The sequence below is a fragment of the Bufo gargarizans genome, chromosome 8 (assembly GCF_014858855.1).
Source record: "Bufo gargarizans isolate SCDJY-AF-19 chromosome 8, ASM1485885v1, whole genome shotgun sequence".
Classification (NCBI taxonomy): Eukaryota; Metazoa; Chordata; class Amphibia; order Anura; family Bufonidae; genus Bufo; species Bufo gargarizans.
Window position 1 is genome coordinate 186756055 of NC_058087.1, and position 118420 is coordinate 186874474.

General features: G+C 49.8%; 5 protein-coding genes across 11 annotated transcripts; 4 read left to right on the forward strand and 1 right to left on the reverse strand.

Annotated features, from left to right (window-relative positions):
- Positions 1-461: 461 nt before the first annotated feature.
- MSS51 (MSS51 mitochondrial translational activator) lies at positions 462-10271 on the reverse strand. The gene is made up of 7 exons (XM_044304013.1): positions 10123-10271; positions 7465-7665; positions 7194-7349; positions 6392-6516; positions 5583-6146; positions 1339-1432; positions 462-1234 (listed from the first exon to the last, which is right to left on the reverse strand). Exons 2-7 carry the CDS (start codon positions 7644-7646, stop codon positions 1018-1020), a joined length of 1338 nt encoding a protein of 445 aa, XP_044159948.1. The 5' UTR covers positions 7647-7665; positions 10123-10271; the 3' UTR covers positions 462-1017.
- On the forward strand, positions 7671-58385 carry CFAP70 (cilia and flagella associated protein 70). Of its 5 annotated transcripts, none has more exons than XM_044304009.1 (28): positions 7671-7685; positions 27091-27178; positions 29331-29517; positions 29782-29880; positions 32657-32736; positions 33054-33230; positions 36699-36881; positions 37016-37110; positions 37293-37392; positions 37836-37973; positions 38685-38849; positions 39566-39649; positions 40771-40862; positions 42541-42601; positions 42674-42865; positions 43144-43275; positions 44714-44839; positions 46304-46437; positions 47156-47271; positions 47346-47483; positions 48527-48691; positions 48768-48862; positions 49180-49332; positions 49428-49589; positions 56961-57050; positions 57229-57330; positions 57500-57547; positions 58272-58385. In XM_044304009.1, the coding sequence occupies exons 2-28, from the start codon at positions 27101-27103 to the stop codon at positions 58350-58352; spliced, it is 3273 nt and encodes a 1090-aa protein (XP_044159944.1). In that variant the 5' UTR covers positions 7671-7685; positions 27091-27100; the 3' UTR covers positions 58353-58385. The 5 variants fall into 5 exon arrangements, with proteins under 5 accessions (XP_044159944.1, XP_044159943.1, XP_044159946.1 ...); XM_044304008.1 differs by lacking the exon at positions 7671-7685 and adding an exon at positions 24350-24574; XM_044304011.1 differs by lacking the exon at positions 7671-7685 and adding an exon at positions 24350-24574 and having other exon boundaries at positions 39569-39649.
- A 403-nt stretch (positions 58386-58788) lies between these two features.
- WDR90 (WD repeat domain 90) lies at positions 58789-73615 on the forward strand. 2 transcript variants are annotated; one of them, XM_044303487.1, is made up of 43 exons: positions 58789-58879; positions 59549-59640; positions 59864-60040; positions 60118-60256; positions 60332-60502; positions 60746-60869; positions 61194-61264; positions 62352-62461; positions 62545-62730; positions 62825-62881; positions 62973-63041; positions 63269-63379; positions 63461-63606; positions 63692-63749; positions 64734-64852; positions 65001-65162; positions 65238-65368; positions 65456-65572; positions 65658-65893; positions 65975-66114; positions 66189-66319; positions 66581-66711; positions 66811-66972; positions 67061-67189; positions 67268-67401; positions 67488-67564; positions 68071-68193; positions 68269-68445; positions 68593-68669; positions 68965-69067; positions 69470-69591; positions 69679-69838; positions 70288-70478; positions 70976-71144; positions 71217-71328; positions 71443-71614; positions 71695-71817; positions 71891-72056; positions 72140-72270; positions 72362-72505; positions 72643-72762; positions 72874-72958; positions 73304-73615. In XM_044303487.1, exons 1-43 carry the CDS (start codon positions 58870-58872, stop codon positions 73459-73461), a joined length of 5523 nt encoding a protein of 1840 aa, XP_044159422.1. In that variant the 5' UTR covers positions 58789-58869; the 3' UTR covers positions 73462-73615. The 2 variants fall into 2 exon arrangements, with proteins under 2 accessions (XP_044159422.1, XP_044159423.1); XM_044303488.1 differs by having other exon boundaries at positions 68074-68193.
- Positions 73616-76257: 2642 nt separating this feature from the next.
- On the forward strand, positions 76258-89186 carry RHOT2 (ras homolog family member T2). Of its 2 annotated transcripts, none has more exons than XM_044303779.1 (19): positions 76258-76358; positions 77239-77297; positions 77429-77510; positions 78528-78571; positions 79320-79373; positions 79761-79813; positions 79906-80014; positions 80226-80327; positions 80524-80622; positions 80755-80863; positions 82889-83009; positions 83855-83939; positions 84565-84710; positions 85631-85731; positions 86531-86661; positions 87093-87173; positions 87519-87641; positions 87962-88158; positions 88419-89186. In XM_044303779.1, exons 1-19 carry the CDS (start codon positions 76322-76324, stop codon positions 88534-88536), a joined length of 1851 nt encoding a protein of 616 aa, XP_044159714.1. In that variant the 5' UTR covers positions 76258-76321; the 3' UTR covers positions 88537-89186. The 2 variants fall into 2 exon arrangements, with proteins under 2 accessions (XP_044159714.1, XP_044159715.1); XM_044303780.1 differs by having other exon boundaries at positions 87965-88158.
- Positions 89187-92155: 2969 nt separating this feature from the next.
- Positions 92156-111898, forward strand: LOC122945764. Its single transcript, XM_044304941.1, has 10 exons — positions 92156-92371; positions 93121-93204; positions 93368-93400; positions 93481-93564; positions 94989-95062; positions 95907-95988; positions 96870-96912; positions 97695-97808; positions 108246-108306; positions 111594-111898. Exons 1-9 carry the CDS (start codon positions 92288-92290, stop codon positions 108266-108268), a joined length of 621 nt encoding a protein of 206 aa, XP_044160876.1. The 5' UTR covers positions 92156-92287; the 3' UTR covers positions 108269-108306; positions 111594-111898.
- Positions 111899-118420: the final 6522 nt, after the last annotated feature.

Consider the following 118420-nt stretch of genomic DNA (forward strand, 5'->3'; position numbering starts at 1 on the left):
TGCTCCTATGTACAAGAATATAACTACTATAATACTGCTCCTATGTACAAGAATATAACTACTATAATACTGCTCCTATGGACAAGAATATAACTACTATAATACTGCCTCCTATGTACAGGAATATAACTACTATAATACTGCTCCTATGTACAAGAATATAACTACTATAATACTGCTCCTATGTACAGGAATATAACTACTATAATACTGCTCCTATATACAAGAATATACCTACTATAATACTGCCTCCTATGTACAGGAATATAACTACTATAATACTGCCTCCTATGTACAAGAATATAACTACTATAATACTGCTCCTATGTACAGGAATATAACTACTATAATACTGCTCCTATGTACAAGAATATACCTACTATAATACTGCCTCCTATGTACAGGAATATAACTACTATAATACTGCTCCTATGTACAGGAATATAACTACTATAATACTGCTCCTATGTACAAGAATATAACTACTATAATACTGCTCCTATGTACAGGAATATAAGTGCAAGAAAAATAATATGGCATAGCTTCTACATGAAGGGCTATGAGGCGGTGTGAGTTTCCACTACTGGCAGTAACGTTTTATAACACATTAGTGATCTGTTACTGTCAGGAACACTCAAGCACTGATTACCACCTCATCCTGTGATACACCATACACTGAATCCTAATATATATCTCCATCTAGTGGTCATTTCTGGTACTTCACAAAATCTGACTATATCTCCGATATTACGGTATATTTCTATAATATTACACAATGCTTCGGTATTTATTATAATAATCTCCAACAGGAATTGTGTGAATATCAGTTATCTATGATCATCATCCCTGCAGGTAATGTAGGCAGCGAGCGGACCCCACAAACATCTTGGGGGACCTTCCCCTTTAAGAACAGGTGTCCTTTTACCTATTAAGTCTCCTTCAAGGTGTTTGCCGTCTACCAGTAATGCAGCTCTCGTACTAGCGTCTCACTGACACCCGATAATCTGACGCTCCGTCCTAGTCGTCCTCCTCCAGCTCCCCCATGTTGGTCTCGGAACCAAACCACGTTGTGCCCCTGAAGAGTAGGTAATAGGCGTTGCTGCTCACGGGGGGCTTGTTGGGGTCCGACTGCACCTGTTCTGGCTTCAGGGAAGAGAATGGAAAGGGTCCGGCGCCCAGGACCCGAGCGTCCAGCTCGGCGAGGATCTGCAGGGAATACTTCAGCTCTTGCTCGCTGCGAAAGGGACCACAAGGCAGAGGTTATGGACCAGCGCTCCCCAACTTTAAGCTTTTGTAAAACTACAACTCCCAGCATGCCCTGATAGCCGCAGCACTTACCTGTACATGGTGAATAGCGTAGGGATGTTGTAGTCTCGCAGGAGCAGCAGAGTTGGGAGCCAGCCCTCGGCGAGACCGTGCGAGGCGTGAAATCCTGGAAACGGAGGAGAGAGATGGAAGCATCGGGTCTAAAGTCACCGTCCGTCTCCATCCTGACTGGGGCGCGCGGTGCCGATTTTGGACTATGGACATTTGGGGATATTTGCCCTCATTGCTACTACGCACTACTTTATTGCACTTTGAAGGGTTAACTTGCACTGTGATTTGTGCGCACTTATACTGCATTATACCTTGCAAAGTTCAACCTTAGGGCTTGTTCGCGCAAATTGCGGTCCGCAATGCACGGGGCACCATTTGTGGGGCAGCCGCATGGGGATCACAGACCCATTCACTTGAATGAGTCCGTGATCCGTCCGTTACGCAGCGGCATGGAACGGAAGCCCAGAAAGCACTCCGTAGTGTTCCGTTCCGCATCTCGGGATTTGCAGACCCATTGAAGTGAATGCACGCGGAACAGTGCCCGTGTATTGCGGATCCGCAAATGCGGTCCGCAATACGGCAATGGGCATCACACGTTCGTGTGAATGAGCCCTTATAAGTAACAATCGTTTACACAGCCCTATCTCGCAGCACTTGATAATATATGTTGATGTCAGCTACTGGCATCCACCGCTCGTGGCGTCCCACGTGGTGGTCAGTATACTGACTTGTATTACTTCTCTCCCGTAGCTGGCACAGCCTCTACTCCGGGTACTTGCTGTTTGTAATTCCCGGACCCCGTGCTTCCGGAACGGAGTGCTTTCTGGGGTTCCATTCCATGCCTCAGCACCGCAAAAAGGTAGAACTTGCTCTATCTTTTTGTGGAATGGACGGATCGCGGACCGCAATGTGAACGAGCCCTAAGGTTGAACTTTGCAAGGTATAATGGACACAATATCCCATCAGCTGAAGGAACTAACAGGGGACGGCTTCCAAGGGGGATATTACTTTCCATAAGCAGAGCCGACTATTGGAACTAACTATAGATCACACTGGGAAGTAATCGACTGCGGTGATCTTCTACAACTGTATGGGTGACAAGACCCAAATCCATTCTCTGTTGACCTAATATCACCATTGTCTTCATATTTTATAGTATTTATCTGTAGTTTTTTGCTTTTATGTTATTTTTCTGTTGATAAGGATTAAAACATTTTGGGACATATTTTGGGACTTGTTCTCTGAGTGATCCCATAAGTAGAGCGCCTGCCTTATTCTCTACTATATTTATCTCCCTATTTTGACGGGGTGAGTCAAATTGGCAAGAGCACCATATCCGTGAGAACAACTGGGTGAGCCCCTATACAGGTTTTTCCTTTATGTCTGAAAAGACTGCTTATTCGTTCCCATAGACTTGCACTGAAGCTCTATACAAGTTTATGACACACAGAAATTGTAACATTGCATCTGTTTAGGCTGTGCTTCTCCACTCCACCCCTCCCACTAGAAGGTTCTGTATAGAAGGAGAGCAGTCAGGCTTCGTTCACATCACCATTCAGCCTTTCCGTTCTCTTGCTCCATTTAGGAGCAGGAGAACGGAAAGGACGGATTCGTCACATACCTGAGCCGAACGGATCCTAAGGACCCCATAGACTATAATGAGGTCCGTTAGGTTTCCACTCAGAAGATGATTTTGGAGCGGAGACAAAAGTAGTGCGCGCAGGACATTTGTCTCCACTTCAAAAATCTTTCTCTGAGCAGAAACCTAACGGACCCCATTATAGTCTACGGGGTCCTTAGGCTCCGTTTGGCCCAGTTTTGTGCCGAATCCGTCCTTTCCGTTCTCCTGCTCCTAAACGGAACAGAACGGAAAGGCTGAATGGTGATGTGAACGAAGCCTTAGACAACTTTGTTGTCTGCAGATAGAGACTAGTGCTTGGTAGGAGAGACTCAGCCAGACTGCATGAGAGACCAGAAGAAGGCGCAGAGATGGGGAGCCACAGACCCAGGGTTACCAGCCCATTGACCAGAAAGCCATCCAGGCGACTGAGCCTTACAATCGGGGCCACCAGACTTTGGCCAGGGAGCTAGCTTTCTGAGAGAGTGAGGCACAGCAAACCCACGCCTTTCCTCAGCACAAAACCGTCTTCTGTCACGGAAGAGACTTTAGAAGCCAGCTCAGTGCACTGCCTGTGTTGTTTTGCACTTGAGTTCCTCCAGTAAAGAAGCACACTGGTTTACTGCAGACCCCGACTCTCTGGACGTATTTCCCATTGGGGTGCACCACTGCTCTAAAAAAGTTAAGGCCTACTACTTTAACAAGAACCTCATAAGGAGAGACAAGGTGCAATACCAGGCTGTTTTGGGGGCATTCCTGGGCCTAAAAGTCTTGGGATTCAGATGTTCCCACCCTCTGCTCCTTTTCATGGGCAAATTTGGCAAAAAATTGTTACCCACACTGGCTAATCAGGTCGCAGCTTTTAGGTGTGTAGTTCCTCCTTAAAGGGAACCTGTCACCGGGATTTTGTGTATAGAGCTGGGGACATGGGTTTCTAGATCGCCGCTAGCACATCCGCAATATCCAGTCCCCATAGCTCTGTGTGCTTTTATTGTGTAAAAAAACCGATTTGATACATATGCAAATTAACCCGAGATGAGTCCTTTAGGTGAGATGAGTCAGGGACAGGACTCGTCTCAGGTTAATTTGCATATGTATAAAATCGTTTTTTTTACACAATAAAAGCACACAGAGCTATGGGGACTGGATATTGCGGATGTGCTAGCGGCGATCTAGAAACCCATGTCCCCAGCTCTATACACAAAATCCCGGTGACAGGTTCCCTTTAACTGATTTTAGCTCGAGTCCGGTTGGTTGCTGTGTCACTCATAACTTGTGCTGAGCGCGAATATTCGAATCACAAATTTTTATCGCGAATATCGCCACTTTGAGAATTCGCGAATATTTAGAATATAGTGCTATATATTTGTATTCGCGAATAGTGTTGATCGCAAATATTCTAATTGCAAATTTTTATCGCGAATATATTACATTGCCGATTTTCGCAATCAAGTAAATATTTAATGACTGGAGATCACAAATTCTTAAATTTGCAAATTTACGGTTCTGGGTCATGAATCACTGTAATGCAGACATCCTCCACAATGAAATAACCTCCTAAAATCCAGTGCGGCAATATGGCCTCCACACTGACTGACCTCGATGGAGGTTGTTGAGCACACTACACAGCAGAGGCTTTGGGTCGCAGGTCTGTATTTTTAAAGGGGTTTTCCATCCTGACATAGGACCAAGAGGGAATTCTGATACTCTGTGACCGGGTAGGCGCCGGTGTTAGTGATGTCTCTGATCGGCAAGGATTATGGGGGTAATCAGTAATTTTATTCACTGACAGCAAGCAGAGATCTTGATAATGGTGAGGAATGATTATTATACGAGATGGGGGCTATCAATACCTTCGTGGCTGCTTCTTGGCCTTAAAATTGGCCAAACATTTTCAAAAATTAAAATTAATAAAAAAAAAAATAATTATAATAATAATAAAAAAAAAAAAATTGGGCATGGCCAAAAAAATTATGAAAATTTGGAACAAGTCCTGTTCCTGTGGTATTCATGTGGACCCCACTTCCACAGGATCCACAATTTACAGTCCCGTTTTCCATACTTTTTTCACCTGTCACAATGTTCAAGACTCCACCACCCGCCCAGTAGGACCTGCTGGTATCAGGGTGGTGCGTCCACAGTCTGGTCTCCTTTTGCCCCCCCTTGCTCCCTGCTCGACAGGTCTCTCCTCTACAATGACAGGCCCTGTGGTTTAGTGCTGGCTTTACTGCACCTGTCTATTCTTGTGCTCTCCTCAGCTGTCCCTGGATTTCTGTAGCTCATGGAAAGTATGAACTTTTCCAGTCTTTTTGTAGCTACTGCCTGCAGTGAGACCACCATTCTTGGCAGCTGAAGGGCAGATTAAAAAGCTTCACAAGAGATTCACAGCTCCAAGACTACAAGGATTGTAAATGCATAGGATTCTTAAAACTCTGGGCTGTGAGGTAACCTGGCACCTCATCTGACTAGAGAAGGTCAGTCCTGTCAGGTTCTCGATAATTCATGTCTGAGCTAACTATGGATCGCATCTATACAGGATCAAAGTTTAGGATCTTCACAATTCCAAGTATGGCAAAAGAAGAAAATAGGTCTTGGTTGTGAAGGATCGAGTAACGGGACAGGTTGTCAAGCTTGATGTGACATATACCTGGATGGAATCCCACCACGAGGTCAGGTCTGGCCGCTCGTTCGTTCTCCACCAGTGTTTCCCAGAAGACATGATACAGGCCCTTGTAACTGCTCACGTACACTTTACCACGTGGTCCATACGCAGTCAGTGGAGGGATCATCACAGGACTGTCCACCACTTCAGGTCCGATCATGACGACTTCCAGGCCCTGGTTTCCTGGAAACATCTTGGCAAGCTCATCGTAGTCGGTGGCTCTAATATTTAAGGTTTCTATGTGAGAAGCCCCAACCACATGGACAGTGACCGGTCCATTGTAAGGGTCAATATGAAAGGTATCAATACCAAAACCAATGGTCATTGGCCTGGTGAAGAAATCAGTGGTCAATCGTTTGACAGACTCTCGGATTTCACTGTTTTCTGGTTTCGGTTTTCCGGCATTGGACCAAAGGATTCCCATATAGCGGCTGGCGATGATGGCGTCTAGTTTTTCTTCCACATTTTCCTGCATAGTAAACCAATCTTCCCATGTCTTTACATCTGCTGTTGACTTGGTCCATGGAGATGTGGGAAAAGGGATGTCACCTATGGGAAAGGTATAGCATGGTCAATCAATGGTCTACAACAGAGGTCACCAACCTCCAGCTGGTGGGAAGCTACAACTCCCAGGCTGTCATGGCATGCTGGGAGCTGTACTTTCCTATTCCCAACTTTTAAGAAAGCCACAAGTTAGAGACCATCAGTCTACGGTGTCCACATGTCAATATATATGATCAGCAATGTATAATCAAAAAGCACCAGAAATAGGGTGAGCTTCGAGCTATGGCTACCTGTGAATACCAGCCACTCAACAAGCCTGTCGATCGCAGCCACCTTCAGTTTCCTGCAGAACTTTTTATGGACTGGCCAGTTCTCCCTCTGACATTCTGAAGAACAATAGTAAATATTCTGACACCTAGGAGGAAGAAACAGATGGAATGAAGGATGAGATCTTTTTGGAAAATTATGTCTACTGACCTTTTAAGAAGGAAAATGTATTCAAAATTATGGCCAAGATATGGAGTGTCAAGCCATGATAAGATGTCACCATCTACCTCATTATCTACATCCTTAAGATGTTCTAAACATAAGTGCCAACAGACCTATTTTTTGCTGGACTGTCCCGTAAACAGGCCTTCATAAGGGGCATTCCTAGCAGTAGTCTGTACTTTTTCCAGGGCCGAGCTGTATTGATATTCTAATTCCTAAGATGGTGACTGTAGAAGATGTCACTATGGGGGGAATTATTATGGAGACCCCGAGTGTGAGATTCCTGATTATTTATATATAGTGTGGACAGTTCACTGGTAATCTCTAGGAGATTAGAGGAGATTTGGGACCACACACTTACTAAGCTGCCCCACAATACCAGGACATCCCTGCAACATGGGGTGAAGAGAACACATGAGGACGGGTGCAAAAACTGAAGGAACATGGGTAATAAACTATTGTAAACCTCTTAGATTTCAACCATGAACCCATGGCACTTTGTGTTTGTTCCTAAAGTGGCTGTCTCTACTATGTCTCCGGTAAGCTTATCTCTACACGCCTGAAGACAGGCAGGTGACAAGGAGACCTCTTCCTGGAAGTTACCTCTTACAGCGTCTCATGGCACGGGGATCGGGAAGTCGAGACGGCAGCTTTTTGCACTGAGCACAGAACTTGTAGGTATCTTCCATCTTCTGAAACATCTCAGCATATGTCCGAATGCCAAAGTTTGCAGCTAGATCACTGCCTTCAACTGCAGACCTGGCCAGAGAAGAAAGGCGTGATGACCACTAAAGGCCAGAAGGAGGACAGGAGAGAAATACAATAACTTTGCATGAAAGCTAGCAGAAATCGTAGAAGAAGGAAATAGGAGCACCTGTATTCCTCGAAGCTCTTCATGTTCAGCTTCTGGAGGATGACATTGGACAGGCCCGGGACGTTGCTGTCCATGGCCATGAAGCCAAGGGAGTCCGTGTAGTAACCTCTGGCTGCCACAGAGGGCTCCACGCTCTTCTTCTTGGAAGCCTTCTTGTTGGAGGAGACTTTCTTGTGAGACATTATGACCAGCTGTGGATCACTGGAGGAAAGCAGGTGAAGGTGAGGACATCATCTTCATAGTACATATAATGACAACACCGACCTCTTCTTATAGAGAGACAGACCATAACAATACCTACCTCTCTTCTTATATACAGAAACCATTAGAACACCTACCTCTTCTTATATGAAGAACACCTACCTCTTCTTATATGAAGACCACACATTCACCTCATCTTGTCTTATATGGAGACCATAATAACACCTACCTCTACTTGTACAGAGACCATAAAAACATCTACCACTTCCTATATAAAAAGACTATTAAAATACCTACCTCTTCTTATATGCAGAAACCATAAGAACACCTACCTGTTTTTATATACAGACTACATAAAAACACCTACCTTTTCCTTTTCTTATACAGAGACCTTTTCTTACACCGAGACCACAAGAACACCTACCTCTTTTTATATACAAAGACGATAAAAACACCTTATATACATGGACTATTAGAATATCTACTTCTCCTAAGGCTACATTCACACAAACGTATTTTGCTTCCGTGTCCGTTCCGCGGATTGAATGAGAACCCATTCATTTCAATGGGTCCTCAAAAGCACCGTGTGCTGTCCGCATCCGTATGTCCGTTCCGTAGCCCCGCAAAAAAAATAGAAGATGTCCTATTCTAGTCTGTTTTGCGGACAAGGATAGGGATTGTTACAATGGATCCGCAAAAAAAAAAAAAACGGATGCCATACGGACGTCATCCCTTTTTTTTGTTGATTCGAATTTGCGGACTGCAAAACACATACGGTCGTGTGAATGTAGCCTTACAGAGAAAATAAGAACACCTGCTTCTTCTTAGGCATCCCACACACGACCGTTGCCCAGCCGTGGCAGTATTGTGGCCCGCAAACAGCGGGTCCGCAATATGCCGGCACCGGATGTGTGCTCCCCGCATCACGGTTCGGGGAACCATTCACTTGAATGGGACCGCAATCCGGAGCTGCGGTGCGAAACAGAGGCACGGAACCCCACAGAAGAACTACAGGGGTTTCTGTCCGTGCCTCCGCACCGCAAAAAGATAGAACTTTTTTTTGCGGTGCGGACGGATCACGGACCCTTTCAAGTTGAATAGGTCTCAATCCGTCCCAGCCGCCGCATGGATGTTGCCTGTGCATTGGGGATCGCAAATTGTGGTCCCCAATTCACGGAACGGCCGCACAATGGCCGTGTGCATGAGGCCTAATACAGAGGCTACTACCTTATCTGATACAGAGACCATAGGAACACCTACCTCTTCTTAGACAGAGCGAGACCATAATACACCTACCCTTTCTTACACACAGAGACCATAAGAACACCTACCTGTTCTTAGACAGACACCACAAGAACACCTACCTCTTCTTATATGTAGAAAACACAAGAACACCTACCTCTTCTTATATGTAGAAAATACAAGAACACCTACCTCTTCTTATATGTAGAAAACACAAGAACACCTACCTCTTCTTAGACAGAGACCATAGAACACCTACAGTACCTCTTCTTTTTCAGAGATCATAAGAACACCTACCTCTTTGTATACAGAGACCATAAAGACTACTACTTTATCTGATACAGAGACCATAAGACCACCTACCTCTTCTTATAAAGAAACACTCATCTCTTCTTATATAAAGAGACTATTAGAACATCTACCTCTTCTTATACACAGAGACCATAATACACCTACCTCTTATACAGAGATCATAACACCTACCTTTTCTTAAACAGAGACCATAAAGACCACTACCTTATCTGATATACAGACCATAAGAACATCTATTTATTATACATGGACCATAAAAACACCTACCTCTTTGCATGAAGAGACCATAAGAGCACCTACCTCTTCTTAGACAGAGACCATAAGAACATCTACTTCTTAGACAAAGACCATAGAACACCTACCTCTTCTTAGACAAAGACTATAAAACACCTACCTCTCTTTAGACAGAAACCAAAGAACACATACCTCTTCTTACAGAGATCATAAGAACACCTACCTCTATTTAGACAGAGACCATAGAGCACCTACCTCTTCTTAGACAGAGACCATAAGAAAATCTACTTCTTAGACAAAGACCATAGAACACCTACCTCTTCTTAGACAAAGACTATAAAACACCTACCTCTCTTTAGACAGAAACCAAAGAACACATACCTCTTCTTACAGAGATCATAAGAACACCTACCTCTATTTAGACAGAGACCATAGAACACTTACCTCTTCTTAGACAGAGACCATAGAACACTTACCTCTTCTTAGACAGAGACCATAAGAACACTTACCTCTTCTTAGACAGAGACCATAGAACACCTACCTCTTCTTAGACAGAGACCATAGAACACCTACCTCTTCCTAGACAGAGACCATAGAACACCTACCTCTTCTTAGACAGAGACCATAGAACACCTACCTCTTCTTAGACAGAGACCATAGAACACCTACCTCCTCTCATAAGGAGAATGTTTTTATTGACATCCCACTGATGAATTCTCCTAATGTCATGGGCGGTGACCCCGGGCGTACACAGACATGACTGATCAGCGGGCACTCATCGCCCGTCGCTCATGATTACAGCTGGCCACCAGGAGATGTCTGCCCTATAATTAGACGCTTCCTGCATGGTCCAGGAATCTCCAAAGCAGGTGACAGACATGACACCAAGAGCCTGCAAAATGGGGGTCAATCCCAGGGTGACTTTTATGGACCTTTCTCGTTGTCACTTTATGGTAACATATTCCACTAATCCTAAAATATACAGAGCACCCGCACCCACCCCCGACTGCAAATGTACAAGCGTCAGTGACAGGACGGTCTCCATACTCCACAGGAGCAGGGGCAGAGCTATAGGGGGTGCAGAGGTAGCAGTCGCTACCGGGCCCAGGAGCCTGAGGGGCCCAAAGACCCTTGTGGTGCATAAGACACCGGTATTATAGAAAGTGCATGCTGGTCCAGCTACACCTCTGGCTGGAGGGAAGGGGTTAGGTCAAGAATTTGGTATGGGGGGGGGGGGGGGCGTTTCAATTTTTACCTCGGGCAAACACAAAGGCTATGTGCTTCCTGCCCCTGGCCACAAAGCCCTGAGGGACCGGGGGCCCCAAGCTGAACTCCTGCACCGGGGTCTATGAGCCTTTAGCTACGGCCCCGCACAGGAGATGTCACCGGTGACAGGACGGTCTCTATACTGCACAGGAGATGTCACCGGTGACAGGACGGTCTCTATACTGCACAGGAGATGTCACCGGTGACAGGACGGTCTCTATACTGCACAGGAGATGTCACCGGTGACAGGACGGTCTCTATACTGCACAGGAGATGTCACCGGTGACAGGACGGTCTCTATACTGCACAGGAGATGTCACCGGTGACAGGACGGTCTCTATACTGCACAGGAGATGTCACCGGTGACAGGACGGTCTCTATACTGCACAGGAGATGTCACCGGTGACAGGACGGTCTCTATACTGCACAGGAGATGTCACCGGTGACAGGACGGTCTCTATACTGCACAGGAGGATGTCACCGGTGACAGGACGGTCTCTATACTGCACAGGAGGATGTCACCGGTGACAGGACGGTCTCTATACTGCACAGGAGGATGTCACCGGTGACAGGACGGTCTCTATACTGCACAGGAGGTTGTCACTAGTGACAGGACGGTCTCTATACTCCACAGGAGGTGTCACTAGTGACAGGACGGTCTCTATACTCCACAGGAGGTTGTCACTAGTGACAGGACGGTCTCTATACTCCACAGGAGGTTGTCACTAGTGACAGGACGGTCTCTATACTCCACAGGAGGTTGTCACTAGTGACAGGACTGTCTCTATACTCCACAGGAGGATGTCACTAGTGACAGGACTGTCTCTATACTGCACAGGAGGATGTCACCGGTGACAGGACGGTCTCTATACTGCACAGGAGGATGTCACCGGTGACAGGACGGTCTCTATACTGCACAGGAGGATGTCACCGGTGACAGGACGGTCTCTATACTGCACAGGAGGATGTCACCGGTGACAGGACGGTCTCTATACTGCACAGGAGGATGTCACCGGTGACAGGACGGTCTCTATACTGCACAGGAGGATGTCACCGGTGACAGGACGGTCTCTATACTGCACAGGAGATGTCACCGGTGACAGGACGGTCTCTATACTGCACAGGAGATGTCACCGGTGACAGGACGATCTCTATACTGCACAGGAGGATGTCACCGGTGACAGGACGGTCTCTATACTGCACAGGAGATGTCACCGGTGACAGGACGGTCTCTATACTGCACAGGAGATGTCACCGGTGACAGGACGGTCTCTATACTGCACAGGAGATGTCACCGGTGACAGGACGGTCTCTATACTGCACAGGAGATGTCACCGGTGACAGGACGGTCTCTATACTGCACAGGAGGATGTCACCGGTGACAGGACGGTCTCTATACTGCACAGGAGATGTCACCGGTGACAGGACGGTCTCTATACTGCACAGGAGATGTCACCGGTGACGGGCCGGCCAGTGACAGCAGTCCAGAGCAGGTCCCGGGCAGAGGCGGCGGTCTGTCACCACCCTGTCGGATCTCAGGGTCTTTTCCGCTGTCTGCTGGCCCAGCTCCAGCTATGGATCCTCCTCACTGATAACTAGCGGCAGGTGCCACTCTGCCCGACACTGACCACGGATACCAGTGTGCTCTGCAATAAAGTCTGCTCCACCTGCGGTCACACACACTGTACAGTTATTAGTAGATGGGGGTCCATGCTGTCGCCTGGACAGTGACCATGTCATAAAATTCGGTTTTTGTTTGTATTGAGAGTATTGGGGTCGTCTCAGCCAACAAGCTCGCTGACAGCAGCACTGCCTGGCACCCCCCACTCTGCGGAGCCCCCCTCATGGCTCCTCAGGTTACATCGCTGCAGAGACATCTCTGTTACATGTGCTAAATATATGTTTACATACCGCCATACTTAGGTTATGATCACACAGACGGTGGAGTCACAGGAGCGCCATGCAGGGGGTCACACAGCTGTCCCGGAGCCCTGACACCCCTCACTTAGGGGGGGGGGGGATTCAGCGGCAGCCGACCTGACCTCCCCCATGTAGTGATAAGGGGGCACAAGCTTCAGGGGGTTCTCGTCCTATGCATTCATCTTCATATACAGACGACAGATTTTATCTTTACAAAGGTAATACAAGTCAATGGATAATAGATAGATAGAGAGATAGGGTTCATGAACACGACCGTATGTATTTTGTGGTCCGCAAAAAATACGGATGACGTCCAAGTGCATTCCGTATTTTGCGGAACGGAACAGCCGGCCCCTAATAGAACAGTGCTATCCTTGTCCGTAATGCGGACAATAACAGGACATGTTCTATTTTTTTGCTGAACGGAAATACGGACATACGGAAACGGAATGCACATGGAGTAACTTCCATTTTTTTTGCGGACCTATTGAAATAAATGGTTCCGTATACGGTCCGCTAAAAAAAACGGAACAGACACGGAAATAAAAAACGTTTGTGTGCATGAGCCCTTAAAGGGGTTGTCTCGTTCATCTTGCCATTACTGAGATGAGACGCAGCCCCTCCCGCGACGCTCCGGCACTCGCGGTTTCAGTAGCTTACGTTGCGGTGGATGAGAGCTCCAGAAACAACGTAGCACAGCGATGTGAACTACTGAAACAGCGGGTGCCGGAGCGTCCTGCTGCTTCCCGGCGGGTGGTGGGGGTCACTGACCACAACTCTCTGGACTCGGTCCTTTAGTCAGTTTTTGATCCAGCGGCAAGATGAGATGAGATGAGACAACCCCCTAAATACGTGTAAAAAAGACATAAATCCATCAAGTTTAACCAAGGGACAGGAGGGGACGTGAATTTTAGAAAAGGGGGGTGAGACCCAGAGCCATTACTGCTTTTATTTTTCAGTTCACATAGCCGTATGAGGACGTATGTTTTGCAGGACAAGTTGTACTTTCCAACGACACCATTTAATATTGTATAGAATGTAGTGGGAAGTGGGGAAAGAAATTCCAAAGGTGGTTGAATTGGAAAAAACCCCCCACAATTTTGCCAAAGTTTTACAGGTTGTTTTTTTTACAGCGTTCATTATGCGGTAAAACTTGTGCTCTTCATTCTCCAGGTCAGTACGAATCCGGCGACTCCACATATGTATAGTTTTCCTTGAGTTTTGATACTGAAAAAAAAACTGGGAATTTTTTTTTTACCCCCTATAACATTTTTGCAGTTATGTGTGCGGAGCTTTATGGGGGCTCGTTTTTTGCGGGCCGATCTGTAACTTTCATTGATACCAATCTGGGGTGTGTTTGACTTTTTGATCACTTTTTCTAAGTTTTTTTGTGGGATGAGAAGCGACCCAAAAATCGTCCATTTTGACCCTTTTTTCGTTTTGCCTTTTTCCATATGCGACTAATACTTTTTTATATTTCATAGTACGGGCGTTTATGCACGCGGTGATACCCGTGATGTGTATTTTTTTTTTACATTTTTTTATTCTCATTTTGGGGAAAGGGGGGTGATTTGAATTTTTTATTTTTTTATTTATAAAACCCATTTTTTTTTTTTTACACTTTTTTTTTAGTTCCCATAGGAAACTCTAACAAGCGATGATTAGATTGCTATTCTCATAGACTCCAACGCATTAGTGTTTCCTATGGAGCCTGGTATAGACCGGGCAGCAGCCTCTCGTCACTCCGATCACCACACAGGGAGGGGAGACGGAGCATTACCGGAAGCTCGAGCTCCTAGTATTTTGCGTGCTCAGATGCCGTGGTCAGGTTTGACCACGGCATCTGAGAGGTTAAATGTCCGCGATCGGCATTACCACCGGTTGCGGACATAAGGCGCGCGTGTTTGCTGTATGAAATACCAGACCCCCGGTTGCTATGGAGCTGGCGCCTTCTTTAAAGACCCGACATGTGACGTAATAGTACATCACATGTTGGGAAACGGATAATTTCATTTACTTTTAAGAATTCATCTAAACCCTTTTTGAAACTGTCCACTGTTCCTGCTGTGACCACGTCCTGAGGAGTCTATTCCACAGATTCACCGTTCTTACAGTAAAGAAGTTTTGACGCTTCAGGAGACTGAACTTTTTCCTCCCCAATTGGAGGCAGCGCCCCCTCGTCTTTTGAGCACATTTTACATGGAACAGTTTTTCACTGTATTATTTGTACGGCCTATTTATATACTTGTACAGGTTAATCATGTCGCCCCTTAGACGTCTCTTCTCAAGACTAAATAAATTCAATTCTTTTAATCTTTCTTCATAACTCAGACCCTCCATGCCCCTTATCAGTTTGGTCGCTCTCCTCTGTACTCTCTCCAGCTCCAGGGCATCCTTTCTATGGACTGGTGCCCAGAACTGAACTGCATATTCCAGATGAGGCCGCACCAGCGCTTTGTAAAGTGGTAATATCACATCCCTGCCCCGCGGGTCCATGCCTCGTTTAATGCATGACAATATCCTGGTGGCCTTAGAAGCAGCTGATTGACATTGTGCTGTTATTTAATCTACTATCTTCAAGGACACCCAAATCCTTCTCTATAAGTGATTCTCCCAGTGCTACATCCCCCAGGACATATGAAGCACAGAGATTATTACTACCAAGATGCAGAACTTTACATTTGTCCACATTGAACCTCATTTGCTAAGTTGATGCCCAATCACTCAGACTGTCCCAGTCAGCTTGTAGTATATGGACATCTTCCATAGACCGTACAGTTCTACACAGCTTAGTGTCATCTGCAAAAATAGAGATGGTGCTAATAATCCTGTCCTCAATATCATTTATAAATAAATTAAATAATAGAGGACCCAGCACTGAACCTTGGGGTCACCACTTATAACCCCGGACCATTCTGAATAGGAATCATTGACCACAACTCTGGACACGGTCCTTCAGCCAGTTCTCAATCCAATTACAGACTATACTTTCCAAGCCAATAGACCTTACTTTACCTATTAAGCGTCTATGAGGGACAGGATCAAAATCCAGAAACACTACATCCACAGCCGCCCCTCTGTCCAGGCTTCTACTTACCTCACTACATCCACAGCCACCCCTCTGTCCAGGCTTCTACTTACCTCACTACATCCACAGCCACCCCTCTGTCCAGGCTACTACTCACCTCACTACATCCACAGCCGCCCCTCTGTCCAGACTACTACTCAACTCACTACATCCACAGCCGCCCCTCTGTCCAGGCTACTACTCACCTCACTACATCCACAGCCGCCCCTCTGTCCAGGCTACTACTCACCTCACTACATCCACAGCCGCCCCTCTGTCCAAGCTACTACTGACCTCACTACATCCACAGCCGCCCCTCTGTCCAGGCTACTACTGACCTCACTACATCCACAGCCGCCCCTCTGTCCAGACTACTACTCAACTCACTACATCCACAGCCGCCCCTCTGTCCAGGCTACTACTGACCTCACTACATCCACAGCCGCCCCTCTGTCCAGGCTACTACTGACCTCACTACATCCACAGCTGCCCCTCTGTCCAAGCTACTACTGACCTCACTACATCCACAGTCGCCCCTCTGTCCAGGCTACTACTGACCTCACTACATCCACAGCCGCCCCTCTGTCCAGGCTACTACTGACCTCGCTACATCCACAGCCGCCCCTCTGTCCAGGCTACTACTCACCTCACTACATCCACAGCCGCCCCTCTGTCCAGGCTACTACTGACCTCACTACATCCACAGCCGCCCCTCTGTCTAGGCTACTACTGACCTCACTACATCCACAGCCGCCCCTCTGTCCAGGCTACTACTGACCTCACTACATTCACAGCCGCCCCTCTGTCCAGGCTACTACTGACCTCACTACATCCACAGCTGCCCCTCTGTCCAGGCTACTACTGACCTCACTACATCCACAGCCGCCCCTCTGTCCAGGCTACTACTGACCTCACTACATCCACAGCCGCCCCTCTGTCCAGACTACTACTCACCTCACTACATCCACAGCCGCCCCTCTGTCCAGACTACTACTGACCTCATTACATCCACAGCCGCCCCTCTGTCCAGACTACTACTGACCTCACTACATCCACAGCCGCCCCTCTGTCCAGGCTACTACTGACCTCACTACATCCACAGCCGCCCCTCTGTCCAGACTACTACTCACCTCACTACATCCACAGCCGCCCCTCTGTCCAGGCTTCTACTGACCTCACTACATCCACAGCCGCCCCTCTGTCCAGGCTACTACTGACCTCACTACATCCACAGCCGCCCCTCTGTCCAGGCTACTACTGACCTCACTACATCCACAGCCGCCCCTCTGTCCAGACTACTACTCAACTCACTACATCCACAGCCGCCCCTCTGTCCAGACTACTACTGACCTCATTACATCCACAGCCGCCCCTCTGTCCAGACTACTACTGACCTCATTACATCCACAGCCGCCCCTCTGTCCAGACTACTACTCACCTCACTACATCCACAGCCGCCCCTCTGTCCAGACTACTACTCACCTCACTACATCCACAGCCGCCCCTCTGTCCAGGCTACTACTGACCTCATTACATCCACAGCCGCCCCTCTGTCCAGACTACTACTGACCTCATTACATCCACAGCCGCCCCTCTGTCCAGACTACTACTCACCTCACTATATCCACAGCCGCCCCTCCGTCCAGACTACTACTCACCTCACTACATCCACAGCCGCCCCTCTGTCCAGACTACTACTGACCTCACTACATCCACAGCCGCCCCTCTGTCCAAACTACTACTGACCTCACTACATCCACAGCCGCCCCTCTGTCCAGGCTACTACTTACCTCACTACATCCACAGCCGCCCCTCTGTCCAGACTACTACTGACCTCACTACATCCACAGCCGCCCCTCTGTCCAGGCTACTACTTACCTCACTACATCCACAGCCGCCCCTCTGTCCAGACTACTACTGGCCTCACTACATCCACAGCCTCCCCTCTGTCCAGACTACTACTTACCTCACTACATCCACAGCCGCCCCTCTGTCCAGACTATTACTCACCTCACTATATCAACAGCCGCCCCTCTGTCCAGACTACTACTCACCTCACTACATCCACAGCCGCCCCTCTGTCCAGACTACTACTGACCTCACTACATCCACAGCCGCCCCTCTGTCCAGACTACTACTGACCTCACTACATCCACAGCCGCCCCTCTGTCCAGGCTACTACTGACCTCACTACATCCACAGCCGCCCCTCTGTCCAGGCTACTACTCACTTCACTATATCCACAGCCGCACCTCTGTCCAGACTCCAGGCTACTACTTACCTCACTACATCCATAGCCACCCCTCTGTCCAGGCTACTACTTACCTCACTACATCCACAGCCGCCCCTCTGTCCAAGCTACTACTTACCTCACTACATCTACAGCCGCCCCTCTGTCCAGACTACTACTTACCTCACTACATCCACAGCCACCCCTCTGTCCAAACTACTACTTACCTCACTAGATCCACAACCGCCCCTCTGTCCAGGCTACTACTTACCTCACTACATCCACAGCCGCCCCTCTGTCCAGACAACTACTTACCTCACTACATTCACAGCCACCCCTCTGTCCAGACTCCAGGCTACTACTTACCTCACTACATCCACAGCCACCCCTCTGTCCAAACTACTACTTACCTCACTAGATCCACAACCGCCCCTCTGTCCAGACAACTACTTAACTCACTACATCCACAGCCACCCCTCTGTCCAAACTACTACTTACCTCACTACATCCACAGCCGCCCCTCTGTCCAGACTACTACTTACCTCATTACATCCACAGCCGCCCCTCTGTCCAGGCTTCTACTTACCTCACCATATTTATTTATTTTATGCACTTATATAGCACTACTATATTCTACAGCGCTTTACAGACATTAGCATCACACGGTCCCCAATGGGGCTCACAAATACGGGGAGAACATACAAACTCCATGCAGATGTTGTCCTTAGTCGGATTTGAAACGAGGACCCCAGCGATGCAAGACACCACTGTGCTAGCGCGGCCCCGGCTCTGCTCTACTGGCTTTTGGCACCAGGCTCTCTTAGAACCTCATCAGGCATGGAACCAAAAAACTGCCAGAACCTCGGTCTAGTGAAGAACCCAAAAGCCGAGCAGAGACAAGTCGTTCCATGCAGTGGGAAAGTGGCGATAGATACACAAGACAGTATCACACATTGTACATTCAGATACACAGCTCAGCAGACAGTATCACACAGGATAGGATTAGATACACAGCTCAGCAGACAGTATCACACAGGACAGGATTAGATACACAGCTCAGCAGACAGTATCACACAGGATAGGATTAGATACACAGCTCAGCAGACAGTATCACACAGGATAGGATTAGATACACAGCTCAGCAGACAGTATCACACAGGATAGGATTAGATACACAGCTCAGCAGACAGTATCACACAGGATAGGATTAGATACACAGCTCAGCAGACAGTATCACACAGGATAGGATTAGATACACAGCTCAGCAGACAGTATCACACAGGATAGGATTAGATACACAGCTCAGCAGACAGTATCACACAGGATAGGATTAGATACACAGCTCAGCAGACAGTATCACACAGGATAGGATTAGATACACAGCTCAGCAGGACAGTATCACACAGGATAGGATTAGATACACAGCTCAGCAGACAGTATCACACAGGATAGGATTAGATACACAGCTCAGCAGACAGTATCAACACAGGATAGGATTAGATACACAGCTCAGCAGACAGTATCACACAGGATAGGATTAGATACACAGCTCAGCAGACAGTATCACACAGGATAGGATTAGATACACAGCTCAGCAGACAGTATCACACAGGATAGGATTAGATACACAGCTCAGCAGACAGTATCACACAGGATAGGATTAGATACACAGCTCAGCAGACAGTATCACACAGGATAGGATTAGATACACAGCTCAGCAGACAGTATCACACAGGATAGGATTAGATACACAGCTCAGCAGACAGTATCACACAGGATAGGATTAGATACACAGCTCAGCAGACAGTATCACACAGGATAGGATTAGATACACAGCTCAGCAGACAGTATCACACAGGATAGGATTAGATACACAGCTCAGCAGGACAGTATCACACAGGATAGGATTAGATACACAGCTCAGCAGACAGTATCACACAGGATAGGATTAGATACACAGCTCAGCAGACAGTATCACACAGGATAGGATTAGATACACAGCTCAGCAGACAGTATCACACAGGATAGGATTAGATACACAGCTCAGCAGACAGTATCACACAGGGATAGGATTAGATACACAGCTCAGCAGACAGTATCACACAGGATAGGATTAGATACACAGCTCAGCAGGACAGTATCACACAGGATAGGATTAGATACACAGCTCAGCAGACAGTATCACACAGGATAGGATTAGATACACAGCTCAGCAGACAGTATCACACAGGGATAGGATTAGATACACAGCTCAGCAGACAGTATCACACAGGATAGGATTAGATACACAGCTCAGCAGACAGTATAACACAGGATAGGATTAGATACACAGCTCAGCAGACAGTATCACACAGGGATAGGCTTAGATACACAGCTCAGCAGGACAGTATCACACAGGGATAGGATTAGATACACAGCTCAGCAGACAGTATCACACAGGATAGGATTAGATACACAGCTCAGCAGGACAGTATCACACAGGATAGGATTAGATACACAGCTCAGCAGACAGTATCACACAGGATAGGATTAGATACACAGCTCAGCAGACAGTATCACACAGGATAGGATTAGATACACAGCTCAGCAGACCAGTATCACACAGGATAGGATTAGATACACAGCTCAGCAGACAGTATCACACAGGATAGGATTAGATACACAGCTCAGCAGACAGTATCACACAGGATAGGATTAGATACACAGCTCAGCAGACAGTATCACACATGATAGGATTAGATACACAGCTCAGCAGACAGTATCACACAGGATAGGATTAGATACACAGCTCAGCAGACAGTATCACACAGGATAGGATTAGATACACAGCTCAGCAGACAGTATCACACAGGATAGGATTAGATACACAGCTCAGCAGACAGTATCACACAGGATAGGATTAGATACACAGCTCAGCAGACAGTATCACACAGGATAGGATTAGATACACAGCTCAGCAGACAGTATCACACAGGATAGGATTAGATACACAGCTCAGCAGACAGTATCACACAGGATAGGATTAGATACACAGCTCAGCAGACAGTATCACACATGAGAGGATTAGATACACAGCTCAGCAGACAGTATTCACACAGGATAGGATTAGATACACAGCTCAGCAGACAGTATCACACAGGATAGGATTAGATACACAGCTCAGCAGACAGTATCACACAGGATAGGATTAGATTACACAGCTCAGCAGACAGTATCACACAGGAGAGGATTAGATACACAGCTCAGCAGGCAGTATCACACAGGATAGGATTAGATACACAGCTCAGCAGACAGTATCACACAGGATAGGATTAGATACACAGCTCAGCAGACAGTATCACACAGGATAGGATTAGATACACAGCTCAGCACACAGTATCACACATGAGAGGATTAGATACACAGCTCAGCAGTCAGTATCACACAGGATAGGCTCAGATACACAGCTCAGCAGACAGTATCACACAGGATAGGATTAGATACACAGCTCAGCAGTCAGTATCACACAGGATAGGCTCAGATACACAGCTCAGCAGACAGTACCACACAGGACAGGATTAGATACACAGCTCAGCAGACAGTATCACACAGGACAGGATTAGATACACAGCTCAGCAGTCAGTATCACACAGGATAGGCTTAGATACACAGCTCAGCACAGTATCACACAGGATAGGATTAGATACACATGGAAGACTTAGATACTCTGGGTGATTACCAAAGTATCACACAGCACAGGCTTGGATACACACTGTTGGTTACCACATTTTTCTGATATATTTGGCGCAGATTTCACTCCGCCGCGGTTTTCATGGACTCCTCCGGCCGCTCTGTGTTTGCGTCATTAATAAGATCTCAGATTCTCCGCTGCGTTTCCTGGAAAAAAGAAAAAAAAAAAGGGTAAGTTCTAGGTATTAACCCCTTAGATGGCAGCGTTGCTGCGTCGTTCAGCCTCATTACGGTTATTTTTAGGCCATTTTATTAGCGCGTGGCGGCACTTAGGACGACGGCGGCTGCCGGGAGCGTCTGATGGATTTTGGATCATTTTTACGAGAAAATCAATAAGGTGTTTGGAGAAGCAGCAGAGGACAAGAGGTCGGAGATACGCGGAGCCTTCAGCTTCAGAACGTGGAACGAAGGAAATGCGAGCCGGCGAGCCGAGGTGCTCAATAATCCGGCATCTGATACTCCGGAACGTTTCATCCTGTCTTCCTAAAGATTTCTAACGCTCTAATATCCCCCAATATCCCAGGATGCCGCCTGCGAGGGCCCCAGCAATCAGCTGTAATCTATATGGAAGCCCCGCAGCAAGTGATGAGCGTTCCTGCAGCACCCCCGCAGGGGAAAGGCAGTATTACACAGTATTACTGAAATCAATGGCCGCTATGTGCCTGGCCCTCTCTGAACACCCCTCAGGAGCCCCCCTTGTTTATTCAGGTCAGAGTGCCCCCATTAGTTCTTCCGGTCAGAGTGCCCCCATTAGTTCTTCCGGTCAGAGTGCCCCCATTAGTTCTTCCGGTCAGAGTGCCCCCATTAGTTCTTCTGGTCGGAGAGCCCCCATTAGTTCTTCTGGTCAGAGTGCCCCCATTAGTTCTTCTGGTCAGAGTACCCCCATTAGTTCTTCTGGTCAGAGTGCCCCCATTAGTTCTTCTGGTCAGAGTGCCCCCCCCCCCATTAGTTCTTCTGGTCAGAGAGCCCCCCCCCCATTAGTTCTTCCGGTCAGAGTGCCCCCATTAGTTCTTCTGGTCAGAGTGCCCCCATTAGTTCTTCTGGTCAGAGAGCCCCCATTAGTTCTTCTGGTCAGAGTGCCCCCATTAGTTCTTCTGGTCAGAGTGCCCCCATTAGTTCTTCTGGTCAGAGTGCCCCCCCCATTAGTTCTTCTGGTCAGAGTGCCCCCCCCATTAGTTCTTCTGGTCAGAGTGCCCCCCCCCCCGTTAGTTCTTCTGGTCAGAGTGCCCCCCCCCCCCCCATTAGTTATTCTGGTCAGAGAGCCCCCAATAGTTCTTCTGGTCAGAGTAGCCCCCCTCCCCAATTAATTCTTCCGGTCAGAGTGTCCCCCGGTTTGTCCGGTCAGAGAGCCCCCCCATTAGTTCTTCTGGTCAGAGAGCCCCCCCCCCCATTAGTTCTTCCGGTCAAAGTGCCCCCCATCCCATTAGTTCTTCCGGTCAGAGTCCCCCCCCCCCCATTAATTCTTCTGGTTAGAGGGCCCCCCATTAGTTCTTCCGGTCAGAGTGCCCCCCCCCCCATTAGTTCTTCCGGTCAGAGTGCCCCCCCCATTAGTTCTTCCGGTCAGAGTGCCCCCCCCCCATTAGTTCTTCCGGTCAGAGTGCCCCCCCCATTAGTTCTTCCGGTCAGAGTGCCCCCCCCCCATTAGTTCTTCCGGTCAGAGTGCCCCCCCCCCATTAGTTCTTCCGGTCAGAGTGCCCCCCCCCCCGTTAGTTCTTCTGGTCAGAGTGCCCCCCCCCCCCCATTAGTTATTCTGGTCAGAGAGCCCCCAATAGTTCTTCTGGTCAGAGTAGCCCCCCTCCCCAATTAATTCTTCCGGTCAGAGTGTCCCCCGGTTTGTCCGGTCAGAGAGCCCCCCCATTAGTTCTTCTGGTCAGAGAGCCCCCCCCCCCATTAGTTCTTCCGGTCAAAGTGCCCCCCATCCCATTAGTTCTTCCGGTCAGAGTCCCCCCCCCCCATTAATTCTTCTGGTTAGAGGGCCCCCCATTAGTTCTTCCGGTCAGAGTGCCCCCCCCCCCATTAGTTCTTCCGGTCAGAGTGCCCCCCCCATTAGTTCTTCCGGTCAGAGTGCCCCCCCCCCCATTAGTTCTTCCGGTCAGAGTGCCCCCCCCATTAGTTCTTCCGGTCAGAGTGCCCCCCCCCCATTAGTTCTTCCGGTCAGAGTGCCCCCCCCCCATTAGTTCTTCCGGTCAGAGTGCCCCCCCATTAGTTCTTCCGGTCAGAGTGCCCCCCCCCATTAGTTCTTCCGGTCAGAGTCCCCCCCCCATTAATTCTTCCGTTCAGAGTTCACCCCCCCCAATAGTTCTCCGGTCAGAGTCCCCCCTCCTCCCCATTAGCTCTTCCGGTCAGAGTGCCCCCCCATTAGTTCTTCTGGTCAGAGTGCCCCCCCCCCCCCAATAGTTCTCCGGTCAGAGTCCCCCCTCCTCCCCATTAGCTCTTCCGGTCAGAGTGCCCCCCCATTAGTTCTTCTGGTCAGAGTGCCCCCCCCCCCCCCCCATTAGCTCTTCCGGTCAGAGTGCCACCATTATTTTTCAGTCAGCTCTGGCGCCGCTTATTTACAGGGATGAAAAGAATGCAATGGCACAGGTCAGAGACATGTGGAGAACAGCGGAGTGAGGGGGGAGGGCGCAATCTGCTCTACCAGACCGACAACCAACTAATGGTGACATACAGAGAGCAAATACACGTTAATCTTCGGACTACAACTCCCAGTGTCCGGAGAAAGAAGAATCCTGGGAAATGTAGTCTCATTGGTAGCTGCCTGTGTAACCAAGCAACGAGCTGGGCGGCCGTGGAGGATCCTGGGAGATCGTAGCTGGTTGCTAGGAGACGGGAAACGCTGGCCTGTGGAGGATCGGTGATCTGGCGAGCAGAAGTACGGTTCATAGAGCGAGAGCAGCGGCGCCTGTCAGGTGAGAGTGCCGCTCCGGGGGTGACTGCAGCGTGAGACCCGCCTGATAACCTGCCGGACTCCTGAACGAGACCCCCAGCGCCGTGTACATCCTGCACCATAGCATATGTGAGACCAGAGGACCAGCCTCACCTGCATCATACTCCAGAGCTGCACTCACTATTCTGCTGGTGCAGTCACTGTGTACATACATTACTTATCCTGTACTGATCCTGAGTTACATCCTGTATTATACTCCAGAGCTGCACTCACTATTCTGCTGGTGGAGTCACTGTGTACATACATTACATTACTTATCCTGTACTGATCCTGAGTTACAGTCAGCAGAGTAGTGAGTGCAGCTCTGGAGTATGATGCAGGTCAGGCCGGTCCTCTATATGCTATGTTGCTGTCTATAGGACTGTAGGGGGTATATTTTTTTGGTGGCATTTTCCACTTTCATTGCACTCACCTCCATAGAAAAACATCCGCTCATATAGCTGTAGTCCATCATACAGTCATGGGTAACTGCTGCCACCTAGTGTCCATCATACAGTCATGGGTGACTGCTGCCACCTAGTGTCCATCATACAGTCATGGGTAACTGCTGCCACCTAGTGTCCATCATACAGTCATGGGTAACTGCTGCCACCTAGTGTTCATCATACAGTCATGGGTGACTGCTGCCACCTAGTGTCCATCATACAGTCATGGGTGACTGCTGCCACCTAGTGTCCATCATACAGTCATGGGTAACTGCCGCCACCTAGTGTCCATCATACAGTCATGGGTCACTGCCGCCACCTAGTGTCCATCATACAGTCATGGGTCACTGCTGCCACCTAGTGTCCATCATACAGTCATGGGTGACTGCTGCCACCTAGTGTCCATCATACAGTCATGGGTGACTGCCGCCACCTAGTGTCCGTCATACAGTCATGGGTGACTGCTGCCATCTAGTGTCCATCATACAGTCATGGGTCACTGCTGCCACCTAGTGTCCATCATACAGTCATGGGTGACTGCTGCCATCTAGTGTCCATCATACAGTCATGGGTCACTGCTGCCACCTAGTGTCCGTCATATAGTCATGGGTGACTGCCGCCACCTAGTGTCCATCATACACTCATGAGTGACTGCTGCCACCTAGTGTCCATCATACAGTCATGGGTGACTGCTGCCACCTAGTGTCCATCATATAGTCATGGGTGACTACTGCCACCTAGTGTCCATCATACAGTCATGGGTGACTGCTGCCACCTAGTGTCCGTCATACAGTCATGGGTGACTGCTGCCATCTAGTGTCCATCATACAGTCATGGGTCACTGCTGCCACCTAGTGTCCATCATACAGTCATGGGTGACTGCTGCCATCTAGTGTCCATCATACAGTCATGGGTCACTGCTGCCACCTAGTGTCCGTCATATAGTCATGGGTGACTGCCGCCACCTAGTGTCCATCATACACTCATGAGTGACTGCTGCCACCTAGTGTCCATCATACAGTCATGGGTGACTGCTGCCACCTAGTGTCCATCATACAGTCATGGGTGACTACTGCTACCTAGTGTCCATCATACAGTCATGGGTGACTGCCGCCACCTAGTGTCCATCATACAGTCATGGGTAACTGCCGCCACCTAGTGTCCATCATACAGTCATGGGTGACTACTGCCACCTAGTGTCCATCATACAGTCATGGGTAACTGCCGCCACCTAGTGTCCATCATACAGTCATGGGTGACTGCTGCCACCTAGTGTCCATCATACAGTCATGGGTAACTGCCGCCACCTAGTGTCCATCATACAGTCATGGGTGACTGCTGCCACCTAGTGTCCATCATATAGTCATGGGTGACTGCTGCCACCTAGTGTCCATCATATAGTCATGGGTGACTACTGCCACCTAGTGTCCATCATACAGTCATGGGTGACTGCTGCCACCTAGTGTCCATCATACAGTCATGGGTGACTGCTGCCACCTAGTGTCCATCATACAGTCATGGGTGACTGCTGCCACCTAGTGTCCATCATACAGTCATGGGTAACTGCCGCCACCTAGTGTCCATCATACAGTCATGGGTGACTGCCGCCACCTAGTGTCCATCATACAGTCATGGGTGACTGCCGCCACCTAGTGTCCATCATACAGTCATGGGTAACTGCCGCCACCTAGTGTCCATCATACAGTCATGGGTGACTGCTGCCACCTAGTGTCCATCGGGGGAAGTGGCGCCTAGTGACCAGTCTCTGCTGTCACTGTACCGCAGTCATGTTGTCAGCTGTTGGGCCTCCTTCCTTCCTCGGGGTGGCGCTGTCGCAGTGTAAAGTTACAGTCAGCCTTTAACCCTTTCTTCTCAGTTAAGAACCATTGTGATGTTAGCGGTGTATTAGGGAATTGTTGGGTATCCCCCGGGTACCTGGCGCCGCCATACGCCAGGCTGTTAGCGCTCCAGCAGGTAGGGTTTGTTGACACGTGGCAGTGACACTTGTAATGGGACTTGCGTCCTTCATCTCATGCCTCTTATCTCTGCTCAGACCCGTAGCTATGGAGACGGCACTGGAAGACGCGAGGACCCGGCCCCCCGCTCCGGTGCACATCACGGTTCTCAGAGCACATGATCTGGTAACGTCTCACAAATAGCACCTCGCCTGTTAACCCTTCGCCGCACTGACTGATTTGTATCTCTCACACATTGGAAATGAAATCGTGAACTGAATTGAAAAGTGACTCCCGGTCCCTGGAGCTGCGACCATGGGGGGCGGGGAGGACCTCAGTGCCACGTCTCGGGGTCCTGTCTCATAGACGCCCATGGACTTGATAACATGTTCTGCCCCCACATTCTGCAGTCTGGGACCACCCAGATATTGTAATGGCGGGGCAGTCCAGGAAGCACACAGCGAATTTATACCTGATGGTCCTGAGGTTCTGCAACGGCTAACCTGAGAGGCTAACCCTGAATAGTGCTAGTCATCGAGAATGACTTAGTCTAGGGCTAATGACAGTGGTTTACAGGTTATTACATCTCAACTACTCTGGTGGGTTAGGGTAAAGAAGGGGTTAATGGCAATAATTGGGATTTTGGTTAACATTCCTGGTGGTCTGTGGTACTGAAGATGTTAAAGATAATTTTCCTGGTGGTCCAGGGTAGTGAAGGTGTTAATGATAATCTCCCTGGCGGTCCAGGGTAGTGAAGGTGTTAATGATAATCTCCCTGGTGGTCTAGGGTAGTGAAGGTGTTAATGATAATCTCCCTGGTGGTCTAGGGTAGTGAAGGTGTTAATGATAATCTCCCTGGTGGTCCGGGGTAGTGAAGGTGTTAATGATAATCTCCCTGGTGGTCTGTGGTACTGAAGATGTTAATGATAATCTCCCTGGTGGTCTAGGGTAGTGAAGGTGTTAATGATAATCTCCCTGGTGGTCCGGGGTAGTGAAGGTGTTAATGATAATCTCCCTGGTGGTCCGGGGTAGTGAAGGTGTTAATGATAATCTCCCTGGTGGTCCGGGGTAGTGAAGGTGTTAATGATAATCTCCGTGGTGGTCTAGGGTAGTGAAGGTGTTAATGATAATCTCCCTGGTGGTCCAGGGTAGTGAAGATGTTAATGATAATCTCCCTGGTGGTCCAGGGTAGTGAAGGTGTTAATGATAATCTCCCTGGTGGTCCGGGGTAGTGAAGGTGTTAATGATAATCTCCCTGGTGGTCTAGGGTAGTGAAGGTGTTAATGATAATCTCCCTGGTGGTCTAGGGTAGTGAAGGTGTTAATGATAATCTCCCTGGTGGTCCAGGGTAGTGAAGGTGTTAATGATAATCTCCCTGGTGGTCTAGGGTAGTGAAGGTGTTAATGATAATCTCCCTGGTGGTCCGGGGTAGTGAAGGTGTTAATGATAATCTCCCTGGTGGTCCGGGGTAGTGAAGGTGTTAATGATAATCTCCCTGGTGGTCCGGGGTAGTGAAGGTGTTAATGATAATCTCCCTGGTGGTCCAGGGTAGTGAAGGTGTTAATGATAATCTCCCTGGTGGTCTAGGGTAGTGAAGGTGTTAATGATAATCTCCCTGGTGGTCCAGGGTAGTGAAGATGTTAATGATAATCTCCCTGGTGGTCCAGGGTAGTGAAGGTGTTAATGATAATCTCCCTGGTGGTCCGGGGTAGTGAAGGTGTTAATGATAATCTCCCTGGTGGTCTAGGGTAGTGAAGGTGTTAATGATAATCTCCCTGGTGGTCTAGGGTAGTAAAGGTGTTAATGATAATCTCCCTGGTGGTCTAGGGTAGTGAAGGTGTTAATGATAATCTCCCTGGTGGTCTAGGGTAGTGAAGGTGTTAATGATAATCTCCCTGGTGGTCTAGGGTAGTGAAGGTGTTAATGATAATCTCCCTGGTGGTCTAGGGTAGTGAAGGTGTTAATGATAATCTCCCTGGTGGTCCAGGGTAGTGAAGGTGTTAATGATAATCTCCCTGGTGGTCCGGGGTAGTGAAGGTGTTAATGATAATCTCCCTGGTGGTCCGGGGTAGTGAAGGTGTTAATGATAATCTCCCTGGTGGTCCGGGGTAGTGAAGCGGTTCATCCTTTCAGACCCCCTGTACGGTGGCTAACCTCCAGACCGTTCACCAGGTCCACCTTAGGCTGCAGATGGAGGGGACTCTGCTGTCACTTGTCTCTGGTGTTATCTCTGCGGCCCCCCACCCCTCTCCATACATGTAATACTCTGTCAGTACTATTACGGGGGGACTTGTTACCCTCACATGTTATCCTCATGAACATTTTTTTTCTCTCACAGAAAGGGGTTAAAGGGGACGCCCCCGTCACCTATGTCAGGTCTGAATTCAACAACCTCCTCCTGGGAGACTCCCCCAAGCTCGAAACGACCCCCAGTAAGCCCACCGAGTACAACTTCACCACCAGCTTTGACATTGGAGGTGAAAGTCCTCACACCCTGGATGATGTGGCGCACAAACCCGTCTTATGTAAGTACCCTGCGCCCATCCTTCAGGTGCCCGACCAGTGCCCATGGGGGGCACACCCTATGGAGGGTATAGCTATAGGGGGCCTCCAGCCCTAGTATCTGGACCCCTTTTACACATAACAAGACACCAGTATTACAGATGACTCATGGTAAGTGGGGGGCCCCTTGCATTAGGGCCCGGGAGCTTCACATTACACCCCTTAGTGGCAGCCCCTGGTATTGTGGGCTCTGCACAGAACACTCCACGATCTCTGTCTTTTTGCAGTGACCATCATTGAGATCTTACCCAAGGAGAAGAAGCAGAAGGAGGAGAAAACAAGCGTCTTAGGGCAGGCGGCCGTGGATCTGCTGCCCCTGCTGCGAGGTGAGGGGGATTCTATATTACATCACGTTCTGGCGGCAGTGGCCGTGGATCTGCTGCGAGGTGAGGGGGATTCTATATTACATCACGTACTGGCAGCAGTGGCCGTGGATCTGCTGCCCCTGCTGCGAGGTGAGGGGGATTCTATATTACATCACGTACTGGCGGCAGTGGCCGTGGATCTGCTGCCCCTGCTGCGAGGTGAGGGGGATTCTATATTACATCACGTACTGGCGGCAGTGGCCGTGGATCTGCTGCCCCTGCTGCGAGGTGAGGGGGATTCTATATTACATCACGTACTGGCGGCAGTGGCCGTGGATCTGCTGCCCCTGCTGCGAGGTGAGGGGGATTCTATATTACATCACGTACTGGCGGCAGTGGCCGTGGATCTGCTGCCCCTGCTGCGAGGTGAGAGGGATTCTATATTACATCACGTACTGGCGGCAGTGGCCGTGGATCTGCTGCCCCTGCTGCGAGGTGAGGGGGATTCTATATTACATCACGTTCTGGCGGCAGTGGCCGTGTATCTGCTGCGAGGTGAGGGGGATTCTACGTTACATCACGTACTGGCGGCAGTGGCCGTGGATCTGCTGCCCCTGCTGCGAGGTGAGGGGGATTCTATATTACATCACGTACTGGCGGCAGTGGCCGTGGATCTGCTGCCCCTGCTGCGAGGTGAGGGGGATTCTATATTACATCACGTACTGGCGGCAGTGGCCGTGGATCTGCTGCGAGGTGAGGGGGATTCTATGTTACATCACGTACTGGCGGCAGTGGCCGTGGATCTGCTGACCCTGCCGCGAAGTGAGGGGATTCTATGTTACATCGCGTACTGGCGGCAGTGGCCGTGGATCTGCTGCGAGTTTAGGGGGACTCTATATTACATCACATACTGGCGGCAGTGGCCGTGGATCTGCCACGAGGTGAAGGGGGACTCTATATTACATCACGTACTGGCGGCAGTGGCCGTGGATCTGCTGACCCTGCCGCGAGGTGAGGGGGATTCTATGTTACATCACGTACTGGTGGCAGTGGCCGTGGATCTGCCGCGAGGTGAGGGGGATTCTATATTACATCACGTACTGGCGGCATTGGATCTGCTGACCCTGTCGCGAGGTGAGGGGGATTCTATATTACATCACGTACTGGCGGCAGTGGCCGTGGATCTGCCGCGAGGTGAGGGGATTCTATATTACATCACGTACTGGTGGCAGTGGATCTGCTGACCCTGCTGCGAGGTGAGGGGGATTCTATGTTACATCACGTACTGGTGGCAGTGGCCGTGGATCTGCCACGAGGTGAAGGGGGATTCTATATTACATCACGTACTGGTGGCAGTGGCCGTGGATCTGCCGCGAGGTGAGGGGGATTCTATATTACATCACGTACTGGCGGCAGTGGATCTGCTGACCCTGCCGCGAGGTGAGGGGGATTCTATGTTACATCACGTACTGGTGGCAGTGGCCGTGGATCTGCCGCGAGGTGAGGGGGATTCTATATTACATCACGTACTGGCGGCAGTGGATCTGCTGACCCTGCCGCGAGGTGAGGGGGATTCTATATTGCATCACGTACTGGCGGCAGTGGCCGTGGATCTGCTGCGAGTTGAGGGGGGACTCTATATTACATCACGTACTGGCGGCAGTGGCCGTGGATCTGCTGCGAGTTGAGGGGGGACTCTATATTACATTACGTACTGGCGGCAGTGGATCTGCTGACCCTGCCGCGAGGTGAGGGGGATTCTATATTACATCACGTACTGGTGGCAGTGGCCGTGGATCTGCCGCGAGGTGAGGGGGATTCTATATTACATCACGTACTGGCGGCGGCCATGTTTGCAGAAGTGACAGCTGGACGTGCCCTTTTGTAAGTGCCAGCCCCCCTTCCATAGAGCTTAGTAAGAAGAGCTGCAGTGACCGATGCCCAGGAGCGGGGCCGCACTACGTGGCGAGATCAGCGCTCTTGGGTACTTAGCAGGTGATTTGAGATTTGGCCGCTCTCCCTCTGACCGGAGGCCAAACTCTCATCGCTGATCCGCATTTCTTGGATGCTTTTCATTCTGCCAGCTGCAGTGCCCGCGGAGCTGAACATTTGCCCGCTGACATTATATGCCCCCTCCCCGCGTGTTTCCGCAGGGTAACCCCTAGCTGGTGCAGTCTGCAGACGCCTTGTAACCAGAAAGACATCGATCCGAGTCTCTTAGATTGTTACATGGAGGGCGACTTACCTTCCAGCAGCTCAGTCGCTCTGCTGCGGGCACTACAGATACCAGGTTGCCCTCTGCTAGCCCCTTCCCCTCCCGCAGACTCCCGTAGTGAAGATGCCATATTCCTCTGCCCAGCAGCTTGCATAGTTGTCATCTGGATCGACACACCGCCACGCCATAAGATTAAAACACTCGCCATAGTGTGCTGTGCCGATACACAACAAGGTGCGTCCTGGCACCTGTCAGAAATGTGCTCTCCGTGGGATCGGACCGGAGGGGCTAGCTTTTACTCCGGGTGTCCTTCTTAGGACCACTTTTACTAGGTGCCGACCTCTACATGCCGGGATCACCCCCAGACCGGCCATACTGGAGACCCTCGCTCAGATCGTCAGCCTCGCTCATTTTTTCTTGGCACCCTGTGTATACCTCCCCCCCCACCCTTCCCCCGACTCTGCCACCAGACTATCAGTGGTATTAATGTTATGGCTGAGGGATGACCCCCCCCCCCCCCCCCCATAGTCCTCCTGCTCTCTAGGGTCTTCTCTAATCTTCTCCATCTTCCTGTACCTTCAGGTGAATGTAATTTCAGGGTCACTGTCCCCCTGCACCCGGTCCACGGGTCTCCTCTGGAAGCTGCCAACCCAGAGGCCAAGGTAATATTTCGATTAACACACATTTCCAAGATCTCTGCTTGCTGTCAGCAAATTGCAACATTCTACTTTTACTCCCTTAGGCTGTTACTTCTCACAGCTGAAGGTTTGTTACCTTATATCCCGGCCAGAAAATCCACCTCTGGACAGGCTGCTCTGACCTGCAGAGATACATTGTAACAAATGTATCCAGGGGACCAGGATGGAGACTGGAATGTGTCCATTCACTGACAGCAAGCAACGATCTGGAAATAGTTGCTTCATTGAAGACAGTATTAGATACGTAGACGCTCACGGCCCTTGTCCACTTCACATTTCAGCCCGGCCTGGAGGTGGCCGTGTCCGTCCCGATGCCCTTACTCACTGAGTCACAGATAAGTCAGGGGAACCTGCTGCGAGTGACCATGGAAGCCGCCTACTGCGCCCCCGACTCCTGGACGCCCACCGGGCCGCAGTATAATTACGTGACCAGCCTTCAGATACCGTCAGTGGGAGAGGTATGATATGACGTCTCTGTGTCTGTCGGCACACCGCACACCTAGGCTTACGCTCCAGAGCTGCAATCACACTTCTGCTGGCTACACTGGATTCGGGGAGTAGTGTTTTCCTGCAGTGTATGTACAGACCGTATAGAACATACAGCAGCCGCGTCAGCCCGATGTTTAGCCTCCCTCACCCGGTCACCTGGTAGATATGGTTTTCACCCAGAGACCAGGGAGGGGGCGCAGAAAAGACCAAAATCGCCCCATTATCTATTGAATAATAGCGGACTCAGGGTCCAGTGTAGTGGTCCCGGAGCGGAACTAAAGCCAGGAGGAGGGTCTGGTCTGGGGTCTGATAATGTAGAGCTGCTGAATATATGTAGGGGGGGGGGGGGTCTGATATTAATATAGGGGTCTGATCTGGATTTAATAATAGAAAATGGGGCTGGTCTGGGGTCTAATAATAATATAGGGGTCTGGTAGTCATATAGTGGATCTGAATATAGGGGTCTTATCTGGGGTCTGATAATGTAGAGCTGCTGAATATATGTGGGGGGGGGGGCTGATATTAATATAGGGTTGTGGTCTGGATTTAATAATAGAAAATGGGTCTGGTCTGGGGTCTGATATTAATATAAGGGGATCTGAATCATTTTAAAGGGTTTGAGCTAGGGTGTGGTATTAATGTATGTGTCTGATCTGGGCTTTATATTAATATAGAGGGTCGGGTCTGGAGTCTAATATTAATAAAGGGGGTCCGAATATATTTTGGAAGTCAATTCTCGTCTGGGGTCTGACATTAATTTAGGGGTCTGGTCTGGGGTCGGATATTCATATAGTGGATCTAGGGCTGCAGTAAACGAAGGTGCTTCCATTAACCCCTCCAAACCAATAACTTTATACATGCCCATTGGGTTTGGAGGGGTTAATGGAAGCACCTTGGCATTAGGCATGTATAAAGTTATTGGTTTGAAGAGGTTAATGAAAGCACCTTGGAGGTGCCTTCATTAACCCCTCTCTAAACCAATAACTTTATACATGCCAAGGTGGTGCTTGCAGCCTCCATTAACCACTCTCTCTCCATCTGCCTCCCCCCCAGCTTCTGATCTGCTTGCCCCCAGCCTCTGATCTGCTTGCCCCAGCCTCTGATCTGCCTCCCCCCAGCCTCTGATCTGCCTCCCCCAGCCTCTGATCTGCCTCCCCCCCCAGCCTCTGATCTGCCTCCCCCCCAGCCTCTGATCTGCCTCCCCCCAGCCTCTGATCTGCCTCCCCCCCAGCCTCTGATCTGCCTCCCCCCAGCCTCTGATCTGCCGGCCCCCCAGCCTCTGATCTGCCTGCCCCCAGCCTCTGATCTGCCTCCCCCCCAGCCTCTGATCTGCCTCCCCCCCAGCCTCTGATCTGCCTCCCCCCCCAGCCTCTGATCTGCCTCCCCCCCCAGCCTCTGATCTGCCTCCCCCCAGCCTCTGATCTGCCTCCCCCCAGCCTCTGATCTGCCTCCCCCCCAGCCTCTGATCTGCCTCCCCCCAGCCTCTGATCTGCCTCCCCCCCAGCCTCTGATCTGCCTCTCCCCAGCCTCTGATCTGCCTCCCCCCTCCCCCCAGCCTCTGATCTGCCTCCCCCAGCCTCTGATCTGCCTCCCCCCAGCCTCTGATCTGCCTCCCCAGCCTCTGATCTGCCTCCCCCCTCCCCCAGCCTCTGATCTGCCTGCCCCCAGCCTCTGATCTGCCTCCCCCCCAGCCTCTGATCTGCCTCCCCCCAGCCTCTGATCTGCCTCCCCCCAGCCTCTGATCTGCCTCCCAGCCTCTGATCTGCCTCCCCCCAGCCTCTGATCTGCCTGCCCCCAGCCTCTGATCTGCCTCTCCCCAGCCTCTGATCTGCCTCCCCCCTCCCCCCAGCCTCTGATCTGCCTCCCCCCCTCCCCCCAGCCTCTGATCTGCCTGCCCCCTCTGGTAACGCAACCCCCCCCCCCCCCCCCCAGTATTAATCATTGGTGGCAGTGGCCACAGGGTCCCCCTCCTCCCCCCCATCATTGGTGGCAGTGTCAGTTCCGATCGGAGCCCCAGCAGTGTAATGCTGGGGCTTCGATCGGTTACCATGGCAGCCAGGACGCTACTGAAGTCCTGGCTGCCATGGTATGTTAGTGAGCAGAGAGCAGCGCATTATACTCACGTGCGCTGTGGCCGCCGGTCGCTCCTTCTTCTGTCTGTGCGGCGGATTGCTAATGCTTACAGCATTAGCAATGCGCCGCACAGACCTATGAGAAGGAGCGACCGGCGGCCACAGCGCACGTGAGTATAATGCGCTGCTCTCTGCTCACTAACATACCATGGCAGCCAGGGCTTCAGTAGCGTCCTGGCTGCCATGGTAACCGATCGGAGCCCCAGCATTACACTGCTGGGGCTCCGATCGGAACTGACACTGCCACCAATGATGGGGGGGAGGAGGGGGACCCTGTGGGATATGGCCGGCACATTCATTGGTAGCGCAGTGGCCACAGTCCCTCCCCTCCTCCTCCTACTCTGTCCTCATTGGTCTTCAGCGGCAGCCGCGCACAGTGGGGAGGGAGGGACTCCCTCCTCCTCCCTCCTCCTCCTCAGCTGTGCCGGCTCAGTCCTGCCTCTCTGGCCTCCGGAGGACACGGAAGCGGTGAGTGAGACGCTTAATTTCACTCCCGCTCCGTGATCACGTGATCTAAACGATTCCTCGATGCAGGGAAACTGCATCGATGAATTTTTTGACTCGATTTAATCGAGTTATTCGAATAATCGTTTCAGCCCTAAGTGGATCTGAATATAGTGGTCTTATCTGGGGTCTGATAATGTAGAGCTGCTGAATATATGTGGGGGGGGGGGGCTGATATTAATATAGGAGTCTGGTCTGGTGTCTGATATTAATATAGGGGTCTGAATCGTTTTAAAGGGTTTGAGCTAGGGTGTGGTATTAATGTATGTGTCTGATCTGGGCTTTATATTAATATAGAGGGTCTGGAGTCTAATAATAATATAGGGGGTCCGAATATACGCATGGAGTAAATTCTGGTCTGGGGTCTGACATTAGTTTAGGGGTCTGGTCTGGGGTCTGACATTAGTTTAGGGGTCTGGTCTGGGGTCTGACATTAGTTTAGGGGTCTGGTCTGGGGTCTAATAAGAATATAGGGGGTACGAATATATTTATGGAGTAAATTCTGGTCTGGGGTCTGACATTAGTTTAGGGGTCTGGTCTGGGGTCTGACATCAATATAAGGGATCTGAATATAGGTTTTTTTTCTCTGGGATCCAGTATTACTTTAGGGGTGGGATAATGTAGGGCTGCTGAATATATTTAGGGGTTTGATCTGGGGTCTGTTATTAATATAGGAGGTGTCACTATATTTAGCTATGTCTTTTTCTCTAAGCCACACCCCTCAGTTAGGCCCACTGCCCACTGCTCGTCCCGGGTTCTCCTCTCTCACATTATCGCATCCTCTCCTCTGTTTCGGCGCAGAGAGATTCCACTCTGATCTTTTCCAATGGCGTCCTGAAAGGCGGCGGGGAGAGCGAGCCGGTCTGGCGGCAGAAGAGGTGGCCCATGAGCAGCATCTCAGCGCCAGGAGCTCAGCATATCCCAGAATCCTTCATTCTCTCAGGACCCTACGAAGATGAAGACGGAGAATTGAACCGCAAAGAGGTGAACCAGGGGGGAGGGGTTTTCCCATAACAACCAATCAGGTCTCTAGTTTTGTATTGCAGCCAGCGTTGTAGATCTGAAAACTGGAATCCGATTGGTTGCACCGTTCTCACTATAATCTGGTTTTGCTGCAGGACAAGGACTTCCGCGTCGAAGCCGAGACCCATAAAAAGCGAGTGACGTGGGACACAGAGAGGCGCTGCTACCTCGACCAGTCCGCAGTGATCAGGTGACCGCCAGGGGTTCCATACATACATATCATGTAGGAGGGGGGCTCCGTTATGGGGCCCCCCTGTGTTCAGCCTATCATAGCATGGCTTCCAAGCATTTACCATGTCACTGTAATAAACCTGCTTGCTGTCAATATGTTGAGCCCCATTCATATTTCAATAACTTTATTGAATCCCCCAGTTTGCAGAAGCGGATCGCAGAGTGCCGGTACTGGCCGGTGGAGATAATGAGGGCCCCTTTTTCCCCTGCCGGCAAATCCAAAGCAGGAAAAGCCGAAAAAGTAAGTGCCCCGAGTAACAATGACCTAAAAACTCAGCGGGGTCTTCTCCTAAAGCGTACCTACGATGAAATTCTGGCTGCATGCAGTCACCACTAGAGGGAGCTCACCGCATGGGGATTTATACAGCTCCCATTGTACTCTATTCGTCTTCAGTAAACTCCCTCTAGTGGTCACTGCAGTGGGTACATTTATTGCTCTGGCCTCCATGTGGTGCCACCTAGCACCGACCACAAGCACTGTAGCTCGGGGACAAGTTTCCCATTCATGCAGGGTGGACACTAGACGTGGTACATTAGTCAAATAAGCTGATTCTAGGCCGTGGGGACGGTTCGTTAATATCATATTCCAAATGGAGGATGCAGTCTGTCCACAAGAGCTTACAATCCAAGACAGTCCATGTCTATGAGCGTGTAGATCTGAAGCTTGTGTTTCTGCTCCACCAGCAGGGTGACGAGGACGCGGCGGTCTCTTACCATGGGGTGGCCTATGTGAACATGGTTCCCCTGCTGTATCCGGGAGTCAAACGCCTGCGTGGCGCCTACAGAATTCTGGCCTATCAGGATGCAGAGGTGCTGGAGAAGGTACGGGGGAGGAGCGCGAAAAAAACAGCCTCTTATTACCTCCGATTATAAAGATTTTTACCCAAGATACCCCCGCTTGTTTGTTTCCTGTTCTGTATCTTAGGGAGGCTGTAAACCTCTCCTGATCGTATACTCACAGCTGAGGGATTGTTACCATTGCATCCAGTCTTGACAAATTCTCTGTGAGCTAAGCACATCAGCAGCACCAATCTCTCTTAGTTTGTTACAATGTGTCAGTGCAGGACACATGTATCTAGACTGGATACAATTGTAAGAAACCCTCAGCTGTGAGTCTGTACAGAAGATGTTATTTGGGGGGGTCATTAAAGGCTATGGACACCTTCGGGTTTTTTCTGATTGTAATTTACTAAATTTGGGCTAAAAATTTTTTTTTCAATTGGTCTTAATCAAAAATATTTATAAGGTCAGAGGTTAGAGAGAGCTGAGCTGCCTGACAGAGTGAAAATGCAGAGCATGCTACTAGAGAATCTCAAGGCTGTACAGAGAAAAGGGCTCAACATTGAAAAATTATTATTTTTTAGCTCAAAATGAATACAATGCAATAATAATAATAATGATAAGTTGCCCCCAAAGGTGTACATAGCCTATAAGCTGAGGCCCCCCACCCCTGCTAACATCTCTGGACACGTCCGAGGACCCTCTATACACAGTATTACTTTCTCTGATCGCCTCTGCCTCTTTTTCTCATAGACAAAATGTCATCACAGCGTCCTGCGTGACTTCGCCCGTCAGAACAGCCTTATGAGTAAACTGGCAGCCGCCCCGCCAGGCCTCAGCTCTCCTCACGTGAAGCCGGCGCCCAGCCGCCTTGCCAGAGACGAGAAGGGCGCCAAGGAGAAAGACAGCAGCAGACGGGTGAGCGCCACACACGAGGACGTAACGTGTGACCGGTTACCAGACATTCACGGGCGGCCGATTCACAATATCAAGTCTGAACGTTAAGCAGGGGCGTTGCCCAAAGCAACCAATCAGATTGCTGCTTTCACTTCACAGGGAATGCTGTAATCCGATTGGTCGCTATTGGCCGTTTTTTGATAAAGCTTTTACCATTGAAAAATGGTTAGTTTGCTTTTGGATTCCTCAACGGGTTCGGGTTCAAGATCTCTGCTTGCTGTTAGTGGATGAAAGCAGTCTTGTTTCCACTCTGTCCAAAATCCTGTCCTGATCTTGTCCAACTGACACGGGTGAGGTGAGGATTTTAGACGTGAATGTCTCCTGTCACTGACAGCTAGCAGAGATCTTGAAACTGGAACAGAATTATTGTATTATACAACCCTGCTGGTAGATGATCGCAGAGAACAGGTAAGTCCTTTATAATCCTGGGAGCTCGGGAGGAGAAGTGCTGCTGCCCAGAGGAGTCTTACGACCTTGAGGCGCCAGACATGACGGCCATTATCACACCGCAGCGCTGAGAGCGGACGCCTTGCGTGCCGCAGGTTAGAGGGAACCGTAATTGTGTATAGTAGACTGTCAGCTCACGCGGCACATTGCGGATCGTGTCACAGGCGGGGTATGAAGTGTGGATTTACACTCCGAGGGTCGGGGTCTTAAAGACGCTTTCTTTCTTTCAGCAGATGTCCGCTGTGTTGAGACCGTCAGAGGTGGCAGACATTGACCCAGCAGGGGGGACGGCATCGGCTAACATCGAGGGGCAGGTACGTGTGAACGATACACATCTGGGAGGGGGGCACATACGTAAGGCCTCAGGCACATGACTGTTGTTTGGGTCTGCACCCGAGCCGCATTTCTTGCGGATCTGATGCGGACCCATCCGCATGTCCGTTCTGCAGCCCCGCAAAAAAAAAAAGAACCTGCCCTATTCTTGTCCATATTACGAACAAGGATAGGACTGCTGTATTGAGGGCCAGACGTTCCATTCCGCAAAATGCGGACCGCACGCAGCCGACATCCGTGTTTTGCAGGTCCGCAATTTGCGGACTGCAAAACGGACACAGTCATGTGCGTGAGGCCTAAGGCTGCAGCATGGATCTAGGGTCACACACCTAACCGAAAAACTAGTCATCAACCCTCATTGCCTTCCAGTAGCTCTTGACTTGTGCTGCCCTCTGGTGGTCATGTGAGATAATGCACTTTGCTGTAACCCCTTGATAAGGCTTCATGCACACGAATGTTGTTTGTTTCCGTGTCCGTTCCGTTTTTTGTTTTTTTTTGGATAGGATGCGGACCAAAAAAAAAACGGATGGCATACGGATGTCATCAGTTTTTTTTTTTGTTTGCGGATCTGCAATTTGTGGACCGCAAAACACATACGGTCGTGTGCATGTAGCCTAAGGCCTCATGCACACGATCGTTGTTTTGGTCTGCATCCGAACCGCAGTTTTTGCGGCTTGGATTCGGACCCATTCACTTCAATGGGGCCGCAAAAGATGCGGACAGCACTCCGTGTGCTGTCCGCATCCGTTGCTCCGTTCCGTGGTCCGCAAAAAAATAAAAATATAACTTGTCCTATTCTTGCCCGTTTTGCGGATAATAATAGGCAGTTATATCACTGGCTGTCCGTGCACCCGGACGCCATCCGTGTTTTGCAGATATACAATTTGCGGACCGCAAAACACAGCACGCTCGTGTGCATGAGGCCTTATACAGGATTTTGTTTTAGGCTACATGCACACGACCTGTGTGACTGCGTGAAAGCCAAGGTAAGTCAGGGGAAGCAGCCATTACATGGTCCCCCCCGAAACAGGTTTGATCCGAATCTTTACCGTTATCAGCGGCACATGTCACATGACTGGTCACATGACTCATCTCTCCACAGCAATATGTGGATTCCGGGACATACCTGGTGCTGGAGCTGACTCTGGAGAAACCATTAGTCCCTAAGCGCATGGCTGAGGAGATGGCTTTGAGGTGAGTGACGTTACCTCCACAGTCTGGTGTCCACCACCACAACAAGCAGGGACTGCTGGGAGAGTCAAGCTCTAGAGCTAGCAGAAGTGTGAGTGCAGCTCTGGAGTATAATGCAGAACAGTTCTGCAGAGAACACAGGGGTTAGTCAGGGGGTGGGGCTTAGGCATGGGGCGGGGCTTAACAATGATTTAGTTCTACTGCAGACAGGGAAGAGGGGGGAGGCTCCTGCTGCAGCCATGGAAGAGGGGGGAGGCTCCTGCTGCAGCCAGGGAAGATGGGGGAGGCTCCTGCTGCAGCCAGGGAAGATGGGGGAGGCTCCTGCTGCAGACAGGGAAGAGGGGGGAGGCTCCTGCTGCAGACAGGGAAGAGGGGGGGGGGCTCCTGCTGCAGCCAGGGAAGAGGGGGGAGGCTCCTGCTGCAGCCAGGGAAGAGGGGGGAGGCTCCTGCTGCAGCCAGGGAAGAGGGGGGAGGCTCCTGCTGCAGCCAGGGAGGAGGGGGGAGGCTCCTGCTGCAGCCAGGGAAGAGGGGGGAGGCTCCTGCTGCAGCCAGGGAAGAGGGGGGAGGCTCCTGCTGCAGCCAGGGAAGAGGGGGGAGGCTCCTGCTGCAGCCAGGGAAGAGGGGGGAGGCTCCTGCTGCAGCCAGGGAAGAGGGGGGAGGCTCCTGCTGCAGCCAGGGAAGAGGGGGGAGGCTCCTGCTGCAGACAGGGAAGAGGGGGGGGGCTCCTGCTGCAGCCAGGGAAGAGGGGGGAGGCTCCTGCTGCAGCCAGGGAAGAGGGGGGAGGCTCCTGCTGCAGCCAGGGAGGAGGGGGGCCTCCAGCTGCAGCGAGGGAAGAGGGGGGAGGCTCCTGCTGCAGCCAGGGAAGACGGGGGAGGCTCCTGCTGCAGCCAGGGAAGAGGGGGAGGCTCCTGCTGCAGCCAGGGAAGATGGGTTGAGGCTCCTACTGCAGACAGGGAAGAGGGGGGGGGGGCTCCTACTGCAAACAGGGAAGAGGGGGGAGGCTCCTGCTGCAGCCAGGGAAGAGGGGGGAGGCTCCTGCTGCAGCCAGGGAAGAGGGGGGGGGGCTCCTGCTGCAGCCAGGGAAGATGGGGGAGGCTCCTACTGCAGACAGGGAAGAGGGGGGGGGCTCCTGCTGTAAACAGGGAAGAGGGGGGAGGCTCCTGCTGCAGCCAGGGAAGAGGGGGGAGGCTCCTGCTGCAGCCAGGGAAGAGGGGGGGGGGCTCCTGCTGCAGCCAGGGAAGATGGGGGAGGCTCCTACTGCAGACAGGGAAGAGGGGGGGGGGCTCCTGCTGTAAACAGGGAAGAGGGGGGAGGCTCCTGCTGCAGCCAGTCGTCCTACAGCCAGGACAGTGAGGAGGAGGAGGGAGGACATGGCTGAGCCCCTGGGGAAATAGGGGAAAGATGAAAGAGCTGAAATATTTTTAAGTCTCAATCTTCATATACATCAGCGATCCTCAACCTGTGGCTGTCCAGCTGTTGTGAAACCGTGACTCCCAGCATGCACTGACAGCCATGATGGGGGTTGTAGTTTTGCAGCATCTCTAGCGCCACAGGTTGCTCGCATCTCTTTGACCCCGTTTTCGATTGGCCGTTCGTGGCCGGTCTCTAGACTTCTGGAACATCGGTGGTAGATGTGGGACTTCTCCTCTGTCACTTACTGAAACCACCTTGATCGTTGCAGGGTGAAGGAGCTGGTACCCGCCAGGCCTCAGCTCGGTCGGCGCACGGCCGGGGCACAGAAGGTGAGCGCTCGCCGTACGTACCTGTTCATACTTAGGGCAGTATTCATCTTGACCTGTGTGTCTCCTCGTCAGGCGGTTGCAGATTACCACAGCCAGGTCAGCAGCATAACCAGCGCCATCTTGGACGACTACTGCCAGCTGTTTGAGCAGCAAGAGGCCAGTGCCATAGACGTGGATCCACAGGTCCTGGAGGAACAAAAGTGTCAGCTCAACTACGAGCTAAACTGCTCCGGAAAATACTTTGCCTTCAAGGAACAGCTCAAGGTGGTCATGAGTTTAACCCTTTCATTCTGTTGTAAGATTTTTCTCAGTCGTCCTGTATTAATATCGTATCTGGCCTTCCTGACGTGGTACCAGACGTGGGTAGCAGATGGTGGGTGACTACTACTAATGGCATAGAATTGTCATCAAATGGCTTCTTTCAGACTCTGGCATTGTCAGTCTTCACTGCAGTCTTTGAATTGTATTCATGAGCCTGAAGGAAACCTAAAAAATAAAATAAATGTACATTTAAATGGTAAAATAACTACGTGTGTGTGCAGCACTCGGTGGTGAAGATTGTGAGGGAGAAGTACCTGAAGACCACCGCCTTCGAGGACCGCGATCAGCTGCAGGCGTTCCTGAGCGAGCTCTACGTCTACCTCGTGGATCAGATGCACAGTGCTCTTAACAAGGTACAGAACGGGGGAGAAATGCTGACGACCTCCGCATCTAGTATTGGTGGAAAACCGCCTATCGTTTTGTGTATACAGCTCCTGTGTAGACTTGTGTCTCCATGGTAACAGACTCCAAATAATCCCTGTGTAGTCTGATCCTGCAGTCATAGGGGCCGCAGTGCTTCCGTAGTGTTCCATTCTGCATCTTCAGATTTGCGGACCCATTAAAAATGAATGGGTCCACATCCGTGATGCGGAATGGCCACGGAACGGTGCCCATGTATTGCGGATCTTCAAACGTTTTTTGCGTTCCGTATACCGAGCCATTCATTTCAATGGTTCCGCAAGCAAAAAAAAAACTGGAATGTACTCCGTATGCATTCCGTTTCCGTTTTTGTTGAAAGATAGAACATGTCCTATTATTGCCCGCAAATCACGTTCCGTGGCTCCATTCAAGTCAATGGGTCTGCAAAAAAAACGGAACACATACGGAATGTACTCCGTAGGTCTTCCGTATCCGTTCCGTTTTTGCAGAAACATCTATTGAAAATTTTATGCCCAGCCCAATTTTTTCTATGTAATTACTGTGTACTGTATATGCCATACGGAAAAATGGAACGGAACCGGAAACACTACTGGAAAAAAAAACGGATCCTGGGAAAAACGGCCTGCAAAACACTGAAAAAGACATACGGTCGTGTGAACAAGCCCTTAGGGCTCATGCACACCAACGTATTTTCTTTCTGTGTTCGTTCCGTTTTTTTTTTTGCGGACCGTATGCGGATCCATTCACTTTAACGGGTCCACAAAAAAAACAGAAGTTACTCCGTGGGCATTCCGTTTCCGTGTTTCCGTTCCGCAAACAAATAGAACATGTAAGGATAGTACAGTTCTATAAAGGGCCAGCTGTTCCGTTACGCAAAATACGGAATGCACACGGATGTTTCCCCCTCTCACTATTGTGTGGCCGCAGAATGGAAGTGGGGATGCTGATAGATAAAGGTTTGCTGTCCGTATCCAGCCCCATTGAAATGAATGATTTCTCATCCAATCCGAAAAATTGCGGACATAAAAATACAGTTGTGCGATGTACAAGCGTATGGGGGAGTGGGAGGAAGAGCTGTCCGCTGAGCATAGGTACGGCCAACATTATCTAATGTTTATGGGCAGCCTAACACGTGATCGCAGGACCAGACTTCAAAGAGTTTGTAGTCTGTAACCATGGGAACACATAGGTCTGCGCATGAGCTGTAGACACAAAGGGGGTCATTTATTAAACTGGTGTAATGTAGAACTGGCTTAGTTGTCTATGGCAACCAATCAGATTCCACCTTTCATTTTCCAAAGGAGCTGTCCAAAATGAAAGGAGAAATCTGATTGGTTGCTATGGGCAACTGAGCCAGTTTGACATACCCTTTAGTCGACATGTTTGCTGTACTGATCGTCTTCATTGCAGACCCTGTTTGATGACAGAGAAGAGGCGCCTCCGGCCCCCATGACGGACACCGAGCAGCTTCTGCGATTCGCCAAGGAGGCCGAAATCACTGAAGATTATAACCTGGCAGAGATGTATTATCAGGAGGTGAGGTCCTGCTCACACAGCTGCGCGGCTCGTGACAGTGTATCAGGCTCTGTCTTGTAAGGGATGTGACTGTGCTGCCACCGAGAACCGGGCCCTAATTAAACCAACACATTGTTAATGGCCGCACGGTATCGGAGGGGCCGTTAAAAGTGTGGTCTCATTAGTATAACTAGGGCCCGTTGGGCGCAGTTCCAAACGCCACACAACTGCGCCGCGTGGTCGCACCCAAACAGGCCCTGCCGCTGTGTCAGTTGGACATGATCAGGACGGATTATAAAAACAAGAAAGTTTCTATTCACTGACAACAAGCAGAAAACGCAGAACAAAAATACGGGTGTGTGCATGAGGCCTTACGGTATCAGCGAGCGCAAATCTCACCCAAAAGATCCGTGTCAGCTTACAGGATGCTGCGGATTTCACCCTTTGCAGGGACGTTAATTGCAGCGGGAAAATCTGCCGCAAATTGCAATGAATTGCGCAATGTAAATTGGCGTTCTGAGGATTTTTTTCCGCAGCATGTGGATGACAGTTCATTAAAATCTCATCTATTTCACTGCTGTGAACATGGCGGGAAACGTATCCGTCCCGTGCGGAGGCCTTCTTGAAAGGAGCCTTGAAGGCCGCGGCCGCACCGAGATTTTTCTTTCGATGAATCCAAGATAACGAGAGATGAGATGAAAGGAGGAGAAAAGAGCGGAGAGCGCGCTAACGGCTGCAGGTGGAGGCCGAGGCCGCGAATGACATTTTCAAAATCCGTCTTCTAAAGGGGGCGTGACAAGGGTTGTTTTGGGCGTGGCTTCCCATAGAACAACCTTACCCAACATGCACAGTGTGAAGAGGTCACTTTTCCAATATAGGGATTGCAAAAAATACCCCCCAAAATGTATATTTATTTTGAATGATCACAAATTACGTAATGCGGAGGATGTCGGGGTCCAGGTCCACTGATTCTGATCCTATGGGTGAGATTTATCAAAACTGGTGTAAAAGAAAACTGGCTTGGTTGCCCATAGCAACCAATCATATTCCTCCTTTCATTTTTCAGAGCTCTTTTGGACAATGAAAGGTGGAATCTGATTGGTTGCTATGGGCAACGGAGCCAGTTCTACTTTACACCAGTTTGATAATCTCCCCCTATAGGTTCAGTGCTGTCGCTTGCAGTACCTCTCATCACCAGTGTGTGGCAGTCCTTTCCTAAATACCACGGAGCTAAATTAATCGAAATACCAGTCTTCTTATAACAATTTGTTGGGGGGGAAACTCCCTCCAATGTCAAAGCCGGAAGATTAATAATCAGTAAGCGCTCCTGTATCCTTCCGGGTGCTTTCTGAATTAGATAGGACTTCCCCTCGAAGTAGTCTAAGTACCGTCATTCCCTCCTACATCTGCCCCATAGGTGCAGTATAGCAGTGGCAGAATGAGCCCCATAACTGACGTGGCCCTGTCTGTGTGCTTCCTTTCCAGCGGCTGGCCCGTGACCGTCAGCGCGTCGACCACTGGTTGGATTACGGCTGTTTTAAGCTACTGGTCGGTGACTACATCAAAGCGCAGGAGTGCTTCCACGAGGCCTTGGCCCTAAACCGGGAAGATTTACACAGGTGAACCCCTCAGTGCAGCTGGAGGAGCGCAGATTTGGCCCTCAGGAGCCTTGGAAAGTTGGGTGACATCTCCCATTGGAATGATAAAGCTGATTTAGGTAGTCACACAACTTTGGCCTCTTTCACACGACCGTATGGCTATTTCAGTGTTTTGCGGTCTGTTTTTCACGGATCCGTTGTGTTTCTGTTTCGTTTTTCCGTATGGCATATACAGTATACAGTAATTACATAGAAAAAATTGGGCTGGGCATAACATTTTGAATAGATGGTTCCGCAAAAACGGAACAGATGCGGAAGACATACGGATGCATTTCCGTATGTGTTCTGGTTTTTTTGCAGACCCATTGACTTGAATGGAGCCACGGAACGTGATTTGCGGGCAATAATAGGACATGTTCTATCTTTCAACGGAACGGAAATACGGAAACGGAATGCATACGGAGTACATTCCTTTTTTTTTGCGGAACCATTGACATGAATGGTTCCGTATACGCACCGCATACGGAATGCAAAAAACGGCCCGCAAAAAGGAAAAAAAGAACGTAGTGTGAAAGAGGCCTTTCCCAGGTGCAGACAGAACTAAGAACAGATGGTTTTGATAAATGAGGCCCAGTGGACTGTGCAGCTCTAATAATCATGGTGATGTGGGGCCCTGGGTAGGTCTGTTTGTGGGCCCCTCATTAGCCTCTACGGTGTAGTAATGGCGTTCTGTGTGCAGCCTGCTCCTGTGCGGTATAGTAGCGCTTACCATGGACAGTCACCAGGACGCCGAGGTGTTCTTTGAAGACGCTACATGTGTGGCCCCCGGCAGCGCCCTGGCCTGGACTATACTGGGTAAGTATGAGCCCCGTAGCACCGCCGGCTCCCATCATGCTTAGCGTCTGACCGCCCTCCTCTCCGTCCTCCAGGCCTGTTCTACGAGATCCAGGGAAATGACATCAGGATGGAGATGGCGTTCTCCGAGGCAGGAAAACTCCACCAGGCGGCGCTAACCGCGGACAGAGGGGCGGAGCAGTCTGACTGTGCGGAACCGGGCGGTGACAATGGTGAGAGAGGGGTTGGCAGGAGGTGTGCTGGATCACACGAGAGCCCCCCCCTGAAATACTCTGTGCTGCTGTGTGACTCAGCTCCTTCCACTCTCTGCCCCTGTCACATACAGCTCTGCATCATCACATGTGGCCGTGTCAGTGCCCTCCACAAGATCCTGAAATACTCTGTGCTGCTGTGTAACTCAGCTCCTTCCACTCTCTGCTCCGTCACATACAGCTTTGCGTTATCACATGTGTCAGTGCCCTCCACGAGATCCTGAAATACTCTGTGCTGCTGTGTAACTCAGCTCCTTCCACTCTCTGCTCCGTCACATACAGCTCTGCATCATCACATGTGTCAGTGCCCTCCACAAGATCCTGAAATACTCTGTGCTGCTGTGGGTTCTAGCCCTTTTCACTCTCTGCCCCATCACATACAGCTTTGCGTTATCACGTGTCAGTGCCCTCCACAAGATCCTGAAATACTCTGTGCTGCGGTGTGACTCAGCTCCTTCCACTCTCTGCCCCTGTCACATACAGCTCTGCGTCATCACATGTGTCAGTGCCCTCCACGAGATCCTGAAATACTCTGTGCTGCTGTGTAACTCAGCTCCTTCCACTCTCTGCTCCGTCACATACAGCTCTGCATCATCACATGTGTCAGTGCCCTCCACAAGATCCTGAAATACTCTGTGCTGCTGTGGGTTTTAGCCCTTTTCACTCTCTGCCCCATCACATACAGCTTTGCGTTATCACGTGTCAGTGCCCTCCACAAGATCCTGAAATACTCTGTGCTGCGGTGTGACTCAGCTCCTTCCACTCTCTGCCCCTGTCACATACAGCTCTGCGTCATCACATGTGTCAGTGCCCTCCACGAGATCCTGAAATACTCTGTGCTGCTGTGTGACTCCGCTCCTTCCACTCTCTGCCCCTGTCACATACAGTTCTGCGTCATCACATGTGGCCGTGTCAGTGGCCGCCACAAGATCCTGAAATACTCTGTGCTGCTAAAGTCTAGTAAATCCCTATAAATGCATTATTTTTGCCCTCATGGTGTAAAGCTTCTAGAGGAGGGACTGACAGGACTGCGCTGCCATCTCCTCGCGGACGGCCCGGCTCGGTAGGGCTTTCTATGAGCAGCCGACCCCCAGAGGAGAAGACCCCAGGACTCGCCCCCAAGTCTGCTTCATCGGCGGTCCCTAAAAGCAAAGCTGGAACTGATGGAGGTGATGACGACGCCCCGGCCTGCGGTACTGGGGGGTCCTGGACATCACTCTGACCCCCAACATTTCTCATTCACAGGTGCAGAGGCCGGCGCCAACCACAACCCCTCACCGTCTGCCAGCAGCATCTACATGGAGGCCGCTAGATTCCTGGCACAGGTCAACGCCACGCAGGTCTGTATGATAAGCAGGAACCAATACTAACGGCCCTGATACTTCTCACAGCTGAGGGTTTGTTACAATTCGATCCCTCAGTGCACGATTCTCTCTCCTGTCCTGAAAGTGAAGGTAAAATGTACCAGTTGGTTTTGCTCACAGGCTAGGATTCCATTGTAACAAACCAGCAGCTGTGAGATGTGTTAGACATGGACAGCCTTTGGGTGTTCCTGTTCACTGACAGCAAGCTGAGGTTTTGAAAATAGTGAGGCTCGGGGACACAACGTGCAACTGTCCTATATTTGCAGCACATTTTACTTTTTTTTGTGCTTTAGCTTGTCCAGAGGGCGCTGGCGCATGAACTCTTGTGCCCGGATGGGGGGCCCAGCTGCCGGTACCACCTCATGTGTGCCCAGGTGCACCTGCTGAGGAAGGAGTTTGAGGCGGCCAATGAGAACCTGCGGGAGGCTTCACAGGTGGACCACCAGGTGAGTCCCTGTCCCTTCATGATACAGGAGGGGGGGGGGGGGGGGGGGGGGGGGGGGACAGACAAGGCCTAGAAATCATGTTTCCCCCATTACAGAACCCTGACGTGTGGGCGCTCACGGGGCACGTGCGCTACATGAGCGGCAGGAAGGGGGAGGCGCGCCAGTGTTACGAGCATGCCCTCAGCTTGGTGGCTGATGCCTCAGAGTTGCACTCTGTCTATCTCCGCCTGGGATCCATCTACCTCCAAGAGGGCGAGGTAAGTACACACCACTTACTGTTCAAAACCAGAACAGACTTGACAGCACAAGTAACGGGCATTCACATGACCTAAGTGCGGATAGAGGCCGTGTGCCCACGCCCCATCACGGTGCACACTGAGCTCTGGAGTATAATACAGGATGTAATTCAGGATCAGTACAGGATAAGTAATGTAATGTATGTACACAGTGACTGCACCAGCAGAATAGTGAGTGCAGCTCTGGAGTATAACACAGGATGTAACTCAGGATCAGTACAGGATAAGTAATGTATGTACACAGTGACTCCACCAGCAGAATAGTGAGTGCAGCTCTGGAGTATAATACAGGATGTAACTCAGGATCAGTATAGGATAAGTAATGTATGTACACAGTGACTCCACCAGCAGAATAGTGAGTGCAGCTGTGGAGTATAATACAGGATGTAACTCAGGATCAGTACAGGATAAGTAATGTATGTACACAGTGACTCCACCAGCAGAATAGTGAGTGCAGCTCTGGAGTATAACACAGGATGTAACTTAATGATTTTCCTATTTCATGACGTAAAGTCATAGTTTTATTAAAGACACGGAGGCGAGTATTGCTTTCTCCTTCTTTACTAACCACCAATAGCAGCAAAGATAGAAAAAATTAACATACAGGAAACCATAGCAACCAATGTCCCTCCCCTATGGCCCCTATAATAGGCCGCTCCTCCTATGGCTCCTCCTCTTTCTTTGGGATCCTGGTGCCACATCCCGAACAATCCAACGACACTCCAAACGGTAACTGGAACGAAGAAACTCCAACCTCGACGAAAACGAGAACCAGCAGTCGCCAACCTGGTCAACCCTGGTAGAACTTTAACCTGGAACACAGCATCCACTCCTTGAAGAAACTTCAACCTGAAAAAGAGAACAGACCATGGGTCCAGGTGAAACCGGCATGTCAGGAACAAGAGAGCCTGAAAACCATCTGCACAAACAATCCCGATAGGGAACGAATGACCAAAGGCAATAAAGTGCATTATACATACATAACAAAGGGAACGAAATAGTCAACCAGACAATAAATACAATGGCATTAAACAAATAAATAACAGGACAACAGACCCCGCAAAAGAAAAACCTAAGCGAGCCCTGAAAGAAAATAAACCACCAGAACACCCAAGGGAGGGAATCCAGGGGGGGCAATACTCGCCTCCGTGTCTTTAATAAAACTATGACTTTACGTCATGAAATAGGAAAATCATTAAGTTTTACATCAAGACACGGAGGCTCATATTGCAAGTTCAAAGCCTGTCAATAATGGAAGCAAACAGATGAACTGGAGGACGGAAATAGAACTCCCTGAAAGTGGTAACATTGGACCAATCAGCCAGACGCATGACATCCTCCAACCTGGCCCCCGCAACCGCAAGAGCGGTGGCAGACGCCCCACGTGCAGAGTGGGCCGTGAAGACAGAAGTGTCAACACCCGCCAACGACATCACCCACTTAAGCCAACGTGCCAACGTAGGGCTAGCCACCGGCCCGAACGGATGCCGAATAGAAACGAACAGTTGCGGTCTGGCCGGAGACCTGTGCGCCAGAGTCCTGGACTCGTATTCCCGAAGGCACGCCACCGGGCACAAGATAGGAGAAGAAGGGAAACTAGGGTAGGAAACGAACCGGATGCTAGTCTTAGTACGACGCGAGATATTAAAAGTCACCCCCTCAGGGGTAAAAGAACGCGCGTCATAATCCAGGGCCCTCACATCCGAGACTCTCTTGCACGAGATGAGGCAAAACAACGCCAATAACTTAGCTGACAACTGCCTGAGTGACAGCCCAGAATTGTCGGGCCAAGAGGCCAAGAAGGCCAATACCAGGGAGACATCCCAAGTAGTGGAAAAACGAGGCCGAGGGGGACGAGACAACCGAGCCCCCCGAAGAAGGCGAGACACCGAAGGGTGTTGACCGGCCGCTACCCCCGCGAAACCCACATGGGTCGAAGAAATAGCGGACCGGAACAGGTTGATGGTCCGGTACGCCTTCCCCGCCTCAAACAGAGAGGTGAGGAAAAGCAACAGGTCAGCTACAGGAGCTGAAACGGGATCCAAGTCCCGTTCCAAGCACCAGTTAGCCCAAGTTCTCCAGGCTGCCCGGTAAGATTTTCTGGTGCCGGGAGCCCATGCGCTGTCCAATAGTTGTCGAGTCGCCGTCGAAACTCCCTCGAAAGATCCAGGTGTCCGGAGATCCGGCAAGCCAGCAGTCGCAGGGATCCGTCGAGGAGGAGGGGATGGTGTAGGCCCTGAGGACTGCGCAGGAGATCCAACCGGCTCGGGAGAAGAACAGGGATTTCCACCAGAATCTTCAACAAGGAAGGGAACCAAACCTGGGAACCCCAGAATGGGACTACCAGAACCAGGTCCGCCCGATGGCGGAGAACCTGCAGGAGCGTCCTCGGGATCATCGAGAATGGAGGAAACGCGTACAGGCGGGACCCCGACCAGTCCTGGAGGAATGCATCCACCGCCATCGCCTCCGGGTCCGGACGCCAACTGTAGAACCGGGAGAGCTGTCTGTTGAGCCGCGAGGCGAAGAGATCGACGGACATCGGACCCCACAAGTCCGCAATCGCTGCGAACACCTGCGGATCCAATTGCCAGTCGCTGGCGTCCGCTAGATAGCGCGAGTTCCAATCCGCCTGAACATTGCTCAAACCCGGCAAGTACTCCGCCTGCACCATGATGTCCCTGGACAGGCAAAACGACCAAAAATCCTTGGCCAAACGAGCCAAGGTGGCCGAACGAGTACCTCCCAAGCGGTTGACATACCGGACCGCCGACACGTTGTCCATCCGTAACCTGATACATGCGTTGGCGATCCCGTTGGAGAAGCTCTTCACAGCGAAAGACCCCGCCAGTAGCTCCAACGCGTTGATGTGCAGGAGGGATTCCTCCGCCGACCAGGGTCCCCCGGTGGAGACCCCGTTGCAGTGGGCCCCCCAGCCCTGGAGGCTCGCGTCCGATTCGATCGTCAACTCCGGCAGGGATCCAAAGATCGCTCTCCCGTTCCACGCCTCCAGGTTGGCAATCCACCAACTGAGCTCCTCCCGGGCTTCCGAGTCCAGAACCACCGCGTCCGCAAAGGAGGCACCGGTCCGAAGATGGGCGATCTTCAGTCGCTGGAGAGCCCGATAATGCAGTGGGGCCGGGAACACCGCCTGAATTGACGAGGCCAACAGGCCGATGATGCGGGCCAGATGACGTAACGAAAGATGGGGAGCGAGGAGAGCATGTCTCAACTCCTTGCGGATCGCTCGCAACTTCACCGCCGGCAGGCTGAGTGACTCCGAGAGCGAATCCACCGTGAAACCTAAGAATTCCATCCTCTGGGCCGGAACCAGGCAGGATTTCTCCTGATTGAGGAGGAAACCGAGACCCGACAGTAAGTCCGCCGTCCAGCGTAGATGTTCCAGTAACCCCGCCTTGGACTCGTGCATCAGAAGGATGTCGTCCAGGTAGATGATGAGGCGCACGCCCCGAGTCCTCAACCATGATACGACCGGGCGTAACAGCTTGGTGAAACACCAGGGGGCTGACGACAGTCCGAACGGCAGACAGGTGAACCTCCATACCTCTCCTTCCCACCTGAAACAAAGCAGGTCTCTGGAAGGCGCGGTCACCGGAACCGTCAGGTAGGCATCCTTCAGGTCCAGCTTCACCATCCAGTCCCCCGGGACCAACAAGTCCCGAAGGAGGTGGATCCCTTCCATCTTGAAATGACGGTAACGTACCACCGCATTCAAGGAACGAAGATTGATTACTGGTCTCATTTGTCCATCCTTCTTCTGTACTAGAAAGATATTGCTGATCACAGCCACCGACGCCGGGGGAGCCGGCTCTATCGCCAACTTCTGCCTGAGGGCCTGTAATTCCGCGTCCACCAACGCACGGTCCGTGCGCGATAGGGGAACGAGAGGAGGGGAAGGAATCTGAAAAGGAGACCCCGTGAGCTCTATGAGAAACCCCTTTACCGTAGACAGCACCCACGGGTCCGTGGTAACGAGGCTCCAAGCGTGGGAAAAAAGCCGGAGCCTGCCCCCTACACAAGGTACCATAGAATCCCCGATCTGGGGAGCACTTACCCACGGGTCTGCGATGGTTTGGATTGCCCCGGAAGGAGCGAGACCGCCATTGATTCCCTCTCGTGGAGAAGAACGGCGACGCGTTGCGTGGGTCCTGGAACTGCGGACGATGTCCACCGGAGCCTCTGTTCGCTCCACGGGCCTGGAAATTTGCACGGCCGGACAGGCGGCCCCTACCACTGCCGGCCCGATGAGAGACCCGTCCCTGGAAGACCCTGCGCATAGAAGCTTGGGCCTTGTCAAGCGCAGTAAACGTGCCCACGAACCGGCTCATGTCCTTAATAAAGGACTCGCCGAAGAGGAGGCCTTGGGCGTCCTTCCCTGCCTCAGTAAGCGCCAAATTGGCCAGCTTGGGGTCTATCTTGAATAAGATAGCCTTGCGCCGCTCAATTGCAACGGCCGTATTGGCATTGCCCGTAAGGCAAATGGCCCTCTGGGCCCAGCCCCTCAGCTCCACTGGGTCAATTGGGGTACCCTCACTTTTTGCCGCCTCGGCCATCTCCAAAATCCGAGTCAAAGGACCGAACACATCCAGGATCTTGTCCTGGCAGCTGCGGAGCGCTGAGTCCAGACCCTTCTTTGGGTTCCAACCCGTCTTGGCCAAAAATTGTGACATCTTGGGATCCACCAAGGGGGTGTCACACACCTTATTGGGGACCACTGGACGGGGGCACTCGGCCCTAAGCTTACTGCGCGACTCGCGGCTAAGCGAATGACGCACCCAGTGCTCCAAATACGCTCCCACATGGGGAGAGGGAAGCCATTCAGACGAGCGAGGGTGATGTAAGGCCTCGGGATCGAACATAGGTTCGCCCGCATCATCCAACACCCCTTCAGGGCGGGTAGCAGTGGATGTAGACGCCACAGCCGTGGCAAAGGAGGTTGCCGCAGTGGAGGCCGAGGGGCCCTGCACTGGGGGGGGGAGATCCTCCTCCGAGCCGTATTCAAAGTCCGCCAACACCTCCTCGTCTGAAGCTCTATCTGAGTCAGACAGTTCCGGAGATTGCGCTCTAGCGCTTTTCCATGTCCGCGCCCGTTCTGCCTGGCGGGAGGAGGCCCTTTTCCGTGAGCTAAGCACGGGTTCTGGGGTGGCAAGATGCTCACCAGTCATGGTCCCCTGTGACACAGGGGGATCAACAGAGGCAGGCTGCGGTACGGCAATGTGGCCCTGTACAGGGGCACTAACGGGGTGTGCAGCTAGGGCCTGGGTAACGGTCTGCGAGAGGACGGACGACATGGAGCCCATGGCTGCCATAATCGCGTCCGACACCGAGCGTTGAAGCGCAAGGGCCTGCGCCTCAGCAACATCAGGGTTAAACCCTTCAGTGGGGGAGGGGGCGCGACTGGAGGCAGGAGGGGGGGTGGGTGCAGACATGGCCACTAACGTTAGCAGGGGCTGCGCTGGCACTTAACTAATGGTCCCCAGGAGATAGGCAGGTAACCTGAAGGCAGCGAGGACAGGAGCCGCCGACCGTGCAGGCAACTGGAGGCGAGTGACCGGCAGGAACAGGAAGCGCCGTGAACCCGCCCCCAGAAGCCCGCGAACGGCCGCCCAACGAAGATGGCCGCCGAGATCTCGCGAGATCTCGCAGCCGGCCGATGATAGAGGGTGTCCAAGATGGCCGCCGAGATCTCGCGAGATCTCGCGGCCTCCCTGGAACGCAGGTGCGACGCGAATGGCGCCAAGAAGAGAAGACCCGAACCTCAATCCCGGCAGAGCGCCGGAGAGGTACACCGAACAAGGGGGGGTGGGCGGCAGGGCAGAGCAGAACGCTGGGCGCAGCGCAGGTGGACAACTCAAACGGAACAGGGGAGGATACAAGCGCACAGGCAAGCGCAGAAATACACCCACACCTGCCCAAAAGAGGCAAGGGGGCAAATATAAACGATGGGGAACGCTGCTAGCAAGCAGGGTTAGTCACCCTGTGGAGCGCAGCGCTAAAATACAGAGACACCTAAGACAAAACAACACAGCAGAGACAAAGGTGTACTTAGCTTGGCAGCAGCAAAGAAAGAGGAGGAGCCATAGGAGGAGCGGCCTATTATAGGGGCCATAGGGGAGGGACATTGGTTGCTATGGTTTCCTGTATGTTAATTTTTTCTATCTTTGCTGCTATTGGTGGTTAGTAAAGAAGGAGAAAGCAATATGAGCCTCCGTGTCTTGATGTAAAACTCAGGATCAGTACAGGATAAGTAATGTATGTACACAGTGACTGCACCAGCAGAATAGTGAGTGCAGCTCTGGAGTATAAAACAGGATGTAACTCAGGATCAGTACAGGATAAGTAATGTATGTACACAGTGACTGCACCAGCAGAATAGTGAGTGCAGCTCTGGAGTATAATACAGGATGTAACTCAGCATCAGTACAGGATAAGTAATGTATGTACTCAGTGACTCCACCAGCAGAATAGTGAGTGCAGCTCTGGAGTATAATGCAGGATGTAACTGAGTATCAGTACAGGATAAGTAATGTAATGTATGTACACAGTGACTCCACCAGCAGAATAGTGAGTGCAGCTCTGGAGTATAATACAGGATTAGGCCCCATGCACACGGCCGTGTTTCACAGCCGTGTGCGGGCCGTGGAACCGCGGCCTGGATCCCTCCTGAGAGCAGGAGCGCACGGCGTCACTGGTTGCTATGACGCCGTGCGCTCCCTGCTGCCGCCGCAATACAGTGATACACTGGTATGATCTATACCAGTGTATTACTGTACTGTGCCGGCAGCAGGGAGCGCACGGCGTCATAGCAACCAGAGACGCCGTGCGCTCCTGCTCTCAGGAGGGATCCAGGCCGCGGTTCCACGGCCCGCACACGGCTGTGAAACACGGCCGTGTGCATGGGGCCTAAGAGAATCAGCTTCAGTGACATGCTGTGGCCGGGGCATTTAGATTTAGGTCTAGGGCAGGAAAATGACTATTTTTTCCCCGGGTGACAGAAAGATCATCTACACCTGTGGACCAGACTGAAACTGTCAGATTGGGAACAACCCCCAGGCCCCTGTGTGACATGGCGACACCCGCTCATGGAGCCTCTAGTGCCAGTTTCTGTGCTGCAGCTGAATACCTCACTGTAGCGCCCCCCATGGGATAACATTAGGTATAAAGACAGGAGCCCGCCCGGTCCAGATAGCTCTCCGCAGAGATGTCTGCAGCAATATGGCAGCCGTCATACTGAGTAGACATTTACAGCAGCTGGACATGTACTTACCTCAGTATTTATACTCTGTATTCTCCGTGTTCTTCATATTTCAGTTTGAGAAGGCGAAGACGACTTACCTGCAGGCCTGTAGGCGCTCCCCAACCTGCCTGACCTGGCTGGGAGCCGGCGTCGCTTGTTACAGGGTAAGGTTTTAATCATTCTCTCTGCTTTCTGTTACTGAATGGAAACATTGAGAGACTTATCCAGATCCATTCACGGCTGCTGGACATGGACAAGAATGTTCCCAATCACTGACAGCAAGCAGAGGTCTTGAATCTGGTACGTGCGGAGTATTTCTGAGACTGCTCATTTCATTCCCAGCTTGAGGAGCTGCAGGAAGCGGAGGACGCGCTCTCCGAGGCCAATGCCCTAAATAACAGTAACGCGGAGGTGTGGGGCTACCTGACCCTCGTCTGCCTGAAGGTAAGTGGGAAACCAGACTACTCCACCCAGCATGTGGAAACCTAACCCGAGGCGAGGATGGAGGGGTCTACATATTAGACTTGGGGGAGAGTCGGCTGTAGAGACAACCCCCAATATCCAGACCGGATGTGGAGAAGCTCCTCATACTCATTTATGATATTTCTCGTAGACGAGAAGACAACTGGAGGCCGAACAGTCATACAAATACACCAGGAAGGTGAGTGCTCCTGTGTGCGCTGCCCCTCTAGGGTACAACCCCCATCATTGTAGTCAGCGGCAGTAAGGGGAGCGTTCAGACCTCCTGAGAAAGGGTAAGATGAAAAGATGCCCCCTTACAGGAGATAGAAAATGGGGTATATACTGTATATGGGGGTATATACTGGGATATGGGGGGTATATACTGTATATGAATGTATATACTGGTAGTATACTGTATATGGGGGTATATACTGTATATGGAGGTATATACTGGGTAGTATACTGTATATGGGGTATATACTTGGTAGTATACTGTATATGGGGGTATATACTGTATATGGAGGTATATACTGGGTAGTATACTGTATATGGGTGGGGGTATATACTGGGTAGTATACTGTATATAGGGGTATATACTGGGTAGTATACTGTATATGGGGGTATATACTTGGTAGTATACTGTATATGGGGGTATATACTGTATATGGAGGTATATACTGGGTAGTATACTGTATATGGGTGGGGGTATATACTGGGTAGTATACTGTATATAGGGGTATATACTGGGTAGTATACTGTATATGGGGGTATATACTGTATATGGAGGTATATACTGGGTAGTATACTGTATATGGGTGGGGGTATATGCTGTATATAGGGGTATATACTGGGTAGTATACTGTATCTGGGGGTATATCCGGTACCCGGTCACATACTAATGCATGGTCTTCTGTCTCCCGCAGTTACTTGTACAGGATCAGACCCTGTTGACAGAGATCCAGCAGCTCCAGGAGGAGGTGGGCTTCGGAGACCCGTCCTTCTGATTACACCTACAGGACAGAGGCCCCCCCCCCCCCCCCCCATGACCAGGGATTTCGGGAGGATATAGGGCTTTCATACATTTCTATCAATAAAGTTGTTTACAAATATCTTCTCCGTTTTCTTTTAATATATCCTGCAGTGTAAAGCATGGATGATTGTGTCCTTGTGGTCAGGTGATTTTAATTGATTTATCTTTTACAAGAACAGCCTGGAGTCTTGCAGAGCACAGTAAACAGGATGAGGGGAACGTGCAAGCCCAGGCAGGGGGCCGTCAGGGGCCTACGGGGACCGCTCGGGCCGAGGAGCCGCAGTCACTGAGCTGAATGCTGACTCTTCCATCCGTATATATAGGCAGCGGCGGTTGCCTGGCAACATGTTAGCTCTGCACTACGTCATTAGCCTGCGACCGGTCTCCAGGGGCGGGGCGACGCTCTGGAATGGTCGTTAGGGCTGGAGGTGACGTCACCGGTGTACAGACAGTTGGTCACGGCGGGAGGATTGAGCTGCGGACTGGGAGCTATGGCTGGAGGTGAGGAAAACCGGGCGATAAGTAATACGGGTGGTGATATGTTATATAGGGGGTCACGGGGGGTGGTGATATACAGGGGGCAGGGGAAATGACTTGCTAAAGTCTCCCCCGCCTTTATTCTGCGTTCTGCAGCAGGGTATATGGTGAAGTTACATCAATACTGGGGGGCATCTCTCAGCTGTCACTGGTGGGCGATTATATGGGGGGATCACTGGCGGGCGATTATATGGGGGGGGGGGATCACTGGCGGGCGATTTATATGGGGGGGATCACTGGCGGGCGATTTATATGGGGGGGATCACTGGCGGGCGATTATATGGGGGGGATCACTGGCGGGCGATTATATGGGGGGATCACTGGCGGGCGATTATATGGGGGGGGGGGAATCACTGGGGGTGGTGATATGTTATATAGGGTGCAGGGGAAATGACTTGCTAAAGTCCCCTCCCCCCCCACCTTTATTCTGCGTTCTGCAGCAGGGTATATGGTGAAGTTACATCAATACTGGCTGGTGATTATATGGGGGGATCACTGGCGGGCGATTATATTGGGGGGGAGTCACTGGTGGGCGAGGATATGAGGGGTCACTGGCGGGCGACTGTTTGTGGGGGGGATTACTGCCATGTGATTTGGCATCTAATGTGGTTTTTCCCTTCCACATTTGCGCAGTTTGGCAGCACCCGTTCGTGAATGTTTTTAAGCACGTGCAGCTGGAGGAATGGAAGCGATCGAGCAAGGAAGGCGACGTCACCGCTCTCATGGTAACCGCCACGTTATCGGTTCTAGTACTGTGGGGGCGTGACAGCAGCGCGTGTCATGTGACGGCTCATAGACACCCTGTACTGTGTGCGCTGCCATCGCCCTCACACTCTGTGATCTGCACGTTTGCAGCAGCTCTGCTTTCTGGCATTGTGTTACCACTAAGTGGGTTGTTTCCTGGTAACGCCCGCATCTCGCCCTCATCCTGTAACCTTCCCTCTGCAGGACAGAAGCCTGCGGTGCACCGTCTACAAGATCCGGGGGTCCGTCCCTGCAGGAAACTACATCCAGATCCCCAAGACCAGTTCCCAGAGTCTGGGGCTGACCGGGCGTCACCTCTACGTGCTGTTCAGGCCGATACCCGGGAAGCATTTTGTGGTCCACGTGGACGTGAGCGCAGAGGTAAGACGGGGGAGGGGTGGACACAGTAGTAGATATTGAAGAAGGGCCTGTGTGACCTCCCATGTCCTTCTTTCCAGGACGGTCAGACCATCCGAATCTCCTTCTCCAACCTCTTCAAGGAGTTTAAGTCCACGGCCACGTGGCTGCAGTTCCCGTTCGTGTGCGGAGCGGTGAAGGGTTCAGTGTATGACAGCACAGCGCAGAGCGCCCGTCAGGGTGAGTGCACGGAGCATGTGCGACCCTCATCCACTGATAGGTGGACATGGTTCAACTGCCTCTTTCCCTCCTCAGGTCTGGTGGGCCCGGCTCCGTCGGGGTCCCGGTGGACGTGTCTATTGCTGGACCTCCGCTATATCCTGTCTTTGTACCTGAGCCGGACATACAGCCATCTGAGGAGCGTCAAGCTCTGCTCCAATCTACTGGTGAAGAACCTAGTGACCAGCGACCTCATCTTCAACCCTGGTAAGAAGGGAGAGTATATGTGCGTCTCCTGTGAGAGGACGGCCGGTGAAGCTTAGAGGGGGTGTCCACCTGGGACACCTTCTCCAGGAGGCATTTGCCTGGGTGACCGCTGATGCCCCTTGCGATTAAGGCAAAGGTGTCTGTGATGACTCTTAGAGACTGGGTCCCAAATCTGTCATTCCTGCCCTTGTCTAAAGAGGACACTCCCCCTTAAAGGGTAACTCATTCTGGCTGTCGTTCCAGCAATGACTTACACGGAGGCCCGGCAGTCCAAGGCTTTACAAGATGGAGTTGCTCCGATGCCCCGGGAGATGGCATTTCCGGTTCCTAAAGGAGAGAAATGGGACGACCTGTACGACTTCATAAGGTGAGTAAGAAACCCCTTCAAGGTGATGTAAAAGGTAAACTCCATCCGGCCACCGCCCCCTCCCCCAGAGTATGCCCACATGTGTCTTGTCTGCAGAGAGGAAGCTGGCGGTGCAGAGCGCACCCGCAGGCAGCGACCATTGCATATCTATCAATAAGCACTGGAAATACCAGAATGCCTCTGTCCGTGACGGGCTGTGACATCCTCTGACACGCCACGGCGACACCTCAGAAGTTTTCATCACTGGGAATCTGAGCCAGGCCCCCGCTGAGCACTTCAGGGTAAAGTATTTCTTCAGTAAGAAGTTATTGGACTTTCTTTCAGGTTTCCTTCAGACGCCTCCAAGCTGCCCTACGATTCCATCCAGAAGGGACAGTCGTCCACAGCAGCCCCAGGTGAGAGACTATGATCGCTCTGCTGAGGTCTTCTAAGGGAGACCATAAGCAAGCAGACATCTCCCTGATATAGACCGGCGGAGAATATGACACATCTCTTACTGTGTACATACATTATCCTGTATTACACTCCAGAGCTGCACTCACTATTCTGCTGGTGCAGTCACTGTGCACATACATTACATTACTTATCCTGTATTACACTCCAGAGCTGCACTCACTATTCTGCTGGTGCAGTCACTGTGTACATACATTACATTACTTATCCTGTATTACACTCCAGAGCTGCACTCACTATTCTGCTGATGCAGTCACTGTGTACATACATTACATTACTTATCCTGTATTACACTCCAGAGCTGCACTCACTATTCTGCTGGTGCAGTCACTGTGTACATACATTACTTATCCTGTATTACACTCCAGAGCTGCACTCACTATTCTGCTGATGCAGTCACTGTGTACATATATTACTTATCCTGTACTGATACTGAGCACATCCTGTATTATACTCCAGAGCTGCACTCACTATTCTGCTGGTGCAGTCACTGTGTACATACATTACTTATCCTGTACTGATCCTGAGTTACATCCTGTATTATACTCCAGAGCTGCACTCACTATTCTGCTGGTGCAGTCACTGTGTACATACATTACATTACTTATCCTGTACTGATCCTGAGTTACCACCTGTATTATACTCCAGAGCTGCACTCACTATTCTGCTGATGCAGTCACTGTGTACATACATTACTTATCCTGTACTGATCCTGAGTTACATCCTGTATTATACCCCAGAGCTGCACTCACTATTCTGCTGGTGCAGTCACTGTGTACATACATTACATTACTTATCCTGTATTACACTCCAGAGCTGCACTCACTATTCTGCTGATGCAGTCACTGTGTACATACATTACTTATCCTGTACTGATCCTGAGTTACATCCTGTATTATACCCCAGAGCTGCACTCACTATTCTGCTGGTGCAGTCACTGTGTACATTACATTACAGATCCTCAGTTACACCCTGTATTGTACTCCAGAGCTGCGCTCACTGTTCTGGATGTGTTTCCTCTCTCCGCAGGCGCCCCTCCCTCTCGCAGTCCTCTTCGGGAACGCCCCCGCTCTGTCACCGTCAGTAAACCCGTGCAGGACAGAGTCTCCCTCATCCAGCAGATTACGACCCCCAGACCGGTCAGCCGTTTCCTCCGTGGTTCCCCCGCGTGGCCGCCCCTCTCTGGTCTCGGTCACCACATATTGCGTCTTCTGTTTTTCAGCTTCCCCGCCGCAGTCTCCTAAATGCTGACTCCATCCCTGAGCGCTACCTGTCCGTGTGTGGGAGACCAGGAGAGGACGCAGAGCCGGAGAGCAGCGCGGGGGAGGAGGATGATGGCGGGGTTCATGTGTACGCACACAGAGGACGGGATCTCGCCATCCACAGGCATTCGGCTGACCTGGAGAAGGTGACATCGCGCTGTCCGCCATGTTGTCTGGTACATTGGGGGGGGGGGGGGGTCTCCCTGCTGCAGCCGTTCTTACTTCTCCCTTGTCTCGCAGGTCGTTCACACGACGACCCCCAGACCGGCCATGTTATCGGCAGAACCTGAGGGGAAGGTGAGATCAGGGGGAGCGGCGTCGCCCAGCACAATGGGGGTCGGGGGTCCTAGTTTGTGGCGTCCATGTTCACCCCCATCTTACTTTCCAGAAGCTTCTTCCTGATCCAATCCTGAAACTGAGAAGAATCATCGGCTTCGGAGGCGGCACCGAGCGATGTGTGAGTGACTGGTATTACTACTACTCCCATCAACCTTATTACTGCTACTCCTAGCATCCTCTTTACTGTCCTGTCCATGAAACCCTTATATTACTACTACACCCAGCATCTTTTGTAGTGCCCTGTCCATCCTATCCTGGTATTACTACTACTCCCAGCATCCTTTGTTTCGTCCTGTCCATCCCATACTGCTATTACTACTACTCCCAACATCCTCTGTGTTGCAGGCTCTGTGGACTCGCGCCGGTTGCTCGGTGGTCTATCCGTGTCACGCTGTGATCGTGGTGCTGGATGTGGAGAGCGGAGATCAGCGGCTCCTCCTGGGACACACTGACAAGGTAACGTCTCCTGTAGGCAGAGGCCACCCTGGGCGCCAGCTGCCCCTTCTCTCTGCCAACACCGCTGTGCTGTCCCTGCAGGTGTCTGCCCTGGCATTTAACGGGAGCTGCACCCTCCTGGCCTCCGCACAGACTGGCGCCCTCAGCATGGTGCGGCTCTGGGACTTTGAGAAGGGCGACTGCCTGGCCATGTTCAGGACGCACGCGCACTCCATGTGCTACCTCAGGTCAGTCATAGAGATAATCCGGGGAACGGCGCCACCTAACGGCCGGGGCTTTGTAATCATCCTGCGCGTATCATGTCTCTTTCAGCTTCTCACACAGCGGAGCCGTTCTCTGTGGAGTCGGGAAGGACGGACACGGGAAAAATGTAAGCTAGAATCCAAATCAATATTCAGAGACCTGCAGAATAGTGATTGCAGCTCTGGAGTATAATACAGGATGTAACTCAGGATCAGTACAGGATAAGTAATGGATGTACACAGTGACTGCACCAGCAGAATAGTGAGTGCAGCTCTGGAATATAATACAGGATGTAACTCAGGATCAGTACAGGATAAGTAATGTATGTACACAGTGACTGCACCAGCAGAATAGTGAGTGCAGCTCTGGAGTATAATACAGGACGTAACTAAGGATCAGTACAGGATAAGTAATGTATGTACACAGTGACTGCACCAGCAGAATAGTGAGTGCAGCTCTGGAGTATAATACAGGATGTAACTCAGGATCAGTACAGGATAAGTAATGTATGTACACAGTGACTGCACCAGCAGAATAGTGAGTGCAGCTCTGGAGTATAATACAGGACGTAACTAAGGATCAGTACAGGATAAGTAATGTATGTACACAGTGATCGCACCAGCAGAACAGGGAGTGCAGCTCTGGAGTATAATACAGGATGTAACTCAGGATCAGTACAGGATAAGTAATGTAATGTATGTACACAGTGACTGCACCAGCAGAATAGTGAGTGCAGCTCTGGAGTATAATACAGGACGTAACTCAGGATCAGTGCAGGATAAGTAATGTATGTACACAGTGACTGCACCAGCAGAATAGTGAGTGCAGCTCTGGAGCATAATACAGGATGTAACTCAGGATCAGTACAGGATAAGTAATGTAATGTATGTACACAGTGACTGCACCAGCAGAATAGTGAGTGCAGCTCTGGAGCATAATACAGGATGTAACTCAGGATCAGTACAGGGTAAATAATGTAATGTATGTACACAGTGACCGCACCAGCAGAATAGTGAGTGCAGCTCTGGAGTATAATACAAGATGTAACTCAGGATCAGTAATGGATGTTCACAGTGACTACAATATATTTGGTGCCTGCTTCTCCCCACAGATGGTGGTTGTGTGGAACACGTCTCAGGCTAGCCGCGGTGGTGAAGTGGTCGTCCTGGCGAAGGCTCATACAGACGTAGATATCCAGACTATGAAGATCGCCTTCTTTGATGACACCAGGTATTTGGTGCTGTAGAGACTATGGCATATTATTAGCGATGGTGCCATCAGCTGACGTGTCACGATGTAGCGCACACGCATCCTCGTGGTATTTTGGATGAGCGTGCGTCTTCCACACCGTCCTGTGACCCGTCTCTTCTCTTTGCAGGATGGTCTCATGTGGCCGGGACAATGTGCGTTTATGGCGGGTACGAGGCGGGGCACTGCGGTCCTGCCCAGTTAATTTGGGGGAGTACCACAACCTGGAGTTCACAGACCTGGCGTTTGAAGTTGGACACAGCCCTGACCGAGAACTTGAAGAGCGAACCCTGTGAGTAGAGGTCGCACTGACCGCGGCTGCCTGAATCCCGGACTTACGGCTGACTTACCACCCTGTCCCTATCAGCTACGTGTGCAGCCGCAGCGGGCACATCCTGGAGATAGACTACAAGAATGTGTCGCTGAGCAACGTGCGCCGCCTACAGACGACTCCGGCCCAGCATGGCGAGCGGCGGGAGAAGACGACCTTCAGTTCTGGTAAGGCGCCATCTAGTACTGAGCGGCCATATTGTGTCTTATGGGTCATGCTCATCATATTATGACGCCAATCATTTATATCATCAGGTCCTGGCATAGCCATAAACAGCGTCTGTGTGTCTGCCACCTACTGTGCCACCGGATCTGAGGACGGCTACATGCGGCTGTGGCCCTTAGACTTCTCTGGGGTCTTCCTGGAGGCAGGTGAGTTGCTGGTAGAAGCGGTACTGATCAGGTAGGTGGTGCACAGCAGGCGCCTGATACTGACCATATATGACTCCCCCCGCAGAGCATGAGGGTCCGGTCAGCTGCGTGTCCATCAGTCCCGAGGGTCTGCGCGTCCTGTCCTGCACTAGAAGTGGGGAGCTCGGGGTCCTAGATGTTCCTTCCCGGGGATACCAGACCCTCATGCGCTCTCACACCGATTCGCTGCTTGCCTTCTCCGCTCACCCTTCTTACCCTCAGCTCGCCACTGTGTCCGGCGACAAGACCATCCGGATCTGGGACGTGGTCTCCCTGCAACAGGTAGTGGCGCGGTGCATCCGTAACGCATCTGCCTCTGCTGTGTACGGGAGGTGACCGCTCCGCTTGCTCTTGTGTTTGCAGTTGTATGACTTCACAGCCAACGAGGAGACCCCGTGCACCGCGGCCTTCCACCCCGTCCAGCAGGCCCTGGCCTGCGGCTTCAGCAGCGGGGCGGTACGCTATTTTGATGTGGCCGCGACCGCTCTACAAGCAGAGCACAAGTGAGTGTGGAGGAGGGGTGCTGCTGAAAAATATCGGATTATTGGGACTATAACTCCTGTACTTCTCCGCGCAGGCAGCACCGAGGAGCCATAACCGGCCTTCTCTTCTCTCCGGATGGCGGTCTGATGTACAGCGCCTGCTCCATGGGGTCACTTGCTCTCTACAGCGTTGGTCACAGAGAGCAGCACGTGGTGCGGGTGCTCGGTGAGTGCGGGGAACATCGGGTGTAGGGACCATGATGGCTCCAGATTCTGCACAGGGAGGGGTCAGAAGCAGGATGGTTCTTCATATACACCTGGTGTTGTTACAGTGTGTCAGTGCAGGCGGTCCTGTACTCTACTCTGATATACACTGATACATTGTAACAAACTCGGTAGATCCGAAATGGTTTTATTACCCTCAGGCTTTCGTTCACCTACAGAAAGCAGAGATCTGCAGAATTTTCACTTCTGTTTCCTTGCTCAGGTAACGTGGTATGCAAGAGCTCAGAGCAGGGCCCTCGGGCGCTGACTCTCAGCAGGGACGGTCGCCTCTTGGCCTTCGTCGGACCTACCGAATATACGGTGACCTTCATGGAGGGACGCTCATTGGATGAGGTAATAGACAGTTAAAGGGGTGACCTGCATGGATGCAGTAGAGGGGTCCCTGCTGTGTGGCCCACCTTCCCCATGCTGCCCTCTCTTGGTGTTTTCCAGGTCCTGCGGGTTGATGTTAGTATACTGGACTTGGACAGCACCAGGCTGGACTGCGCCCTGGGCATCGCATTCAGTCCCCTCCGTCCTTACCACCTTCTGGTGTCCACCTCTGGAAACAAGATTCTGTGGCTGGACCCCACTACTGGTCGGCTGATGAGAGAGGTGAGTCTCCTCTGCGTTATCATACATGGGGGCGTGCCGCCCGCATCTCTGCTGCCATCTACAGGTGACTTGTCTGTCCCCCCCCCAGGTCACAAATGTGCACAAAGAGCACTGCTCCTTGGTGGCGGTGAGTGAGGATAACCGCTACCTCGTGACAGCCGGGGACCGGATCCTGAAAGTGTGGGATCGTGGCCTGGCAGGACATTCGCGCCCGCAGGTAAGTTTGCCATGTCTGTATGTGGGCGTCCTCCCTCCTCTACGTGTATTCACGTTGCTGTGTCCCGCTCTTCTTCAGGTGTTCATCGGGCACTCTGAGCCGATTCAGCAGGCGGAGTTCTCCCCCGATCAGCAGCACGTGATCACTGCCGGAGACGCCATTTTTATTTGGGACTTTGAAGCAGCTCCTGACGCTGGCAGTCAGGATGTCAGGTGGGCTTATCACCGCACTGAATAATATAATTGCTTCTATTCGCTGACAGTTATATGAGTTACTATCATTCTCTTCCTGTCTGCAGCCATGCAGGGTGTCTGCCCACTGTCCGCCAGTCTAGCATCATGGGGCGTCTGCCGCTCCCCCTCCAATCCAGCGCCGGTAAGTGAGTTTTAGATCTTAACTTTCTGATACTTTATGTTTCGGTTTTTCGTTGTAGAAATCTCTGCTTGCTGTAGGTGAATGGAAAGATTCATTGCTTATATTCAGAGGGTGAAAACTCACCCTTACCTTAGTCCTGTTCATACAACTGTTTGGTTTGTTACAGTGTATCAGTTTTACGTTAAAGCTATGAACCTGGAGTTTAGCACAGGGGGAAAGTTGTCCTGAAGTTGTGTTTGCCTGCCTGGTCAAGATCACTGCTTGCTGACAGAAGTGATTGGCGATTGCTCATATCCAGCTGACGCAGAGGCAGGTTAGACCCCTGATACTCTGACCAAGCAATACAGCTTTGTGAGCCGCGCGTGACTAGGACGCATTTCCAGGCCTGGTTGTAAAGAAGGTTTTTACTCACTGACAGCAAGCAGAGACCATGAAGTTTAGGTTTATTCAAAAGCTGTAGAAGATTCTGCAGAAGACTTTATCTTTAATCTTTTTTTATCCCACAGCAGATCAGAGAAGAGACTCCACGTTCATCTCCAGTGGGATGCCTCGGGTGGCGGCCCCTCGCCCCTGTGTCTCCTCTCCCCCCCGCCTGGATATCAGCCCGGTGCAGCGCGCAGAGAACACGGGTGAGAGGACCTGCCAGTCCTTTATGACCGGGCCCGGATACTGGTGGCCTCCTAAATCCTTGTCCTTCTGTCCAGAGTCGGATGATGAAGATCTCGGGCAAGTCGTCCACGAGGAGTCTAAGGTAGAAGAGGTGGACGTCGAGGATCCGGAGGAAAGCGGCGGCGAGTCATCCCTCGTCATCATCGAAAACCGTCTGAACAGGAGCGATCTGCCCCGGAGCAGAGGTGGCATCAGCGCCAGCCCAGCCGCAGGTAAGAAGGGAGCGACCACCGACCAGTACTGAGAATACTCAGTCTATGGCAGCACTGGAGCTGTAGAGAAACCACAACTCCCAGCATGCCCTGACAGCCAAACAGTGGTCTCCAGTAATCTGAGTCCTGCTGGTCTTCATTTCTTAGGTCTGCAGCCGGACCCCCCACGCCCTGATGTCTACACGCACTTCACCCCTCGTTTTAAGAGTTCCTTCCCAGTCCAGGTAAGAGGAGAACCCCAACAAGAACTTTGGATGGTGGGGTGATAGTCCGCTGATCCCTCATGATATCAGAGGGGTTGTCGGAGTATAGGGGACTAGTATACAGCGCCCCCTGCTGGGGGATGTACAGGGTAAGCCTAGAGTCCGGGACCACTCAGGGATTGGGTTGATTCCATTGTATTAGACCAGAGACGCCCCCTTCCCCTTCTCCTCTTCCATATTGAAATCTGTCATCCTGAGAAGCCTTATTCTAAGGGGGGGTCATCTTCTTGACATTGGAGTGGTTTATGTTTTGCAGGCGGCGTGCCATCCTCCAGCCGGGCAGGAGAGGTTGGTCCTCAGGGCAGTGATTGGGTATAATGGCAACGGGCGGGGGAACATGGTGTGGAACCCGGATACAGGTAAGATGCAACAAACTTCCCCTATTTAAAGGGGGCTCCCGGTTTTATGTAAATACATGGTTTTTAAGGATTCTTCTTGCTGGCAGTGAATGGCAATAGAGGCTGAAAACCTGTCTACCTAATTGAGCATTCACAGCTGAAGGTTTGTTACAGTTGCATCCAATCTAGATAAACGGTCTGTGAGGAAACAGTCTCTTTCTTGCACTGATACATTGTAGCGAATCATCAGTAGAAGAAAGAGATCTGTGTTCACCTTACAATTGTAACAAACCCTCAGCTGGAAGATGTATTTGGATTTTCAGCCTCTGGACGTTCCCATTTACTGACAGAAAGCAGGGATCTTGAAAAAATGTAAAGTTACAGAGCATAAGAATTGTCCCCTCACACGGGCGTCTCCTGCAGGGTTCTTCGCTTACACGAGCGGCTGTGTGATCGTGGTGGAAGATCTGCATTCTGGGTCACAGCGTCACTGGCTCGGACACCCTGAGGAGATCTCCACCCTGGCGCTCACCCATGACGCTCAGGTAGGTAGCCTCCCACCCCCCCTTCCTGCATCTCCTATCAGCCTGACCATGTCCACGTGTGGCTGAGCCTCCTCTTCCTCCGCACAGATCCTGGCCTCCGCCTCTGGCTCCGGGGACGGATCTTCCTTCTGTCAGATCAGAGTCTGGACCACACAAGATGGATCCTGCGTAAAGGTCCTGCAGGGCCACCGCTCCGAGGTCCAGGCCATGAGCTTCTCCAGGGACGACCGGTGCCTGCTCACTGTGGGTGAGTGCGGAGGAGGGGACTACCGTCACCCCAAGTGTCAGTGCATGCTGGGGGTTGTGCTGCAGAGTCATAGGTGGAGGACCACTGCTTCGGAGGATTCTTCCGGGTGTCGCTCCTCCTTGTTCCTCAGGGGCTGTACTTGGCCCAGATGCTCCTCCCCCACAATGAGGTGATTTCTGCGGAGAGTCTCGCTCAGTAGTTATCCCAAATATTCACTGCCCACAATTCGGTGGGTGTCCTGAGAGGTGGCCCCTCTATTACTAGTCTATACGATGATAGGGCCCCTTTTAAAATGACACGTGATAAACCTTACTTTATATAGCTGGGGATGCGCTCCTTGGTGTCAGGCTCCGCCCCCTGCTCTGGACTTAACAGTGTATATGGAGTTCCCCTTTAACACTTATCCTTATCGTCCCCGTATATTGTATTAAGCCATGTACTGCCTCCAGGTGACTACAGGGACGGGACCCTCGCGTTGTGGAGCACCAGGACCTATGAGATGCTGGCGAGCAGTAAGCTGTCCGCGCCCGCACACGCCGCGGCCTTTAACCCCTCACACGCCGACACCTTTGCTTGCGTCAGCAGCAGGACTGTGAACTTTTGGCGATTGGAAGACAATGGGACGTCATGTCAGATGAAGGTAAGTCCCATGATGCATGGTCGTCAGAGTCATGAGCTTGGACCCCAGAAGTTCCTAGGAGGAGGGGGACTCAAGAATGAGTAAAGAGCATAAACCAGACCACGTGGCTATGACAACACTTCCCGTCCTGTGCTCTTGTCATAGGATGGAGAATCCCCGTCCTCGTCAGTGTTCACACCTGACACTATTCATGGGGCAGCAGTGTCCCTATAACCCCTATATAGTAGGGGGTCAGAGCACCGACGGGAAGTGTTGTCATGTGGACGTGCAACATCCGTAATATTAAACATGATGGAGATAAGTGGTGATTAAGATCTATGCAGGGTCTCCATGACAACCTGACATCTGATGATGTCATCAGACTCTCTCAGTAGTGCAGCCTCAGGCTTCCGGCTTGTGATCAGATCTCAGCAGCAAAGCAACACATCGCCAAACTGTTTTCAGGTTTCTCCTAAACCGCGACTGCTGCCTCTTTAACCCCTCCTGTCCCTCCCTAGGTCTACAGAGCAGCTGTTCCGGACAAGGTTGGCGTAGCAGAGCTGACCTCGCTGACTTATAACGCGACCTCCCTGCTGTACACCGGCTGTAGCACGGGGCAGGTGTGTGTGTGGGACGCCCAGACTCACCGCTGCTTCATGACCTGGGAAGCGGACCATGGGGAGATAGGTGAGTGCCCGCTCCGCAGCCGCCCTCCACTGACGCCACGTACACGTGTAACTCCTGTGCTCCGCTGCTCAGGTGCCCTGCTGTGCCGAGGGAACCGGCTGCTGACCGGCAGTAACACCCGCAGGATCCGACTCTGGTCTGTGGCCGCCGTGCAGGAGCTGAGGGACAAGGGCTCCGAGGCCAGGTATGAAGAACCTCCCAGCTCCTGGGGGCAGTGAATGGTGACGGCACTACGGTATATGCTGCTGCCCTCTGAGAAACTGGAAATAAATCACTGAATGGCCATTTTTCTCTCCAGCACTTCCTCCGTCCTCATGGAACAAGAGATGACACTGGACGGCGCCATTGTCAGCGCTTCATTCGATGATGCCCTGGACATGGGCATCGTGGGCACCACGGCTGGCACCTTGTGGTACATCAACTGGGTGGAGAACACCAGCATCCGTCTCATCAGTGGTCACCGGAACAAGGTACGAGCCACGACGATGGCAGAGGAGCGGAATGTATATCCATGGCTGAGTGTAAGGGTCCGCGTCTTCTGTTTCTGCAGGTGATGGGTTTAGTGGTGGGTCCGGGGGAGACGCACTGCGCCACGTGCGGGGAGGACGGCAGCGTTTGCATCTGGTCGCTTCACAGCTGTGAGCTGCTCCTTCAGTTCCAAGTCCTCAACCAGGTAACGGCAGCCTCCCTCACCGCCCTCTAAGAGGGCTTCATCCCACCCTCCTGACACCAGTCATCTCCCGCAGAGCTGCCTGTGCCTGGACTGGAATCGCCACGCAGCGTCAGGTCCGAGGTTAGCGGCCGGCTACAGCGACGGGACCATCCGCTTCTTCAGCGTGTCCAGGACGGAGATGGAAATGAAGATCCATCCCCACCCGTGTGCGGTGACTGCCGTGGCCTTCTCCCTCACCGGTCAGTGATGTAGCAGAGCTTGCACGGCTCAGGGCAGATGAGGGGACAGTGTGTAGTGACCACCTCATGTCATGGTCTCACAGGTGACGTTCTGCTGTCTGGTGGGAAGGACGGCCTGATGGCGGTCAGCAGCCCGCAGACAGGAATGACCATCCGGGTACTGAGCGACCACAAGGGGTCGCCCATCAGCACCATCCAGTTCTCCCCCAGGAAGGTAACGTGTAGTAGGACGTTCCCCCCCCCCCCCAGACCCCCTTCTCCGCTGACTCTCAGATATTAACCCTGTTTCTGCCATCTTTGTGAAGCCTGAAGAACTCGGCCTTCAAGGAGGAGAGATCTGGTTGGCTGCCAGTTCAGATCGGCGGGTTAGCATCTGGGCCTCTGATTGGGCGAAGGATAAGTGCGAGCTCTTGGACTGGTTGAGCTTCCCGGCCCCTGACAGCGAGAAGGTGAGCGGAGCCATGGAAAGGCCCAAGACGTCCGAAATGCAAGGCAGCAAAGTTCATGAGATCTTATGATCGCAGCTGTGGCTGTAACTAGAGTAGATGTAACACTGGATCTGTGATTCCGATGTTTTTCTATGCAGGAAGCAGATTCGCCAGTTCCGACCCTTGCAGCTTTCTGTCCATGGCAGCCTGGCACGGTGGTGTACACGGGGTATGGGGCAGAGAAGGAGGCGCTCTTCTACAGCCTGGCACAGAAGCAGGTAATGTGAAGTCTGTGCTCTGTATAGACCCCAATCTGCAAGCGCTCACCCTTGGGCACTATGTATTGTATATCTACCCCCTGCCATATTCAGCCTCGTCTTGTCCTGCAGGTTCTGCTGAGGATCCCGCTCTCGCATTTTGCTGCATCTCTGTCCATGTCGCCGGTGGCATCGCTCCTGGTCGTGGGCAGCAACGGTAAGTCCGACCGTCCTGAGGAGCTGGCGACGTACAATGTATGGATACAGCATAAAATGGCTGCAGATTGCGGCTGGTCCCTCTGAATGGGCGTGGCGGGCATTTATCTGCTGATACATTGTAACAAACTGGAGAGAGAATGGCGCCGCTGACAGGATTGTCGAGACGGGATACAATTGTAACAAACCCTCAACTGTGATAAATGCATCAGGTCTGCACAGGTTTTCAGTTGCCATTCACTGAGAGCAAGCAGAGATGTTGAGGAACACACTGTATTTTTAACAGCTGCAGAACGCATACAATGGAGCTGGAAGGTTTTAACCCTTTTGGTGTCTGTCTCTGCAGAGCGCCTCCTGCGTGTCATTGACTCGTCGGCTGGCACACAGCAGGACTTCTGCGCCCACGATGACGGCGTTCACTTGTGTCGGGTGTCACCATCCGGGAACCTGCTCTTCACCGCCTCCTACAACCAGGTGCTGGTCTGGGACGTCCAGAGCGCCTGAGCAGTCATGTGACCATTCCTCCGCCGCTGCTCTAGCTGGGACTTGTGTATATAGTTTGTACAGCAGAAGGATCATCCTCTGGGTGGCGCTTTTTACCGGAAATTTGAAGTTTTTGTACTTTAATTTAAAGAAAATTAAAAAAAAAATCTGAATATTTTTTTTGTCATTTTCCATTACTGTGCACAGTTTATAAAGTTATTTTTGATTTAGATTTTTTTTTTTTTTAAAGAACTTCCTCTGAGATCTCCAGTGTCTAAGTCCTTGATATTTCTGGCAAAGCTGACTGACAACCAATATACAGTCCTGATCAAAAGTTTAAGACCACTTGAAAAATGGCAAAAAAAATCCTATTTAGCATGGCCGGATCTTAACAAGGTTCCAAGTAGAGCTTCAGCATGCAACAAGAAGAAATGGGAGTGAGACAGAACATTTTTGAGCATTCAATTTAATGAAAACAACGAATAAACTGAGACAGGCTGTTTTTCAGCTGATCCACAGTTTAGGACCGCACCTCTAAAAAAAAACTAACCCCCCAAAACAGAAATCCAACCTCCAAACATGAGCTCAGTAATGAGTAGCTCCGCCGGTATTGTTTCGGCATGCTTGATGCAAGCGTTTCCATGAGGTGAGTGGGAACATTTCTCCAAGTGGTGAAGACGGCCGCACGAAGGCCATCTACTGTCTGGAACTGTTGTCCATTGTTGTAAACTTCCCTTGCCATCCATCCCCAAAGGTTCTCAATTGGATTTAGATCAGAGGAACACGCATGATGGGCCAAAAGAGTGATGTTATTCTCCTGGAAGAAGTCCCTTGTCCTGCGGGCATTGTGTACTGTAGCGTTGTCCTGTTGAAACCCCAGTCGTTACCACACAGACGAGGGCCCTCCGTCATGAGGAATGCTCTCTGCAACATCTGGACATAGCCGGCGGCCGTTTGACGCCTCTGAACTTCCTGAAGCTCCATTGTTCCACTGAAGGAAAAAGCCCCCCAGACCATTATGGCGCCCCCTCCACTGTGGCGCGTAGAAAACATCTCAGGTGGGATCTGCTTGTCATGCCAGTAACGCTGGAAACCATCAGGACCATCAAGGTTGCATTTTCTCTCATCAGAGAATAAAACTTTCTTCCACCTTTGAATGTCCCATGTTTGGTGCTCTCTTGCAGAGTCCAAACGAGCAGTTCTGTGGCGTTCAAGGAGACGAGGTCTTTGAAGACGTTTTTTGTTTTTGAAGCCCTTCAGTCTCAGATGCCGTCTGATGGTTATGGGGCTGCAGTCAGCACCAGTAAGGGCCTTAATTAGGGTCGAGGATCGTCCAGTGTCTTGACGGACGGCCAATTGGATCCTCCGGCTCAGTGCTGAGGACATTTTTTTGGGTCTTCCACTTGACTTTTTTGTTCCATAACCCTCAGGATCATTTAAGAAATTCCAAATGACTGTCTTACTGCGTCCCACCTCAGCAGCGATGGCGCGCTGTGAGAGACCCTGCTTATGCAGTTCAACCCGACCACGTTCAAAAAGGGAGAGTTTTCTTGCCTTTGCCATCACAACGTGTGACTACCTGACAGAAAGGGACAATGAATCCACATCTTTGCACAGATTTGGCCTTTTAAAGGCATGCGGTCCTAAACTGTGGATCAGCTGAAAAACAGCCGGTTTCAGTTTAATCGTTGTTTTCATTAAATTGAATGCTCAAAAAATGTTCTGTCTCACTCCCATCTCTTCTTGTTGCATGCTGAAGCTCTACTTGGAACCTTGTGAGGATCCAGCCATGCTAAATAGGATTTTTTTTGCCATTTTTGAAGTGGTCTTAAACTTTTGATCAGGACTGTATCTGCCATCCCAGCTCCCACATGGTTGTCACTATATGGCATAGGTGCCTAGTTCTTCTGTGCGGCCTTGTTGGTTGTCACCCAGCTTTCCCACAGACAATTATAATGACTGAATAGTTTTTTTTAAATTTATTTTTAAATACCCCGGGCCCCACCCAGAACAACCGATCAATGGCGGCTGTAACCCCAGTGAGCCGTACACTAATAGAACATGTCCAGTCTGTATCAGCTGAGTTCCTGCAAAAGATGGTGTGGTGCCTGGCATTACTACCCTCTGCCAGCAGGTGGCAGGGTGGAGCTGCCTTACTATTACTCCTCCAGTAGATGGCGGTGTGGTTTCGGCCATTACTACTCTCCTCCTGCAGGTGGCAGTGTGGTGCCTGATATTACAACTCTCCACCAGTAGATGGCAGTGTGGAGCTGCCTTACTATTCCTCCTCCAGTAGATGGCGGTGTGATTTCGGCCATTACTACTCTCCTCCTGCAGGTGGCAGTGTGGTGCCTGATATTACTACCCTCCACCAGCAGGTGGCAGTGTGGAGCTGCCTTACTATTCCTCCTCCAGTAGATGGCCGTGTAGAGCTGCCTTATTATTCCTCCAGTAGATGGTGGTGTGGTGTCAGCCATTACTACACTCGTCCTGCAGGTGGCAGTGTGGTGCCTGATATTACTACCCTCCGCCAGCAGGTGGCAGTTTGAAGCTGCCTCACTATTCCTCCTCCAGTAGATGGCTGTGTGGTGTCGGTCATTACTACTCTTCTCCTGCAGGTGGCAGTGTGGTACAAATTTCCTATCTTTATCTACAAGTCACGTGACTGCTAGGCGAGCGATCACCTTGACCTACGTGCTGTTCTCTGAGTCTTTGCTCCGCCCCGCCCTCTTCGCTGCTATGGTGACATGACGCCTCGCACCCACGCTGCAAGTGTGGAACGGAAGTGACGTAAAGCTTGCAATAGGGACGCCGGAAGTGGAGTTCTGTCACTGGCGGTCCGCCTGGATACCCGGAAGTCGATGTTGGTGGCACCGGGATCATGAAGCGGGACGTGAGGATCCTCCTTTTGGGGGAGGGTGAGAGAGAACGGATCACGTGGGGACGGGGACGGGTGATGGGTCCGTCACTGCTGGTGCACACAAGGGAGGCTCAGCTGCTCCCTCACCCGGGGGTCTCCAGCTGCTGTAGTACTACTGCTCCTAGCATGCAGCCTGACAGAGGTTGATGGGAGTTGTAGTATCGCAGTCGCTGTAGGTTGGTCTGGGCTGAGCTCCTTCATTTGAATCCTGATTTCATTTTCCTCTCTGGTTACATCCAAAGCTGCTAGAAGTTCTGCTTGTGGCCTGTGGAGATAGTGCTCTAGTTCCTCCCTCTTTGTAGCTTTGGATGTGAAGAGAGAGACATATCAGCAGTGGATCCCCTGATTGTAGGGGCGTGAAGGCCCCAGACCTCTCCCAAAGCGTCATGGGACAATCCGCCATAGACAGGAACGGACGCCCACCCCGGTTTAAAGGGATTCTGCACACAGAGCCGCTTACAGGGTCTGCCACTCCTATAACATGTCCGCAGTATACCGCCAGGGATACGGACGCTTTATTCCGAAAATCCATTTTATCAATAAGCAAATTACCTAAGAAAAAATCCCAAGGTGGTGTTCCTAATGTCTCAGGAGCTGCGCCCATTCTGAAGGATCCCGGCACCGCCCTCCCTCCTAACTCCCCCAATGTCACCCGGCGCCAGCACCTGTACTCCTGGCGTACGCGCCCGCCCTAATCTTCCATCCCTGTGCTGGCATCAGCCTCAGAGAACAGACTGCGCATGCGCCACATGCTACTGGAGATCTGTCAGACCCTATAGACGGCTCTATGTGCAGAATCCCAGTGACGACGTCCCGCACTTCTCTGCTGCACCTGCAGACGCCTCTACTAAGACTTTCTCCTCCCTCTCGTCCCGCAGCCCAAGTGGGAAAGACGTCTCTGATAATGGCGCTGGTGGGGGAGGAGTTCCCGGATGAGGTACGTGCGCTGACAACCTGATGGCTCTCAGATGGTGTAAAACCACAACTCCCAGCAAGCTGTCAGATCCTGCTGGGAGTTGTAGTTGGAGGCTTCTGATCTGCACTTAACGATATGATGATCTTTACCAGGTGCCGGCCCGGGCGGAGGAGATCACGATACCGGCCGACGTGACGCCAGAGCGGGTCCCCACACACATCGTGGACACCTCCGGTAACTACCTCCCTGGGGGATACGGGGATTGTTATCCAGGGTGTAGATTCACCGGGCGTGTCAGGGCGACGCAGACACTCTCGCCCTCCACCTCGATCATCAGACAGCAGCTTTGGGTGGGTGCAGTCATCCTATAATGGACTTTACTGTGACGCCAGTCATAATAATCCCCAGTAAGGGGCGTCCCCTGCACAACCCCGGACCATGTCTAAAGAATAATGCAGAGGTGGGAAAATTCCCCTCAGTCTGTACACTCCATCATGATTTGGGGGAAAGGAAGGGGGTCTGTAGCGGATCCGGCGCACCCGTGCAGCACATGAATGGACGTTCATGTCAATGACCAGCGTCGCAGCTTCTCCCGGAGCGTCCGCTAATCACCATGAGACAACCCCATTAACCCTTTGTTTACTTTCCACTGCTGGTTAATAATCATCTGTCCTTTATGTAATGGAAATCACCTCTTCAGCAGTCAGTATGAACGAGCAGAACTGCAGTGTAAAGCATGACGGAGGGGTAGAACCCCGACCAGAGGCTCTAATTTGACAGCAGATGGATGTCAGCCCCCAGTAGATAAAGGAGTCAGCGTATAGCTCTGCCTTAAAGGGTTATTCCATTTAGAACAAGTTATCCTCTGGATAGGGGATACTTGTTAGATTGGTGGGGGTCCGTCTGCTGGTGCCCCGCCATTCATGAGAATGAGGGTCCCCTGTCCCCATATTAATGGAGCAGCAAGTCAAGCTTGTACACTGCCCTTCCACCATCTCTATGGACAGGGGATAACTTACCGGAATACCCCTTTAACGGAGCAGAGCTGCAGTGTAAAGAATAGAGGAGCCTAAACCGCTGATTAGACAGGGGGTGGAGCTGAGGCAGTCACTGATCAGAGCCACACCCCCTGAGATGCATGTAAATGATAACTCCCAGAATCCTCTGCAGGTCTTCTGTCCCTGGCGATGTCCTGTTTGGGGTCTGTGGTCACTTGTCGTATTCATATCTTTGTGTCTTTTGTGTTGATAGAAGTGGAGCAGACGGAGGACGAGCTCCGGGAGGAGATTACAAAGGTGAGATAAGCGGCACACGCGCCGCCCGACATGTGTACTGACCACCGCCCACCAGGACCCAATCATTTACCGGATATACGTGGTTAGAGAGGACCCACCCCCTCTCCTGACATGTCTGCTTTAGGAACTACCTGCATTCTGGGGCGTCTTTTCATACAGTGTTATGTTGCAAAGTTCCTCTATTATCCCTACTAGAAGTTTATGAATGAATTTCCAGCCACCTGCAATGAAGGTCTATCACTGGTTGCACAATGTCAGACTGTGCAAGGACACACTCCCAAATGGTAACACCCAGCTGGACCTTTATTGCAGACTGCTGGCAGTTCACTCATAAACTTCTAGTAGGGATAATAGAGGAATTGCACAATATGCAGTCTATAAGAACAGATGCTCCAGAATTATTACATGGGGGATGCTAGTAGTTACTAAAACAGAGCTGTCAGGAGAGGGGACGGGTCCTCTTTGATCTCCTGTGCCGATCATCGGCTTCCACCACTAGAGGGCGATATCTGTATGTAATGCCTATTCAGGTCCACAGGAGCCGTATCCATCTGTGTATAGATCACCCCTAGTGGTGGCAGAAGAGACTTACAAGTCTGTGTACACAGTGCTGTGAATATAAGAAATGGAGCCCCTGTATGTCAGGAAAGGGCTCCATAGAAATGTTGCAGGTGGGGACGTCGGACACGAGCGCGCGCCGCTGCACTGGTTCCAGTAATGACCCTTGTTTTCTGCTTTCTTCTGAAAGGCAAACGTTGTCTGCATTGTGTACGACGTCTCAGAGGCCGACACCATTGCGAAGGTGAGTAAGAGTACTTCAGAGCTGCACTCCTAACTTTTATGGCATTATTGGAGAGCCAGGCTTGACGGCTGATGAAAGGAAATTTAAAGGGACCCCATTGTTTACTTGTAATATAAATAGGTCCAAAATCGGTGGCGATTAATCCCCATAGGGTTACATAATAAAATTCTGCTGCTTGTAGCCTCCACTAGAGGGAGCTGTATAATGCTGACATGAGCTCCCTCTAGTGGTGGCTGCAGGGTGTACAGAATGTTACCATCTTCTGGGCTCGTGGGCAGGCCTGTCTGCTTGTGACGTGCTCTGCCAGCATATCCGTCTTCAGTGACTCCAGGCCAGAACTGTGCACGTTTATTGGGGCCTCGATCTATAATGTTTTTTACTTTTTAGATTTCCTCTAAGTGGATCCCCCTGGTGAACGGCCATGCAGAGCGGAACTCACGGTATGGTCGTCTGTTGTAACCCCCTCCACTCCCCTGCTGATGCAGAACCTCTTGGCAGTGGAGATGGGTCTAATGTTTGTCTCTCGCCCCAGGCTTCCCATAATCCTTGTGGGGAATAAGTCAGATCTCCAGTGCGGCAGCTCCATGGAGTCCATCCTGCCGATTATGAACCGGTTCTCAGAAATCGAGACCTGCGTGGAGGTAAGACGCTGCGGGGGAGGAAGGGCGTGCAGCACGGCAGTGGAGGGATACAAACTGCTGAGCGTGCAGCACCGCGGCAGACTGACCAAGCAGCGCCCTGTCTCGCTGCAGCTCTGGTCTGGGGGTTTGTGTCGTTTTAGTGTGTCAGATCAGTATGGGCTGTTATGTTATATAGACATCTGAGTCACATGCAGATCTGTCCTTCCTCCAGTGTTCTGCTAAGAACCTCAAGAACATCTCTGAAGTCTTCTACTATGCCCAGAAAGCTGTCCTTCACCCCACCGCCCCCCTGTACGACCCGGAGGAGAAGCAGGTATGTGGCATGTGTCACCAGACCTGCAGGGTACTGTGGATCTCCTCATCAGTCATATCTATAGATCCACTGCCATGGGAGGACACAGCGAGCAATATGGCAGCCGGAGGCGGGTTTAGAGGGGTCTTGGTGGCGGGTTCAGGCAGCGCGTGATGACCCCCTCTATTGCAGATTTTTATATATTTTTTTCTTCCAGCTGAGGCCGCAGTGCAGAAAAGCTCTGACCCGAATATTCACCATCTCAGACCAAGACAACAATCAGATCATGAGCGATGACGAGCTGAACTACTTCCAGGTATCTGACCCCGGAGCTCAGGTGTCCAGTCCTCCCCCAGAGCCCCCCATCCCCAGTGCAGTCCACTGTCTGTCCTATGACTCATTCATCCTGTGTTTCTGATTGGTGTCTCGCCTGTCTCTTGGGAGGTAGCAGTCCTGTTTTGGGAACCCCTTGGTCCCTCAGGCCATGGAAGATGTGAAGATGGTTGTCAGGAAGAACACCGCTGACGGAGTCCGTGATAATGGACTGACGCTAAACGGTGAGCATGTTGTACTGTTGAAGGAAAGGCTTAAAGGGGGTGTCTACGTTGGCAGTCTTAAATTTCATTGCTCCAGGTAAATCTACACCAAACATGAAGCAAACTTGCAGATAGTCTTGATTAAAAACCTCCTACTGTTTTTGGTTTGTAGCTTCCGTGCAGAGCTATGTGTCTCCATGGTTACAGACTACAAACAAATGTTGTGTAGTCTGACCTCAGTCATGTATTATTCCGTCTGTCTCTAGGTTATCAACGAGAAGGGAGCAACCCTTGACTGTAGGCTCAGACTACACCGGGCTTGGTTGTAGTCTGTAACCATGGAGACGCAGAAGGATGGAAGTAAAATATGTCAGAAAATAAGAATAAACAGTTTTTGAGGTTGTGACAGTCACATCCCAACCTCCAACCAAATGGATCGGCACTTGGTGTAAGTGGCCGAGTACTTCACATATTCAGACATTTAAAGGGGTCACCTGGGTCACATTTTATTACTTGTGGACGGTATGACGATTGCCGGGGGTCCGACTGCCAGGACCCTCACCAATCATAAGGACTCCAAGTCCGCTGTGGATGGGGCACTAGCGCACGTCTGATCACCACTTCATTCACTTGTACAGGACCGATGCAGTACAGCGCTCGCTTCTCTCCAGCAGTCCCATGGAAGTGTCACATGTGCATTATTAACACTTCGCTTACACAATTGACTGGGGGATAGGTGAGGGTCCCAGCCATCAGACCCCCAGTGATCATACATGTATCGCACAGGTTGTTACAGTCTACAAGCATATACTAATATATCAAAGCAATCCCCATCTCCACGTGTACCTCGCAGGGCGGCAGGAGGGGCCTTCCCAATCCTATATAAATAAAGAACGCCCCCATTCCAGTAAGACCCCGTCGGTACAGCTGACGTGACGCTGTAAAAGGCAACTACCCCTATCAGAATCCAAGCCTCGCTGTTCATACCACACTGACCTACAGCCCACCAGGTCAAATAAAAACGGCAATAAAGACGTACAGATCTGAACGGGAGCTGCATACAGAAAACGGTGGGAATGTGCTTCACTGTGGACTTCACAAGCAAAGGGGTTATCCAACATCGCAATGGCCGACCCGCGGTGGTGATCATACTTACCTGGTCCCTACCCCTGGGTTTGGTCTCTGTCACTCCCTGGTGCGCTGATGTCTACACCCTGGGGGGCACATGACTGCGCCCCCTCCCCTTGCATCACAACAAATGGTCACGTGACACAAGTGGAGCAGGTCACCACTGCGATCGGCAGTTGTCTGCAGCAGTCACGTGCCCAGCGTCAACGGGATGGTGATCTCAGCACATCAGGGAGATGAAGAGCCGGCCTGCTGCGGGGACCAGGTAAGTATGATCACCATTGTGAGGTGTGATATAATGTTGGATAACCCCTTTAAATGGTTGCAACAGTGTACATACCCTTTAAAAGTTGTCACTAGATCCACAGGACAGGCGTTAAGAGTCTTTTTTTCTATGGGGGCCCGGTTTCCTCCGTATTGATGAGCATGCGCGTTGTCGCTCCCTACATCCCTATGGGACTCCATGGTCAAACCTCCTGACAGACTCCCTTTAAGGGCTCATGCACAGAAACGTATTTTCTTTCCATGTCCGTTACGTTTTATAATCTTTTTTTGCACCGCACGCAGAACCGTTTATTTCAATGGGTCCGCAAAAATAACGCAAGTTACTCCGTGTGCATTCCGTTTCCATATGTCTTTTCCGCAAAAAATAGAACATGTCCTATTATTGTCCGCATTATGGACAAGGATAGGACGGTTCTATTAGGGGTGAGTTGTTCTGTTTCGCAAAATACGGAATGCACACTGACATCATCCGTATTTTTTTCGGACCGCAAAATACATACTGTCGTGTGCATGAGGCCTAACTCTTGGGCACAGAGGTAGAAGAGGGAATCTTTCATTCATATTCTTCCTTCCTCTCCTTAATTTATTCATAAATAATAATTAATTTTTATTATTATAATTTTTTTTACACAGGCTTTCTTTTCCTCAACACCCTCTTCATCCAGCGGGGGCGCCACGAGACCACGTGGACCATTCTGCGACGCTTTGGTTATGACGATACACTGGAGCTTACTGACGACTACCTCTACCCACCGTGAGTCAGGGCTTGTGTCCCTCTTCTTCTGGAGATGGGGCCCCCACCTGTGGACACACCAGAATACTCCTTTCCGTTAACCTCCAAAGCCCATGAGGAAGCTGAGATATAAGGAGCCGTTTGCATTGATTTAATTCCCGATCTGTCTTTGCTTTTGCTTCCTCCATAAGCTGTGACTGTGTGAGGTAAGTCGCTGTGCCACGCTGCTAATTTCGTCCCTGACCATGAATGTGGTCGCCCTGGGATCCATCAGGGGTTGACTTCTCCTGCACATTGCAGGACGACCACATCCACTATCGTTGATTGCACATCGTTGCGATCTTACGTCTCGTGGCCACAGGTCGTCATGTAACCCAAGCCTTACACAGCCGAGAACCCTGCCTACAGCTCCTCGTACCGCAGATTCCTGCACCCCTACTATTTTGGGGTTAACTCTTGAGATGATTTCTTCCTCCGTTATTTATCGCGCTGACGCCGGTGGTGGGCATCGCTCAGCCTCCGCTCCAGCAGTCTCATATACGAGAACAGATTTTATTGAGCCATCATGGAGCGTGTCCCTGAGCGTAGCATCTGCAGAGGAAATCTGTTCGCACGCGGCAGACATTACCAGCTGTTAACCCTTCACCAGCAACAGGATAATCCATCTAAGCTGGCTGACAACCAGTATAACCAGAGTTACAGCTCCCTCTGTGGTTGTCAGTTTGCCTAGTTATGCCAGGAGTATGGGGGGGGGGGACTTGGGAACTGGGTGACAATTCCTCTGGGAGTTGAAATGGCCATAAAGGTTGTCACTTCCCGCTTTGTGTTCTGATGCATGAGACTGTCTCTCTCCCCTCCCCCCACAGGCTCCGCGTCCCCCATGATTCTTCCACTGAACTCAACCATTTTGGCTACCAGTTCCTCCAGAAGATCTTTGAGAAGCACGACCTGGTAAGGATGGCGGACGCTCGTGGTCTGAGGTGGCAGCATTGGGTTTAGTTATGATTAGTGCTGACACCAGATGTAAAAGGGATCAGGGTTTGGATGAGCCCCGTCAGGATCGGGGAGATAAGGCGTCACACGGTGCCTCCAGAAATCAGTGGACCATCGTTTAATGCATGGATGGGACATGTCCTCCTGGTCTTTGCCATGACTCCTGCTTTAAATAACAGAAGGGCTCCTGAGTAGAGATGAGCGAACTTCTGTTTTAAGTTCGGCGTCTAAAGTTCGGCTTCCGGTTAGCGGAGAATCCCGATCTGGATCTGGATATGGATTCCGACTTCCGTTGTGGTCTGTGGTAGCGGAATCAATAATGGCCGATTATTGATTCCGCTACCACGGACCACAACGGAAGTCGGAATCCATATCCGGATCCAGATCGGGATTCTCCGCTAACCGGAAGCCGAACTTTAGACGCCGAACTTAAAACAGAAGTTCGCTCATCTCTACTCCTGAGCAGACCATCCCACCTTTTGTATGGACAGTGGACAAACCCTTTAAGGATATAGTCAGCCATAGGTAATTTCTACAACTTCTAGAGCAATTCTGAAACGGCATTTCCCCCCTCTCTCCTTAGGATGGCGATGGTGCACTAAGTCCCTCAGAGCTTCAGAGTTTCTTCAGCGTTTTCCCATATACCCCCTGGGGCCCGGAGCTAAGCAGCACAGTGTGCATGGCGGACGATGGTCTGCTGTCTCTCCATGGGTTCATGTGCCAATGGACGTAAGTTTTCAGTCTACACACATCAGCCATAACATTCAAACCACCGACAGGTGAAGTGAGTAACATTGATTTTCTGGTGACTATGGCAGGCAAGAGTAAGAACAGGGCCAAATGGTGATGTAGACTCGGAGCATCTCCAGAATGGCCAGTTTTGGTATGTGAGGACCTGGGGATAGGGTCATGGACACCCACGGCTCTTTGTGTGTGGGCGTGAAGGCTAGCCCAGTCCACAGAAGAGCTACTGTAGAGCAAATGACTGACAATGTTCCTGTGGATGATGAGAGGGTGTCAGGACACACAGGCGACATAGCCATATACCGGTCAGAGGGTCTATGCTGACCCCTGTCCACAACAAAAAGTACCTACAATGGTCAGAACTGGACCATGGAGCAATGGAAGAAGGCGGTTAATCAGGTTACATCATGTGGACGGCCGGATGTTTGTATGACACCTGATGAAGAGATGGCACCAGGTGCATTATGGGAAGAAGGCGGCCTGGTCTGATGGATCATGTTGCATCATGTGGACGGCCAGCTGCGGGCCCGTCACTTACCTGGTGAAGAGATGGCACCAGGGTACTATGGGAAGAAGACAAGCTGGCGGAGGCAGTGTGATGCTCTGCTGGATGTGACATGTACCACCTACCTGACCACTGTACAGACAAGCACCCCCCTTCCTGGTAGTGCTGCCCCCTAATAGCAGTGCCTTTTTTAAGCATGAAAACATCCCGGTGACACTGCAGAAACTGTCCAGGAATGAGGAACACGACAAATAGATAAGGTGGTGATTTGTCTCCAGGTCCAGAGTCACAGGACGGGGTGGGTGGGCTACACAGCGTTTGTGTGGTTTTATTGTTATGGCTGTGTGAATGTCCTAATCGCACATATGGTCCTGCATTGTCCTCTGCTTCCTCCTCACAGGTTAGTGGCCTATCTAGATGTCCATCGTTGCCTGGAATATCTGGGGTACTTGGGGTACCCCATCCTGTGTGAGCAGGACAGCCAGACTCAGGCCATCACAGGTAGGTGAGGAGTGCAGCATGGCCCCGGGCCGCAGAAATATGGTGACCGGTGACGTCACTGTCTGATGCCAGAACGTGAAATAGGAAAAAAAGGATTGCGCTGAAATAGAAACCGCACTATGGTGTAGTAACTTCTCAAAAGGAGTGTCACCTGATAACAGCCTGCTTTTTACGCCTAATACCATCTGAGTCTTGTGAGTATAACCTGTTATCAGGTGACACTCCTTTTGAGAAGTTACTACACCATAGTGCGGTTTCTATTTTATTTCAGATGTCCACACCGCAGCTGTGTTTGACGTGTATGGATGAACCTATGTGACTGAAGATTTCCATAGACATATATAATTTTTGGACTTTTACGCATACTCTCCTGCAGCGCAATCCTTTTTTTCCTATTTCATTGTGTGGACTATTTCTACTCACTTGTGTCCTGGATTTTGCAGCGCTAGAGGGTAAAATATCTGAACAGGAATTGTACCTTATATGATGCCAGAACGTAACTGATGTAAATGTGTCTCTTCACCTTGACAAGAGTCAGGTTGGGGTCTGTGAGGGTTTCGCCATAACGCACGGTCTACAGTTATAGGATTAGACGTGAGAGACTGGAAAGGGAGTGGCGAGAGGTCGAGTCTTAAAGGGGTTGTCTCAAACGAGACAGTGGGGGCATGTTGCTAGGATATGCCCCCATTGTCTCAGATGAAACAACCCATTTCACCTGTTTGAGGCTATGCTTCTGGACGCCGATCCACTGTAATTGTTACAGTATTAATTTCCGGATGTTGTTTCTTGTCTCGCACAGTGACCCGGGAGAAGCGGATAGATTTGGAAAAAGGACAAACCCAGAGAAATGTTTTCCTATGTAAAGTGATTGGCCCCCGCGGGACGGGTAAATCTGCCTTCCTGCGGGCGTTCCTGGGGCAGAGTCTTGAGGTGAGGGGGTAGGATTTTGCTTGTCCATTGTCTTCAGCTGCCATCTTTTCTCTAGGGCATCAGCATTACAGAAAGCAGTGACCCCCGGCCCTGCCCTGTCTAGTGAGCAGACAGGCCCTGGTGAATGACGTTACCAGCTTATGTGCTGCCATCTAACATAAGCCCCCCATGTGCCATGTGTTGGGGTCTCCATGACTCCTGCTCTGATGTATATGACCAGCTGTATGCCAGGTGTAGACAGCAGGGAGCGGTGATAAGACCTTCCTGCAGGTTCGTGCCCTGAGGGTGCGTCATGGGAACACCTGTCTGTGGACATGCAGTAAAGGTGACCTTCAGCGTCCATGTTATCTGCCTGAATACTCTGCATTGTTCCCCGACTTCTCCTTATCCGTGTCCTGCTGTGACATTGTCGTCTTCTCCTCCTCCCTCAGGTGCAGCAGCAGGGCCGCCGGCCGCCCTCCTTCTACTCTGTCAACACGGTGCTTGTCGGTGGCCAGGAGAAGTACCTCATTGTGAGTTATGGCTGATTTGTGTCCTGTACACCCACAGGGGAGGCCTCCCAGCTTCTTGAGTCTGGCCATACAGAGTGCCTGCTGCCGGAGCAGCTAATCTGTACAGGGGCCTCCTAGACCCCCTCCTGACGGCAGACGTCCAGACAGGGATCAGGCAGTTGGATTTCAACATGTCCCCACAGAGACGTTTGGCAGCAGCTTATTTACTCTGTCCCCATTCGCGCCACCTGCATGCTCGGCTGATCGGAGCATGCGTGTGTATGGCAGAGAGGTCAGGAAGGCTAGCCGTCGGCTGAATGAGACCTCGGATTGGCCACGTTCATACATTTTGTTTGCTTCCCTCAGCTCTTTGAGGTGGATGTGGACACGGAGTTCCTGAAACAGTCAGACGCTGCCTGCGATGTCGCCTGCCTGATGTACGACGTCAGCGACCCCAAATCCTTCAACTACTGTGCCAGTATCTACAAGGTGTGTACCCATAATGCTCAACGATGGCAACAAAGCCCGTGCCGTCCTGGCAGTCATCCTAATCCTAGATGCCAGATGGTTGGACTATCGGGTATCCAGCAGTTCAAATGCAGATCCAGAAATTGAAGGCTGTGTTCACACATGGCGGTATCGACATGCGTTTTTCCGTGCTGTCCTCTGCCGACAAGTGTGAACGCCCCCCCCCCCCCCCCCCCCCCCTCAGATGACGGGTTCTGGTGTCCCACTGGTCCTGCACATATTATTGGAATTGCCTTGGTATATACACCCCCTCCATATATCGCCCCTCTCCTCCCTTACAGCAGCACTACATGGACAGCCAGACGCCCTGTATGTTTGTGGGGTGTAAGTGGGACCAAGGAGAAGTAAAGCAGCAGCACGGGATCTCCCCTTCCGAATTCTGCCACAAACACCGGCTGCCGCCACCTTACCACTTCAGCTGCCAGGGCTCCGTGGACCAAACCATCTACAACAAGTTGGCCGCAGCCGCTGCCTTCCCGTGAGTATTGGACGACCCCGCCCGGCAGAAAGGGTGTTTAGAGGCTTGGTGTATGTAACAGGCGGAGGGGCGGGGCATGACCTGAGAATTATCTGTTCAGTGCTGGTCAGGCCCCGCCCCTCATTGGGCATATCACAAGGTGTCCCTTTTGCAGTATTGATTTGAGCTCTCACTGAACCTCAGCAGGGTCAAAATAAAGTTCACCTTTTAGATTTTCTGGCCCCGTGTCCTGATCTCTCTCTTTCCTCCCCTCTCCCCAGGCACCTGCACGACACGGAGCTGAGCACGGCCTCGTTCTGGCTGCGCGTGGCGCTGGGAGCCACCGTCGCTGCCCTCGTGGGAATCACTCTCTATAAAGCTCTGCTGCGCAGCAAATAACCAGCGCTACCTCTGCTCATCCAGATCCAGACCAGCACACGCCCGTCACTGACACTTTTAACCCCTTCCGCTCTGACAAGGGAACTTCTCGTGTCCTGTCCTTATTTTATTTTGTATTACTTTTCAGTGTTGGATTCACGTCTGCAAATAGTTTGCTTGCCTTGTGCCTTTTACTCCAGTCACAGCCAGAGCTGCATTCAGTCCTGTTCCCGATGCAGGTCCTCACATCTTCTTCTGGCCAGAGCATCCTGCTGTATTGCATTATAGGAGAGGTAATGTGTACGTTATCAGAGGACATTGCATTATGGGAGCTGTTAGTGTTGTGCCGGTCAGCACTGTGCTACGCAGCTTTGGATGGGACTGGAGTACAAGACAGGATTGATCTCGAGATCCATGAAGCGATGAAGAGAAGTGAATGAATTCCCTTTTCATGAAGCGATTCCAAGACCAAAGTGACCCCGGAAGCTTCAGGTCCAGATGTTTTATTTCCTAATGAACTAATCTGATGGAGGTTATTGTCTGCAGTAATGGAGGGGCCCCCAGCGCCTCGCGCCTCCCGATATAAAGGCCGCAGCACAGACGTCTTGGAGGGTCTCCTGTGTGTACGGACTGATTCACAAATTGACTTATATAAAGCAATTTTAAAGAAATCTACGCTTTATAATCTTCTGTCATCTATTATCACTTGGGGTGGGTGTTGATCTCATTGTTTCCATGCTTGGGGGGGCGGGAGGGGTGATGGTGGCTGAAGAAAAGAGCCCCCCTGATGTCCATGGGCGTGACTCGGGCTGGTGACAGCACAGCATATATCTCTCTCCTGAAATACTCTGTGCTGCCAAGTAACGCGCAGTTTGTGATCCCCCCAGTTGTCTCCAGTCCCTTGTCGCTGCCCCCCCCCCCCCCCCCCACACAACATCACCACACCCTTTCCTGAAATACTTAGTGCTGCTGGAGGACCCAGCGTTTTTTCTACTACAGAAATCTTGTCTGTGACCTCCCACACGATCTGAACACAAGTCTCCTGAGATACTTTGTGCTGCTGGGAATCACTCACATCTTTAGGCCTCATGCACACGACCGTATGTATTTTACGGTGCGAGAAAAAACGAATCCGCAGAAAATACGGATGACGTCCATGTGAATTCCGTATTTTGCGGAACAGCTGGCCCCTAATAGAACAGTCCTATCCTTGTCCGTAATGCAGACAATAATAGGACGTGTTCTATTTTTTTGCGGAACGGAAACTGAATGCACACGGAGTACCTTCCGTTTTTTTTTTGCGGACACGTTGAAATGAATGGTTCCGTATACGGTCCTCAAAAAAAAACAGAACGGACACGGAATGAAAATACGTTTGTGTGCATGAGCCCTTACCCTAAGGCCTCCTGCACACGACAGTAGGTATCCCATTGCCGTATTGCGGACCCGCAATACACGGGCACCGTTCAGTGTACATTCCTTATCACGGATGCGGACCCATTCACTTCAATGGGTCCGGAGATACGGAACGGAAGCACTACGGAGTGCTTCCGTGGGGTTTCGTCCCGTACATGTCCTATCTTTTTGCGGAACAGCCGTATCGCAGACCCATTCACTGTAATCCGCTGTGGCTGCCCCACGGTCGGTGTTCGTGCCCTATAGCCACAGGGCGCAGACGTTCGTGTGCTGGAGGCCTAAGGGCTTGTTCACACGACTGCCGTGTTTTGCGGATCCGCAAAACACGTATGACTCCCGTGTGCCTTTCGCAATTTGCGGAACGGAACAGGAGGCCTATTATAGAAATGCCTATTCTTGTCCGCCAAACGGACAAGAATAGGACATGTCTCATAATTTTGCGGCCCCATTGAAGTGAATGGGTCTGCACCCAAGCCGCAAAAAATGCGGCTCGGTTGCGGACCAAAACCACGGTCGTGCAAACAAGCCCTAAAGCAGGGATTCCATTTTGCAACAGCGGGAGGGACGCCGGTTTGACATCCCTGCCCTAAATTATTACTAATAATAATTAAATATAGTTACTGCGTATGACAAGTACCGGGAAGCAGCAGCACGTGGCGTGATATGAGGCGCTTTATATATTGTACTGGCTACATGCTGCGCGATGAGTTATACTCCTCGCAGCAATGATCACTGCGAACAGCCCCCTCTATCCATACCAGGCATCCTCAACCTGCGGCCCTCCAGCTGTTGTAAGACTACAACTCCCACAATGCCCTGCTGTAGGCTGATACCTGTAGGCTGTTCGGTCATGCTGGGAGTTGTAGTTTTCCAACATCTGGAGGGCTGCAGTTTGAGGATGCCTGCTCCATACTGTCCCGGCAGATGTTGGAGGACAGTCTGTCTGCCGTCAGCCTCTTGTCGACTGCTCCGAATTTTGTATGTTGGCATCTAGGTGAAGTTTTCAGAGCAGCACAGAGTGTATTGGATCAGTGCCTGTATTGTGGACCCGTAAACGGCTGGTCCGCAATATACGGGCACTGGCCGTGTGCACTCCATGTGCCGTGGATCTATTGACTTGAATGGGTCCGCAATCTGCAACATGTGGCCAATGATAGGACTTCACCAAGCTGTTGCAGAGCAGAGGCATGGATCGGAAGCCCATGGAAGCATTACGAAGCGTTTCCGTGGGTTTCCCACCCGTGCCTCCGCAATGCAAAAAGATAGAACATGTTCTTTCTTTGGCTGTATGTTTGGGATTGCGGACCCATTCAAGTCAATAGGCCGTTTACAGTCCACAATACAGGCACTGATCCAATACGGGTCAATGGGTCCGCAAATGGCATTCACCCAGCCAGCGCCCGTGCATTGTGATCCGCAGCACGGGCTGTTACGCTCATGGGCATGCGCCCTAAATGTGGTTCATTTGACGCCAGTGGGGCTGAGGTTAACGGGGAAATTTATCATTCTCCTTACTCCAAGTCTACGAAAAGCGGAGTCAGGACGTAGCCAGAGTGGAGCCATCATAGACTTCATTATGGTACACGGAGTCCGGAGGAGGCAGGTAATTTACCACTAGGCCTGCGCCTCATCATAAATGACCCTCCTCCTCCGCCAGTGCACCACCTATCAAGATCACCATGGCATGGGCCAGCCTCGGTAAAGGGCGGCGTAAAATGCCAAATGCGGTTAGAAAAGTCCCAAACCCCGTGGATTTGTGACTTTTGTACAACAAACACAGGCGGCGGGGGAAGAATGAATTTTCCCCAAACTGTGAAACTTTTCATATACAAAAATTCCACCATATTTATTATTTATGACTACTACATAACCCATGTGGGGTACCCCCCCCCCCCCAAGACCCCCTGACCAACTTGACAAACCCAGCGTCTGATCTTTTCCTTCACTTTCCCTGTGCAGGAACCCTAGGGCGCAGCGCGGAGCTCCACTTCTCCCATGAATCAGGATGGGGTCCTGCGCTGCGCGTTTCAGCTCCGTCTTTTTCACTAGAAGAGGATTTTCCATTTAGGTGCAAAGGTTTGCAATGAGCCTTATTAATTTATACCAAATCCGGCAGCTCGTCAGCGGTCATCAATCATTCATCTACTGGAGTGGACGGATAATCTGCGATTATGTAAGCGGATGCCGGTGACCCCGGGGTGACATCACAGAATTCCCTTCTCTCCGGGGAGCAGGTGAACTTTGATAGAAGCAATAACCATAAGGAAGGAGGCAAAGTTCAGGAGGCTGGAGACCTTCCTGCTGCAGGATCCCGCTGGAGCTGCCACCTGGCGTACCCACCTGCCCCTGGTGCCAGATGAGCTGGGGATCACCTGGAGATATGGATCAGGGAGGCCACGGACAGATTTCTGGGATTCTGGAGAAGAGGCGGCAAAATCTGGTGAGGAAAAGTAGCTGCTGTGGAAGGAGATGACTCTGCAAAATATCACCCAAGATGTCTATATATATATATTACTACTTGTAATCATTCTCCATGTAGTGACCTCCAGCTGAGCTGCAGTATAAAGCATAGGGGAGGGACAGTAGAGCCCCCTGAGCTTCTGATGAAGTAAGAGGTGGATTTCAGACTGCCTGGGACACCAGTAGACAATGCTGGTGAGCTGGAGCCCGTGGCCCTAGCTGTGTCCTAATGCAGTGTTCCTTGAGTCTGGTGTCCCGAGCAGGTTTTGTTCCGTGGATTTCACGGGTGAAGTCATTGTACTCGGTGTAATATCCCCTGGTCATTACCGTTTATGTTGATTTCAGAGATACTGCCCTGTTGAAGCAGAGCTGCAGTGTAAAGCATAGAGGCAACAGGTTGATTTTAGGCTACCACAGACTCCAACAGGGAATGCAGCAGAGCTAGAGTGGTTGATCATAGCTGAGCAGAGCCGCAGAATGAGCCAGGAGGTGGACTTCCAGCTACCATGGATTCCAGCAGACAGTGCAGCTGAGCCGGAGCCGTGGTCTTAGTGCGGGGCACATACATATGAAATGTGGGCTCCGTGGATGATGTTTTTCCTCTGAGACATCATCTAAGTACCTGGGATGTATTGGCATTAGATTGTCAGCTCATTTGCAACAGGTTGAAGTCTTTCTGTGCGATGTGCTATATTGTATATTGATTTATTTTTTTTGCCACCCGGGCAGAAATTCCATTGGAGGACATACCAGTTTACACTTGAAGGGGCCAAGCTGTCATATTTCAAGATGCGAGGAAGCAATGTCAAAGAGGTGAGGAACGCGGTATTGTACAGGATTAGACGAACATGGCGCCCCGCCTGTCCGCAGGTCCTCAGAGGTATTGCAGCTCATTCCATTCACAACATTGGAGCTGAGCTGTAAGAGACCTTTGGCAGTACACTGGGCCTGAATGTGTTTTCTATGTCTCCTGCAGGGGGAGCTCTGGGGCACCATTGAAATCCGAGATGTGAGTACTGAAGGGTCGCCTACAAATAATGTCATTATTACTATTTCCTCCTAATTATATTTGCCCTGTGCCCGGATCAGGTGCAGTCATTGGTTTGTGTGGAGACGATGGCATCCCGACACCCCATGGAGATAACCCTGCGGAGCGGAAAAGTCATTTTACTGGTAAATACACCACAGAGGCCGGATTGGGAATATCATGGCCCCCACATGAGCGGGCTGATAACAGGGAGCAATAGGTAGTCCTATAAGCAGGACCCACCACCTACTGTTTATGGGGCCTCTGGAATCTCTCCTAATGGCAGATGTCAGGGGATAGAGGAATCGGGCAGCTGGACTTCAACATGCCCAATCCTTTTTTTTCTCATAGGCTGATAACAGGGAACAATAGACTGTATTTAGCGGCAGAGGTGATGGCAACTCCACAGTGTGACGTACGGACGTGTTCACACCTGTGTTGCTGCAGCAGATTCTGAATAGGGGTCTGGTGTCCCGAGCAGGTTCATCAAGTATCTACAACTCCCCCCCCCCCCCCCCATGTGCCAGGCCCCTCACTGGGAATTGACTTACCTCGCTCCTGGTCCCTGCCCCACCGCTGCTGCTTCTCCCTGTACACAGATAAAAACATCCGGTGTCGGAGGGGCAGGCGGGGACGGGGACAAACCTCTCTAGTGTCACCCGCGGTGCTAGGGAGGCTCGTCCCTGTCCCTGCCTGCCATTGGCTGCTCCCCCTCAACACCGGATGTTTTCATCCGTGCACGGGGAGAAGCAGCAGGGGTCTGCTCTGTATAAGCTGGTGACCGTGGACGGAACAAAGGTTTCTCCAACATGCGTGCGGTACCGCAGTGTCTGTAGCTTTACTCCTCAGCTCTCATTGGCGTTCCTGGCAGCAGTTCCTCTGAACAGGATCAGGGCAATGGACATGATCAGCTCCCCTTGGCTGCAGCTCTGGTCCCTGGAGGATGCTCTCACACTTGGATGTTGATGGATTCTCCTGGATCCCTCTTCCAAGCTCTCCCTAAGATGACTGCTGCCTTCCTCTCCAGGCTGAGACCCCCTAAGAAATTTTCAACATCACATGAATCTAGAAATGCAGTCTTTTAGATATGCTTAGGGAACAGCAGCCTCTTGTGGCCAAACAGCAGAATGTCAGTCCAAATCATTTAGGACTACTGTGGTAGTTTTATTCCGACCGCCTCATGGCATGTTTGCTGTGCTGCGGCTGGACCTCACCATTATAGTGAATGGGGCCGGAGCGGACTTCCGGCAGCACGGGGCACTAGCGGTAGCATGGATCCGCCAGGCTGCTGCTCGTATGAAACTAGCCTAACTTTATTTACACAAATACAATGTCCAGACAATGAGTGCTGTTTCCTCATCTCACAGCTCTGCTCCTATAATGGAGCAGAACGATGGAAATCATTAGTGCAAGTGTGAACAAGGCCCTAAAATGCTGGACGACATCACAGTCAATGAGGCCCGGTGGGCACCGTTCATTTTCGTGCTCTGCTCCTATAATAGATATATTAGTGCCAATGTGGACACGGCTTATAATATCCGGTCTCTGATCGCTTCGGTTTTGTGTCCAGGCTGCAAGCAGCAACGAGGAGAGGATGAGGTGGCTGCAGGCGATACAGGAGAGCATGGTGTCCATCAGGAAAAGGTAATTACCACTGGTCCATGATATCCCCCCTACTATATTATATACCCCTAATACACCCCTCTATTATATACCCTCTACTGTATTAGATACTCCTCTACCCCCTTATACACCCCTCTACTATATTATATACCCCTAATACACCCCTCTATTATATACCCTCTACTGTATTAGATACTCCTCTACCCCCTTATACACCCCTCTACTGTATTATATACCCCTCTACTGTATTATATACCCTTCTACCCCCTCATACACCCCTCTACTGTATTATACACCCCTATACTGTATTATATACTCCCCCTACTGTATTAAACGCCCCTCTAACCCCTTATATACTCCTCTACTGTATTATATACCCCTCTACTCCCTAATACACCCCTCTACTGTATTATACACCCCTATACTGTATTATATACTCCCCCTACTGTATTAAACGCCCCTCTAACCCCTTATATACTCCTCTACTGTATTATATACCCCTCTACCCCCATATACACCCCTCTACTTTATTATATGCCATCTACTGTATTATATACCCCTCTACTCCCTAATACACCCCTCTACTGTATTATATGCCCCTCTAACCCCTTATATACTCCTCTACTGCATTATACACCCCTCTACTGTATTATATACCCCTCTACCCCCTTATACACCCCTCTACTGTTTTATATGCCCCTCTAACCCCTTATATACTCCTCTACTCCCTTATATACCACTCTGCTGTATTATACATCCAAGTATTGTATTATATACCCATTTGGTCTATTATATACCGCTCTGCCGTATTATACGTACACCCCTCTATTAATATGGAAGGACAATAACTGGACTTTCAATCTAGTAATCGCCGCTCCTCGGATACCCCTGTCGTGCGGGAAAGGTCTACAGATTTTAGCCGAGGAATCCGTGACTGGATGAGTAAGGTAATGGTGGCTTGTGTGCAGTGCTACTATGCAAGACTGTTAGTCTAAATTGTCTATAGAGATACGAAAGATCTTGCAGTCCCATGTAAAAACACACAGCAGATTAAGGCCTCATGCACATGACCATATGTATTTTGCAGTCTGCAACAAAAAAAAACGGATGACATCCGCGTGCATTCCGTATTTTGCGGAACAGAACAGCTGGTCCCTAATAGGACAGTCCTATCCTTGTCTGTAATGCAGACAATAATAGGACATGTTCTATTTTTTCTGCTGAACAGAAATACGGACATACGGAAACGGAATGCACACATTCCGCGGACCCATTGACCCATGGTTCCGTATACGGTCCGCAAAAAAAAATGGAACAGAAATGAAATTAGAATATGTTTGTGTGCATGAGGCCTAAGAGCTCATTCACACGGCCGTTGCCCCTCCGTTGCTGTATTGCGGCCCGCATACGGTGGGTCTGCAATACACGGGGCACCAGCCGTGTGCATTCCGCATCAAGGATGCGGACCTATTCACTTGAATGGGTCCACAAATCTGGAGATGCGGCGCAGAATGGATGCACAGAAAGGAACCCCACGGAGGCACTACGGAGTGCTTCCATGGGGTTCTGTGCCTCCGCACCGCAAACCGTGCTCTATCTTTTTGCGGAATGGACGGATTGCGGACCCCATTTAAGCGAATGGGCCTGCGATCCGCATGCGGCTGGTTCAAGGTCGGTGCCCGTGCATTGCGGACCACAGCACGGGCACGGCGGGACAACGGCCGTATGAATGAGCGCTAACGGTGACTTGTGCCAAAGGACAAACTCAGCTCAGCTTCATCTGTGCATAAGCATCTAATATAATTCTGAATCATTCCTCTCATTCCAGTCCAATCCTGGGAGTGAAACCGGAAGCCCGATCAGTGCTGAAGGTAAAATGAGCGATATTCCAGTATCCGCCTTGTAGTCTCTGCCTTTCATACATGTTGTAGATACTGAGAATTCAGGAGGTTTTAATTCACATCAGGGAGGATAGTGAGCGCTCCCCACCTGGGTCATAAAACCTATTAATTTACCTTTTCTGATGTGATAGCAAAACACAACCAAGAACAAGGCAGCACCTGACAGGAATCACATGCTGTTTTTGGAGCCTCTCAGTAGTGCAGCCTTAGGCTTTAGGCCTGCAGCTTCAGATAATCAGATCTCAGCCTAGAAGTCAGATACTCAAATACAGTTTTCATATTTTTGGAGTTAGTCCTGGGGGAAAAGATCATGTTGTGCAATGTATTATGCCCGTCATTGCTGAGCACAAAGGCAACCTATAAGGTCTTTCTACTGGCGGGGCTTATTAGGAGTACAAAGATGGCAGATCTGAGACCTTGATTATGTCTCTGCCTGGGATGGAAACCCATTGGCACATCACAGGAGCACCGATTGGGTAACTGAGGGAGCATACTGCCCCTGAAAGCACTTAGATGCCACAGTCGATATGGACCACAGCATCTCTGATCTCTGCCATTAGAGTAAGAGCTCCATGCTCTCGGCACCCATGCAGCTGCTTCACTGGCTTCCGACAGAACCTATTCATAAAAATGCATATAGAGCACAATATAGCCCCTTACTGGCTTCCATGACAATATGTATTGTGGTCACTAAAGGGTTAAATGTCCAGATCTCACGGCATCACTTCAGCTGGTTCTTCTCATTGTCACAGCCACCGATGAAATAACAGACCTGGATTCCTTCATTGACCATACCTTTAGTGGGATCACCTTTAACAGGCAGTCCCAGCAAAAAAAGATGTCCTCGACGGCAAGCCAAGATGCAGGTGATTATCTATCTATCTATCTATCTATCTATCTATCTATTTATCTATTCAAACACCTTGAAATTTTCCACATTCTTTCACGTTACACCCACAAACTATTTTGTATGTATTTTATTGGGATTTTTTGTGATTGACCAACACAAAGTAGCAGGTATGTCTAAAGTGAAAAGAAAATGATAAATGGTTTTCAACATCTTTAGATTTAAAAGTGTGGCATGCATTTGTATTCAGCCCCCTGTACCCTGATACCCCTAAGAAGAACATTAGTTATCAAGCAGCATCATGAAAACCAAGGAACACACCAGACAGGTCAGGGATAAAGTGTAAAGAAAGGTTAGGTTATAAAAAGTATCCCAAGCTCTGAACATCTCACAGAGCACTTCTCAATACATCATCTGAAAATGAAAGTATGGCACAACTGCAAACCTACCAAGACATGGCCGTCCACCTAAACTGACAGCCCAGGCAAGAAAAGGAATAATTAGAGAAGCAGCCAAGAGGCCCATAGTCACTCTGGAGGAGCCGCAGAGATCCACAGCTCGGGTGGGAGAATCTGTTCACAGGACAACTTATTAGTCGTGTGCTCCACGGATCTGGCCAATATGGAAGAGTGGCAAGAAGAAAGACATTTTTTAAAACAAGCCATAAGAAGTCCTGTTTGCAGTTTGCCACAAACACAGCAAACATGTGGAAGAAGGCGCCCTGGTCAGATGTGACCAAAGTTGAACTTTCTGGCCTAAATGCAAAACACTATTGGCGTCATTTATCAAACTGGTGTAAAGTAGAACTGGCTTAGTTGCCCATATCAACCAATCAGATTCCTACTTTCATTTTTGACAGCTCCTTTGGAAAATGAAAGGCAGAATCTGATTGGTTACTCTGGGCAACTAAGACAGTTCTACTTTACACCAGTTTGATAAATGACACCATATGAGTGCTGAAAAACTATCACTACACATCACCCTGAACACACCATCCCCATGGTGGTGGCAGCATCATGCTGCGGGGAGGCCTTTCTTCAGCAGGGTCAGGGAAGCTGGTCAGAGTTGATGGGAAGATGGATGGAGCTAAATACAGGGCAAAAACCTGGTAGAGGCTGCAAAAGATTTGAGACTGGGGCGGAGGTTCACCTTCCAGCAGGACAACGACCCTCAACATCCAGCCAGAACTACCATGGAATGGATAAGATCAAAGCATATTCATGTGTCAGAATGGCCCAGTTACAGTCCAGACCTAAATCCCATTGGGAATCTGCGGCAAAACTTGGAAATTGCTGTTCACAGACGTTCTCCATCCAATCTGACTGAGCGCGAGCTCTTCGGCAGAGAGAATGGGCAGAAATTTTAGCCTCTAGATCAGGGGTCAGCAACCTCTGGAACTCCAGCTGTGGCAAAACTACAATTCCCAGCATGCTCCATTCATTTCTGTGAGAGTTCTGAGAAGAGCAGAGGAAGTATGCATGCTGGGAGTTGTAGTTTTACAACATCTGGAGTGCCGGAGGTTGCCTACCCCTGCTCTAGATGTACAAAGCTGGTAGAGACAGACCCCAAAAGACCTGCAGCTGTAATTGCTGCGAAAGGTGGTCCTACAAAAGTATTGACTCAGGGGGGCTGAATACAAATGCACTCCACACTTTTTATCTATCTATCTGTCTAGGTCTCTCTATCTTTCTAGATAACAAATATATCGTGGATCACCCGTCCCCGGTCTGTGGTCAAGGTGCTCTGTTTTTAGATGATTCACCCTATCATCCAAAAATGGTATTAAAGTATATAAAGTAAAAACAGGCTCTCACCATCTGGTCTAAATAGTAAAATATTGTGTTTAATAGGTAATAAAAATATCGTATTTGATAGATAATAAATATTGATAAAATATGAACCCCTAGCTAATTGCATTTGTTACTATTGTTGCTATATATATATCAGGATATGAGTATATTGTGGTGAATATACCTATTCCCTAACGTTTGATAAAGCTGCTGGATATACTTAATAACTTGATTTGGTGAAAAGCAAAGATTGTTGCGTGATTCTTATAAAACTATGAATAAAATATTGTGTGAAGGCATATGCATAATTGTGCTCAAATAAATATATATGTGCTCCAAAAATATATTCAATAAATATATAAATAGTCCCCAAAAAAAAATATATATATATATCTATATAGTTCCCCAAAAATATATATATAAATAAATAGTCCCAAAAAAATATCAAAAAGTTGTCAGTACCGCTTATTATATTAGCAATCGAAATTGTGATTTGCCAGACATAAGTAGGTTAGTATGTCATATAACTGGAGTCTCCCTGGAGACTGGGTGATATTAGTGGGACTGACGTCTGGGGCGTCCCCCTGATGCACAGCCTCTTACCTCACCCTCCGTTCGGTGGTCAGCAGACTTGGCTCCTCTGTCTGTGCACCTATATAAATAGGTAAGCCGTGTTGCAACCTGCAAGATGCCCGGTACGTTGCAGACTCCGGACTATGTGATGTGCGGACCTCGGCGTCCCACGTGATCCGGCAAATAAGCGCTGTCATGTGATACTGCACGTGATGCAGAGAAAGTCAGATGGTGACGTTTCAGTATTTGACTCTGCAGGATCTTTCAAGGGTTCAGTCCTTTTAATAAAAATCCAAGATAGAATCTTATATAAAGTTTTAGGTGGGTAGTTCTCTATTCCAAAACAGCCAGACGTGTTTCGAGGTGACAACCTCTTCCTCAGTGGCTTAGGCCGAGGTCTATGCATCGCATGGTCCGGAGACTGCATCGTAGGATCACGTGGGACGCCGAGGTCCGCACATCACATAGTCCGGAGTCTGCAACGTACCGGGCATCTTGGAGGTTGCGACACGGCTTACCTATTTATATAGGTGCACAGACAGAGGAGCCAAGTCTGCTGACCACCGAACGGAGGGTGAGGTAAGAGGCTGTGCATCAGGGGGACGCCCCAGACGTCAGTCCCACTAATATCACCCAGTCTCCAGTTATATGACATACTAACCTACTTATGTCTGGTAAATCACATTTTTGATCGCTAATATAAGCGGACTGACAACTTTTTGATATTTTTTTGGGACTATTTATATATATATATATATATATATATATTTTTTTTTTGGGACTATTTATATATTTATTTAATATATTTATTTATTTGAGCACAATTATGCATATGCCTTTACACAATATTTTATTCAATATTTTATTCATAGTTTTATAAGAATCACGCAACAATCTTAGCTTTTCACCAAATCAAGTTATTAAGTATATCCAGCAGCTTTATCAAACGTTAGGGAATAGATATATTTACCACAATATACTCATATCCTGATATATACAGTACAGACCAAAAGTTTGGACACACCTTCTCATTCAAAGAGTTTTCTTTATTTTCATGACTATGAAAATTGTAGATTCACACTGAGGCATCAAAACTATGAAATAACACATGTGGAATTATATACATAACAAAAAAGTGTGAAACAACTGAAAATATGTCATATTCTAGGTTCTTCAAAGTAGCCACCTTTTGCTTTGATTACTGCTTTGCACACTCTTGGCATTCTCTTGATGAGCTTCAAGAGGTAGTCACCTGAAATGGTCTTCCAGCAGTCTTGAAGGAGTTCCCAGAGATGCTTAGCACTTGTTGGCCCTTTTGCCTTCACTCTGCGGTCCAGCTCACCCCAAACCATCTCGATTGGGTTCAGGTCCGGTGACTGTGGAGGCCAGGTCATCTGGCGCAGCACCCCATCACTCTCCTTCATGGTCAAATAGCCCTTACACAGCCTGGAGGTGTCATTGTCCTGTTGAAAAATAAATGATGGTCCAACTAAACGCAAACCGGATGGAATAGCATGCCGCTGCAAGATGCTGTGGTAGCCATGCTGGTTCAGTATGCCTTCAATTTTGAATAAATCCCCAACAGTGTCACCAGCAAAGCACCCCCACACCATCACACCTCCTCCTTCATGCTTCACGGTGGGAACCAGGCATGTAGAGTCCATCCGTTCACCTTTTCTGCGTTGCACAAAGACACGGTGGTTGGAACCAAAGATCTCAAATTTGGACTCATCAGACCAAAGCACAGATTTCCACTGGTCTAATGTCCATTCCTTGTGTTCTTTAGCCCAAACAAGTCTCTTCTGATTGTTGCCTGTCCTTAGCAGTGGTTTCCTAGCAGATCTTCTACCATGAAGGCCTGATTCACACAGTCTCCTCTTAACAGTTGTTCTAGAGATGTGTCTGCTGCTAGAACTCTGTGTGGCATTGACCTGGTCTCTAATCTGAGCTGCTGTTAACCTGTGATTTCTGAGGCTGGTGACTCGGATGAACTTATCCTCCGCAGCAGAGGTGACTCTTGGTCTTCCTTTCCTGGGGCGGTCCGCATGTGAGCCAGTTTCTTTGTAGCGCTTGATGGTTTTTGTGACTGCACTTGGGGACACTTTCAAAGTTTTCCCAATTTTTCGGACTGACTGACCTTAATTTCTTAAAGTAATGATGGCCACTCGTTTTTCTTTACTTAGCTGCTTTTTTCTTGCCATAATACAAATTCTAACAGTCTATTCAGTAGGACTATCAGCTGTGCATCCACCTGACTTCTCCACAACGCAACTGATGGTCCCAACCCCATTTATAAGGCAAGAAATCCCACTTATTAAACCTGACAGGGCACACCTGTGAAGTGAAGACCATTTCAGGTGACTACCTCTTGAAGCTCATCAAGAGAATGCCAAGAGTGTGCAAAGCAGTAATCAAAGCAAAAGGTGGCTACTTTGAAGAACCTAGAATATGACCTATTTGCAGTTGTTTCACACTTTTTTGTTATGTATATAATTCCACATGTGTTAATTCATAGTTTTGATGCCTTCAGTGTGAATCTACAATTTTCATAGTCATGAAAATAAAGAAAGCTCTTTGAATGAGAAGGTGTGTCCAAACTTTTGGTCTGTACTGTATATAGCAACAATAATAACAAATGCAATTAGCTAGGGGTTCATAGTTTATCTAAATCACCTACCAATATTTATTATCTATCAAATACGATATTTTATTGCCTATTAAACACGATATTTTACTATTTAGACCAGATGGTGAGAGCCTGTTTGTACTTTATATACTCTCTATCTATCCCTCTCCCTCACACTCACTCATATCTATCTATTATTATAGCACTGAATTTGGGTCTTTATTAAGTAGGACATCTGCCATCTCCATGTCTGGTTGGTATATATTTATAGTCCTCTGTCCTGTCTGGCATTTGATGAATTGATATGCCGGCAGCAGCTTTGGCCTTTCCTGCAGGGCTTCTCTAGACTTCAGTCAAGTGGCAAAATAATACACTGAGATTTGCTTGTGAAAGTGAAACTGCATTAAGAGAGACAAGCATCAGAAACAGACGGTAACCCGCGCTGTCTGACTGCTCTTCTGTTATGTGTTGTCGATTGCTTTCCTTCCCAACATTAAAACCGATGCCCCCGCTGTTCGAAAAACTAAAAGTAAACATATTATATACTCAGTGTTGGACTGGGGTACTTAGGGCCCACCAGTGTAACTGATTCTGGGGGCCCACCTTAAGGCTCCTGCACACAAACTTATTTTTTTCCACGTCTGTACCGTTCACTTCACTTCAATGGGGCTGCAAAAAAATATAAAAGACTCTGTGTGCATTCCGTGTGTGTATGTCCGCATGGCCGTTCTGCAGAATGATAGAACATGTCCTAGTATTGTCCACGTTACAGATCTGGATAGGACGGTTCTATTAGAGGCTGTTCTGTTCCGCATAATGTGGAATGCACACATCCGGTATCCATGTTTTGTGGATCCACAATTTGCAGACTGCAAAACATCCAACGGTCGTGTTCATGAGCCCTTACAGTGATAACAGGAATATTACAGATGAAGTATGATGGCCGACACTCACAGCACAATGTACAGACACATATCTGGATATCCTGCACTCAGTCAGAAACAAGACACGTGCAGCGCACACCAATCACTCATCGGACACGTGTGGCACACAAGACACTTATACGTGGCTCACATGTCACATACTGCACATACACCACTGATACATACAGTGCCTTGTAAAATTATTCACCCCTTGACCTTTTTCATATTTTGGTACATTACAGAATTTTATGTGATGGATCAGAACACAATAGTCCAAGTTGGTGAAGTGAAATGAGAAAAATATATAAATAAAACAGTTTAGAAATAGAAAACAATTGGCATGTGCGTATGTATTCACCCCCTTTGTTAGGAAGCCCATAAAAAGCTCTGGTGCAACCAATTACCTTCAGAAGTCACATCATTAGTGACATGATGTCACCTGTGTGCAATCTAAGTGTCACATGATCTCTCATTACATATACACACCTTTTCTGAAAGGCCCCAGAGGCCTTAGGTAACACCTAAGCAAGAGGCATCACTAACCGAACACTGCCATGAAGACCAAGGAACTCTCCAAACAAGTAACGGACAATGTTGTTAGGGTTAGGTTATAAAACAATATCCAAATCTTTGATGATCCCCAGGAAATGGAAAGAACATGGCACCACAGCAAACCTGCCAAGAGACGGCCGCCCACCAAAACTCACGGAATGGGCAAGGAGGACATTAATCAGAGAGGCAGCACAGAGACCTAAGGTAACCCCGGAGGAGCTGCAGAGTTCCACAGCACAGACTGGAGTATTTGTACATAGGACGACAATAAGCCGTACGCTCCGTAGAGTTGGGCTTTATGGCAGAGTGGCCAGAAGAAAGCCATTACTTTCAGCTAAAAACATAAAGGCATGTTGTGAGTTTGTGAAAAGGCGTGTGGGAGACTCCCAAAATGTATGGAGGAAGGGGCTCTGGTCAGATGAGACTAAAATTGAACTTTTCGTCCATCAAAGAAAACGCTATGTCTGGCGCAAACACAACACATCACATCACACAAAGAACACCATCAACCACAGTGAAACCTAGTGGTGGCAGCATCATACTGGGGGGGACTGGGAAACTGGTCAGAGCTGAGGGAAAGATGGATGGAGCTAAATACAGGGATATTCTTGAGCAGAACCTGTCCCACTCTGTGCATGATCTGAGGCTCGGACGGAGGTTCATCTTCCAGCAGGACAATGACCCCAAACATACGGCTAAAGTAACACTTGAGGGGTTTAAGGGGAGACATGTAAATGTGTTGGAATGGCCGAGTCACAGCCCAGATCTCAATCCAATAGAAAATCTGTGGTCAGACGTAAAGATTGCTGTTCACAAGCGCAAACATCCGACCTGAAGGAGCTGTCAGCAGTTTGCAAGGAGGAACGGGCAAAAATCCCAGTGGTCAGATGTGGCAACTGCTCCTAGAGACTTATCCAAAGCGACGTGGGGCTGTGATTACCGCAAAAGGTGGCTCAACAAAGTATTGACTTTAGGGGGTGAATAGTTATGCACCTGTAATTTTGTCCTATTTGTTGTTTGCTTTACAATAAATAAATAAAAAAACATCTTTAAAGTTGTCGGGATGTTCTGTAAATTAAATTATGCAAATCATCAAACAATCCATGTTAACTCAAGGTTGTGAGGCACCAAAATACGAAAAAAGTCAAGGGGGGTGAATACTTTTGCAAGGCACTGTAGATCATATATAGCACACACCAATCACACATAGGAAACACACAATGCACACACCAAGACATTTATGCCTAACCCTATTAAGTGTAGCACAAAGGGGTTAAAGGGGTCGTCTCACCTCAGCAATTGGCATTTACCATGTAGAGAAAGTTAATACAAGGCACTTACTAATGTATTGTGATTATTCATATTGGATCCTTTCCATCACATTATACACAGCACGTATCCGTGGTTATTACCACCGTGTAATCCAGCAGCGGTGGCCGTGCTTGTACACTATAGGTAAAGGTGTTGGCCTATGCGCACTTCCAGCCTTTCCCTATAGTGTGTAAGCACGGCCACCGCTGCTGGATTACACGGTGGTCGTAACCACGGATACGTGCTGTGTATTATCTAATGGAAAGGAGGCAATATGGACAATCACAATACATTAGTAAGTGCCCTGTATTAACTGCATGATAAATGCCATTTACTGAAGTGAGACAAACCTGTTCAACCCCTTTAAGCATAAATGTCTGGCATGAAATTTACCAAATCTTAACCTCCTCAGATTGTACAGAATCTACATTATAATTAAAAGGGTTGTCCTACCATAATGACCTATCTCCTATCTACAGGATCGGTGAAAAGTATCAGATTGCTGGGGTCTGACTGCTGGAACACCCACTGATCATGAAAAAAGGGGTCCTGAGACATTCAATTACATTACCGCCAATCTATGTACACAAGGGTCTTAAGACCATGTTCCCTTGATCATGGGGGTCCCAGCAGTTAGACCCCCACCAATCAGACACTTATCACCTGTTGTGTCATAGCTGTTGGACCTTCTCACATTCTCTATCCTTAAAGGGGTTCTGCAGTTTGTTTTAACTGATTATCTATCCTCTGGATAGATCATCAGCATCTGATCGGCGGGGGTCCGACACCCGGGACCCCCGCCGATCAGCTGTTTGAGAAGGTAACGGCGCTCCAGCAGAGCCGCGGCCTTCTCACTTTTTTACCGCTGGCCCAGTGACGTCACGACTAGTATTAACTTGCCTGGGCGCGGCTAAGCTCCATTCAAGTGAACAGAGCTTAGCCCCGCCCAAGCCATTGATACTAGTCGTGACGTCACTGGGTCAACGGTAAACAGTGAGAAGGCCACGGCGCTACTGGAGTGCCGCTGCCTTCTCAAACAGCTGATCGGCGGGGAGTCCCAGGTGTCGGACCCCCGCCGATCAGATGCTGATGATCTATCCAGAGGGTAGATTATCAGTTAAAACAAACTGTAGAACCCCTTTCTGCTCCTATGTACAGGTTTTCTTTGGGTGTAAAAAAAAAGAAATAAAAATTACAAATCTGGCCCAAAATATATGTCAAACTAAAATAGAAATGCTCGCTTGTTAAAGGGCCTGTGTCTACTTCTATATGTGTGGCCTTCTGTATGTGTGGCCTGTCACACCATCAAAAAGGGGACAGGACACGTTCCTAGGATCAGTGGGGGTCGCAGAATGGGACCCCACTAATCATATAGTTATGCCCTATGGTGTGGAGAGGATAACTTGAAAACTTGGACAACCCCTTTAAATCCTCCACCACTCCACCACCAGTATCTCTTTACATGGCAGCAGTGATGCCTGTAGATACGGAATATCATCACTGCCGCCATGTAAACCATACGAGTCAATACTGGAGAATGTGACGCACTGGGCAGAATTTTTCGGGCATAAGTCCAACTCCCTTTGCAGGTCACAACCTTTAACAAAACCCAAGCAAAGGCACTAGAGGAGCAATGTGAGCAAAGGGCACAAACGGAGGGTCCTAACTGAAACAGAGGCATTAGGGTCACCTGAGACAGTGGGGATCCTGGAGCAGGGGTAACTGGAGAAGAGGCAATATTAGCGGTGCATTTAGAGTGGGGGCATCTGAGCTGGGGCATTTATGGGGGTTCACCTAAAGCAGAGGCTTTGGGGGGACCTAGGACAGAGTCCCCCCATTACCACTCTGAACTCTGCAGAGAGCAGCACATTCATAGATCTGAGTCTGCTATAAAAAAAAATCCCTTATTTCCCTCTTACAGTCTCCTACAGATCACTACTGTCACACACCTGAGAAATCAGCCCAGCACCGCAGAGGAGTCCTTCTCTTCAGCAGCCATAAGTTTTATGACAGCAGGGAGGGCAGGAGGATGGCCAGACATGTTCTCTGCTCCTTCACAGCAAGCAGCCGGGAAGTTTAGAAGATACTGCGGGGCCTCCTGTACAATGTACACCAATACGAGGCTGCATCACTGTGCGATACTGCCACCTAGTGGTTACAATAATTATCTCTCCTGAGAAATAAGATAAATAATTACTCCTCAGTCTTATCTCCGGGCGCAGGAGACTGTCTCCCCGGCGGGCCAGTCCGAGCCTGTATATACTGTATATATATATATAACATCATCTGTTGAAAGTTTTTTCAGTACTGGAATGCATAAAACGGCTCTCTCTCCCCCTTCCCAGCAGGGAGTCCCAGCACACTCCTCCATCACTAATAGACATTACCTCCCACTCTAAGGAGCAGACTATTCTGCAAATGGCAGAAATGTTTGTTTCATTGACAGGGGCATCCACCTGTCTATAAGAAAGGATATTTTCATCTGTTGAACACTTTCTGTTTTTCCCCAGCTTCAATGTGCTGTCTTATAATAAATAATTTTACAGCCTGATAATCCAACTGCTCTCACCTGCAGTGAATTCACCGAAATCAATGTTTAGAATGTGTAAAACCGGCTTCTTATTCAATCAAATCCTGTTTATTCCTTGAAAGTAAAATCCTCCTCTGTTTTCTGATTTTAGAGAGCAGCAGTCACAACACATGACAAACAGGAGTGGTGCATTATAACGATTGTCACATACGGTGAGTGGAAGCAGCTTGTGTACATCTGAAGAAGTGCTAAAGGGCGACTGCTGATAAGAATGTGAATCACCCAGAAATGGATTCTGGCTCCAGAGAAGTTATCACATAGGTTGTATTACCAACCTGCTATATTTTGAAAGTCTCTCCCATCATGCCTTAGGAGTAAGACAAACTTCATATTCTCCACAGATTTCGATATATGGTCCCATAAGTACAAGAATATAACTGCTATAATACTGCTCCTATGTACAAGAATATAACTACTATAATACTGCTCCTATGTACAAGAATATAACTACTATAATACTGCCTCCTATGTACAAGATTATAACTACTATAATACTGCTCCTATGTACAAGAATATAACTACTATAATACTGCTCCTATGTACAAGAATATAACTACTATAATACTGCCTCCTATGTACAAGAATATAACTACTATAATACTGCCTCCTATGTACAAGAATATAACTACTATAATACTGCTCCCTGTGTACAAGAATATAACTACTATAATACTGCCTCCTATGTACAAGATTATAACTATTATAATACTGCTCCTATGTACAAGAATATAACTACTATAATACTGCCTCCTATGTACAAGAATATAACTACTATAATACTGCTCCTATGTACAAGAATATAGCTACTATAATACTGCTCCTATGTACAGGAATATAACTACTATAATACTGCCTCCTATGTACAAGAATATAACTACTATAATACTGCTCCTATGTACAAGAATATAGCTACTATAATACTACTCCTATGTACAGGAATATAACTACTATAATACTGCCTCCTATGTACAAGAATATAACTACTATAATACTGCTCCTATGTACAAGAATATAACTACTATAATACTGCTCCTATGTACAAGAATATAACTACTATGATACTGCCTCCTATGTACAAGAATATAACTACTATAATACTGCTCCTATGTACAAGAATATAACTACTATAATACTGCTCCTATGTACAAGAATATAACTACTATAATACTGCTCCTATGTACAGAAATATAACTACTATAATACTGCTCCTATATACAAGAATATAACTACTATAATACTGCTCCTATGTACAAGAATATAACTACTATAATACTGCTCCTATGTACAAGAATATAACTACTATAATACTGCTCCTATGTACAAGAATATAACTACTATAATACTGCCTCCTATGTACAAGAATATAGCTACTATAATACTGCTCCTGTGTACAAGAATATAACTACTATAATACTGCTCCTATGTACAAGAATATAACTGCTATAATACTGCTCCTATGTACAAGAATATAACTGCTATAATACTGCTCCTATGTACAAGAATATAACTACTATAATACTGCTCCTATGTACAAGAATATAACTACTATAATACTGCCTCCCATGTACAAGAATATAATTGCTATAATACTACCCCCTATGTACAAGAATATAACTACTATAATACTGCCTTCTATGTACAAGAATATAACTACTATAATACTGCCTCCCATGTACAAGAATATAACTGCTATAATACTACCCCCTATGTACAAGAATATATCTACTATAATACTGCCCCTATGTACAAGAATATAACTACTATAATACTGCTCCTATGTACAAGAATATAACTGCTATAATACTGTCATCTATGTACAAGAATATAACTACTATAATACTGCTCCTATGTACAAGAATGTAACTGCTATAATACTGCCTCCTATGTACAAGAATATAACTACTATAATACTGCTCCTATGTACAAGAATATAGCTACTATAATACTGCTCCTGTGTACAAGAATATAACTACTATAATACTGCTCCTATGTACAAGAATATAACTGCTATAATACTGCTCCTATGTACAAGAATATAACTGCTATAATACTGCTCCTATGTACAAGAATATAACTACTATAATACTGCTCCTATGTACAAGAATATAACTACTATAATACTGCCTCCCATGTACAAGAATATAACTGCTATAATACTACCCCCTATGTACAAGAATATAACTACTATAATACTGCCTTCTATGTACAAGAATATAACTACTATAATACTGCCTCCCATGTACAAGAATATAACTGCTATAATACTACCCCCTATGTACAAGAATATATCTACTATAATACTGCCCCTATGTACAAGAATATAACTACTATAATACTGCTCCTATGTACAAGAATATAACTGCTATAATACTGTCATCTATGTACAAGAATATAACTGCTATAATACTGCTCCTATGTACAAGACTATAACTACTATAATACTGCTCCTATGTACAAGAATATAACTGCTATAATACTGCTCCTATGTACAAGAATGTAACTGCTATAATACTGCTCCAATGTACAAGAATATAAGTACTATAATACCGCCTCCTATGTACAAGAATATAACTACTATAATACTGCTCCTATGTACAAGAATATAACTACTATAATACTGCTCCTATGTACAAGAATATAACTACTATAATACTGCCTCCTATGTACAAGAATATAACTACTATAATACTGCTCCTTTGTACAAGAATATAACTACTATAATACTGCTCCTATGTACAAGAATATAACTACTATAATACTGCCTCCTATGTACAAGAATATAACTACTATAATACTGCTCCTTTGTACAAGAATATAACTACTATAATACTGCTCCTATGTACAAGAATATAACTACTATAATACTGCCCCCTATGTACAAGAATATAACTACTATAATACTGCTCCTATGTACAAGAATATAACTACCATAATACTGCAAGAATCTAACTACTATAATACTGCTCCTATGTACAAGAATATAACTACCATAATACTGCAAGAATCTAACTACTATAATACTGCCCCTATGTACAAGAATATAACTACTATAATACTGCTCTTATTGGTTTTCTTACTGGATCTCCTTCTTCAGTGTCTCACTTACCTGCATTGCTGTAAGGCCGAATGCACACGGACGTGAGCGGTCCGTGGTATCCCGGCCTGGCATTCTGCTGACAGGTTGCTATGACGCCGTGCGCTTCATGCCGCCGCTGCACTACAGTAATACACTCGTATAGATCATACGAGTGTATTACTGTAGTGCAGCGGCGGCATGAAGTGCACGGCGTCATAGCAACCAATGACGCCGTGTGCTCCTGCTGTCAGCAGGATGCCAGGCCGGGATACCACGGACCGCTCACGTCCGTGTTCCACGGCCGTGTGCATTCAGCCTAAAGCTGTGTTTTTCCTGGACTGATGACATCTCTGTGTATTTCAGGCATCTTCTTCATTCAGTCTTGAAGATCCTTCTCCTCCTGTATATGAAGAGCCCCATTTTCTTGTAGCTGATCATAGACTTTCCCATTTTGCCAGACACGTGCGGTGAGCGCCCCCTGCGGCTCTGGAGGGTCTCCTGTGTGTCAGACGGTCTGATGCTGTGAGCGCTCCGCAGGGTCTGCAGAGACTTGTGTGCTGATAATCATTTCTGTAGACGTCTTATTACTGAGGAAACGAGAGGGAAGAAGGAAAGATGAAAATAAAGCGCTGACATTTAAAAAATTACTTTGAAAGTAAAATCTTGTGAAAAGAAAAAGAAATGATTTTTATCAAATAAATAGAATAATCTTTCATTTTATGTAAAAATTCTGTGATTTGCAAAATCCTAAAGAGGATTTTTCAGGAGCTTCCACGTGAGTAATATTTTGCGGGTGGTGGCTGCAGACCGCTCTCCTCCACAGTGGCTGACGATGGTGGCAACTTCCTGCTCTCAGTTACAGTAAGAGGAGCAGCTGTGGAGCCCAAACTGCTGCTCTAAGTGAAATTCTGGAGGATGAAACCTGGGGTGGTCACCTGAAAACCAATATGCTGAAAGCCATCTTCTTCAACCTCTAGTCTTGGCCAAGTGTGCGTTTTTTCTGACTGGGGAGAAAGTTGCTGCCAGATTCACCTCTCCCTTCTGACATCAGCTTATTTTCCTGGAACAAAAGGATCGGGCAAGCTGGAATCCAACTGCCCTACCCTTATCTCCCACCACGTCTGGGCAAACCTACACATTAGAAGGTCAACCAGTCCCAGGGGTGCACCTAGCCTTTCAGCTACCTGAGGTGAAAACTGATTAAGCACCCCCCCATGCCAATTTCTTAACCTAACCCCTTCCCTTCAGCCCATGGCCCATCGGGGCTGCCCCTCTCTTGCCCCTACCTGTTGCTGCCTGAGGCGATCGCCTCACCTGGCCTCATTGGGGGTGCACCACTGACCAGTCCCACTGATGGGTTCAGATGACATTAATCTAATGTGTGACCAGAAGATGAACATTCATAAACTGTGAAGATGGAAGAACCAGAACTAGCGATGAGCAGATGGATCCACTGGTTCATTGGCCAGTAAGCGTCAGTGATGATTGGTGTCATTTCAGACCCAGCCGTTTTTGTCTTTGCCTTAACCCTTTGAGGACCGACCAAGGGACATATTTGTCCCATGTTTTTAATTGCCTGTATCATCTGATTAAGATGATTAGACTTAAAATACTTTTTTTTTTTTTGAGTCAAAATATTAGTTCTTATCAACAAATGGATCTAGCTTTATTTATTGTTCAAATACATTCTTAAGGGGGAAAAAATAAAATTATTTTTATATTGATATAAAGGTAATCTTATGGTCCTCAAAGGACCTCTGTCAGCAGATTTGTACATATGACCTGTTACATGTGTTGTTCCCATGTTCATCTGAGCCCAATCTGGACATATGACGTGTCCGTGTCTCCTGGGGTATGTATTCTTGAGGTGGGAGCATCTTCCTATATACGTCCCTGGGCTCCTAAGGTTCTTCAGTTCCTCAGGACTGGGCAGATGATAAGGTTCCGTACACAAGGGACTAAAAAGAAAATAAAGTCTGTAAATGACATAAATTGTGAGGATGTAGGAAGAACAGCAGCAGCTCAGGGCCCATATACAAGCCAGCATTACTGGGGGTGATAGTGCTGAGCGGGGGTATCTCAGAAATGGTTCTGAAGGCCCATCCTCCATGTACACAAGACACCTGCATGACCACATCTAGTACAGTCATATCATCCCCTGCTCTCACCACTGGGGGGGGGGGGGGGGCATCTGTATATGACTATAAAAGGCCTAGCATACAGATTGGCCTCTAGTGGTGGCAACAAGCAGTCAAAATATCTCAGCACAGTGTTGTGGGGCTTAGAGAACTTCATTGCTCCCCACCAAAAGATGATACATGGGGTGATGCAGGAACTCCTGGCTCATCTGCTGCCGGGAGAGGATACATTGTTGCTGTGAGGTGGATACACTGTAATTCCTGGCTCATCTGCTGCAGGGAGAGGATACATTGTTGCTGGGAGGTGGATACACTGTAATTCCTGGCTCATCTGCTGCAGGGAGAGGATACATTGTTGCTGTGAGGGGATACACTGTAATTCCTGGCTCATCTGCTGCAGGGAGAGGATACATTGTTGCTGTGAGGTGGATACACTGTAATTCCCGGCTCATCTGCTGCAGGGAGAGGATACATTGTTGCTGTGAGGTGATACACTGTAATTCCTGGCTCATCTGCTGCAGGGAGAGGATACATTGTTGCTGTGAGGTGATACACTGTAATTCCTGGCTCATCTGCTGCAGGGAGAGGATACATTGTTGCTGGGAGGTGGATACACTGTAATTCCCGGCTCATCTGCTGCAGGGAGAGGATACATTGTTGCTGTGATGGGATACACTGTAATTCCCGGCTCATCTGCTGCAGGGAGAGGATACATTGTTGCTGGGAGGTGGATACACTGTAATTCCCGGCTCATCTGCTGCAGGGAGAGGATACATTGTTGCTGTGAGGGGATACACTGTAATTCCCGGCTCATCTGCTGCAGGGAGAGGATACATTGTTGCTGGGAGGTGGATACACTGTAATTCCCGGCTCATCTGCTGCAGGGAGAGGATACATTGTTGCTGTGAGGTGGATACACTGTAATTCCTGGCTCATCTGCTGCAGGGAGAGGATACATTGTTGCTGTGAGGGGATACACTGTAATTCCCGGCTCATCTGCTGCAGGGAGAGGATACATTGTTGCTGTGAGGTGGATACACTGTAATTCCTGGCTCATCTGCTGCAGGGAGAGGATACATTGTTGCTGGGAGGTGGATACACTGTAATTCCCGGCTCATCTGCTGCAGGGAGAGGATACATTGTTGCTGTGAGGTGGATACACTGTAATTCCCGGCTCATCAGCTGCAGGGAGAGGATACATTGTTGCTGTGAGGTGGATACACTGTAATTCCCGGCTCATCAGCTGCAGGGAGAGGATACATTGTTGCTGTGAGGTGGATACACTGTAATTCCTGGCTCATCTGCTGCAGGGAGAGGATACATTGTTGCTGTGAGGTGGATACACTGTAATTCCTGGCTCATCTGCTGCAGGGAGAGGATACATTGTTGCTGTGATGGGATACACTGTAATTCCTGGCTCATCTGCTGCAGGGAGAGGATACATTGTTGCTGTGAGGTGGATACACTGTAATTCCTGGCTCATCTGCTGCAGGGAGAGGATACATTGTTGCTGTGAGGGGATACACTGTTATTCCTGGCTCATCTGCTGCAGGGAGAGGATACATTGTTGCTGTGAGGTGATACACTGTAATTCCTGGCTCATCTGCTGCAGGGAGAGGATACATTGTTGCTGTGATGGGATACACTGTAATTCCCGGCTCATCTGCTGCAGGGAGAGGATACATTGTTGCTGTGAGGTGGATACACTGTAATTCCCGGCTCATCTGCTGCAGGGAGAGGATACATTGTTGCTGTGAGGTGGATACACTGTAATTCCCGGCTCATCAGCTGCAGGGAGAGGATACATTGTTGCTGTGAGGTGGATACACTGTAATTCCTGGCTCATCTGCTGCAGGGAGAGGATACATTGTTGCTGTGAGGTGGATACACTGTAATTCCTGGCTCATCTGCTGCAGGGAGAGGATACATTGTTGCTGTGAGGTGGATACACTGTAATTCCCGGCTCATCTGCTGCAGGGAGAGGATACATTGTTGCTGTGAGGGGATACACTGTTATTCCCGGCTCATCTGCTGCAGGGAGAGGATACATTGTTGCTGTGAGGTGGATACACTGTTATTCCTGGCTCATCTGCTGCAGGGAGAGGATACATTGTTGCTGTGAGGTGGATACACTGTAATTCCCGGCTCATCTGCTGCAGGGAGAGGATACATTGTTGCTGGGAGGTGGATACACTGTAATTCCTGGCTCATCTGCTGCAGGGAGAGGATACATTGTTGCTGTGAGGGGATACACTGTTATTCCCGGCTCATCTGCTGCAGGGAGAGGATACATTGTTGCTGTGAGGTGGATACACTGTTATTCCTGGCTCATCTGCTGCAGGGAGAGGATACATTGTTGCTGTGAGGTGGATACACTGTAATTCCTGGCTCATCTGCTGCAGGGAGAGGATACATTGTTGCTGTGAGGTGGATACACTGTAATTCCCGGCTCATCTGCTGCAGGGAGAGGATACATTGTTGCTGTGAGGTGGATACACTGTAATTCCCGGCTCATCTGCTGCAGGGAGAGGATACATTGTTGCTGTGAGGTGGATACACTGTAATTCCCGGCTCATCTGCTGCAGGGAGAGGATACATTGTTGCTGTGAGGTGGATACACTGTAATTCCCGGCTCATCTGCTGCAGGGAGAGGATACATTGTTGCTGGGAGGTGGATACACTGTAATTCCTGGCTCATCTGCTGCAGGGAGAGGATACATTGTTGCTGTGAGGGGATACACTGTAATTCCCGGCTCATCTGCTGCAGGGAGAGGATACATTGTTGCTGTGAGGTGGATACACTGTAATTCCCGGCTCATCTGCTGCAGGGAGAGGATACATTGTTGCTGTGATGTGATACACTGTAATTCCCGGCTCATCTGCTGCAGGGAGAGGATACATTGTTGCTGGGAGGTGGATACACTGTAATTCCCGGCTCATCTGCTGCAGGGAGAGGATACATTGTTGCTGTGAGGTGGATACACTGTTATTCCTGGCTCATCTGCTGCAGGGAGAGGATACATTGTTGCTGTGAGGTGGATACACTGTTATTCCTGGCTCATCTGCTGCAGGGAGAGGATACATTGTTGCTGTGAGGTGGATACACTGTAATTCCCGGCTCATCTGCTGCAGGGAGAGGATACATTGTTGCTGTGAGGTGGATACACTGTAATTCCTGGCTCATCTGCTGCAGGGAGAGGATACATTGTTGCTGTGAGGTGGATACACTGTAATTCCCGGCTCATCTGCTGCAGGGAGAGGATACATTGTTGCTGGGAGGTGGATACACTGTAATTCCCGGCTCATCTGCTGCAGGGAGAGGATACATTGTTGCTGTGAGGTGGATACACTGTAATTCCCGGCTCATCTGCTGCAGGGAGAGGATACATTGTTGCTGGGAGGTGGATACACTGTAATTCCTGGCTCATCTGCTGCAGGGAGAGGATACATTGTTGCTGTGAGGTGGATACACTGTAATTCCCGGCTCATCTGCTGCAGGGAGAGGATACATTGTTGCTGTGAGGGGATACACTGTAATTCCCGGCTCATCTGCTGCAGGGAGAGGATACATTGTTGCTGTGAGGGGATACACTGTAATTCCTGGCTCATCTGCTGCAGGGAGAGGATACATTGTTGCTGTGAGGTGGATACACTGTAATTCCCGGCTCATCTGCTGCAGGGAGAGGATACATTGTTGCTGTGAGGGGATACACTGTAATTCCCGGCTCATCTGCTGCAGGGAGAGGATACATTGTTGCTGTGAGGGGATACACTGTAATTCCTGGCTCATCTGCTGCAGGGAGAGGATACATTGTTGCTGTGAGGTGGATACACTGTAATTCCCGGCTCATCTGCTGCAGGGAGAGGATACATTGTTGCTGTGAGGTGGATACACTGTAATTCCCGGCTCATCTGCTGCAGGGAGAGGATACATTGTTGCTGTGAGGTGGATACACTGTAATTCCCGGCTCATCTGCTGCAGGGAGAGGATACATTGTTGCTGGGAGGTGGATACACTGTAATTCCTGGCTCATCTGCTGCAGGGAGAGGATACATTGTTGCTGTGAGGGGATACACTGTAATTCCCGGCTCATCTGCTGCAGGGAGAGGATACATTGTTGCTGTGAGGTGGATACACTGTAATTCCTGGCTCATCTGCTGCAGGGAGAGGATACATTGTTGCTGTGATGGGATACACTGTAATTCCCGGCTCATCTGCTGCAGGGAGAGGATACATTGTTGCTGTGAGGTGGATACACTGTAATTCCTGGCTCATCTGCTGCAGGGAGAGGATACATTGTTGCTGTGAGGGGATACACTGTAATTCCCGGCTCATCTGCTGCAGGGAGAGGATACATTGTTGCTGTGAGGGGATACACTGTAATTCCCGGCTCATCTGCTGCAGGGAGAGGATACATTGTTGCTGTGAGGTGGATACACTGTAATTCCCGGCTCATCTGCTGCAGGGAGAGGATACATTGTTGCTGGGAGGTGGATACACTGTAATTCCCGGCTCATCTGCTGCAGGGAGAGGATACATTGTTGCTGTGAGGTGGATACACTGTAATTCCCGGCTCATCTGCTGCAGGGAGAGGATACATTGTTGCTGTGAGGTGGATACACTGTTATTCCCGGCTCATCTGCTGCAGGGAGAGGATACATTGTTGCTGTGAGGTGGATACACTGTAATTCCTGGCTCATCTGCTGCAGGGAGAGGATACATTGTTGCTGTGAGGGGATACACTGTAATTCCCGGCTCATCTGCTGCAGGGAGAGGATACATTGCTGCTGTGAGGGGATACACTGTAATTCCCGGCTCATCTGCTGCAGGGAGAGGATACATTGTTGCTGGGAGGTGGATACACTGTAATTCCCGGCTCATCTGCTGCAGGGAGAGGATACATTGTTGCTGTGAGGTGGATACACTGTTATTCCTGGCTCATCTGCTGCAGGGAGAGGATACATTGTTGCTGTGAGGTGGATACACTGTAATTCCCGGCTCATCTGCTGCAGGGAGAGGATACATTGTTGCTGTGAGGTGATACACTGTAA

Coding starts and splice junctions, on each gene's coding strand:
- MSS51 (XM_044304013.1), bottom strand. CDS start 7,646: ATGTCTCACAAGAAAGTCTCCTCCAACAAGAAGGCTTCCAAGAAGAAG. Junction 6,517..7,193: donor GCCATGAGACGCTGTAAGAG/GTAACTTCCAGG, acceptor TCTTCCTCCTAG/GTGTCAGAATATTTACTATT. Junction 1,433..5,582: donor CGTGGTGGGATTCCATCCAG/GTATATGTCACA, acceptor CTCCGTTTCCAG/GATTTCACGCCTCGCACGGT.
- LOC122945764 (XM_044304941.1), top strand. CDS start 92,288: ATGAGCTGGGGATCACCTGGAGATATGGATCAGGGAGGCCACGGACAG. Junction 92,372..93,120: donor AGAAGAGGCGGCAAAATCTG/GTGAGGAAAAGT, acceptor CCACCCGGGCAG/AAATTCCATTGGAGGACATA. Junction 95,989..96,869: donor TCCGTGACTGGATGAGTAAG/GTAATGGTGGCT, acceptor CTCTCATTCCAG/TCCAATCCTGGGAGTGAAAC.
- CFAP70 (XM_044304009.1), top strand. CDS start 27,101: ATGGAGACGGCACTGGAAGACGCGAGGACCCGGCCCCCCGCTCCGGTG. Junction 27,179..29,330: donor TTCTCAGAGCACATGATCTG/GTAACGTCTCAC, acceptor TTTCTCTCACAG/AAAGGGGTTAAAGGGGACGC. Junction 29,881..32,656: donor TCTGCTGCCCCTGCTGCGAG/GTGAGGGGGATT, acceptor CTGTACCTTCAG/GTGAATGTAATTTCAGGGTC.
- WDR90 (XM_044303487.1), top strand. Junction 62,731..62,824: donor ATTCGGCTGACCTGGAGAAG/GTGACATCGCGC, acceptor CTTGTCTCGCAG/GTCGTTCACACGACGACCCC. Junction 70,479..70,975: donor GGACGTCATGTCAGATGAAG/GTAAGTCCCATG, acceptor GTCCCTCCCTAG/GTCTACAGAGCAGCTGTTCC.
- RHOT2 (XM_044303779.1), top strand. CDS start 76,322: ATGAAGCGGGACGTGAGGATCCTCCTTTTGGGGGAGG. Junction 79,814..79,905: donor CATGCAGAGCGGAACTCACG/GTATGGTCGTCT, acceptor CTCTCGCCCCAG/GCTTCCCATAATCCTTGTGG. Junction 80,328..80,523: donor ACGACCCGGAGGAGAAGCAG/GTATGTGGCATG, acceptor TTTTTCTTCCAG/CTGAGGCCGCAGTGCAGAAA.